Source organism: Thalassophryne amazonica, chromosome 8 (genome assembly GCF_902500255.1).
Source record: "Thalassophryne amazonica chromosome 8, fThaAma1.1, whole genome shotgun sequence".
Taxonomy (NCBI): domain Eukaryota; kingdom Metazoa; phylum Chordata; class Actinopteri; order Batrachoidiformes; family Batrachoididae; genus Thalassophryne; species Thalassophryne amazonica.
Window position 1 is genome coordinate 65,470,272 of NC_047110.1, and position 144,179 is coordinate 65,614,450.

At 41.3% G+C, this 144,179-nt stretch overlaps 3 protein-coding genes across 3 annotated transcripts; 2 read left to right on the forward strand and 1 right to left on the reverse strand.

Annotated features, from left to right (window-relative positions):
• Positions 1 to 21,161: 21,161 nt before the first annotated feature.
• On the forward strand, positions 21,162 to 24,001 carry ankrd34c (ankyrin repeat domain 34C). Its single transcript, XM_034176527.1, has 2 exons — positions 21,162 to 21,210; positions 21,844 to 24,001. The coding sequence occupies exon 2, from the start codon at positions 21,897 to 21,899 to the stop codon at positions 23,478 to 23,480; it is 1,584 nt and encodes a 527-aa protein (XP_034032418.1). The 5' UTR covers positions 21,162 to 21,210; positions 21,844 to 21,896; the 3' UTR covers positions 23,481 to 24,001.
• A 24,172-nt stretch (positions 24,002 to 48,173) lies between these two features.
• idh2 (isocitrate dehydrogenase (NADP(+)) 2) lies at positions 48,174 to 80,529 on the forward strand. Its single transcript, XM_034176529.1, has 11 exons — positions 48,174 to 48,393; positions 64,233 to 64,324; positions 66,742 to 66,907; positions 68,579 to 68,739; positions 68,903 to 69,046; positions 69,629 to 69,765; positions 69,888 to 70,039; positions 70,176 to 70,288; positions 70,535 to 70,632; positions 70,723 to 70,815; positions 80,147 to 80,529. Exons 1-11 carry the CDS (start codon positions 48,276 to 48,278, stop codon positions 80,229 to 80,231), a joined length of 1,359 nt encoding a protein of 452 aa, XP_034032420.1. The 5' UTR covers positions 48,174 to 48,275; the 3' UTR covers positions 80,232 to 80,529.
• A 1,277-nt stretch (positions 80,530 to 81,806) lies between these two features.
• On the reverse strand, positions 81,807 to 89,108 carry znf710a (zinc finger protein 710a). Its single transcript, XM_034176528.1, has 6 exons — positions 89,103 to 89,108; positions 86,816 to 86,861; positions 83,468 to 84,988; positions 82,671 to 82,862; positions 82,408 to 82,582; positions 81,807 to 82,234 (listed from the first exon to the last, which is right to left on the reverse strand). The coding sequence occupies exons 2-6, from the start codon at positions 86,858 to 86,860 to the stop codon at positions 82,050 to 82,052; spliced, it is 2,118 nt and encodes a 705-aa protein (XP_034032419.1). The 5' UTR covers position 86,861; positions 89,103 to 89,108; the 3' UTR covers positions 81,807 to 82,049.
• Positions 89,109 to 144,179: the final 55,071 nt, after the last annotated feature.

Below are 144,179 nucleotides of genomic sequence, written 5' to 3' on the forward strand. Positions count from 1 at the left end.
GCTCAGCAAATTATGTCAGTGAAACCACTCAGGAGAAAGCCAGCACATGTGAGATACGCAGGTGATACTACGCTTTCAAAATTGGGATGCTGACTTATTGCTTTTAAAGTGTGTTGTTTTTTTGTTTGTTTGTTTTTTTGTATGGGGAAAATAAATGCTGCAAAGTTCTCTCAGACGAGGCAGCCCTTGATTGGTCGGTTTCTGATCCGGGCCTGCTGCTTTGGCATTCACAGCTTTGAAAGTGCATGTGACAGCAAACCAGAGACTCTGTGTAACAGCGGCTCATCTCAGAGGAGTCGGAATGCATTCAGCCTGGTAGCTCTCGTTATCTCATGGAGCGTTCCATATATTGCACCCAGTCATGATTACTGACTCAGGATTGTTTTTCAGTACCTGCCAGCTTTTCCCAACCATTACAGTGCAACTGGAAGGTATTCACAGTGCTTCAATTTTTCCACATTTTGTTATGTTACAGGCTTATTCCAAAATGGATGAAATTCATTTTGTTCCCTCAAAATTCTACACACAATACCCCATAATGACAATGTGAAAAGGGTTTTTTTTTTTTTTTTGCTGAGTTATTAAGACTAAAACAACTAAGGGACCCCATGGACATAACTATTCACAGCCTTTGCCTTAGGCCTTAATCAGGGAGGTGACCAAGAACCCGATGGTCACTCTGTCAGAGTTCCAGCATCCCTCTGTGGAGAGAGAAGAACCTTCCAGAAGGACAACCATCTCTGCAGCAATCCATCAATCAGGCCTGTATTGTAGAGTGACCACACGGAAGCCACTCCTTAGTAAAAGGCACATGGCAGCCCATCTGGAGTTTGTCAAAAGGCACCTGAAGGACTCTCAGACCATGAGAAACAAAATTTTCTGGGATGAGACAAAGATTGAACTCTTTGGCCTGAATGCCAGGCGTTTATGTTTGGAGGAAACCAGGCACCATCCCTACAGTGAAGCATAGTGGTGGCAGCATCATGCTGTGGGGATGTTTTCAGTGGCAGGAACTGGGAAACTAGTCAGGATTGAGGGAAAGATGAATGCAGCAATGTACAGAGACATCCTGGATGAAAACCTACTCCAGAGTGCTCTTGACCTCAGACTGGGGTGACGGAACATCTTTCAGCAGGACAATGACCCTAAGCACACAGCCAAGATATCAAAATAGTGGCTTCATGACAACTCTGTGAATGTCCTTGAGTGGCCCAGCCAGAGTACAGACCTGAATCCAACTGAACATCTCTGGAGAGATCTGAAAATGGCTGTGCATCGACGCTCCCCATCCAACCTGGTGGAGCTTGAGAGGTGCTGCAAAGAAGAATGGTCAAAACTGCCCAAAGATAGGTGCAGCAAGCTTGTCGCATCTTATTCAAGAAGACTTGAGGCTGTAACTGTTGCCAAAGGGGTTAGTAAGGTTAGACCTTACTTGTGTAAAGTGCCTTGAGGCAACTTTGTTGTGATTTGGTGCTATATAAACTAAGTGCATCAACAAAGTACTGATCAAAGGGTGTGAATACTTATGTATATGTGATTTCTTAGTTTTTATTTTTAATAAATTTGCAAAAATTAAAAAAAAAACTTTTCATGTTGTCATTATGGGGTGTTGTGAGTAGAATTTTGAGGGGAAAAATTAATTTACTCCATTTTGGAATAAGACTGCAACATGACAAAATGTGGAAAAAGTGAAGCTCTGTGAATACTTTCATGATGCATGGTATAACACAGCAGAATCACATGCAGCTGACATTGGTGTAGTGAGGATGATAGATTTAAAGTTAATACCCCCGTCAAGTGTGGAAGCAGGTGTTGCTACCTTGCCACAACACGGCGGACTGCCTTGGGGCCAAATTAAACAATTGCTTCATGAGATGAGTCACTGTTTTGAAATGTTTGAAGCAGTATATGAACCGGTTGGTTTAAACAATGGTTCACAGTTTTGAAATTAAACAGTTGCATCAAACAGTAATATAATGTTTCAAATTACTCAAAAGAGTAAAATAACCAGTTGTCTCACAAAACAAGACTCAGTCTCTTTACATCCAAATTCTGGGGAATGTTTAGTGAAGTGTAGAAAGATGTTGTCGGTGAACACGTTTGCATTTTGCACCACACTCTCACTCGTGACTCATCACATTTTTTTGCTTGATCAGTGTCCCTTTGTGTCATTTAGTGACACATGGGGAAATGTGTGTTTTGTTTTGGTTTTTTAAAGCAGTATCATTTCTTTCTGACAGTGCACAGAATTAATGTGTCATCAGGGAACGTTTATCTATACTCAACAAAAATATAAACACAACACTTTTGGTTTTGCTCCCATTTTGTATGTGATGAACTCAAAGATCTAAAACTTTTTCCACATACACAATATCACCATTTCCCTCAAATATTGTTCACAAACCAGTCAAATCTGTGATAGTGAGCACTTCTCCTTTGCTGAGATAATCCATCCCACCTCACAGGTGTGCCATATCAAGATGCTGATTAGACACCATGATTAGTGCACAGGTGTGCCTTAGACTGCCCACAATAAAAGGCCACTCTGAAAGGTGCAGTTTTGTTTTACTGGGGGGGATACCAGTCAGTATCTGGTGGGACCACCATTTGCCTCATGCAGTGCAACACATCTCCTTCGCATCATCCGTGAAGAGAACACCTCTCCAACGTGCCAAACGCCAGCGAATGTGAGCATTTGCCCACTCAAGTCGGTTACGACGACGAACTGGAGTCAGGTCGAGACCCCGATGAAGATGACGAGCATGCAGATGAGCTTCCCTGAGACGGTTTCTGACAGTTTGTGCAGAAATTCTTTGGTTATGCAAACCGATTGTTTCAGCAGCTGTCCGAGTGGCTGGTCTCAGACGATCTTGGAGGTGAACATGCTGGATGTGGCGGTCCTGGGCTGGTGTGGTTACACATGGTCTGCAGTTGTGAGGCTGGTTGGATGTACTGCCAAATTCTCTGAAACGCCTTTGGAGACAGCTTATGGTAGAGAAATGAACATTCAATACACGAGCAACAGCTCTGGTTGACATTCCTGCTGTCAGCATGTCAACTGCACGCTCCCTCAAATCTTGCGACATCTGTGGCATTGTGCTGTGTGATAAAACTGCACCTTTCAGAGTGGCCTTTTATTGTGGGCAGTCTAAGGCACACCTGTGCACTAATCATGGTGTCTAATCAGCATCTTGATATGGCACACCTGTGAGGTGGGATGGATTATCTCAGCAAAGGAGAAGTGCTCACTATCACAGATTTAGACTGGTTTGTGAACAATATTTGAGGGAAATGGTGATATTGTGTATGTGGAAAAAGTTTTAGATCTTTGAGTTCATCTCATACAAAATGGGAGCAAAACCAAAAGTGTTGCGTTTATATTTTTGTTGAGTGTAAATACACTAATAGAAATACCAGACATACTGGTTTACTGGTTACTACTGTTCTTCTCCTTTTGTCCTCTGTCTTCCTGTAACTCCCCCCCCCCCCCCGAGTGAGGAGTTGTACAGTCTGATGGCCTGAGTGACAAAGGAGTTTTTCAGTCTATTTGTCCTGCACTTGGAAAGGAGCAGTCTGTGGCTGAAGACGCTCTTCTGGTTGCTGATGATGGTGTGCAGCGGGTGACTGGCATTGTCCATATTGTCCAGCAGTTTGTCCAGTGTTCTGTTCTCTGCCAGTGCCACCAGAGAGTCCAACTTCAATGGCAACTTTCCTCCCTTGTTCGCAGGCAGGGAGCACCAAGGCAGGGCTGGCCAAGGGGCAATCCTGTTGTTAAAGCTACCTGATTGGCTACGGAGGAGGTGTTGCACAAATGAGATGCGTGGTTACCATAATTGATTTGGTTGTGCACTTTGACACTTTCCACACAGATATATCTCCTCACCAGAAAACCTCTCAATTCTGACTTCATTATTTAAATAGCAATGGACCAGATTCAAGTGCAAATGACTCTTAAAGGCAGTGACAGATGATGTAATGCCCCAAACTCATCCATGATTACCTTTGACAAACTTTGCGCAGTAAAATTGAGTTGGCATGCACTTCAGACTGTATGATATAGGCCCTCAAGATAGGGCCCCAAGTGTTTCGAAATGCTTAAAAGATAATATTGTTGAAAAATACATGATCTTGCCAACTTTGTCATTTGTATATTCTGTTTATTGTTAGAACTGGATAAAATCCCACAAATCTGGATGTGTCCAGTTCAACTACAGGTGGATTCAGTTGCTGATTTATTAATTACGCATGCACCCAAAGGAGCATGATTCAGTCTTAAATTAATAGGTGGCAGGTGTCCTCCTTTGCAGCCATATGAAGCTTCAGATCTATTGTTAGTTCTGTCATCAAGCGAGGACTCACTCTGCAGCGGTCAGGCGGCTCCTGTTTGGTCATGTCGGTATGTGCAGATGAGCCCTGACATCCTTGAGGATGGACTGGAATGATTGACGTCACCAGCGACAACAGACACAGAAAAAGATTTTTCTGCACCTTGTGCTGCAGAGGAGGTGTATTTTGGTCAGAGTGCCTCATGGTGTCAAAGACGTCACAGTCTCAGGGGTGTGAACCACAAACACAGTGAAGTTCTCAAACTCACTGTCAGAACATCCACTCATCCACACTGATGTACCCACATACGCTGACAGACCGAACCTTCTGACAGATGCAGCTCCGAAACACTGCGTTATGACTTCACAGCGCCTGTGTGCAAAAACATGCTTCACTGTGTGATTTGCTTTGAGTCAAATTTAAATATTTGTCATATCTTCAAGCACTGTTATTCTGTCAGTGGACCACACTGCAACCAACGCTGACATCCATCCATCCATTTTCTTCTGCTTTATCCGGAGTCGGGTCGCGGGGGCAGCAGCTCAAGCAAAGCCGTCCAGACCTCCCAATCCACACACACCTCCCCCAGCTCCTCCGGGGGAACCCCAAGGCCTTCCCAAGCCAGCCGAGAGACGTAGTCCCTCCAGCGTGTCCTGGGTCTTCCCCGGGGCCTCCTCCCAGTGGGACGTGCCCGGAACACCTCTCCAGCGAGGCGTCCAGGGGGCATCCGGAAAAGATGCCCGAGCCACCTCAACTGACTCCTTTCGACGTGGAGGAGCAGCGGCTCGACTCCGAGCTCCTCCTGAGTGACCGAGCTCCTCACCCTATCTCTAAGGGAGCGCCCACCCACCCTGCGGAGGAATCTCATCTCGGCCGCTTGTTCTCGTGATCTCGTTCTTTCGGTCATGAGCCAAATCTCATGACCATAGGTGAGGATCGGAACATAGATCGATCGGTAAATCGAGAGCTTTGCCCCCCTACCCAGCTCTCTCTTCACCACGACGGTCCGATACAGCGACCGCATCACTGCAGATGCTGCACCGATCCGTCTATCTCACGCTCCATCCGTCCCCAACGCTGACAGAAGCATTATGAAAATAAAGAAAAAAGTGATATATCCACAAATTAATGCATGTTTTATCTGTAATTCTTCAATCAATATAATACTTGATAACGTGGCATTCTGGTGCGGACATCACGAAAGCTTGTGATTTTGTATTGGCAACAATTTTTATTGCAGGTCCTGACAAAATACTAATTTTGCAGCTAATTATAGCCAAGCACAAACAAGCAGCGTGCAAAAATTGGGATATGTTAGCACGTATTTTTCATCCAAATTCATACATGCACTCAAAAACTGACTCATTGAATTGGATTTCCATCGAATAAATATATGTCTTCGTAACTCAAAAAAAGCATATCCATGCAAGATAACTTAATTTAATTTAGTTGGGCCTGATAAATATATGTAGTCCCAACTCAATTAAATTACATTATCTTGCATGGATGTGTTTTATTTGAGTTGGGGCTACATATATTTATTAGATGGAAATCCTGCATATAATTGAATTGAATTATCCACTGAGTCATTTTTTGAGTGTATCCGACATATGCTGCACTCAAAAAAATGGCTCTTTGGATGAACTTTGGATGACTTGGGGCTACATAGATTTATTAGATGGAATCCAATCCAATGAGTCGGTTTTTGAGTGTATCACACAAACAAATGACTCATTGGATGAACTCATTTCAATTATGGGCAGGATTTCCATCTAATAAATCTATGTAATCCCAACTAAATTAAAATAAATTATCTTGCATGGATGTGCTTTATTTGAGTTGGGGCTACTTATATGTATTAGATGGAATCCAATCCAATGAGTCAGTTTTATGAGTGTATCACACAAACAAATGGCTCATTGGATGAACTGAATTCAATTATGGGCAGAATTTCCATCTAATAATATCTATGTAGTCTCAACTAAATTAAGTTATCTTGCATGGATCTGCTTTATTTGACTTGGGGATACATATATTTATTAGATAGAAATCCTGCACATAACTGAATTGAGTTCATCCAATGCATCCCTTTTTTGAGTGTGATGTCACCATGAAGATAGCAGATGGTCCAAGCAGGGAGGAAAAAAGGGGTAAGTAAGGAGGAAAAAAGGGGTAAGTAAGGGGAAAAACTAATTCATGCATTTATTTCCTCTAGGCTGGACTATTGTAATTCATTATTATCAGGTTGTCCTAAAAGTTCCCTGAAAAGCTTTCAGTTAATTCAAAATGCTGCAGCTAGAGCACTGACAGGGACTAGAAGGAGAGAGCATATTTCACCCATATTGGCCTCTCTTCATTGGCTTCCTGTTAATTCTAGAATAGAATTTAAAATTCTTCTTCTTACTTATAAGGTTTTGAATAATCAGGTCCCATCTTATCTTAGGGACCTCATAGTACCATATCACCCCAATAGATCGCTTCGCTCTCAGACTGCAGGCTTACTTGTAGTTCCTAGGGTTTGTAAGAGTAGAATGGGAGGCAGAGCCTTCAGCTTTCAGGCTCCTCTCCTGTGGAACCAGCTCCCAATTCAGATCAGGGAGACAGACACCCTCTCTACTTTTAAGATTAGGCTTAAAACTTTCCTTTTTGCTAAAGCTTATAGTTAGGTCTGGATCAGGTGACCCTGAACCATCCCTTAGTTATGCTGCTATAGACTTAGACTGCTGGGGGGTTCCCATGATGCACTGTTTCTTTCTCTTTTTGCTCTGTATGCACCACTCTGCATTTAATCATTAGTGATTGATCTCTGCTCCCCTCCACAGCATGTCTTTTTCCTGGTTCTCTCCCTCAGCCCCAACCAGTCCCAGCAGAAGACTGCCCCTCCCTGAGCCAGGTTCTGCTGGAGGTTTCTTCCTGTTAAAAGGGAGTTTTTCCTTCCCACTGTCGCCAAGTGCTTGCTCACAGGGGGTCGTTTTGACCGTTTGGGTTTTTCTGTAATTATTGTATGGCTTTTGCCTTACAATATAAAGCGCTTGGGGCAACTGTTTGTTGTGATTTGGCACTATATAAATAAAACTGATTTGATTTGATTTAAGTCATCTTAATAATATGCCAATGGTGATGAAGAAACTAAAGACACTATAGGACACTATAGGATCAGTCAGTGACCGAATAGATTTTGCATGACAAATTCTTGGGGCAGGGGTTAAAGTCCCATCCAGCCCTGCTTATGGGCCATCTGGTTCTTACTTGCAACCATCCAAGCAGACCTATGATCCATTTTGTAACACCAAAAAGCAGCCATCTGCCACAGCCATATTTTACGTGGGCATTCTCTTGGCCTTGTCCAGTTGCTGGGCTCCTCAGCAATGAGGTACCTGTATGATGAGTCATATTCAGGAAAGCATAACACATATCACACTGTGGTGTCGCAGGTGTTGTTTGATCCTATTGTAAGAAGCAGGCCTCATTGGGGTCTCATTGTACAACTGCACAGTCTGTTACAAAGTCATTCCAGTGGGACCCAAAGGTTTTCCCAAGGGACTTTGAATTGTGCACAGTCATTGTCTTAGTTCTTTAGCTAAGGAGCTATGCGGGTTTTAATAATACCTTGGACTTTGGAACATACTGTCATTCAGCATTCATGCTCATGATTTACAGTTTTGGCAGATGCTATCCCTCACTATTTGTACAGCCTCATGATATGTGCTTAGGTGAGTTGGATTCCTTGCCTGAGCAGCTATAATTCAGAATGGTTTTCTGAAAAAGGTGTGGAATTTCACCTACATTTTGCCACAAGGGGCATGGGAGACTTGAGCCTAGGTTTGTCTGTTTTCTTGGAACAAAGCTCTTCTCTCTTCCACTGTACCAACAGTCTTCCAGCTTCATCCAGCTAGAGACACTTATAATTCTTTGAGAATTATCATGGGTGTCTTGGTTGCTTCCCTTATTAGGCTCCTTCTGTCATGTTCACTTGTCCAAACTGATTTATCATACAGCACCATACTATTTGTATTTCTTAATGATGGATGTAAATGAAACATGACATAGTCTAACACCAGTGACTTGGACATGTTTATTATTTGTCCCTTACCTCGTCAAAAGAAAACTAGCTGTAAACATGATGCTGTAGCTGTTATCTCATATTTATACAAACCAACCGCCCCCCCCCCCCCTTCCCCTACCCTCCCCAGCCAGCCTCCCATCCTGGACACCAGCATGGACTCCCAAAATTTCCTGTATACTATTTGTATTGTCAAGTGTGTCTGTAGCATGGCCTAAGTAGAGGGTCACCCCTCTGAGTCTGGTTTGTTTGAGATTTCTTCCTGAAACCATCAGAGGGAGTTTTTCAGGGCCACTTCACACATAACACAATTGAAACCGACTGGCACATGAAGGAGGAATCACATGCCACTCGTGAAAAATCAGAGCCGCTTCAGACACCTCGTACAGCTGTCGCCACAACCATTTGCGCACACCAGGGACCAAAAGACAGTGAGTGTCCTGCGAGTGCCCCTCTGGACAGGTGTCGACCAAATTTCAGGTGCAACACATGAACATTCAACACCGCTCGTTGGACATTTAGAAAAGGCGGGGCTATTTGCACTCCTGGCATGATAGTGGAGTGCAGATGACCACATTCGAGCTGTCTGTGAAAATTGTCTAACTGCCCCACAAGTGTGCTCTTTCCAAGCAACACATATGTCAAGCAAGTGTGCACCCACCAACACATGAGGCCTGCCAGTGTGTTGCCTCTCCAACACATGTGGCGTACATGTGTATCGTGCTCCCCAACACATGTGGCCTGTGTGTGTATCTCTCTGCCACCCCGCCCAAATGGGAACTGGCCAACCACGTCTGAATGCACACAGCACAACAAGGGGCCTCTCAGCTGATTGCCGGCCAGCCACTCACTGACAGCTGGAAATGACGGCTCAGTGCACACGGCGTGTTAAATTAAAAACACAGAGAACACAGCCAGGACAAGTATATAAATAAGTACTACAATATCTACATAAATAATTACATAACAAATAACTAAAATAAATAACCACAGAACAAAGAAATAGAGAGTGACTGTTCTGTGCGCTGAATGAAAAGGTGGGGTATCCGCGCGAGCCGCTGCTGTTGAGATTTGTGGACCTGCAACTCACAGCTGGAGAACACGTACTGTGTTATGAAGGACATGACTTTACAACTGTACACCATGAGGCACGTGCGTGTGCTTGCTGTCCTAACATGGAAATAAATAAATAACATATGTTGCTTTGCAACGGGCTAGAGAGATTGTATAGCCAGGTGAAAAGGACCATCTGATCATGTGTACACTCAGCTGGCGATCTGAATTTCATGTCACCCACGTGAGCTATGGTCCACATGACACGGTGTCTTTCGGCGTGCTGCTCACTGGACAAGTGGGGCCAGCTGGACAGGTGCACAGGGCCAGCAGATGTGGACATAAGAGCGCACTACTTTACTCATGTCATTTCATGACTTGACGTCTATGACCATGGGTCATATACAGAGAAACAGACGGATCATACTTGTATTGTCCGCACCATGTGTCCCTCCCAACAGCAGGTGGAATGTTTTGTGGTTCCCCATTTTGTTTTTGTTCGTGGATTTTTGGCCAGTTCCTGTTATCTTTCGCCCAACTTCGTTTTATATGTGAAGGGGCCCTTACCACTGCCACCTGTGTGCTTGCTTTTGGGCTTGATAAGGTTAGACCTTACTTGTGTGAAGCACCTTGAGGCATCTTTGTTGTCATTTGGTGCTATATAAATGAAATAAATTGAAATTGAATTGAAATATACATTCTATTATATTTTACTGTATTTATATTATGTTGGAGAGATTTGTTTTTACATTTGATTTAATACAGACATTTTTCATGTACAAAAACGTATGTCTTCAAGCCCAAGATTGTCCAATCTTTTCCACACCAGTGTAGCTGATAAAGTGGAAGAAGGTAAGTTGAGGTAGTTTACACATATCAAAGTACAGGGAATGAGAAATAGGGAAAGACTGAATTGGAAATAGATGGATAAATGAAAGGAAAAACAAGGAAAATTGGGCTGAGCGGTGAGGAGGTGAAGGACAGGGTTGGAGAAAGATTATTAGGAGTATCAACCCCACATAGGCATTGGGAAGAGATGAAGAAGACATTTATTGATCTGTTCGCTTCATGTTTTTGAAGGTTTTTCTTTTCATGCTGGTGTGAAATATTTATTCAACACATGGACCACACCAATTATGTTGGTCCTGAGCTCTTCTTCTAGGTGTTTTAATCTCACTCAAGTGGGATCCTTGAGACAAAACGTTCTTTGCTACTTCCTTCTGTCGTCCTCTTCCATCACCCCCACTGTTTCCTCCCCCCCCCCCCCCCCCCCCCCCCAACATAATCCTCCACTAGGGCCTTTGCCTTTTTTCTCCAGAACTTCATCCTCATCACTTCTTCATCTCCAATCCTACGGTCATATCCCAGCATGCTGACCCCAGATGTGCCACATTCTAGTTTTGATGACATTTGCTGTGCAGGATCTAAAACCATCCCTGTGCTACAAGAGAACATTTCAGTGTAGATCAGGGGTTTTCAAAGTGTGGGAGAGTGAATGAATAGCTGCACCCCCCCCCCCCCCCCCCCACCAACACACATACACACAATATCAACAATTTTGTGTTTCTTTTTATTCTTTTACATATGTTAAACACATTTTAAATATATTTATGTTTTTAAGTAACTGTATGTGCGTTAACACATTTTACAGCCTTTGTAAACATTTTAAAGATATTTTTAAAGAACTTTCTATTCTTTCACACATTGTACACCCTTTTCAAACATTTTAAATGTGTTTTTCTAAAAAACTTTCTATTCTTCTATTATTACCTTTTGTCATATTTTAAACGTAATTTTTTTTTATATTTAAACATCGTGTTTTAAAATGTCTTTGACATAACTAACACATTTTAACTTAATATTAATTAAACTTCTATACATATTTAGAAGTGCGAGCAATGAGTCTGGGTTTTTGACGTGCACAGGCGGCTGAAGCGGGGATGCACTGTGGAGAGGAGCAAATGAAGATCATCCTCTAATTTCTTCTTTTTTTGGTTGGTCCCAAAACTCTGTCTTCATACTGGTGGCTTTATGTACTAAAAATGTTTTGACCCATTTTGCTAACAATGTTTTCTTTTTCCTTTTTTCTCTTCTTTTTGGTGGTTAACAGTGTTTACAGTTATTTTTTGCGCACACACACAAACACACCCGAAGAAGTCTGGCACCCCCAGGGGGGAGCACGCCCCACAGATTGAAAATCACTGGTCTAGAGGATCCTTGGGTACCCCTAGAAGGAGCGATTACTTAGGGAGACCCAGACGGCAAGTATCACTTCCACTGTAACGGAGCGGTAGCATTGTGAGATCAAACTTTCGGTCTCCCTGGGTGATTGCCGCCCAGGACCCAGGTCAGCTGGTGTGATGGATGTGGAGATACATGCCACCAGTACATGCTACCAGGCTTGACTTATGGTTTGCATAAAACACAAAAACACAGTATGTAAACATATAAATGTTCAGTTTGGATATATTGAATTTAAAATCCTTAATGATGTCAAAATGTGTGGCTCTATCTTGACTATTTGTTTACAGAGAGGTCATTAAGTCACCTTCTCTTCCGATATCCAATTATAGGCTCAACAGCAACCCGTAATAAGTGGGATGAAGCGTCAACCTCTTTTCTTCATTAGACGGATGTTGAACTAAAAAATCAAATTCACCATGGAGGACATCAAAGTGCCCACTCTGTAAAATGAGTAACAAGCTGCTCATTAGATATGCAAAAATCTCCTAGGATACCACCAACATACACAATGATCACCCAGCAAATTTGTTGCCTGTATAATGCTGGTGAATAATGCACTACACGATTAATGGCTGCCAGAAGGGCTGGTGTTGGTTTGAAGTGATGTGAGGGAGAGAAAAACAAGGAGAAATGAAAGGAAGGAAGGAGAGAAGGACGAGTGGAACCATTTTAAGACTTCCAAGCAGGAGAAAGTTGCGCTTTTCATATGAAAAGATCAAAGCGACTGAAGATGTGTTATACTTCACAAGACGTAATCGTGAGCAGATGAGGAAAATCATTCACAGTATATGCGAGGGGTGACAGGTTGTTAAGCCGTACTGGAGGCATTTCCTAAATGTGTGGAGGTAGGAGGGAGGCATCAAGCAGTCCAGTGCAAATCTGCAGCAGGGTTCGTGCCGGTTCATTGCTGTTGCGGCCCACACATTTGCTTGATACAATCGCAGAGACACCAAATGCCATGAGAATGTCAAACTCACCCTTTAAAGAGACAACCAGCTCGCAGGAAGAAACAAAAACCACGGCAACGGCAGAGATTTTCCAGAAAAATCTTCAGCTCTCATTAAATGAAGCACACTTGTGGAGCGGGAGAGAACAGGCTGAAAAACTCAACTCCATAATGAGTTATTTGTGTTAAAAAGAAAACAACTATGGATTTTGCTCTCAAAAATTCTTCAATGCAGCTGCAGACTATTTATTACCTCCGCTAGCATTCGGGCCATATAGCGGTTGGACGAAAATATCTGCCCATATGAGCCTTTCACAAACATATCATTATCAGCGTCATTTTTGCAGGTATGGAACTTTTATTTTACCAAATGAACAATGCAGAAAACACTTTGGCTGTTCTTTATGTAGTTTTTCCCAGCAGACAGCATTCCAACTGCATTATTTACAGTACTGTCAAGCATGGCTGGGACCCCATCACCTCTGGGACACATTAGCTACAAGAGACAGAGGTAAGCTACCGTTCATTTTCAATCAGATTGGGCATGTTACAGTGGCAAGTGACAAGTGGTTGCTATACCGCCTAGGTGAGGCTTACTTCAAGCAATTGCTGTGTGATCTGACATTGCACCTGACAATTCAAGTGAAGGCAGTATGATGTTGCTTGCTGGATATATTTCGAGTTATTTATAACAAAGTTTATGTTTAAACCATAAAAAAAAGTCAAACCACAGTAGCATTTCTTTGTCATGGGGTTTCACAACAAAATGTTAGGAATCATTGTCCATCTATATATTAATAGCTAAGTGGCTTCTTTGTGTGTGCATGTGTTTAACTTTGATCAGAGATCGGAGAAACTGGGGAGAGCTGACCTTTGCCGTTTGGTATGCTCATGTATTTTGGGTCAAGGATGAAAGCTACCAAAATGGAAAGTTGATAGGACTAATATTTTTGAGAAATTAGGCATATTAGGTAACAGCAGTGAACAATGGATGTTGATATCACCATTAATCAGTCCCTGGTAACCAGACAAGCTCTGAACAAAGGAAATTTCTCAACCTTGCCAGTTGCAACACATGACATCAGCTAAATGTGCCAAACAGTAAATGCAGTTATTCACCAAACTCTTTATTTTATTTATTTATTTGTTTGTTTGTTTTTACCTACATTTTAAAGTTAACTATGTTTGTTGCTTGATAAGTATCTTCGACGTTCCTCAAATCTCTGTAATGCAGAAATGTCCGCTGCTGAAACGGGCGACCCTCTACCTGGTAGTACAGCAGATAACTGTAAGAATCATTCAAATCCGGTTACAAGCACCAACATTTGACAGTGTATACCTTTTGGTACACTTTGTAGAAAAATAATTTTAGGCATTTGAATTTTCAATAGGGGGCCAAGTAGGGGTCAATTGAAGAATTGCACAGGGTCAAAATTAAAAAATGTTCCAATCATATTGAAAGTGATACCATATTATGTATCTGATGACAATGATTCCAAAAAGGTATAGTTTGGACTATCTATAACTGAATGTTCTGGAGTTATGGGGTAAAAACAGCAAGAATGGTGACAAAGGTCAGTTTCAGTTTGTACAGGGGTCAAAAGTTCTTGGTTGAACTAATAGGATTAACAAATGGAATAGTTCTGACTGTGTTGAATGTTTGGTCTCCAAAGTAAAGGTCAAACAATGTTCACGTCCATTGGATTCTATGACATGTGACATATGTTACCCTGTAACATGATAACTAAGCATGACACATGGTGCAAACTATTCCTTTTTAAAATCCTACTAACTCAACCAATAATTTGCTTCATGTTTTACCATAATTGGAGCAACTTTAACTTTTGACCCCTGTATAAACTGAAAGTGACCTTTGTCGCCAAGCTTGCTATTTTTACCCCATAACTCCAGAACATTCAATCACAGACAGTCCAAACTATACCTTTTTGTAATCTTTGTGATCAGACACATAATGTGGTATAGCTTTCACTATGAATGGAACATTTTTTTTAACCCTAAGCAGTTCATCAATTGACCCCTACTTGGCCCCCTATTGAAAATTCAAATGGCTAATGGTATTTTTCTAAAATACTATGTACCAAAAGGTATACACAGTCAAACTTTGGTGCTTGTAACCGGATTTGAAGAATTCCTCTGTAAATATTCTGTTATCTGCTGCACTATGGGCCATGCTACCAACACAGTTGACAAAACAATTTACAAAACGAATATACAGGAATTTTGCCGGTCCACAGGATAGGAGGGTTGCAGAAGTAGACACCACACCCATCTCTGGATAGAGCCGCACCTCAAACAGAGAGAATAAAAAACAGAATCAGGCATTAGAAAGACAACAAATACAGTATAATTTGTCAGCATTAAGCAACAAGAAAAACAGAAGAAATACTAAGGTCGGCCACTAGCCCTAAGCTTCACTAAAAGACCCAGACTTTAGATAAAGCTGAGGTCGCACTATACAAAGAGTTTTACCTTGAGATGTTAATGCTGTTGTCTGTGTGCAACAGTTAAATTGCAGCCATCTCAATGCATTTCTCAATGGTGTTGACATCTTGCAGAGTGGGGAACTCTCTGAGATTTTGCAGGATTTGAAACCTCAATAGGGTGAATGGAGACCTGCTTTATGACTTTTGTTGAAATAGGAAATTGCATTATCAAAATCTCGACGCATATGTTATTACCCTGTGCTCCAATGCACAAGCAGGCTCCTGTGTGCGTGCGTGCATGCATCTGTGCATGTGTGCGCCACCAAACATGGTGGAAATATACAAATAGAGTATGTAAAAATACAAAAATGGTTTGCAGTGTTCCACAACACAATGGAAGGTCAAAATAACACAAAAATACACTGTTCATTACATTGCAGCGCTCCACTCTTTATCTCTAAGTGGTCAGCAGAGCCCATCCATCCATCCATCCATTTTCTTCCGCTTTATCTGGAGTCGGGTCGCGGGGGCAGCAGCTCAAGCAAAGCCGCCCAGACCTCCCGATCCACACACACCTCCTCCAGCTCCTCCGGGGGAACCCCAAGGTGTTCCCAAGCCAGCCGAGAGATATAGTCCCTCCAGCGTGTCCTGGGTCTTCCCCGGGGCCTCTTCCCAGTGGGACGTGCCCAGAACACCTCTCCAGCGAGGCGTCCAGGGGGCATCCGGAAAAGATGCCCGAGCCACCTCAACTGACTCCTTTCGACATGGAGGAGCAGCGGCTCAACTCCGAGCTCCTCCCGAGTGACCGAGCATATGCTTTGAGGCATTAGTTGTTTATTTTCATCATGTGTTTATTCTCTGTTCTGTTTTGGTTTGTCACATTGCTTCTTTGTTACTTTTCATACTCCAGCCATTTTCACTTCTGTTCTAGTTTTGTTCTGTCAGTTTGTTTGTTCATTGTTGATCATTAGTTTATCACTTGTTTATTTTGTTCATCTCATTTGTGTTATCAGTTATGCTGTAGTATCTTGTTTTGTTTTTTGTTGATTATTAGTCTTTGTTTGTTTTGTCATTGGGTTGTATTTTTCAGTTCTTAGTCAGTTACAGTTGAGCTTTGCTTAAGTATTTATTTTTCTTTTATTCTTGGATCACTTCTCATGTAGATTTTCTTTGGTACATATTTTCTCTTGGTTCGCTTTTTAGTCTCATGTTCATGCCATGTTCATAGTTATACAATACTCTATCCTTAGATTCTATTTTCTCAGTTTGTCCACATTTACGTTTGCTGGTGTTCACCCCACACCCTGCACCTCCCATTGTGTCTTCAGGCCTCTTCACCAGCTAGTCCTCAGCTCACACCTTGATTCTGTCTGTTTTGCGTTTTCATTCACTCATGCTCTTTGCACCTGCTCACACATCTTTGTGTCTTACATCACTTCCCTTTGTGCACTCCCTTCCTCACTATCTTGCACAGTGCTTAATATTTGTCCACCAGCCACGCCCCTTTCAAGATTGTTCCTCACATGTACCTAGTTAACTCCTGCCTTATTTAAACACCTCTCAGCCATCACTCCCCTGCCAGTTTGTTGTATTTTGTACACATTCCAGCCTCTTGTTCACAGTCCTGTTTTTTGCCTAGCCGTGTACAGTTTATTGCTCTGTGTTCCTCAACCATGCCTCTAGCCTCAACCCAGATGTCTGTGTTTGCTCGTGCCTCTGACCCCTGCTCAACCATGACTGTGTCTCTGCCTATTGGTGTTTGTTTCACTTTATATAGGCTTTGAAGGACTACGTCAAAACTACTTCGTGGATTCTCACCAAATGTGCACCACAGATAGATATTAGGGCATGGAAGACTCCATAGAATTTTGGAGGTGATTCAGATTGGTGGACATCAGAAACCTCTGATTGCTCTTGTTTTTTTTACATGTACTGTTTGGTATATTTGTATTCTTTGTGTTTACAAACATTTTTTTTTTCAGTTTGCAAAACATTTTTGATGACATAACTTCTTGCTGAAATAACCCAGATGTTTTCTGCAGTTGATAATGTTGTCTCATTTTGGAAGTATTATGACCCGATACCGTAATCATCAGCTCTTTTTCTTTAAAGCAACACATACAGATCAGGACATTTCTTAGAGGCGTAGTTGTCTTTTCAGAATGCATCACCTCACCTATGCAGTATTTTGTTGTCATATTTCCCTTTAAGAAACCAGTATTATCTTGCTGAAAACCTGTACAAGTGAGAGTGCAGAAATGGCGAAGAAAGGTGTTAAAGGTTGCTGACATCATTAAGTCTGAGTCCTTCTCCTCCACACGTCACTGGCATTTCAGCCATGTCTATTTTAAAAATAGACATTTTGAATATAAGCATGCCTGTGTTAAAAATAGCCAGAGCTTTGTGCTGTATTTTTGCTTTCAGCTGGCTTATTTTTTATCATTATTTTTAATATTTGAGATTTGTTTGGATTAAAGCATCATTTCCAGCACTGACTATGTTACGATTCATGATAATCTGACTCCAAATTTGATAACTGTTGATAACTTTTACATGTACTTTGTCAGGCTCTATAAATATAGACTCGATGCTGCTGCAGACTGTTGAGTAAAAAGCTCACAATGCAGACGCAAGAAAAGGTTATATTTAGAAGAGGAGCAGAGCAGCAGTTGCGATGTAAAATATCTGAAAATGGAAACTTCTCCCAGGGGTAACAGCGTTCATTCTCTCAACCTTAATTATTTATTTTCCTTTTCATATAACGTCAGTGACCGCATCACTGGGGCAAAGATCAGGCTGCACCAGGACTGCTGTCTTAATGAACATGTTAAAGCTCTGAGCTTTGGCTTTTCTTCTGTTCTCTAGTTGATCATTTCTCTGTGAGATGTGGCAGTCTGTCAATTGCAGTATTTTTAATCAAGTGCACAGAAATTATTGTTGTACACATGCACCTTTTAACTAATAGTTTAAGGTATGATCAGTAACTGCAAACATCAAGTGTGTGAGTGGATAACAAAATGATCATTGCCACTGATCAGTGCCAGTGATCACAGCTGTGGGGGGAATCAGAGGACTAATGGTGGTTTGTGGTGAAGGTTTATTGGTGTAAGTAAAAATTCACCATCACAAAAAAGGAATAAAAAGATTTTGTTAAATACCACGACCCCTCCTCCCCACCACCATCACCCCAGTCCTCAGCATAATGTTATGTGTCTGATTTACCTGTTTTCTGCAGGGCTGAAAACATCACTGTTCTCATTAGAAACTGCTTCTGTGCTGTCTCATAGCAACCTAAAAATAGAAATGTCCCTATTAGGCTCCGTGGCTGTTACGGCTGCTACAAGTTTTTGGCTTCTTTAGTTGTGCAATAAATGTTTAGTTATGAAAGATGTGGCACCTACTTTATTGATCAGCTTGTCCATCAGGTTCAGAGTTTTGTCCAGCAGGAACCTGAATTATATCAGGATTTGACAGTGCAAACAAATCAGAGTGACTTCTGCAATGATCAGTGTTGCCATTCCATAAATGCTCTGATGGTGATCTGTCACATAATTACCTCCACCAAGGTGGTAATTGTTTTTATTTGTTAGTTGGTCTGCCAGCATGAATTCACAAAAACTACTAAATCGATGTTCCTCAAACTCGTTGGAGGGGTGAGACCTGTCCCAAGGCAGAACCCATTACCTTTTGGGGTGGATCCGATTAAGGGGACAGGTCCTGGAATTTCCCACCCCCTCTCTTATTTTTCGTTTCTTTAACATTGGAAGATTTTTCATCATTTCCGTGCAAATGTGACAGAGGCCAGAAGGAGTCGTCGTGCAATAGTAGGCCTGCTGCTGGATACTCTGGCCACTCAGGCAGCCAAGGTTTTTAGCCAACTGGTCAGAGCGACAGTGTCAGTGAGGGGAGTCAGAGGTAGGCATCAGAATCACAACACAATGCACAACAAGCCACTACACACAGATCTTGAGAAATTTATGAAAATGTTGAAAAAGGCCCTATTTCACAATATTAAAGAAAGTCTCTTTAAAAAATACATATTTTAAGTGCATTCAAACACTCAAAAAACTGATGCATTGGATGAATTCGGATGACAGACTGTTTCAAAGTTTAGCGTACATAAACAATCAAATGTATATGTGCGGTTGTTTTCATTCTGATGCGTGCCATTATTACGTTCAACTAGTAATAATTGTAGATTAATTGTGGTCACTCAGGAGGAGCTCGGAGTCGAGCCGCTGCTCCTCCACGTCGAAAGGAGTCAGTTGAGGTGGCTCGGGCATCTTTTCCGGATGCCCCCTGGACGCCTCACTGGAGAGGTGTTCCGGGCACGTCCCATTGGGAGGAGGCCCCGGGGAAGACCCAGGACACGCTGGAGGGACTACATCTCTCGGCTGGCTTGGGAACACCTTGGGGTTCCCCCGGAGGAGCTGGGGGAGGTGTGTGTGGATCGGGAGGTCTGGGCAGCTTTGCTTGAGCTGCTGCCCCCATGACCCGACTCCGGATAAAGTGGAAGAAAATGGATGGATGGATGGATGGATGGGTGGATGGATGGATAATTGCTGTATTTTTGTCTGAGGTAATTCGGTGTGATATGAATGGCCCTTTTAGGGATCAATAAAGTTGTTTGAATCTTGAACTCAATTCAATTATGAGCAGGATTTCCATTTAATATATGTATGTAGCCCCAACTCAAATAAAAACACATCCATGCAAGATAATGTAATTTAATTTAGTTTTGACTGATATTTTGATATTTATTAGATGGAAATCCTACTCATAATTGAATTGAGTTCATGCACTGAGCCATTTGTTTGAGTGATACACTCAAACAAATGGCTCATTGGATTGGATTCCACCTTATTATCTTGCATGGATGTGTTTTATTGGAGTTGGGGCTACATATATTTAGTAGATGGAAATCCTGCACATAACTGAATTGAGTTCATCCAATGAGCCATTTTTTGAGTGTTAAAAGAAATACTCAAGAGAATATGTATCTTGTTATGCAGTAGAGGTGGGCGGATCGATCCTAATATCGATACCAACGCTGGTATTGATATTGAACGATCCTCGTGTAAAAAGATCAATACTCATGTTTTTTTTTTCTCTCCTGCACGCACTGACTGCTGCGCACGCAGATTCATCAAAGTCTACTCTCTGTCTGTAAGAGCAGCACTGTGCTGTGTCACACAACACGGAGCAGCCCACCCTTGTATTGTGGTTTGCCAGCCCTCTACCTCAGGAGATTTTGTTTTAAGTTGTGTTGAGTGAATTTTTTTAAACAAAAATGTTGATTGTGATAATTAAGTATTTTGTTGTCATGTACAATGTTTGGCGAAATTCTATCCTAAGTCTTTTGGATCCTTTGGATCTATGAAGCTTAAATATGAAAAAGTATCGGTATCAGTATCAGCGATACTGGGTCTGTATTTACTTGGTATCAGATCAATACCAAAATTCCGGGTATCGCCCACCTCTATTATGCAGGTCTTTGAGTGTCGGCAAAGGTATGCAGTCTCCAAGTGCCATTCTAGTTTGCAAACGAATTGCCTTTTTATTCACTCGGATATCAGCTCACCTTTGTTGATCCATATCTGACTGATAGAATATAACACTGCCACTTAGTACTTCCATGCCCTAATTTATATTATGTGTCGACACATTGGTGCCCTTTTGAAATGATTAGATGTCACAGCACATTTCCCTGCGAGGGATCAGCCTCGTTTTGTTTGCGCCATGCGCATATCTGGACAGAGGTGGTTGTTTTTTTTCATCAGGCACAAATTTATTTCGGTCCGTTCTGACGTCAAGAGAATACACGCTCAACTCAACCAGCGAGGAAAGTAAGTTATTTATAACCATCCTGCAGGTTGTGATCCTTGAGTGCGCAGTGGAAGGAATACTCCCTATTGGACTGATGGTGTGCGCGTCCGGAACAAAAGCCACGGAGCTCGTGTGCGATGGTGCCAGAGCGCCGCTGCGCCCTCACACATAGACCAGGAGCCGTCAATGGGAACAGACTGGAAAAGAGGAAGATTTGGGAACAAAGTTTCTCTCTGAGATCTTAATGATCGTGCTGTTAAAAGCATTGGGCGTTTTAATCATGGAAAGAGTTTTTTTCCTCACACCAGGTAAGAAGATCATGAACAGAAACGATCACATCTTTAATTTTAAAATTCTGAAATCTTTAAATAATCGGATGCTGATTTTCTTCTCAGTCGCGATCGTTTTAAATCTAACAACAAAAGGCTTAATTTAGATTTTATTTTATTGTAAATATATTATTATTTGCTATATGTAGAAAATCAGACTGAGCCAAGTTTGTCATGACAGTTTTCAGCACCACGGACAGCGACACTTTCTGATCGCTGATGACAAATTCAAATGTTTGTTTTTCTTTTAATATTATTCAGTCGCCGATTTGAAATAGTGACTTGGATGTATTGCTGTTTTAATAATCAAACAAGGCTGCTGTTTTCTGATGCTGTCGATGGATAACAACACAAATGCATTAAAGATCACTCTAAAAAAAAAAAAAAAACAGCCGCACACACATTTTGTAGCTATTAATAAATATTTCTAATTTAGAGTGCGACTTTTTTTTTTACGCCTAACATGAAATGTGATGGCATGTTCACGTTTTTATTCTGTCAGAACTGAATGATCTGTCTGTTGTAACACACTGCCCCCTGGTGGTGGTGGTGGTGGTGGTAGAGACAGAGCAAAACAATGTATACTGAACTTCTTCACTGATTCGTTCAAAGGGCTGTGAGCTGTAACTGCGTTTCAACACTAAGAAGTCCTGATTGGCTCAGCAATGGCAGACATACTGGAGCTACGGACGGATGGAAACTCGCTCCTGAAAGCAGTGTGGCTCAAACGCTTGAGACTCACCAGACTCCTGCTGGAAGGTGGTGCCTACATCAATGAGAGCAATGAGCGTGGAGAGACGCCGCTCATGGTGGCCTGCATGTCCACTCACAGCGATCAGCAAAGCGTAAGTAAGTCGAAGCTGGTGAAGTATTTGTTGGACAACCAAGCAGACCCCAACATTCAAGACAAAGCAGGTAGGACGGCCCTAATGTACGCCTGCCTCTACAAGGCTGGACACGAGGTGGTGGATCACCTCCTCACCAATGGGGCTGATCCCAGTCTGGAAGACAGGAGCGGGGCTTCGGCCCTGGTCTATGCCATCAATGCAGATGATAAGGAAACGCTGAAAGTGCTGTTGGATGCATGCAAAGCTAAAGGCAAGGAGGTCATCATAATCACCACCGACAATTCCCCATGCGGTGTGAAAACTACCAAACAGTATCTTAATGTTCCCCCTTCACCGGAGCTAGACGAACGGTGTTCTCCAACATACTGCGCTTCCCCTTCCGGCATTGACGTAAGTGCATCAACCACACCCGAGCAAGAACAACAAAACATGGTCTTCAGTTTCCAGACTAAGCTGAAAACCTCCAGCTCGATTGTGAAGTTGGCCAATGGGCCAACATCTCCAACACGCCGGGCTGCCAACCCCAAACGTGCACGTCTGCCTCAACTAAAGCGTCTGCAGTCAGAGCCTTGGGGGCTGATTGCACCATCTGTCTTGGCAGCTGCTGCCGCTGCCCAAGAAGAGAGTAAAAAGGGGAGCTCTGAAGAGGAGGCTGTCGCAGGTGTAAATGGACTCTGTTTAAGTAAGAAGTCTGCGTTGTCTCGCCAGAACAGTGTAGATGGGAAGGACACCATATTCCCACTAGTGGGTGAACAATCCTGCAAGACGACAACCTCTCTGTCCATCCCTCCAGCGTCATATGAGAGATCTCTCAGCCAACACCAGCCACTAGCACGGCGAAGTACCGTCCCCACTGACCAGGACAGCGGTGGTGGCAACAGTGGACCACCCAGTCTGAGAGACACTTTGCACAGGCGACGCCTGGGGAATGATCACTACGATTCTGATTCACAACTCTATTCAGACTCGGCCATGTTAGACTCTCCTAAGGTGCCGGTGGAGCGGCGGAAACTTAACACTTCGCCGTTAGCGATGCTGACCAGCTCTAGAGAATCCCTAGACAGTAATGCCAGCACGTCCTCTCCCAGCACAGCACGCAGGCGTGCACCAGGCCTCCTGGAGAGGAGAGGCTCAGGCACCCTACTACTAGACTACATCTCGCACACTCGGCCTGGCCACCTACCCCCACTCAACGTAAACCCTAACCCCCCCATTCCCGATATTGGGGTTAGTAGCAAACCCTCATCACCTCTGACCACAGGTATTAGATCTATAGCCCCAGTAGCACCAAACACACCAAAGAGAGGCTGCTTGAAGTCCAAGAACAAACTGGTGAGAAGGCACTCTATGCAAGTGGAGCAGATGAAGCAGCTTTCTAATTTTGAGGAGCTGACACATTAGTTAATGTTGTTTCTGCAGCACATATTCTGAAGGTAGAAACACAAATTGTCATTCAGTTGTCTTCAGCTGTGTAGACTTGATGTTGAATAATGCATAATTTATTGCAGAATTATGTAACTGAGCAATATGGATAGATTTCCTCCCCATGTCACACACAGTCTTTAGGATATTACAGAATCTATGACATTCTGAACATCTACTTCATATGTATTACAGTTTTGAATGTAAATGCCAAAACAATGGTATTTCAAACTAGCTCTCTGACATCACAGTGTATTATGTTTGAGGAACATACAGGGTACATTAGTAGCCAATGGGCCACTTGGGTGCACTTTGTGCATATGTAATTATCACCATCATAACAGACTTTGGATGGGAACAAAATATGTTGCACTTGTCTAAGATGTAGCTTGGGATTAGATGAAATGTGGCTGTAGCAACTTTGTACAAAGTGCCTTCAAGATAATTCAATTGGAGAAAGTGGGGAGATGTGCTTTATGTATTAAATTGTTTCAGAATGATGTAATCAAAGTCTGTTTTATTTTAGTATTGTTGGTGTAACATGGGACGTGGGATGGTATGAATTCATAAATAAACCTTTAAAAACGGTGACATATGGGATAATGGCAATTTATCACTCAGGAGAAAAATAAATAAATGTGTTCCTAACAGTAATATAAACAGTCGTGGACACAGTTCAGCTAATCCGCTAACAGGTAATTAGTGAAGCTAACTTTTTTGTTAGCAGATTAGCTTCTCAGCTGTCTTTGAAAACCAGTAGTGGACCGGTTAGCTTCCACTAAATTTAGTTCTGCTAACTTTAAGTTAGCTTACTTTTTAAAAAATAAATTTTAACAGTCAGAAACATTTGTAAAGCATCATATCATTCTGTTGGAGCTTATACACTAATTCAGTAATGGAAATGAACACATCACATGGAGGCAAGCATCACCTCGACGAGATGGAGGAGCATGAGGTCAATCCAGAGTAAATGCATTAATTATATTGTTAAAATTGCTTCCCATATTTTTATTTGTTAATGTCTTATTAGGATAATGGCAATTTATCACTCAGGAGAAAAAGAAAATGTGTTCCTAACAGTAATATAAACAGTGCTGGACACAGTTCAGCTAATTGGCTAACAGCTAATTAGTGAAGCTAACTTTGTTGTTAGTGGATTAACTTCTCCGCTGTCTTTGAAAACCATTAGCGGCCCAGTTAGCTTCTAATAAATTTAGTTCTGCTAACTTTAAGTTAGCTAACTTTTAAAAAAAATTACTTTTAACAATCAGAAACATTTGTAAAGCCCAATAGGTACAGTCGGACATCCGGGTCCCTGATGTGCGCACACATAGCAACGCACATAGTAACCAGCGACCCGCTGAAAACAAACCACTGTCGCGTTCATTTCCTACTTGATGTCTATCGTGCTCGCAACTTTCTGCCACGTTTTTTCCTACTTAATATACACCAGTTTTCACAGAGAATGCCATGATCGTGTGTTGCAGTTGGCTATACAAACCACAATAAGTTAAAAGATTGAAAAGTGCTTTTTTTTTTCAAGCTCCCAAAGCGCCACAAAAGCCCTGACAGAAGGGATAAATGGCTGGCTGCTATCAGCCGAGTAAACGAGGATGGTCATGGGAATAACAACACAGGATTGCTAGTTGCCATCGTTTATGGTCGGAACTACGACGGTGTCTGATCATCTTCGAACCTCCGACTTTTGTTCTTGATTAATGAAAACATTCTTGGAAAATGCTTTCGCTTTCGTCTGTCTTGCACCGGTCCAAGAATTTCACCTCTAGCGGCACAATACGAATGCCCCCGGCCGTCCCTCTTAATCATGGCCCCAGTTCAGAGAAAGAAAACCCACAAAATAGAACCGAACTCCTATTTCATTATTCCTAGCTGGAGTATCCAGGCGACCGGGCCTGCTTTGAACACACTAATTTTTTCAAAGTAAATGCTTCAGACCCTGCGGGACATTCAGCTAAGAGCATCGAGGGGGCGCCGAGAGGCAGGGGTTGGGACAGATGACAACTCACCTCGCGGTGGGCCGTCAGCTCGATCCTGAGATCCAGCTATGAGATTTTAAACAGCAGCGTTAACTTTAACTGGAGCAACTTTTGCACACCTATCAAGGCTCACCACATACTCATACGCCATTTGGCATGACCACATCGGCAGGCCTTTGCGAATTAACGGTAAAGACAACTATATCAACAATGGTTGTGAGTGTGCGTACAGTTTGTTTTCAGTGGTGATTGAAAATGGCAGCGGACATGACGTAACCCCAATCCTACCTATATCATTCTGTTGGAGCTTATATACTAATTCAGAATTGGAAATTAACACGTCGTACGTAGACAACAAGCATCACCTCGAAGAGACGGAGGAGCATAAGGTCAATCCAGAGTAAATGCATTAATTAAACTGTTAAAATTACTTCCCATGCGTAATTTTATTTGTTAATGTCTTATTCCTTGAATACAGGGAAAAAACTGTATGTTGAATATAAACTGCTGTTTCATTTTATTCGTTTAATTATTGTTCTTTGATCTTCATCTGATCTTGACCACCTGAACCTTTTTTCATATTAATGTTTCAGCTCTGTGTCTGTTTATCAGGGTTTTACAGCCATAAAACCAAGCCAAAGCTAAATTCATACAATAAAAATTAGCAGTTAACTGTTATTAGTAGTTCCAGCTACGTATTTTAATGGTATACCAATTTAGCATCACAGTTAATATTTCACTTAATAGATTAGCAATTACTGAAGTTAACTTTTAGGTTAGCTTTGCCCACAACTGATTCTAAAGTAGGGCTGGAATGGCACGATAAATCCACGATATTGTACATACATACAGACTAATATACATATATACACTATATACATATATAACACAATACATCCCTGTTCACACTAATTATACAGAAATTTAATCAGTGGTGAAGGCTTAAGATTAAAGAAACAAATATAAATATAATATAAATTGTAATTCTGAGCATTGTATGTTTCTTATTTGTGTGTTTTATGAATCATATGTATGTTTTTTCAAGAGGTCATTATTTCTTTCATGGAATAGTTAACTTTTAACTTTATCACAGTTCTCATTTTTTTAAAAACATGGATATAATATAGTGTCAAGAGAGGCTTCACAATATGATTGCTAGAGTTTGAATTATATTGTTACAGTCTTATTATAAACACTCAAAGACTTGTAAAATTCCTTAAATGTGACATGTAATTTCATTAGTAAAAATACAATGGTGATAGCCCATTAAAATGTAATTTCATGCTGAAGGCTGACAAAACTAAAAATCACACAATTTATACTGAATTTATCTGAACCAATGTGTCTGTTTTCAGTTGTTTTTGTTTTTTTTTTTGTTTTTGTATCTATTTACATCCATAGTAATATGGCAAGCGGCTTTTTCCAAATAAATGTCTAACACTTGTGAATGTATGCTGTTTGTTCACTCTGTGGTCATTTGTCACATTTGTGAAGAACTCAGCAGATGGCAATCCAATCAGAATCTCACTGTTTCATTGCGCAGATGTGTAGATTCAATACAGGAGATGTTTGTATACAGCCTTAGCTGACATGTTATAAGGCAGTCTCCCATTGCTGATTTTTGATAACTGATTGCCTATGTACTTGGTGCAAAAATAAAAGTAAATTTAAAAAAAGAATAAGTTAAAAAAAATTGGAAACCCATTCAGGGTATAACCAGTCATAAAAGTAACATTGTACAATTTTGTGAGCAATCTGGGTGTGTTTAAAAAATTGTGACGTCAGGATAAATTGTGACCCACAAACGGTGAATATTTTGATTTCATTAATGCAGCTTGGGGGTATTCGAATTCAAGTTGAATATGAGTAGACACTTCAGAATGTCAGCGTTTATCATTTACATTTAGAGTAGTGTTTAGTCTTCCCTCTGATGATATTGAGGAAGAAAGTGACTGACTGTTTAGGCCATTCTTGCAGTTACAAGGTTTTTACAAAGTTTTACCAAGCTGAAGAAACAGGAAACAGGAAAAAACAAAAACAGAATAGCTTCAAAAACAAAGCGCATTACTTAGGTCAACACGCAGTCACTGGCGCCACAGACAGGATGCCGTTAGATAAGTCTGGTGCCCTGGGGTGCAGAGCCAGTGTCAATCCATCATCAGTTTTACGTTAGTAAGGGCCTCTTCACACATAACACGAAAGATGCAGAAACCAGAAGAAAATCCATGAACCAAACATGAAATGGGGACCCACGAAACGTCACTGTTGTGGGAAAAAAAAACAGCTGAAACGTGCTGCACCACATCGGGCCTCTGCTGTGGAGAAAACAAATAAAACCACACACCATAAAAAACACCACATTTTATTGAATACCTCTTATAGAGCGGACAATACAATTATGAACGGTCTGTTCCTCTGTAGATGACCCATGGCCATAGACGTACAGTCATGACATGACAAGAATGAAGCACTGCTCTTTGATCATGTACACATCTGCTGGCCCGGCGTGTCCAGCCAGCCCACGAGCGTGTCTGGCCCAAAGCATGTCCTGTGGGCTTCGCGCTGCAGGACAGACACAGAGTCATGTGGAACAGAGCTCACATAAGTGACGTGACGTTCAGATTGCCCACTGCATGTTGTGATCTGATGGCCCATTTCACCTGGGACAGCCTGTCAATGTGTGTCGTGCGTTTGCTCGCTGCACGAGGACAGCAAGCAGACATGCAAGGTTGGGTAGGATTACTTTGGAGGAATACATGTGGATTACATGTATGTATGTACATACATTTGGATTACTTGTAATCTGATTACTTTTGGATTACATTTCAAAGTAATCCTACCCAACCCTGCAGACATGCACGTCACAATGGACAGTTGTAAGTCTATGTCCGTCAAAACACGGTACATGTTCCCCAGCCGTGATGTCCAGAACCAGAGATCTCAACAGGTGCTGCTGTCGGTGGCCACGCCCCCTGTCCATTCAACGCACACACCAGCGTGTCACTCTGTTTCTGTGTTATGTGATCATTTTTTACTTATGTGTTATGTAATTGCGTATGTCAGTTACTGTAGTCCTATAAAACGCTGTCTCATTACCAAGGTGTCACACAAGAAACATGTCATGATGGATAAAAGTAAAGAGCTCTCTCAATATCTTCTTAACCTTGTTGTTGCAAAACATAGTGATTGCATTGATTACAGATGGATTTATAAATTTCTAAATGGCCCAAACAGTGAGAAATGTTTGGGCCATAACATCGTTTCACCATAAACTGGCCACAACCAGGTGCTTCTTGCAAGATTTCTGACAGTGAAGTGAAAAGAATTTTCAGAAGAGTTGTCCAAGTGACAAGGACCACTTTTGGAAAGCTTCAGAAGGACCTGGAATTAAACTGCCTCCGGAAAGTATTCAAATTGCTTCACTTTTTCCACATTTTGTTATGTTACAGCCTTATTCCAAGATGAATGAAATTCATTTTTCCTTACAATTCTACACACAGTACCTCATAATGACAATGTGAAAAAACTTTGTTTTTTTTTTAGATTTTTGTTAATTTGTTAAAAATTAAAAAACTAAGGCGTCACATGTACGTAAGTATTCACACCCTTTGCCATGAAGCTCAAAATTGAGTTCAGGTGGACATGATTTGGAAAGGCACACACCCACAGTTGGTCCAACAGTTGACAGTGCATGTCAGAGCACAAACCTAGCATGAATTCAAAGGAATTGACTGTAGACCTCTGAAACATGATTGTCTCAAAGCAAAAAATCTGGGGAAGGGTACAGAAACATTTCTGCTGCTTTGAAGGTCCCAATGAGCACAGTGGTCACCATCATCCATAAATGGAAGAAGTTCAGAACCACCAAAACTCTTCCTAGAGCTGGCTGCCCATCTAAACTGAGTGATCGGGGGAGAAGAGCCTTCGTCAGGGAGGTGATTAAGAACCCGATGTTTTAATTGAATTTCCATTCCATTCTGTTTTCTTCCGCTTCATCCGAGGTTGGGTTGTGGGGGCAGCAGCTCAAGCAAAGCTGCCCAGACCTCCCGATCCACACACACCTCCCCCAGCTCCTCCGGGGGAACCCCGAGGTGTTCCCAAGCCAGCTGCGAGACGTAGTCCCTCCAGCGTGTCCTGGGTCTTCCCCAGGGCCTCCTCCTGATGGGACGTGCCCAGAACACCTCTCCAGCAAGGCGTCCAGGGGGCATCTAAAAAAGATGTCCGAGCCACCTCAGCTGGCTCCTTTCAACGTAGAGGAGCATCGGCTCAACTCCGAGCTCCTCCCGAGTGACCGAGCTCCTCAACATATCTCTAAGGGAGCGCCCAGCCACCCTGCGGAGGAAACTCATCTCAGCCGCTTGTACTCGCGATCTTGTTCTTTCGGTCATGAGCCAAATCTCATGACCATAGATGGGGGTCGGAGCATAGATCATTCGGTAAATCGAGAGCTTTGCCCCCCTGCTCAGCTTTGTCTTCACCATGACGGTCAGATACAGTGACTGCATCACTACAGATGCTGCACCGATCCGTCTGTCAATCTCACACTCCATCCATCCCTCTCTCGTGAACAAGACCTCCTCCACTTGAGGCAAGGACACTCCAACGACCTGAAGAGGGCAAAGCACCTTTTTCCAGTCGAGAACCATGGCCTCGGATTTGGAGGTGCTGATGTTCATCCCAGACGCTTCACACTCGGCGGCAAACTGCTCCAGTGCACGCTGAAGGTCCTGATTTGAAGACGCCAACAGAACCACATTGTCCGGAAACAGCAGAGACGAGATTCTGTGGTTCCCAAACCGAACCCCCTCTGCATTCAATTTAATTGAATTTATTTTAATTTATTTACTTTATATAGCACCAAATCACAACAAAGCTGCCTCAAGGCATGTCACACAAGTAAGGTCTCACCTTACCAACCCCAGCACATGGGGTTGGTAAGGTGAGATCTTATTGGTGACCAGAGATGGTCACTCTGTCAGAGCTCCAGATTTCCTCTGCGGAGAGAGAACTTTCCAGAAGAACAACCATCTCTGTAGGAATCCACAAATCAGGCCTGCATGGTAGAGTGGCCAGATGGAGGCCACTCCTTAGTAAAAGGCACCCATCTGGAGTTTGCTAAAAAGCACCTGAAAGACTCTCAGACCATGAGAAACAAAATTCTCAGATGAGACAAAGCTTAAACTCTTTGGCATCATGTTTGGAGGAAACCAGGCACCATCCCTACAGTGAAGCATGGTGGTGACAGCATTATTCTGTCGGGATGTTTTTCAGCGGCAGGAACTGAGAGACTAGTCAGGATTGAGGGAAAGATGAATGCAGCATTGTACAGAGATATACTGAATGAAAACAAGCTCCAGAGTGTTCTTGATGTCAGACTGGGGTGACGGTTCATCTTTCACCAGGACAATGACCCTAAGCAAACAGCCAAGATATCAAAGGAGTGGCTTCAGGACAACTCTCGTAATGTTCTTGAGTGGCCCAGCCAGAGCCAAGACTTAAATCTGATTGAATATCTCTGGAGAGATCTGAAAGGGGCTGAGCACAGATGTTCCCCATCCACCCTGATAGAGCTTGATGAGGTGCTGCAAAGAGGAATGGGCAAAACTACACAAAGACAGGTGCGACAAGCTTGTGACATCATGTTCAAGAAGACTTGAAGCTGTAATTGCTGCCAAAGGTGCACCAACAAAGTATTGAGCAAAGGGTGTGAATACTTAGTTTTTCATTTTTAATAAATTTGCAAAAAATTAAAAATGACTTTTTCATGTTGTCATTATGGGGTGCTGTGAGTTGACCTTTGAGGGGAAACTTTAATTTACTCCATTTTGGAATAAGGCTGTAACAGAAAGTGTGGAAAAGTGAAGTACTATGGATATTTTCCGTATGCACTATAGTAGGTATGATTGTTCCAAAGTAAAGAAATAATGCGATCAGCCACTATGGCCTGTATGCACGCTCACCACGCAAGACTCCATTACTGAGGAAAAAGCATGTTGAAGCTTATTTAAAGTTTGCTGCACAACATTTAGACAAGCCTGTAAAACACTGGGGGAATATAGTCTGGTCAGATGAGACCAAAATTGAACTCTTTGGATGCCATAACACACATCATAAATGGCACTGCACACCATCCCAAAAAGACCATACAAACAATGAAGTTTGGAGGTGGGAACTAGAGCACCTTAATTGAGAGAGTAGCGACATGACGAGTCAAAAAATAAAATAAAATAAAAAAATGCCGGGTTGCTGTGCATTTGGAGGCACAAAAACACACAACAAGTCTTCAAGATGTAGAGATTCCCTTCAGATACAAACAGACAAAACACTCGGGAAAATAAAGTCAGCCGTGGGATGGAAGCAATTTCATCATCAAAGTTTTGCAAGGTAAATTTATTGTTCAGTCCCATGTACAGTAAAACTCACCTATACCATCATCATATAAACCAGATATTAGCAGTCACCGGACAAAAAAGTACCAAAGTTTTTCTATTGTTTTCCATGTAATAAACACCGTATATAACAGATTTTGTATGACGATTTTTCGCTCACATCGTATAAAATGTCCCGTCGGATCACAATGTATTTCCATTAAAACCCAGAGCAGTCTGGACGTGTAAAGTAACAGGGGTACAAATTAAAGTTCAGTGCTCCTACACTCGGCAGTTTGAGGAAAGTGGGACCGGAGTCATTTCTGTGATTAAAAGCACGACCGTTTATTTTTTCACGCCGTCTTCAGACTCGGACCCGCGCTTGGACGTGCACCTGTTAAATCAGACACAGCAGAAGGCTGTGATTTGACACTTTTCTGCTTTCACTGCTTCCTGTATTCCTCATATCATAATAGTATTTAGGGTGCAAATCAGGTAAATCAGGCTTTAAATTAATTAATTAAGTCATCATAAATTGGAAATTTATGTAAATTTGATAGCTTAACTATTTTTATATTTATTTTCATAGCACCTGTACCTGGATGTGTTGCTGTATGTGGTTAAATGATTTTTTTAAAATGTTGAAAACAGTAAAGGTTCATTCAGTATTTCAGCGCAGTTGCAACCAAAATGGCACCATGTTCTGACTTGATGCCACTCTCTCAATTAAAGCACTCTAGTGGGAACCAGGGGCGCCACCACGGTTTTTGGCCCTGTGAAATGAAATCTTACTGGGCCATCCCCCATATTATTTTGTCAGTATTATAATTGTTTTAGGGGCCTCTCTGGGCCCCTGCCAATCATGGGCCCCTAGAATCCTTCTCCTTATTCTCCCCTTTTCAGCACCCCTGGTGGGACCATCATGATTTGGAGCTGTTTTTCAGCATACGACACTGGCAAACTTCATATCATTGAAGGTAGGATGAATGGGAAAATGTACTGATACATTCTTGATAAAAATCTGCTGCAATTTACCAGGATGATGGAGATGAAACAATGGTGGACATTTTCAACAAGACATTGATCCCAAACACGTTGCCAATGAAACTCAATTAGTTTAAAAGAATGAAAGTAAAACTGCTTGATTGGTCCACCCAATCACGACTTGAATCCAATAGAAATCTATGGAAAGAACTTAAGATCAAAGTTCATAGGATAGGTCCGTGGATTCATCAAGATTTGAAGACTGTTTGTGTGGAGGAATGGGCCCAAATATCACACCTGAGCAATGCATGTGACTAATTTCTCCATACAGGATGCATCTTGAAGCTGTCAGTGCCAAAAAAGGCTTTTGTATGAAATATTAAATAAATTTCAGTAAGCGTGTTCAATACTTTTTCCTGGTGTCATTTTACATTATTACACATAACTTAAATTATGTACATTTTGTTTTGATTTCTTTGTGTGGGGTGAAAATGCCTGTAGCACCTTTTAGAAATATATTTACTGAGGAAAAAAATGGTGGCATGTTCAATACTTATTTTACCTGTTGTACGTATATATACAGTGGGGAAAATAAGTATTTGACCCCCTGTCAGTTTTGCAGGTTTTCCCACCTACAAAGAATGGAGAGGTCTGTAATTTTTATCGTAGGTACACTTCAACTGTGAGAGACAGAATCTAAAAAAAAAATCCAGAAAATCACACTGTATGATTTTTAAATAATTAATTTGCATTTTATTGCATAAAATAAGTATTTGACCCCCTACCAACCAGCAAGAATTGTGGCTCTCACAGACCTGTTAATTTTTCTTTAAGAAGCCCTCTTATTCTGCACTCTTTACCTGTATTAATTGCACCTGTTTTAACTTGTTACCTGTATAAAAGACACCTGTTCACACACTCAGTCAATCACACTCCAACTTGTCCACAAGTTGGCCAAGGCCAGAGAGCTGTCTAAAGACACCAGGGACAAAACTGTAGACCTGCACAAGGCTGGGATGGACTACAGGACAACAGGCAAGCAGCTTGGTAGAAGACAACAACTGTTATGATTATTTATTAGAAAGTGGAAGAAACACAAGATGACTCTCGATCTCTCTCGGTCTGGGATTCCATGCAAGATCTCACTTTGTGGGGTAAGGATGATTCTGAGAAAGCACAGAACTACACAGGAGGACCTGGTCAATGACCTGAAGAGAGCTGGGGCCACAGTCACAAAGACAACACATAACACATGATGCTGTCATGGGTTAAAATCCTGCAGGGCAGCAAGGTCCCCCTGCTCAAGCCAGCACATGTCCAGGCCCATTTGAAGTTCACCAGTGACCATCTGGATGATCCAGAGGAGGCATGGGAGAAGGTCATGTGGTCAGATGAGACCAGAATAGAGCTTTTTGGAATCAACTCCACTTACCATGTTTAGAGGATGAGAACAACCCCAAGAAAACCATCCAACCGTGAAGCATGGGGGTGGAAACATCATACTCTGGGGGTGCTCTTCTGCAAAGGGGACAGGACAGCTGCACCGTATTGAAGGGAGGATGGATGGGGTCATGTATTGCAAGATTTTGGCAAACAACCTCCTTCCCTCAGTAAGAGCATTGAAGATGGGTCATAGCTGGGTCTTCCAGCATGACAATGACCCCAAACACACAGCCGGGGCAACTAAGGAGGGGCTCCGTAAGAAGCATTTCAAGGTCCTGAAGTGGCCTGGCCAGTCTCCAGACCTGAACTCAATAGAAAATCTTTGGAGGGAGCTGAAACTCCAAACCTGAAAGATTTGGAGAAGATCTGTATGGAGGAATGGACCAAAATCCCCGTTGCAGTGTGTGAAAACTTGGTCAAGAACGACAGGAAACGTCTGACCTCTGTAATGGCAGACAAATGTTTCTGTACCAGTTGTTAAGCTCTGTTTTTCTAGGGGTCAAATACTTATTTTATGCAATAAAATGCAAATTAATTATTTAAAAATAATACAATGTGATTTTCTGGATATTTTTTTTTTAGATTCTGTCTCTCACAGTTGAAGTGTACCTACGATAAAAATTACAGACTTCTCCATTCTTTGTAGGTGGTAAAACCTGCAAAACTGACAGGGGGTCAAATACTTATTTTCCCCACTGTATATATGTGTGTGTGTGTGTGTGTGTGTGTGTGTGTGTGTGTGTGTGTGTGTGTGTGGTGTGTGTGTGTGTGTGTGTGTGTGTGTGTGTGTGTGTGTGTGTGTGTGTGTGTGTATAGATAGATAGACTCCCACACACTACCAGTGAAAATTTAGACACACTTTCCCATTCAATTGAAGAAAGCAGCATTATAAAGCACCAAATGTAGTTCCGCTATGATTAGGACACCATAATTATGAGCCAAAGAACCACTTTTAGTGCTGTTTAGCACTAATTAATTTTTATGTGTAGTTATATGAGTGGATTTAAGCACCTGGATGTTTGAGCGTTGGAAAAAGTTTCATATTCATCAAAGATCATAACTAACTGAAAGGAATGGCCTAATTTTGTAGTTTACATGAGTTGAAAGGCATTCATTTAAAAAAAAAAAATCAGTGCAAGGGATAGTAACACTGTCATGTTCTGTAGAGATGGAAACAACAAGAGCAACCAGAATCCATAATCTTACATCTTTTTATTGACAGGCTACAGCAGACGCTGCTCAAGCTTTAAAAACACTGTCAGTGCCCTCTGCAGGAAACCAGCAGATGGAGCAAACACATCACATGAAGCTCCACAGAGCCTTTATAAATAAATAAATAAACCTGTGCCGCTGCAGTTACTGCACCAAAAAAAACATAGGAACATTAGGAATCTGCTTCATATGGCATTGAAATCAAATACTAAACTCCAACAAGCAAATTAAAATGTGTCTCTGCTGCTGTGTGAGCAGACAAAAGCAGAAGCGGTGCAGTAATGACAGTAATGATCGCGTTACACCCTCAGATCTAAATTAAGGCCTAATCTGAGCTGTGGCTGAAAGAAACTGAAATCTTCTATTGATAAGAGTTTCACTGAGTCAGATCACCACGTTAATAAGCATTCACAGAGCTCGCACATTAAACTCAGGCTGAAATGATGAGGACTAAATATAGAACATGATCTTTTATAAGAGCTTGCACAGTGAGCGTCTGTGAAAGTGTCCTGTTCATTTTGAAAACTTACATGCAGGATGTTCTAAGACTGCTATTAAACGTCAAAACATTACACAATGTTTCCCCATGGGCAGAAATAAATGACCTCCACTGACCTTCGTATTCATGCGATCAAAAACTAAAGCTCACAGTGACAGCAACAGTGTGTTGATTGGTTAATATTTGATGAAGTCTTGGGATTAATTTAAGATATGTGTCAGACCTTCGTTTCTCTTCAGAGGTGACCTGTTGCTGAGCGCTGAAGGCTCCCTCGTTTGCTGGATCACCAGCAAGCGTGTCATGTGACTGCACTACACGCTTCCCAGTCTTTCTCCCGGTATGGTGTTCTTCCTACAGCTAAAATTAGAGGGCCCTCTGCTATGACAGTCTGGAATGTGAATATTTCGTTGTTTACCAGATGAATTCTGCTTCAGTTGAAGAAGGAAATAATAAAGCAAACATCATATTTGAGAAACATCTGCCTGTGTGTGTGTGTGTGTGTGTGTGTGTGTGTGTGTGTGTGTGTGTGTGTGTGTGTGTGTGTGTGTGTGTGTGTGTGTGTGTGTGTGTGTGTGTGTGTGTGTGTGTGTGTGTGTGTGTGTGTGTTTGTTTGTTTGTTTGTTCCACTACTCTTCCAAGGTGCCAAGGCCACTTTCCACCAAATTTCCTGTGTGCATGCACGCTGACCCCAGAACTGCCCATACAGGGTTTGTTTTGTGTAAGGTCAGTGTCATTTAGGGTGAAAGATCAAAATGTTGGTTTATATGTCTTTTTGTTCTCCTACTCTATCCAGGTCCTTTGGCTGATTTCCACCAAACTTGATATATAAATGTCACTCAGCACCACAACTGCCAATAATTGCTTGTTTTGGTAAAGGTCAAGGTCACTGGGGTCAGAGATCAAAATTAGAATTTTTTAATTCCGATGTCCACCAAACCTGACACACGTGGGTTCTGGAGTAGCTCAGATGACAACAAATTTACCAAAGGTCAATCAATGAAGTCAAGGTCATTGGATCAAAGGTCGAAATGAAAGGGGTTTTTTGCCTCCAGTTTGCACTAAGCTTGTTTCTGGAAGTGCCCAACAAGGTCAGAGTTGCCAAAACTCAATCACTGGTCATTTCGGGTCGGCCCGGAAATTGCCTTGAAAATTTTTACTTTGGTAAAGGTCAAGGAATTTGATTTCAACCTGATTTGGACCAAATGACAGAAATCTAACATTTGACCCCAATGACCTTGACCTTCATTCCAATTCTGGAATCCACCAAATGTGTAACAAACACACTTAGGTGGATTCCAGAAATGGAATGAAGGTCAAGGTCATTGGGGTCAAATATTAGATTTCTGTAGCCTTCATTGTCTTCATTACTTGTGGACATTTCGATTACATAATATACATGCTGACACAAGCAATAGATCAGCAAAACAGATAATGCACATGAAGGTTTTACACAAATATGTAATGCTGGAGTTTAGCTCAGCTCAACACCTAATAACGCATGCATGCATTCATTCATACATATTTTCTACAATTATAATCTGCAAATGAACCATTAGTTCAATTTATACCTAAATTAATTGCATGAACTTGTGCTGTCTGTATATCTATTGAGGTGTGTTTATTCTTATGACTGTCCATGATATGAGTACTCTACTACAGTATACACCATATATACTATACTAATAGGCTGCTGTCATTCTTAATTATTCCTTTATAATTTTATAGTATGTTGAATTATGATTAATTTGCACTTAATTCTGTATCATAATTATTAATGTCACACTGAGATGTTTTCTTAAAGAAACCCCAACCTCTGGTGCTGGAAAATAAAGTTAGTGTGGCACTGCCTAATCTTGCAGGCCACTTGAGGCTGGCTCCAAAAAGCGAGTCGCTTCCCAGGTTAAAATTCCCAACTTCAAAGCTGAAATGAGCATGTTTACAACCTGGTACAAAAACAAAGAGTGTCCATGTTCATGACAACTGTAGGAGAAAAATTTTTAACAACTCATTAAGTTAGGCGAATTTAAGACAAAAAGTTATGAATAATTTGAGCATGGATGGTTGCTTTAAGTAACAGATGCGTGTTGATGAGCTGTGCCCAGGGCCATGCTAGCAATGGCTGCTAGCCTCTGTGGACTTTTTGAGCATTTTATTACTAATATCTCAAATAATGCAGCCTAATGTGTGGCTCAGTATACAAACGGACCTTGTAGGAAGTTTGTGCTCCTGTTCAGTTGTATGCAAAAGTTTGGGCACCCTTGATAATTTTCATGATTTTCCTTTATAAATCATTGGTTGTCTGGATCAGAAATTTTAGTTAAATATATCATATAGCAGACAAACACACTGATATTTGAGAAGTGAAATGAAGTTTATAGGACAGAAAGTCCTACAGAAAGTGTGCAGTATTTAAACAAAATTAGGCAGGTGCATAAATTTGGGCACCCTTGTCATTTTATTGATTTGAATACATTTAGCACAAATTATTGGAACACAAAATTGGTTTGGTAAGCTCACTGATCCTTGACCTCCTTACACAGGTGAATCCAATCATGAGAACGGGTATTTAAGGTGGCTATTTGCAAATGTTCCCCTCTTTGGCATCTCTTTAAATGAGTGGCAACATAGGAGCCTCTAAACACCTCTCAAATTACCTGAAAACAAAGATTGTTCAACATCATGGTTTAGGGGAAGGATACAAAAAGCTATCTCAGAGATTTCAGCTGTCAGTTTCCACTGTGAGGAACATAGTAAGAAATGGAAGACCACAGGCACAGTACTAGTTAAGGCCCGAAGTGGCAGGCCAAGAAAAATCTCCGATAAGCTGAAGCGAAGGATGGTGAGAACAGTCATAGTCAACCCACAGACCTGCTCCAAAGACCTACAACATGATCTTGCTGCAGATAGTGTCTCTGTGCATCGTTCAACTACTGTATACAGCGCACTTTGCACAAAGAGATGCTGTATGATGCTGTAATGCAGAGGAAGCCTTTTCTGCATACACGCCACAAACAGAGTCGCAAGCCAGGTTCATTCTGGAACAAGGTGCTGTGGACTGATGAAACTAAAACTGAGTTATTTGGACATAACAAGGGGCGGTATGCATGGCTGAAAAAGAACACAGCATTCCAAGAAAAATGCTTGCTACCTACAGTAAAATTTGGAGGTGGTTCCATCATGCTGTGTGGCCAGTGCAGGTACTGGGAATCTTGTTAAAGTTGAGGGTCACATGGATTCCAGTCAATATCAGCAGATTCTTGAGAACAATGTTCATGAATCAGTGACAAACTTGAAGTTGCACCGGGGCTGGATCTTTCAACAAGACAACAACCCTAAACACTGCTCAAAGTCAACAAAGGCATTCATGCAGAGGAACAAGTGCAACGTTCTGGAATGGCCGTCTCAGTCCCCAGACCTCAATATTATTGAAAATCTATGGTGTGATTTTAAGCAGGCTATCCATGCTCGGAAACCAACAAACCTGACTGAATTGGAGATGTTTTGTAAAGAAGAATGGTCCAAAATGCCTTCAACCAGAATCCAGAATCTCATTGGAAGCTATAGGAAGCATTTAGAGGCTGTTGTTTCTGCAAAAGGAGGATCTACTAAATATTGATGTATTTTTTTCTGTTGGGGTGTCCAGATTTATGCACCTGCCTAATTTTGTTTAAATAATTTTTGCACACTTTTTGTAAATCCTATAAACTTCATTTCACTTCTCAGATATCACTGTTTGTCTGCTTTATGATATGTTTAACTGAAATTGCTGATCCAAACAATGAATGATTTATAAAGGAAAATCATGGAAATCATCAGGGGTGCCCAAACTTTTGCATACATCTGTATTTCCACTGAGTGAAATTTCAGCATTATTTAATTTGTATATTAGCACCACTAGTACAAATTAGCAGGTATTGATGGTGAGGTGAGTTATCTCCACTTACGCTATGATTACTGAGACAGTATACAGGTCGGGTCATATTTTTTTTAACTTCACCCACTCCACTCATTTTAACAACCACCACCCAGTACACAAAAAATATATGTTAATAAAACAACTGGACCAAGGTTAGACTTGTTAGCTTGTTTTGTAACACTAAGATTGGGGGCACGTTCAAGCTTTATTGGTCAAGCCCGGGTCACACCAGCGCACCACCTCTTTAACAATTCATGGGTTGAATGGAAGTTAGACGGTGTAAGGCACTGCCAAGTTGGCAGCATTTGGAACTGCCCCATTTGAGCTTCAAACCAGCTCTTCAGAAAACCTGTATGTGATGTCCAGTATGCCCAGTACGTATACAGCCTATGTTTTTAAGGTATACTGGAGTTGAAAATGAATAATTAATATGACCTTGAAAAGCAGACTGTCACCATTAATTTGAGGACATGTATATCCAAATTCTATGAGTAGCGTAGAAATGACAGCCTTTAGTTAAATGTATTTGCAAGTTTTGTTTTGTTGTGTTTTTAATGGACAATTGTGGTTTGGACAATTGGCAGCATGGCTGCTGTATGGTCAGGTGTTAATCATTCATTACAGGCAAATAAAAAGCTCTACAGTTAATTTGAAGTGTGGCTACTCCATTTGAAATCTGTTGCACGTAATTGTCTATTTCATGTCCAAAAAGCTTGGCTGCCTGTGACCTTAACCACCATCAGACTGGAAAACGAAAAACAAACCCATCAGAGAGACTGTAAAAATATGAACTGTGAACCACTGGAACATTACAGTACACAAGTGTGGTGGATAACGTAATAATTTCTCCCTTAGAGGGGAAAAACAAAACGAAAAACAGCAACAACAAAAAAGTCTGTACAGTTTGGCCAAATTAAGAATCAATTTAGTATGTATATCTGTGTCAAAAATCAAGTCAACGATCAAGTTCATTATAGTGTTTAATATAGGATATAAAAAAAATGGAAAATCTCAAAAATGAGTAAATCCAGTTACTTTTTGCCAATAAATAAATAAATGAAAGCATTCAAAAGAGCTTGCAAGGTTTTTGCAAGAGCATGCTATAGTGAGATGATCAAAGGATCAACTGGTACCTGAATGATGCACACAGAAGGAGGTGCTGTTTCGTTTGTATTTGTTGACGGTTTTTGATGGCTGACAAGTGTAACAGGATCTGAAATATTTGGAGCTGTAGAGCTTTATTTAGAGGCGACTACACTCAGCCAGGTGGGTTGCATTCTTTGACTACATATGATTTGTAGTCAAGTATTAAAAAGACAGTTTAATGTTTAACTGTAGCAGTTTGTCTAGTTACTTGTTATTTAAACTATAACGCAATGCTAAAATACCCTCGGGTGTTTGAGCATAAAATAGGAAACAGAATGTGACCTTTTAACCTCTTAAAATAGGTCAAGATTAGACAGCTTTGAACTTGTCCAAGGTCTGTGTCCCAAGAATGTTGCTTGTGAATTTGAAGACCCTGGCAGTAATAAGAATGGACTTATGCTGACCAAAGATGGACGAATGGACGCAATACCCGCTAGGCCTTCGCAATATCCGATGACCATATTTGTGCCTTGGGTAAAAATAGGAAATTACATGAAATTTCAATACCCTCAGACTAAAGCTGAATGTCTGCTTTGAGCTTGTAGTCACTGTTATTGTTTTCATATTAAATATCCTGCATTAGCAAAACTTTGTCAATGTCCAAATATATAGACCGTGTCTAATATGATGTCTTATTGGCACGTGTGTATTATTAAAAAGGTCCATTCTTTTTTGACCCTTTTTTGTTCAAGCCTGCTAGCAGGCCAGCGGTCTCCAGGGGCCAGCAGCTGGGGCAGCGGGGGTCTCTTCTGATAGCAACCCTCAGACACCAGCAGCCAAAACTCCCAATGGGTCCACAGACTGAACCCGAATGGCGCCTCAGTTACAATGGACAGCAGGTGATCTGGTAGCTTGCAGACACGAGCCCAGAAGGATCCTCGGCTAGCTAACCTGTGGTTTGTAAAATGATAAAAAAAGGTTTTTAAAAAGGCAAACAAGAGACATGCTGACAAAACCGTCTAATCATATAAAAAACATCAAAACCCTTCCAACTCAGTGTAACCCCCAGAGTTAAACCCCCAAAACCCAGTTAAAATAACCAAGACTAAGAGTAAAATAAACATGCCTGCTTGTGGCCATCATGGATATCTTTTCAATCAATGCTGTCATCTTTTTTGAATCATTGAATGCCCTAATTACAGCAGGTGAGAAGATGAGCGAGCAGTCAGAATGTCTGGATTTGCATTGCAGATATCCTGTATCAAGATCCGGGCTTTTTCCTGAACTCCACCATCAGAAGTGTGTGTATGAGCTTGAAGTGTCAATACTGTCAAGACATTCACTTATCTCAACAGTGACATTTATGTCTCTGAGCCATGGTCTGCCTCCCTGTCCGTTTTTTAACCCTGTTTGTAGTTTCTGAGTTTGTCCCCCAAATGGCGCACTCAGGGCCGAATCACACCTGCCGCGCATCACAGCTCATCACGGCCACTCACCTGCCATGCATGAGCAGCTGATGAGGAGCGAGCTATATAACGCAGGCTTTCAGCTCATTCTTCAGTTGGTTGGTTTTCCTGTCCTGATGCCGGATTCTGGGTTTTTCTATGCCATGAGATCAGTTGGTTGGTTTTCCTGTCCTGATGCCGGATTCTGGGTTTTTCCATGCCATGAGACCAGCTGATTGGTTTTCCTGTCCTGATGCCGGATTCTGGGTTTTTCATGCCATGAGACCAGTTGGTTGGTTTTCCTGTCCTGATGCCATATTCTCCGTGATCACTGATCCATGACCCAAGAGCCAAGCCAGATTTTTCCAGGAGCTTCCCAGAACTTCACTGAGACTTCTGACCTTGACCTCATCTTCCTGCTGCTCCCATGCACTAAGACGACGGAGCTTCCTGCAGCTAAACTTCAGGTAAACTGGCCAGCTCTCTAATTCCCATATTAGAACGAATGGTCTTTCCTGGTGTTTCTGACGCTATCCTACACAGCTCCTACACTGCCCTGGTTCCTGGCTACCTGCACAGCAACATCACTTTGGAACTCTCCGGCTCTTCCCTCAGAGCACACGGCTCTGCTTCACGCGGCACACCAGTTAAGTTCTTTCATGTCTCAAAGGGATTCTGCTCTCACTCATTACTGCCTGTGACTGTGCATGATAAAGAACTGTCCAAGAACTCTTCCTAAGAACTGTATGAACTCTGACTTTGAACTATTAAAAGAGTCCTGCCGTCAAGTCCTGCTTAATTGGAAGTGTGTCACAAACACGCAGCACTTAACCTCAGACCTCTGGAGACGATTTATGAACTGTGAACAATTCCTGAACAGTGAACCTTATTTCCTAAACGGAGAACATTATTTCCAGAACTGTGAACACTTCTGTTTTAAGCCTTCTGTGAACTGTTAAAGGCTTCCTGTGTTATGAGTGCATTCACTCACCATCTTTCTCTTCCACTTCTCCTAGTTCCTGTCCATGTCTCTGTGTGTCCCATCTGGTCCCGGCTCCAGAACTGAAACCTGCAGCAACCCAATTTCCACCGCTACGAGCAGCTGACTCTCCACTCAGCAGGCCTTCAAACCAGTACACCCATTCTGTTCCTTGCTCCCTGCATGTAAGTCCATCATCAAGTACCGGTCCAGTCCTGTCCGGACCTCTAACCATAACACCTTGGCCTGTAAAGTTGAGAGATGTGGGAACAACTTTCAGAGATGTTTGGTGATTTTAATAACTTTCAAGGAGAACGAAGGATCAGTCTTTAGGGTCCTTTTGCTTCCTGTCATACTCTGTGATTGTGAGACTGGACACTAACCAGTGACCTAAGGTGAAGATTGAATGTGTTTGGTATTAGGTCTCTTTGGAGGATCTTTGGATACTGTTACTTCGCGTTAACCAAAAAATGACTTAGGCAGGCTCCAAAGAGGCATATTATTTACACTGAGGGAATGTCACATATGACATTTTGGCCACATGACACACTTCACTGGACATGCTCCAGCACATAGGTGCTTTAGTGTTGAGGACTGAAGCACCTGAAATGGGCCAACAACATGCCCACGTATTACCTGCCTGTGACAGATAGATGACTACTTTTAGGAAGTGAGAAAGGCCCGGTTATCTGCATTGTGTTGCTGCCATCCAGACCCAAGGGCGGTTCCATAGTGTAGTGGATGTGGTGATGTGTGGCATGGTGGCTTAATGGTTAGCACTGTTCCCTCACAGCAAGATGGCCCTGGAATCGCTTCCTGCCTTTCTGTGTGGAGTTTGCATGTTCTTTGCCTGGGTTTCCTCCAGGCACTCCGGCTTCCTACCACACTCAAAAACATGCTTATTTAGGATCTGTTCCTTTCTCTGCCCCTGACCTCTACATCTGGGATGAGCTCTGGGATGAGCTGATCAACTCGTAGGGTGAGGACATAGAGGGGCTGACACACTGTCTCATGGATCTTACTTCTGTGCAGACGTGGTCTGGCCAACCAAGACTGTCCGCTGTTACCCTCATAACCAGTCCCAGCAGAAGACTGCCCCTCCCTGAGCCTGGTTCTGCTGGAGGTTTCTTCCTGTTAAAAGGGAGTTTTTCCTTCCCACTGTAGCCAAGTGCTTGCTCACAGGGGGTCGTTTTGACCGTTGAGGTTTTACATAATTATTGTATGGCCTTGCCTTACAATATAAAGCGCCTTGGGGCAACTGTTTGTTGTGATTTGGCGCTATATAAAAAAAATTGATTGATTGATAACAAACCATGGGTAATGCGGGAAGTCAAAGCTGTCCTCAACAGGAAGAAAGCCACCTTCAGAAGCAGAGACATGAAGGCAATGAAGTCAGCACATCAGGAGGGGGTGAAGCAAAAGACAGCTAGAGGAGGAAGGTGGAGCAGAAGCTGAAACAAAACAACATGGAGTTCTGGGAAGGCGTGAAAACATCACAGGCCCAATGGCTGTGTCCCAATTCATTGTCTGCACCCTTCTAAAGTTTCTGTCCTACAAAACTCTTCAGGGTTCAGACACAGCAGACACAGCAGAGGCCAGAACAAACTGTTCTGAAGTTATCTAGCCCACATAGCATTTTGCTGTCATGTCATTACGTTTCCTCGCACCTACCTCCTATTGCCTACCAAACTTGACATCTGTACATGCCAAGTTAGCATAGTGGGTGTAATCTATGGGCATAACCTGTAGTTTAGCAATAATTTTTCACTTCTTATTTATACATTATTTATACAACTAGGGTTTGAGGAGGCTGAGGAAGAGCCCTCCAACGGCTTCATCGGGTGTGAAGTGAGTGCCACTTGTCAGATGTCATTCAGCTCACTGGGCCGGGTCTTCTTTGGAACTAAAACGATGCAAGAAGTCTTCTAGAGGGTGGGCACTCTCCTTAGATGCAGGCTAAGATTGAAGATACGTTGTAGGGGTTCTCCCAGTTCAGTCGCACAGGTCTTCAGTAGTCAGGAACACACCTTGTCTGGGCCTGCAGCTTTCCTGAGATGAAGCTTCCTCAGCTGTCCTCTGACCTGGTCCACAGTGTTGTATGGAGGAGGTTGTGTTGAGGTGGGGGAGGACAAAGAGGAGGGGCTGCTGTGATGTCTGGGGGAGGTGTGCTGGAGAGATGTCTGCAGTGAGGGAGATGATGGATAGGTATGGACTGGTTTGAACCGGTTGAAGAAGTTGTCAAGTTCGTTCGCCCTCTCCATTGCCCCCATGTGTCTCTGGTCTTTGTGTTATAGTCATAGGCGTTTTTGGATTGATCTGGTACAACTAAGTTCAGTTGTTAATGACATAAGCTTTGGTCCCACCAAATAATGGAGGATGAATAATGAGCCATGTAGCTTTTTTTTGTTTGTTTGTTTGTTTGTTTGTTTGTTTTTTTGGTACGAGTCCAGTTATTCAACAATCGTGGGAGATTAGTGGCTCTGAGAGGCTGTTAGAGGCAGAATATTCGGCTAATGAGGCTCATCTCTGGACGTGGCGCTAATTTCAAGAAGTTCAAAATTCAGCAACAACCGCGTGGAGCAGTTTGTGTACAAGGTACTACAAGGACAAACAAGGATTTTAGAAGCATGTTTGTGGTGAGGCCCGAACAGGAACTGTGGGGACAGGATAGGCTATTTTGGCTCAGCCCTCTTGCGCACAATTCCACCTGCTTTGTGCGCCGGATGCTGTATATAAAATAATTATTGTGTAGCGGAGTAATCATTTTCTGTCAGAGCTTGGATGTTGAAAACACCTCTAATCGCTTCTGGAATCACAGAGGACCATTTCATTTGGAGCTTTTTTCCTCTCTCTCTCATGCACTGAGGTGGAGAACATATTTGGAACAGCCTAAAAGGTAATTATTTGTAATGTTTTAATAGCTTGGTAAAACAGTTGCATGTTCATTCCTTCTTGTAAGCAGTTGTAAAAGTATGTTTATGATAGATTTAACATCTTGTTATAATGGATCAGATGAGTTCCGCTGTGTGCGCACTGGCACAAACACTTGCACTCAACACGAGCATTTACGCAGAATGCAAGCTCACAAAAGAGCAATTTTACAGACATTAAGGGATGAACACAAAGTTAAAAGCAGGAGAGTCTCTCTTTTTTTTTTTTTTGGACTGCGTTTAAAAAAAATGTGACAACATCTTGAAGGGATGCTGTGAATTGAGAAGCCACACTTTAAAGGGACCAAGTGTGGGAGAGCTGGAAGTTTGGACCAAACCCATGCCTAAGCATGCACCAATGTCGCGTTACATGACACTACATGAATCATATGTGGCTTGATGTGGATCATATGTGACGATACGAGCCATTCGAGGCTGATACCTTGCACATGCGAGATACTTAGAGGCACATAGAGGTTTCTTCATAGCGGATACGTGATAGATTTATACGTGGATCATTATTCGAATAATCACTGACAAATCCATATGTGGCTCATTATTCATGGCTTTATTATTTGGTGGGATCAAGGTTTTAGTCCTCACTATTAATTTGGTGAGTAACATGACATTAGCATTTCCTAGGGGTGGTGGCCAAGTGGTTAGTGTACTTGGTTTTGGTGCGGCAGGTTCCTGGTTCAAATCCCACCCCTGCCACATTTCTCCATGTAATGTGAAGTTGCGTCAGGAAGGGCATCCCGTGTAAAACTTGTGCCAATTCAACAGGCAGATCCACCTCGGATTTGCTGTGGTGACAAGGGAGCAGCCAAAGGGACTTGCTTACTTACATGATAATAGCATTTTGTGTTTTTGAATTATCATGTTAACAGACTGGAGAGAAAAGACTGATCTATCTATCTATTAGTGGGTAGGTGCCTATGGATTTCTAGTGCTATACGAAATACTAAAGGATTTTAACTGAGTGTGAGGTCTATATGGGAAAATATATTAGACCAAGGTGTTGACAGTGTGTTAGCGAGGTCTGTGCAAAAAACACAGAGGACTGATATTCCTGTACAGAGTGAACAGGCGAGGTTAATAATTCCTTTATTATATGGCTGTTATATATATAGAAAGATGCAAACTTACAGTATTGCCCAAATATGAAAGCTTCTGACAGTTTTGGACTTGTAGTCAGACCCGTTCGCTTTCATCACCTCCATGAATAACTTGCTAACAGATGGTCCGGTCATTAGCTGGTAAGCTTTCTACCTGTGTGGTTTTTTTTCAATGCTGTTTAAAGATTTATGGAGTATGTTCATGTCCGACTTGGTTTTTCTCATCGTGTTTTTAGCTTTCTGGCATGTAACGAATCTGATAGATGATCCGTACTGATTGTCATGGTAACGGCCTGATATGGGAAAATATCAGACCGGAAATCAGCCAAACAGAGTGCGCAGTGTTGTAGCCATATAATAATAACTACTAATGATTGCTCTGCCCCCCATCCTAACCAAGAAAAAATATCTCTGGAGCCGCCACTGTTTGCTTCCATAAAAGTAGAATAGAATGCTGTGCAACACTATAATGTCACGTCGCTGACATATAACACTCGAGATATGAAGAGAGAAAAATCTTTACAACCTGAGGTGCACGCGCGGTGACCTTCGCCCGGATCACCGTGACGTCACTGAGATTGATTGTTAAGATGATTAGGCTCGCGCTCCTCCAGCCCCTCCTCTGTGTGCGCTGACGTATAGCCCGGCGCGTCCCGCCGGGGAGGGCGAGAGGGGGCGGTGCTGATGCCGCTGCTGCCGCTGCCGCTGCCTATAACACAGAGAACCTCTGAGCGTTCTGTCCCTTCTCTGCTCCGAGTGTTCTCGAGTGTGAACCGCAGAGTGCTACGCGCCGGGGAGACATGGCTGGATATTTGAAAGTCCTCCGCTCCGTTTCCAGGTCGGCCGGTGCGCCTTTTTCCAGGAGCCCCGCGGTGCTTGCGCCGGCTGCAAATTGCCAGACTTTACAACAAAGAAACTGTGAGTGTAGAAAGAGATAACGCGGCTCGTCGTCAGCGGCAGCATCATCACGGTAAACGCTGACATTGCTTTTGTCCGTGTAGCTAGCCGGCTAAGGTTACAGCTAGCGGCACCGTCAGTGCGGGGAACCGTCTAACAGCCATGCTAGCCACTCTGTGTGGGCTACCGGCCCCGATCGGGGGCGATAATTGATTTTCGCAGTAGTGATGCTCTGAACACTTTGCACCGCTGATGGCCAAGTTAGAAAGAAGCAGGAGACAAATTGTAAGATTTAGAAAAGTTCAATCTGGAACGCGAGGGTATTTCGGAGTTAAAGGACACTAACATTCTTAATCGGATGAATGGGACCTGTCTGTGAAATATGTGTAAAGTTTAACATCGATTTATTTTACAACGAATAATCGATACTTAGGAGCCGTTACTTTCCAGTGTTTCGAAGACTTGAAAAACTTTATTCCAAGGTCAGACACAGACAGCCTACGAGTGTCCGTTATAGAGAGCAATGGCTGCCGCGTGTCCTACGTTCTCCTCCAGTCCGCAGCGCACTGCTGCATAATTTACTGCTGCTGACTCCAGAGTAACTACAAACCCCGCGCTGCTTCTTGCCCTGCTTATAATGCCGTAAACCTTTAGACTCATTCATTGTGAGCAGATTTGGAGCAGATAAATCTTGATTTGTTAACATGGTTCTGCAGATCAGACAGTGGAGAGGGCATTCATCAAGTCTGCTCCTCTGTAGGCCTGGTGTCAAATAGCACACATGCAGACCACAAACAACTCACAGCTGGGTCATTTGAAGGAGAATCCCAGAGCTGTTACTATGTTATTAACTGAAGGATTTAGTCCTTATATTGCCTGGGAAAAGTCACATTATTTATTAAACTCAGCTGTTTTGACCACTGGAACTACATACAACCAACTACAGATGATGGAAGAGGGCTTTTACCTCAGGGATCCAAACCCAAGTGCACTTGACTTTGAAGTCCAGTAGACTGTGTAGCATACTCAAAAATGTGTTACATGTTCCTCTGGGTTTCTCCATATGTATATATGAGAACTTTACTAGAGACAAAATCAACCTCTGGTTACCAATAAAGTAGCTTGAACTTGAAACATGGCAGCAAACGGATATCCTTGTCTGCTGAAGAAATTAAATGCAAGCTAGAAATTTAGACATGCATTCTCAAATGGATGTTACACATGAAACATCTGAGATTTATTTATTTATATTGAATCATTTTTAGAGTACCTACATTTGCATGGCTTCACAACAAAAGGCACACAATGATGATGTAATTGTACTTGGGTGCAAACAGCATTGTGTGTGTGTTTGGGGGTAATCAAACCTAATATGAAAATGCCCAAAGTTAAAAGCCTGTTACAAATCAGCTTTAACTGAGGCTTCCAGTAAAGCGTTCTGTACACTTGAAGAGCAACATCTGCAGCTAAAAGCTTTCAATTGTACTGTATCAGGGTAATTACAAGTGCCATTCATTCATTCATTTTCTACAAGCTTATTCCAATGAAGGGTCATGGGGGAGCTGGAGCTTATCCCAGCAGTCACTGGGCAAGAGACAGGGTACATCCTGGACAGGCTGACAGTATGTCGCAGTGGCATATGGCTTATATATATACACTCAACAAAAATATAAACGCAACACTTTTGTTTTTGCTCCCATTTTGTATGAGATGAACTCAAAGATCTAAAACTTTTTCCACATACACAATATCACCATTTCCCTCAAATATTGTTCACAAACCAGTCTAAATCTGTGATAGTGAGCACTTCTCCTTTGCTGAGATAATCCATCCCACCTCACAGGTGTGCCATACCAAGATGCTGATTAGACACCATGATTAGTGCACAGGTGAGCCTTAGACTGTCCACAATAAAAGGCCACTCTGAAAGGTGCAGTTTTGTTTTATTGAGGGGGGATACCAGTCAGTATCTGGTGTGACCACCATTTGCCTCATGCAGTGCAACACATCTCCTTCGCATCATCTGTGAAGAGAACACCTCTCCAACGTGCCAAACGCCAGTGAATGTGAGCATTTACCCACTCAAGTCGGTTATGGCGATGAACTGGAGTCAGGTCGAGACCCCGATGAGGACGACGAGCATGCAGATGAGCTTCCCTGAGACAGTTTCTGACAGTTTGTGCAGAAATTCTTTGGTTATGCAAACCGATTGTTTCAGCAGCTGTCCGAGTGGCTGGTCTCAGACGATCTTGGAGGTGAACATGCTGGATGTGGAGGTCCTGGGCTGGTGTGGTTACACGTGGTCTGCGGTTGTGAGGCTGGTTGGATGTACTGCCAAATTCTCTGAAACGCCTTTGGAGACGGCTTATGGTAGAGAAATGAACATTCAATACACGAGCAACAGCTCTGGTTGACATTCCTGCTGTCAGCATGCCAATTGCACGCTCCCTCAAATCTTGTGACATCTATGGCATTGTGCTGTGTGATAAAACTGCACCTTTCAGAGTGGCCTTTTATTGTGGACAGTCTAAGGCACACCTGTGCACTAATCATGGTGTCTAATCAGCATCTTGGTGTGGCACACCTGTGAGGTGGGATGGATTATCTCAGCAAAGGAGAAGTGCTCACTATCACAGATTTAGACTGGTTTGTGAACAATATTGAGGGAAATGGTGATATTGTGTATGTGGAAAAAGTTTTAGATCTTTGAGTTCATCTCATACAAAATAGGAGCAAAACCAAAAGTGTTGCATTTATATTTTTGTTGAGTATATATATATATATATATATATATATATATATATATATATATATATATATATATATATATATATATATATATATATATAAACGGGGAGCCTGTAGATAATTTGAACCCTCAAGTTACAAATGCATGTTCTTAAGTTAGTTTTAATTTGTTAAAGTACTCCCAAATTTTGTATGTTATGTTCTTGAATTCCGAACTTGTGCACACAGTTTGTTTCCTGCTTCTTTTCTCCTGGAAGACATTTTGGGGGGGGGGGGGGGGGGTGACAAAACAGGCTTGGGCTTATATGCAAATTTAAAAAGTGAAACTGAAATCCAAGCAACCTTTTCATCCTTAGAGGAATGGATTAACATAAATTGATAATTTCTTGTTAATTAATGTGTATGCATTATTAATTGAAGAGAATGTGCACAGATGTTTTCGCCCCACTCCAGAATATCAGTGAAATTTCTGTATTCATTCCTTAGGAATCTGTTATTATATTTGGTTTACCTGAACTGTCAGAATGCTGGAAGCTGTTAACTGTTTCATTACAAAAAATGAAAATTATGAACATATGAGATATTTATATTTGCTTGCCTCTACTGGTGGTTGGCTCTCACTGCATTATTGTATCACTTCCTGTTCCGGAGCACAGTGGTGTTTTTCTGTATCTGTTAGCTGTTTAATCTGCGCAGTTAGATTGATCTAGTTATCTAGATTACGATTTGTTTCCCAGTGTAATCTTTACGTGCCTTAACTAAAGCACTCCTGCTGAATCACCTCTAAATTATTTACACATTATTCACTTTGCGTGTTTTTAGGAATCCGCTAGCTTAGCGTAGCTACTAGCTCTTAGCCGATTTAGCATGGCGGCTTCTCCTGTCTCTCCCGCACTTTTCTGCTCTGGGTGTGAAATGTTTAGTTATTCCTCGGCCTCCTTTAGCAGTAACGGTACTTGTAATAAGTGTAGCTTATTCGTAGCTTTGGAGGCCAGGCTGGGCGAATTGGAGACTCGGCTCCGCACCGTGGAAAATTCTACAGCTAGCCAGGCCCCTGTAGTCGGTGCGGACCAAGGTAGCTTAGCCGCCGTTAGTTCCCCCCTGGCAGATCCCGAGCAGCCGGGAAAGCAGGCTGACTGGGTGACTGTGAGGAGGAAGCGTAGCCCTAAACAGAAGCCCCGTGTACACCGCCAACCCGTTCACATCTCTAACCGTTTTTCCCCACTCGACGACACACCCGCTGAGGATCAAACTCTGGTTATTGGCGACTCTGTTTTGAGAAATGTGAAGTTAGCTACACCAGCAACCATAGTCAGTTGTCTTCCGGGGGCCAGAGCAGGCGACATTGAAGGAAATTTGAAACTGCTGGCTAAGGCTAAGCGTAAATTTGGTAAGATTGTAATTCACGTCGGCAGTAATGACACCCGGTTACGCCAATCGGAGGTCACTAAAATTAACATTAAATCGGTGTGTAACTTTGCAAAAACAATGTCGGACTCTGTAGTTTTCTCTGGGCCCCTCCCCAATCGGACTGGGAGTGACATGTTTAGCCGCATGTTCTCCTTGAATTGCTGGCTGTCTGAGTGGTGTCAAAAAAATGAGGTGGGCTTCATAGATAATTGGCAAAGCTTCTGGGGAAAACCTGGTCTTGTCAGGAGAGACGGCATCCATCCCACTTTGGATGGAGCAGCTCTCATTTCTAGAAATCTGGCCAATTTTCTTAAATCCTCCAAACCGTGACTATCCAGGGTTGGGACCAGGAAGCAGAGTTGTAGTCTTACACACCTCTCTGCAGCTTCTCTCCCCCTGCCATCCCCTCATTACCCCATCCCCGTAGAGACGGTGCCTGCTCCCAGACTACCAATAACCAGCAAAAATGTATTTAAGCATAAAAATTCAAAAAGAAAAAATAATATAGCACCTTCAACTGCACCACAGACTAAAACAGTTAAATGTGGTCTATTAAACATTAGGTCTCTCTCTTCTAAGTCCCTGTTGGTAAATGATATAATAATGGATCAACATATTGATTTATTCTGCGTAACAGAAACCTGGTTACAGCAGGATGAATATGTTAGTTTAAATGAGTCAACACCCCCGAGTCACACTAACTGTCAGAATGCTCGTAGCACGGGCCGGGGCGGAGGATTAGCAGCAATCTTCCATTCCAGCTTATTAATTAATCAAAAACCCAGACAGAGCTTTAATTCATTTGAAAGCTTGTCTCTTAGTCTTGTCCATCCAAATTGGAAGTCCCAAAAACCAGTTTTATTTGTTATTATCTATCGTCCACCTGGTCGTTACTGTGAGTTTCTCTGTGAATTTTCAGACCTTTTGTCTGACTTAGTGCTTAGCTCAGATAAGATAATTATAGTGGGCGATTTTAACATCCACACAGATGCTGAGAATGACAGCCTCAACACTGCATTTAATCTATTATTAGACTCTATTGGCTTTGCTCAAAAAGTAAATGAGTCCACCCACCACTTTAATCATATCTTAGATCTTGTTCTGACTTATGGTATGGAATAGAAGACTTAACAGTATTCCCTGAAAACTCCCTTCTGTCTGATCATTTCTTAATAACATTTACATTTACTCTGATGGACTACCAGCAGTGGGGAATAAGTTTCATTACACTAGAAGTCTTTCAGAAAGCGCTGTAACTAGGTTAAGGATATGATTCCTTCTTTGTGTTCTCTAATGCCATATACCAACACAGTGCAGAGTAGCTACCCTAAACTCTGTAAGGGAGATAGAGTATCTCGTCAATAGTTTTACATCCTCATTGAAGACAACTTTGGATGCTGTAGCTCCTCTGAAAAAGAGAGCTTTAAATCAGAAGTGTCTGACTCCGTGGTATAACTCACAAACTCATAGCTTAAAGCAGATAACCCGTAAATTGGAGAGGAAATGGCGTCTCACTAATTTAGAAGATCTTCACTTAGCCTGGAAAAAGAGTCTGTTGCTCTATAAAAAAGCCCTCCGTAAAGCTAGGACATCTTTCTACTCATCACTAATTGAAGAAAATAAGAACAACCCCAGGTTTCTTTTCAGCACTGTAGCCAGGCTGACAAAGAGTCAGAGCTCTATTGAGCTGAGTATTCCATTAACTTTAACTAGTAATGACTTCATGACTTTCTTTGCTAACAAAATTTTAACTATTAGAGAAAAAATTACTCATAACCATCCCAAAGACGTATCGTTATCTTTGGCTGCTTTCAGTGATGCCGGTATTTGGTTAGACTCTTCTCTCCGATTGTTCTGTCTGAGTTATTTTCATTAGTTACTTCATCCAAACCATCAACATGTTTATTAGACCCCATTCCTACCAGGCTGCTCAAGGAAGCCCTACCATTATTTAATGCTTCGATCTTAATATGATCAATCTATCTTTGTTAGTTGGCTATGTACCACAGGCTTTTAAGGTGGCAGTAATTAAACCATTACTTAAAAAGCCATCACTTGACCCAGCTATCTTAGCTAATTATAGGCCAATCTCCAACCTTCCTTTTCTCTCAAAAATTCTTGAAAGGGTAGTTGTAAAACAGCTAACTGATCATCTGCAGAGGAATGGTCTATTTGAAGAGTTTCAGTCAGGTTTTAGAATTCATCATTGTACAGAAACAGCATTAGTGAAGGTTACAAATGATCTTCTTATGGCCTCGGACAGTGGACTCATCTCTGTGCTTGTTCTGTTAGACCTCAGTGCTGTTTTTGATACTGTTGACCATAAAATTTTATTACAGAGATTAGAGCATGCCATAGGTATTAAAGGCACTGCGCTGCGGTGGTTTGAATCATATTTGTCTAATAGATTACAATTTGTTCATGTAAATGGGGAATCTTCTTCACAGACTAAAGTTAATTATGGAGTTCCACAAGGTTCTGTGCTAGGACCAATTTTATTCACTTTATACATGCTTCCCTTAGGTAGTATTATTAGACGGTATTGCTTAAATTTTCATTGTTATGCAGATGATACCCAGCTTTATCTATCCATGAAGCCAGAGGACACACACCAATTAGCTAAACTGCAGGATTGTCTTACAGACATAAAGACATGGATGACCTCTAATTTCCTGCTTTTAAACTCAGATAAAACTGAAGTTATTGTACTTGGCCCCACAAATCTTAGAAACATGGTGTCTAACCAGATCCTTACTCTGGATGGCATTACCCTGACCTCTAGTAATACTGTGAGAAATCTTGGAGTCATTTTTGATCAGGATATGTCATTCAAAGCGCATATTAAACAAATATGTAGGACTGCTTTTTTGCATTTACGCAATATCTCTAAAATCAGAAAGGTCTTGTCTCAGAGTGATGCTGAAAAACTAATTCATGCATTTATTTCCTCTAGGCTGGACTATTGTAATTCATTATTATCAGGTTGTCCTAAAAGTTCCCTAAAAAGCCTTCAGTTAATTCAAAATGCTGCAGCTAGAGTACTGACGGGGACTAGAAGGAGAGAGCATATCTCACCCATATTGGCCTCTCTTCATTGGCTTCCTGTTAATTCTAGAATAGAATTTAAAATTCTTCTTCTTACTTATAAGGTTTTGAATAATCAGGTCCCATCTTATCTTAGGGACCTCGTAGTACCATATCACCCCAATAGAGCGCTTCGCTCTCAGACTGCAGGCTTACTTGTAGTTCCTAGGGTTTGTAAGAGTAGAATGGGAGGCAGAGCCTTCAGCTTTCAGGCTCCTCTCCTGTGGAACCAGCTCCCAATTCAGATCAGGGAGACAGACACCCTCTCTACTTTTAAGATTAGGCTTAAAACTTTCCTTTTTGCTAAAGCTTATAGTTAGGGCTGGATCAGGTGACCCTGAACCATCCCTTAGTTATGCTGCTATAGACGTAGACTGCTGGGGGGTTCCCATGATGCACTGTTTCTTTCTCTTTTTGCTCTGTATGCACCACTCTGCATTTAATCATTAGTGATCGATCTCTGCTCCTCTCCACAGCATGTCTTTTTCCTGGTTCTCTCCCTCAGCCCCAACCAGTCCCAGCAGAAGACTGCCCCTCCCTGAGCCTGATTCTGCTGGAGGTTTCTTCCTGTTAAAAGGGAGTTTTTCCTTCCCACTGTAGCCAAGTGCTTGCTCACAGGGGGTCGTTTTGACCGTTGGGGTTTTACATAATTATTGTATGGCCTTGCCTTACAATATAAAGCGCCTTGGGGCAACTGTTTGTTGTGATTTGGCGCTTTATAAAAAAATTGATTGATTGATTGATTGATTGTTGATTCGTGATTATTCTTCTGAATCAGCAGTTTTGGATCGTATCAGGACAGTAGAGAAGCTTGAATCTTCGACTGGACTGGGTTGCTTGACGTGAGGACGTTTCGCTTCAAATCACAGAAGCTTCCTCAGCTAAAATTCTTGCTCTGGTAGTCTGACTTCTGTCTTGACTCTTGTAGAGAAGAATAAACCAGAAGCCAACAAAAGCTGGAGTTTTAAACCTAACCAGACCCCTCCTACCGAGAGGCCGACTACTATAGGCTAGTGACTAAACAATAGCTCTAATTAGCACCTATTGTGCACTCTCCTAATGATGGGATGGAAGCCTCCCCTGATGGCTCCCTTGACGACTCTCCTGATGACGTGAATGACTCATTACCATGAACAAAAGACTGAAACGGCTTAGACCTGAGTACCCCATTGTAAACAGGGGACAAAGCGTGTCTGAGACCCGCCCCCCGGTTAAGGCTGGGTTTCAACTGTTTTACAAAGAATGCTTAGGATGGTCCTTGCTTAGAGTGCTTAGAATACTCCATCAGGGGAGGCTTCCATCCCATCATTAGGAGAGTGCACAATAGGTGCTAATTAGCGCTATTGTTCAGTCACTAGGCTATAGCAGTCGGCCTCTCGGTAGGAGGGGTCTGGTTAGGTTAAAAACTCCAGCTTTTGTTGGCTTCTGGTTTATTCTTCTCTACAAGAGTCAAGACAGAAGTCAGACTACCAGAGCAAGAATTTTAGCTGAGGAAGCTTCTGTGATTTGAAGCGAAACGTCCTCATGTCAAGCAACCCAGTCCAGTCAAAGATTCAAGCTTCTCTACTATGGAAAAGCATTCTTTGTAAAACAGTTGAAACCCAGCCTTAACCAGGGGCGGGTCTCAGACACGCTTTGTCCCCTGTTTACAATGGGGTACTCAGGTCTAAGCAGTTTCAGTCTTTTGTTCATGGTAATGAGTCATTCACGTCATCAGGATAGTCGTCAAGGGAGCCATCAGGGGAGGCTTCCATCCCATCATTAGGAGAGTGCACAATAGGTGCTAATTAGAGCTAATGTTTAGTCACTAGCCTATAGCAGTCGGCCTCTCGGTAGGAGGGGTCTGGTTAGGTTAAAAACTCCAGCTTTTGTTGGCTTCTGGCTTATTCTTCTCTACAACAGTCAAGACAGAAGTCAGACTACCAGAGCAAGAATTTTAGCTGAGGAAGCTTCTGTGATTTGAAGCGAAACGTCCTCACGTCATGCAACCCAGTCCAGTCAAAGATTCAAGCTTCTCTACTATGGAAACCACCTGGACAACTGAGAGCCTACACAGAAACATTGTATCAGGACATTACATTTTGATTTCAGATGAACATGTTTTTGTTTTTTTTGTTTTTTTGCAATGCACTTGGCCAGCAAATGCATATTAAACCCCTGAAAGTACCACTTTTAAGTCAAACCATTCCTAAAAGTCATGAGATATGACAGCACCACTCATGACCAAGTCACATTTGTTTGTAACACCTTGAGCTTTGCCGTGAGTCCAGCTGTCCTTTGAGATGATATAACAATCCAGTTTCAACTATAGTGAAGTTTTTCTTTTAAAAGGTTTTAATAGCCTTTGTAGAGTTTTACTAGTTACTATACTTTGTTGCCAGATTAATTCTGGAATTTACACCTTATGTAGCAGTGTGCTTGTTTATTAGATACAATTACGATGAGCAAAACAGGTGTGAGTGAGACTGAATGATTGGTACCTACAGTTACATGTAGTTGCAATAGGCACAAATTCCACTGTATGTGGCAGCAGCTCTTTTTGGTAATTGTTGTCCCTTGAAATTTATAGTGCTTGTAGAAAATAAATGATGTGCTGTTTCTTGAGTTTACAGACAGGGTTAGGGCTCCCTGCATAGTAAAACTGAAATTATTATTTGTATGTCTTGGACTCTTTAGTCACCTCACAATTTGATTTGATTCCGAATAGAAGGGCTGTGATTCAGTTTTAAAACAATTAATGATGCATCTTATGTTCTATGCAGGATTTCTTTTTTCTCACTGTGTGCAGATCAAAGCATTTGTAATGATCCACAAAGAATTCATTTCCAATACATTCTTAAACAGCTCAGTCATATTTGCACCTGTGTAGTTCTCATTCACTAATTCTAAATTTCCAAAACAGGTTTATATAAACAGGTAGTCAGGTTTATAATTAAAGTGAAAATTGCTCATTTTTGGTGTTCATTAGCCTCGTTCCTGTCCCTCCAGTCAATGTTTATAAAACAATTATTGACATTTCTTAATCAATTTAGAATTGTCCACATCCTCATCGCGATGCATCAAAGAATCAGTTTTTTTCTCCTACCCGTAATTATTTGACAAGTTGACCAGAAGATTATCCCGGCGGTGCCATTTGGCACCCTCTGGTAGAAAAAGGAGTAGTGAGAAAAGGCTGGTAGTTATAGTGTTAAAAGCATTTTTACACAGCCGAGTGGGTAATTGTTCTTTTTTTTATTTATTAGGAAATCCATAAATCGTTCAGGTGCACGACAGGGCCCCCAGTATCAGATTTTTAGTTCAGTTTAATTCAGTTTCAATGTATTTATATAGCACAAAATCAAAAAATAAGTTGTCCCAAGGCACTTCACAACTTTATGGTCTAACCTTTCCAACCCCCTTGAGCAAGCACATAGGTGACAGTGGTAAGGGAAAACTCTTCACATTTTCTGAGGAAGAAACCTCAAGCAGACCAGACTCAGAGGGATGATTCACTGCTTAGGCCATTCTAATGGTAACAGAGATCACATGAACAAAGTGTCCACACGTATTCTTTGTTTTGAAATAATGTATGTCTACATATGCTGCATCAAAGTGAAAATAATGTCTCGGTTTTGGATTGTTAGAACAAAAATAGTCAGTTGCATGATTAAGTGAAAACACTGGCATGATAACCATGTTTAAGCTATTAAAAATGTGTTTTATTACTATTGGTGGTAGTAGTAGTAATAGTAGTAGCAGCAGCATTGTTGATGTTTTGATTGTTACTGGCATTGTCGTACGTAAAAAATATCTTTAAAATGTGTGCAAAAGTGGACTTTTACTCCCCTCGCTTCTCTGGCTTGGCTCTGTAACCTGTACTGTCTCTCTAAAGAAAAGCTACCACAACAGCTAAGAAAAACTTGGTTTATATATTGAAAAAAATTGCTCTTCTGCTTAAGATAAGAAGCCAAAACAGAAGCTAAGAAACGAAGACAGAAACAGACGGTGCGTATTAGTATTTTAAGTGAATGAGACTGAAATAATCTAAACTGGAGCACTACGTGTTCCTCAGTTATTAAAACAGAATGAGACGCTCTGTCAGATACACAAGAACATGTACTGTTTTACAGAGGAAGAACCTGCAGGGTGAACTGATGAATGTATTCCTCCAGAATTAATTTGTGCCATGGTTTCTCTCGACATCCTGATCAAATATGCACCTGCATAGAGACCAAGAAAAAGCTGCCTCAGCAGAAACAATCAAATGTTACTGAACAACGAGGAAGCCAATTAATTGTGCCCAACCATTCAGACATAATTAAAATGTTTTTGTCTGAGCCATTATTGATGACTTTGCTGATCAAGCCAAAACAAATACACTTTGTTGTCCCCACAGGGAAAATTTTTCTTAGGCAAAAGTGCAACAAGAGCTGCAGAACAACATACAAAGACAAAACAAATGCAATACATGCAATGCACAGAATAAATAATAATACAGCAACATGCTTTTAGAGGGCAGTATGCATTTTCAGAGGCCCGACATCCATGCCCAGTAGCCCAAAATGACAGATATTCGCCCGAGTTAGACGAGCCTTGGTGCTCCCGTGTGAGCTCACATCAGATTGCTTCAGTGCGTGTGTGTGAGCTCACATCATCTGATCGCTTCAGTGTGTATGCGTGTGCCCGTCTGGACAGAGGAGCGTCCGGATGTAGTCTTATCTCACATACATGGATCTGAACAAGTTATATTCCTCAGAATACATATTGTGTCCCCAGGTGATATATGGCCATTAAGATTCAGATTCAGTTTATTATACCCTTGTTATACCCTTGGTTTACAGTGAGCGAGTCATATCAGTAAATGATGATAATAATAATAATAACAATAACCTTTATTTAACCAGATAGAAAACCCATTGAGATCAAAACCTCTTTTACAATGGTGACCTGGCCAAGAAAGGCAGAAGCACACATCATAATGGACAGGTTAACATCAACATGAGAACGTTGGTAATAAATAAAATACAATCCTTTTGGTCATAGTAACATTCTAACGATGTAAAGGCTCAAACAGATTAGAAATTAGAAACAAAGGCATTGATGGCGTTTGTAATGATGTTGTAGTGATGACAATTTCACCTTGCAGCTGCAGCGGAGGTCATACGCAGCGCGCTGCGGAGGAGGACCGTTCCGGCTGGATGTGACGTGACCCGCTTCAAATTCACCCTGGACCATGATCAGATTTTTTTTCAAATGCTGTTTTGAAACCGTGAGAATATTTAGAACACAGTCAGATTGCAGTTGGAGTCTACCTCGACTACTGTACGACTTTTCACCTCAAATGTTTTGAACATGAGCTAAACATTCGGGCCGGCCACACTAATTTGCCCGACTGTTTCGAATGCACTTTGACACTTCCTAAATGGGGGTCAAATTTCCATTCAGGTGGCATTCGGGTTGATTCAGTCTCTAGTGTGAAGCTCGGCAGTAGACAGCACGTGCTCTACCTTCAGGCTGGCCATGTGACTGCCCAACTGTTTAGACTGCTCTCAGAACGTTTTTGACTGCACCTCGACACTTCCTGAATGTGGGTCGAATTTCCATTTGTATGGCATTCAGGCTGGTGTGACCTGGTGTGACGGGAGTATTATTCTTACTACATTCTGACAGCATTTTGGAATTCATAATGTGTTCCGCCTGCATTTGACCTGTGTTCGGGGCTATTATGCACAGCATGTGCAGGAATCACTCAAGGCGGGTCCGGGCACAATCCGAGTATTCGGACGGCATTCTTGTGCATTTCTTGTTCTCTCCCAAATGTGGCATGAATTGTGTTTTTGTTCCCATTCGGCCTGATTCGGCTTCATTTATGCTCATTCATGCTAAGTAGGAAGGGGGCTTAAGATATACAATATTTTATAAGCTGTTGCTTCAATGGCAACAGATTTTACTTGCTGATATACCTTTGCTGGGAGGCTGTGTGAATGTGCATGGGGGAAAATGTCTTGCACTTCTCAGTGCATGTGCAAGTCATGTGGCAGGGCCACATAAGTTTCAGTTCATGCTTCAGCATCTATTTTGTTGATATTCTGAAGTCACATAAACAGCTCTGGTCTCATTTACCTTTTCTGCACCTGCACTGATAGCAAAAGCTGTTTCAACAGATATACTTTTTTGGTGGTCAGTGGAGTGAAACCAAGTGTTATTGTGTCAACAAAAGAGTTCTGCTGATTTTGAACACTGTGGGTTTTAGCAAAGCCTAAGTGTATTCTGCTTTGCCTACAATGTTGTGTAGTATGAGACCATCATGATGAAGTCTCATTTCATGTTCATTCTTGGTGGGCTGAGAGAACACATGATACAGTTCTCAAAAGTTGCAAAATTATTATTAGCGGTGGTGGGCACAGCTAACCAAAAAGTTAGCTTCGATAACCGTTAATCCGTTAACTGAAAAGTTAACTTTTATAAAGCTAAACTGATAAACCCTAGTATTGACTCCAGTACATAAGCCAGTGCTTCTGTTCCAGATCAGCCTTCTCTCAGCAAAAGAGACCTGGTAACCAGAGAGAAAGGAAGGGGAGCCAAAAAAAAAAGATTTATTTTCACAGCCATACAGACTTGCAGACGTATCACAGGAGTCATGTACAGCAAGACAGTTTTGACTTATGGTTAAAATTTTAAGCAAACTAATTCCAGGCAAGTTATTGAAATTAATGTCATGTCTGTCATTTTACAAAGTGAAAATATTAGCTGTATGTTTTAGTTTTAAAGTAATGCACTAATTTTTGAAGGTTTTAGCATTTACAGGCACACGTCATCAGTGGTTATATGTAAAAACCAACAATCAGGTTACTGTAACGTCTGTGTTGGTTTTTACAAATAAATCTGTATTTGTAAATATGTCATTTTTTTCTTTTGTAAAAAAAGGCAATTTGAAAACTGAAAATTCTGTTAAGTGATTCAGCACTTTTAATGAATGTGTGGCAGTTGGTATTCACACTGCCATCTACTGGATGGCAGTAGATGGCCATCCAGTAGATGGCAGTGGTCGCTGCTAAATTCTTGTTTTTAACAGTAGACTACTGAAACTTTCAGAAATTATGCAACATGACTAGTACATCATGTTAATCAGTTGGGATTATTTTTTTTAACTGAAAAGAAACATTGAGGTCATAAATTTGCTTTCACCATATAAATATCTAATTGGAGCATTCACCATGCTTTTGCCCCGTAAAAGCAACATGACACTTAACTAAACTGACTAAACAATTGAATTACAAAAACAATAAATCAATAACATTGACAACACTGTTAAACTAACATGAACCACAATAACAACATCTAAAACCTCAAAACCCTGAACTCCCATGGTACATTGCAGCACAACGTCCATTGTTCACTGTTGTTAGGTAATATCACTAATTTCTCCAAAAATATTAAATTTGTCAACTTTATGTTTTCACATCACTCATCCTTGACCCAAAATACATAAGCGTACCAAACTGTTTATGTCAGGTCTCCCCAGTTTCTCCATGAATCAAAGCCATACACATGCATGCACACACAGAGGCCACTTGGCTATTATAATGTAGATGCTGTTCTTGTGTTAAAAATGCCTCTGAGTAATCCTTAATAACACAGTGGACATGTTTTTTTTGTTGTAATAATATATCAGGTGTATGGTGTGTTCAGGGTCACAACTGTTTTTGCTCTGAGGTTATTTTCAGTGCATCACAGTCGCCATGCTTTTGTACTCAGCAGGTCTGTTGTCATATTTGTAGCCGGAGAACACAGCGGGGTCTGTTTGGGCAGGTGCTACCATGGTTTCTGAGTCCTGGCTAAGTGCATTTTTCAAACCCACTTTTGTATGTTTTTTATTCTCTTTAGAATCTTGTGCACATAGAAAAGCTCATTGTACATAGATTTCACCAGGTCCTTTATACTTGCTTATGTTATTCTGGGTTTTTTTTTTTGTTTTGTTTTGTTTTAAGAATTGGTTGAGCTGCAGTGGCCTTGTTGGGAAATGTGAAAGCCACTTGATCCTCTCCGCCTCCCCCTTTTCTTTTGACTGAATTGGTCCTGCTGTTAGGCCTCGCACAGAGCAGAATCAGAGCAGATATGTGTGGAGATACAAACTGCCACTGATTCAGCTGAAAAGTAGCAAATTTTGTATAAACTACTTTGAATCGCTGATTTTTGGAAAAATGAAACAAAAATTCTAAATGGGCAAAGTTCAAGCCTGTTTCGGTTGGTTTATTGTAAATAATACATTGTTTCGAGTATAGCTGGTAATCCTTTTGCAGGACTGGTTTAGTGGTATTGTGTGTTCAACAAATGTGAATTTAGAGTGTGGCTGCATCTGTATGTTAAGCATAGATAAACCTGTTGTAAGTTGTTTTTCCAATTGATTATGTATTAGTATGTATAGTTATCCAATCCTTAAATTATTTTTTTTAAATGCATTATGCTTTCAGGGCATCAGCAGTCACATAATTAAATATTTAAGTTGAAAGTCAAGGAGGTGCTGTGGACAACAAATACTTATTAGGCCTACTTGATTTCAAAATAAATATATTTGGAGGGGTTCAGTTGCATAAAATGCCACTTTATGTGAACTCATCTATATTTATAATTGACAGATGCCGACAAACGTATCAAAGTGGCTCAGCCAGTGGTGGAGATGGATGGAGATGAGATGACCAGGATTATCTGGGAGTTCATTAAAGAGAAGGTGAGGTGGTGGTGTCTTCCAGAGGAGGGCATGCCCGTGCTGTCTGTCTTGACTATTTTTATATCAGACTGGCACGTGGATGTGAGTGAGGAAGATTATTTGTAGGGCGGCAGAAAGACTGTACAGGGTGGGGGAGGGTTAGTACTGACGTTTCCTACAGGCTTTGACTGATTTCCTGTGCAGAAGGCAGATGTTGCATTGACTCGGAAATGTGCAAGAAGCACGAGATAAAATTTTGGCTTGAGTTTTTTGAAAACTGACATTTGAGTTGCATTATTCGATTAATAAACATGTAGACTACATTAATCACAGTCTTGAAAATTATGACATTTTATTAAATCTACATTTTAAATATACATACATTTTCAACTGGCTTTTTTATTAATCTATTTTAAAACTTCCGCTAAGAATCATAAGTGTTTTTTTAGAAAGGCTCCATTCATCTGTCAAGGCATGTTTGCTCACACAACTTAAAAATGTATGCACTTTCTGATTCAGAAACGTTTAAATTCATAGCTTTTTAAAATTCTTCTTGCTATTTAAAGTCCACAACAAAAAATAATATGTTAGCCTGTAAATTGAAAAATATGCCACTGACTGCGGTGTATCGCAGCTTGTCTTGTTGGCCTAATTGTCATACCCGAGAAAGACAACCCTCCATCAGAGTCAGACAGATCTGCAGTTTTGCAGCTATATTCTAGAATTTTTGACATTTTGGCTTCCATCTCTGAAGGTGTGCTTAATTCAGAAATAAGGCATCATTTTTTTTTTTCCACAAAGAGACAAAAGCAAACCCTTCCTCTACTTCCTGCACATTAAACCATAAGCTGAACAAGCAAACCACATGTAACATACAAATCGTTGTGCAACTTTTTTTTTTTTTTCGTCTCTACAACCTACTGTTACCAGGCTGAGAGCAACTATGTGGTTGGCTATGCACTCCACAGTTTAGGCTTCATTAAACTTGGCTGACCCTAGAGCAGGGGTGGGCATTTATTTTTTGCGAAGGGCCAAATGAGAAACAGAAAATATTATGAAGGGTCAGTGTCCCTCTAAAAATTGGTCCGCCCTTCCTTTACTGTGCATGCGTCATTAGCCGCGATTCATGGATTATCACCCCGTTTCTGCTTAAAACTGCACTCCAGTCATCATGTATCTCAGCGACAGATTTCTGAAGCTTTTGTACAACAATTATTTCCATATAAATTCAGCATTATTTCATCATAAAAGACAGAGGAAGTGATCAGAGCGCAGTGGCTACACGAGCTGCTAGCTGATGTGTTCACTGCGTGTCGGTCATTTCAAAGAGTCACAGAGTTTTGCCTTGTTTCTGCTCAAAAAATGGCCTCATTTCTGCTTAAAACTGACTTTAGAATGATTTAAGAGGTCATCTGATGGTTAATAATCACATAATTTCCTTCACCAAACACAATCAAATGGATTCAACATGTAGATCCACCTTGGATTTGCTGTGACGATTCCAAGTGAAAAAAAACAAGGGAGCAGCTGAAGGAATTTACTATAAAATAAACTCGCCCTTAATTTCCTTCTTGTTAAAAGAGCTGTCCTTGTACTTTCAAATAAGTCCAAATAAGGTTTCTTCCAAATAGGAAAAAAAATAGTCCATCTTCATTCAAAAGTGTGGCCTCCCAGTAAAAAGAAAAAAAAAGATCTTGGTAATCTTATTCTGGTGGTTCCAACCCCCCTCCTGGAAAACCATAATAATAATAACCTTTATTCAACCATATAAAATCCCACTGAGATTGAGACCTCTTTTACAAGGATGACCTAACCAAGAAAGGCAGTAGCACACGTCATAATAGACAGGTTAACATAATCGCAAGAATATTAATAACAAATAAAATACAATCATCTTGGTTATTGTGAGTTGTAACAATGTGTGGGAGAAAAACAAATTCGAATTTAAAGACATGGGAGTTGTGCAAAAGAATTCCATTTGCGTCCCTACATACGTGAGATTACGTATGTAGGGGCGCGAGTTAACCCTGATGTCTTATATCTTGAATGTCTGACAGTCTTCGTAAAACAACCCAAATCAAACTTAAGCAATGAATGTGGATTTGGTTAGCAGACATGCTTGCTTTCACAAGATCCACACTCACTCATCACATTTTTGAAATGAAGCTGATGGGATACAATATTTTGAACTCTGATTATTCTTCTTTCATTCTGATTTCTCACACATCAAATTTAAATGTCATCATGTATTGGTTTAGTGTAAGTATTTTACTATTTATCAATTCTGAACCAGTCTACTCATGAAGAAAGTACAAGTCTCAAAGGAACTCAGACTGAACACGGCTTTTTAAAAAGTAAAGCAGTGTACTGTTGTCACTAGAGCAGGTATAAATATGACTTCTTCTTTGTGTGTGTGTGGATTTTTTGTCATCTTCTAGCTCATTCTGTCCAATGTTGATGTGGAATTGAAGTATTTTGACTTGGGACTGCCCTACCGTGACCAGACTGATGACCAAGTCACCATTGACTCTGCTCTCGCTACCAAGAAGCACCATGTGGCAGTTAAATGTGCTACCATCACACCCGATGAAGCAAGAGTGGAAGGTCTTTAACAACTTTTGCTGGACTATTGTATCCAGTGTAGGGATTAAAGTTTTCTGTCGCTAAGATGGATTTCGGTCAATTGGGCTGCAAAAACGCAGGCTTCGCTTTGATGCCATCCTGATGAAAAATCAAGTCTGGATTCAAGATATAAAATTTACTGGGTTCAAAACGTTCAAAAATCGCTTTTTAGAATAACATCTGTGTTTTGTGTTTTTGTGTTTGTTTTTTTCTGTCTCCTGGCAGCGAGTCCCTGTGTCTGAGCAAAGAGCACAGTTTTACAAACACATTTTTAGACTTTTCTTTCAGAGTCAGCTCTGAGTGTCTCTGTGAGTGTCCTTGCTGTGTTTAAACTGAAAACAGCTGCAGACCCACAAAGCATTAACAACAAACACTAACGCTTTTTTCCCCAAAATGCACCTAAAATCTCTTTCTGAGGATGACATAACATAAAATGCACTCATAAAACCTTCCTACCTCTCAATCAGTTTGCGCTTTCCAAATAAATACACAAATTCTTGATTGTTCCTGTTATGTCACATTATAAAAGTTTTTGCAGTGCACAACTGATTACACCCGCAATTCATGGAGGAAATTGTACACCTTACCTTTGGTTTGAAGGTTATACAAAGAAGAGCTGGTTGAGGGACAGCGTCTTCAGAAGATCCATTTTAAAAATCCAGAAAAAAGCATAATCCTAAAAAAATTGCATAAAGACACGATGGAGAATTTTAAAACTGTCACGCATATCGACATCATTGCATGGCATGACGTTACAGAGCTGCAGAAGCATAAATCAGGGTTTAGGATTGTAGGGGTACCACTCCATGCACAGCGGATCTAGAAAAAAAGAGTGACTCAGCCAAATGTAATCTTTTTAATGCACATAATGCCCACTGCTTATTTAAGGCAGGAGTTGATTTTTTTCAGAGGAAATTTTTGACCTTGTCATTAAATGAGGCAGTTCCCGATTCAGGATTCCCTGTAGATTGTTTGGTGCCTCCTCACTGTAATTAATCTGTTACAGACATATGACTGATTTTGTCCGTTTTATACATATAATGGATTTTGTCCATTTTATGCATATAATGGATTTTGGTTATAACGGACAAAATGCGTTGGTCCACCTAAATACATTGTATGCAAGTTTTATTGTAATTACCTTTGAGACAAGATTCCAGATGCATTTTCCAGTACACAATGCACACAAGACAACCTGCAGCTATAGATAATTTCTCTGTGATTCTGGGGACGATGACAGAATGGTTTCATCTGCCAAGTTATGAGAGCAAATGTGTCATTAGCTACAAAATGATATGGCACAGGCTTTATTTGATGTAGCATGAACTCGAGCTCGACAAAGCGGGGATGCATTGGCACAGCAAATTGCGTGGCAGTGCGGGGATAAAATTCTTGCAAGTGTCAAGGTGGCTTAACTCTGCATTTTCCCCAAAAAACAAAACAAAAAGATACTGCCACAATGTTTTCAATGAGTTCAGTGTATATTTAAAAAAAGAAAACAAGGAAACAGGAAGCTTAAACTGAGCTATTCAAGTGTAGTTTGTAATTAATTCACGTTTTTCAAGGTAGCCAGAGAAATTGTGTTTTAAGTTGGACTGACGCAAAATATTTTACAGTGCATGTTTCTAGTATAAAGTTTGTGCTTACGTTTAGAGTTTGGCCTGAAGAAGATGTGGAAAAGCCCCAATGGAACAATTAGAAACATTCTGGGTGGCACCGTCTTCCGTGAGCCAATCATTTGCAAGAACATTCCCAGGCTCGTTCCAGGCTGGACTCAGCCCATCACCATTGGCAGGCACGCCTTTGGTGATCAGGTGAGTGCCGTTGCAACACTGAGCCATCAACTACAGTATATGCAATATAAAGGTTTAAAATAAAACACATAGCACCAAGACTTAATTGGTGACCATCTTGAGCAAGTTAAAAACTTTTACAATGTTTTAAAAGTTAATGAAGTTCACTGCCTTTCTCCTGCAGTACAGAGCAACAGATTTTGTTGTGGATCAACCCGGCAAATTCAAGATTATCTTTTCCCCTACTGATGGGAGTGCAAACAAGGAATGGGAGGTGTTTGACTTCCCTGCTGGTGGCTGTGGGATGGGCATGTATAACACAGATGAGGTAAGCATGCAATTGTTTTTTCTTTATCACTTTTAAGTTTGTTCCACCAAAAATAAAGTCCAACTGATAAAATGTGGCACATTTTGGATAATCAGATTTTGTGTGTGTGTGTGTGTTCATTATTATTATTATTATTTTTATTTTTATTTTTTTTAGTTTTTTCTTTTTAGTAATTGTCACTTCAGAAATATTTTTGTATATGTGAGATGCTTAAATTTTAATTTATCTTTGCTATAACTTTAAATGTTTGTTCTTACCACTGTCCTGTTTGCACAGCAGTTGTGTTTGCACAGCAATCTCCTGTATTACTATGAAATTATTACAACATTTGCACTTAAAAAACCTGACAGAGCTGTTTCATTCTGCTTAAGATGCTTCTCGAGATTAGTCATGGTTGCTGAATAACTGCTACATAAGGCACTTTGCTACCGTTTGTTTGCCTTCAGCTGAGTTTGTTTGGTTTTGCCACATGAGAGGTCACACTAAATGACTTTCAACTTGTTGAGGGGAGGGTTGTTAACCCTGGATGACTGATAAAATATACAGCAGCTTTAAGCTTTCTGGTTCCTTTTTTCTCCACAGTCTATTACAGGTTTTGCACATAGCTGCTTCCAGTATGCCATTACCAAGAAGTGGCCGCTGTACATGAGCACCAAGAACACCATTCTTAAAGCCTATGATGGCAGATTTAAAGACATTTTCCAGGATATCTTTGAAAAGTGAGTCATATTATTTATTTGATGGGTCTTCGCTTGTGCCTGCACAAGCACTTCCCGGTTGTTCTTTCACAAAGATTAAAAGCAGGAGTCGCCCTTTATTGTGCCATGTGTGTTTGCCACAGGCACTACAAGCCAGAGTTTGACAAATTGAAGATCTGGTACGAGCACAGGCTTATTGATGACATGGTTGCCCAAGTGCTGAAGTCCTCTGGAGCTTTTGTGTGGGCTTGTAAGAACTATGATGGAGATGTTCAGTCTGATATCCTTGCTCAGGGTGAGATATTTTTAAGCAACACTTCTGTTGTCATCTTGAAGCATACCAGCCTGTGGAAAGCTTTTGTATTTTTCAGCACACCAGATTTCTTTATATTGTAGTTTTGAAGTGATGTGTGTTGTGTTGACTCTTTCAGGTTTTGGTTCTTTGGGTCTGATGACATCAGTGCTTGTGTGCCCTGATGGTAAGACTATTGAGGCTGAGGCTGCCCACGGCACTGTGACCAGGCACTATCGCGAACACCAGAAGGTCAGTAGCTATCACTTTTTATCAGTAGTGGAAAAATGTTTCAACAGAGCAATAAAGTGAGATATGATGAAGACAAATGGGCTAATAAACTGTGACGTTATACTGCCACCTTGTGGGGATAATTAAGATTGCTTTAGATGCACCCAGAATCTTGATAATGTTTAATATCTTTATTACTGTGCTTGGTAAATATGTCAAAAAAAAAGAAGCTAAAATGCTGTAATTTAACATTTATTCTACCTTTAGGGAAGGCCAACTAGCACCAATCCAATTGCCAGCATTTTTGCTTGGACTAGAGGCCTGGAGCATCGTGGGAAACTTGATGGCAGCTCTGACCTCATGAAGTATGAGATGTGTAGTACTGTAATTTTGTCTCTGAAGATGCTGACACAGTCATTAAATGTTGATTTTCTAAATCTGTTTTTCATATGCAGGTTCTGTCAGACCCTTGAGAAGGTCTGTGTTCAAACTGTTGAGAGCGGCACGATGACCAAGGACCTGGCAGGCTGCATCCATGGACTGGCCAAGTGAGTGCGCTGATTTTGGTGTTGTAGGTTTGCAGTACTTTTGTTCATGTAGGCTTAAGTTCTTTGTACGATCTGAGATTCAAAGAACATGAATGTAGTCTATATGCCTTATTCATATTATTATTATGTAAGTATATCTGGGTGCTGCTGCCAGGAGTTTTGCCAGCTTGGCTTTTTCACAGTTTCCAAAAAAAGTACTAAAATTTTCAACAGATGTACTGGTCCGTGTTGAGAATATTGTGTCGTGGCATTTCAGTAACACAGTTTTTTCAAGTACATAATTTAATATATCTTCAGAAACGAATACAAAAGCATAATTTTTTTAAATCATAAAAACAGTTAATATAATGTACAACAACAACAAAAAAAACAATAACATCAAAATGCTTTTGTATAGTGAAAAAATAGACCTAAAATGCATACTGGAATTATTGGCATCACTTTGATGAATTTATTTATTTATTTATTTATTTTTTTTCATTCAAACAAACAAAAACAAGATTCATATGTGCTTAATTGTCAGAGTTCTTGTGACCTGAATTAACAAATAAATATTTTTGTTTTTGTTTTTTTCCATTACAGTGTTTTACACCATCAGAAGAAATTATCAAAAACAATGGTAAAAATCAGTTTGCAGAGACATTTTAGAGCAAAATACATTATTTTACCAAGTATCACAACACACCATTTGAGGCAAAGGACTATTGTTCCAATCGTTTTCCCCAACGTGTTGGTCAACCAAGGAAAAGACATTTTGCCTTGGAGCATAATTTTGAAAGAACATGACTTTTATGCAAAGCGACCAAGATAAGCAAAACTTTGGGGAATGGTCGTACACAGACTGAAGTCCTTTGTAGGATTTATTACAATTTTTATGGGTTCTGGGTTTTTTGGTGGGAGTCACCCTGTACTTTGCCTCATTTCAGTCTCTCTGGCTAACTGCTCCAGTGGTACAGAAGGATTCTTCAGAAAAACCTAATACCAAAGACATACATTCATTACCTTAGGTCACTTACAACTTTACAAGACTGGATGTACCAGGATCTTAATGCTTTAGAACTTTATTCTCCTGCAGTGGTGTCTGTATCGCCAGAAACCTCTGTCCAGTGATCAGATAACTACAACAGCTCTTCCAAGGGTCACTCTGTGTGAGACCCAATGGTCCCAGCGACAAGAATATGTGAATTTTTTCACAAGTTTACTCACTCAACTTCACGAGTGATACAATCACGACATCCATTAAATTCACAAAGGACAGTCAACCTTTCCTCACCGACACAGGTGCTGAAGCTGCTGGAATCCATGACCCTACCCAACCCTATCATATCCCTGATGAACACCAGAATTAATCATAAAGAATTCAGAGACTCTGCTCCCATTCCACTTAGTACTTATATATAGGTTGACTAAGATGTCCAGCAACTTGTGGGGCATCACACAGGTAGCTAGTGTACCATAGCAACTGCCACTCCCTCAGTACAACAACTGAAAGAGTTACCAGACCAAGTGTGCTGTGTTCCACTTCTATGTCTACGGATATCGGACAACGCTGCCACTACTTTGTGTAATTTTCCTAGCTCTTGTGACAGCTATGGAAGCTGGTCATCCTTGCTAATAAAGAATGGTCCAGATGTCCATCCCCATGAGTCACCTATGTTTTGGGCCTGCGCCCTACTGTCCACTGGTGAGGATCAAAACAGCTTTCCCCTTCATGATTCATGCTGCCCTCCAATGGAAGCAGCAGCAGAATTACTCCCACAGAGTATGGAAACAAGATTTTGTTTTCTACTACTTAGCTTTGTTAAGTGTGTAAAGATGGATAGAGTGCAGTGATGCTAGTAACCTCCCAAAAAAGGAGCTATATGCTAGCTGGAGCACCACCTACAGTCCTGAATGAAGGTCATGCCTACAACTGCATAGTACGAGTAAGTTCCTCTGGCATCTCCCTTGTTTCCCTCTGGGTCGCCACAGCAGATCTGAGGTAGATTTACATGCTAATTAGACACAAGCTTTACAACAGATGCTCTTCCAGACAACTCCACAGTACATGTAGAATGGAGCACCCATGCTGTCTGCCCACCACTGCATAAGATCTAAAAATTAAAATTTAGATGAAATCCTTTAGAAGTTGTGCTCTTCAAGGGACAACAGAATATTTTTGTGTAAATTCAGCTATTTTATTTGGTTTAATAATATGAGATGTTGAGGGGGTACCTGGGGTATTGCAGATGGAAATTAGCCATTGGGCCACAGTTTTCTTGTGCAATAAATACATTTTAAAAATTAGCCTATATTCGTGTAGAGGAATTTTTGTGCAGTGATTCTGCACAAAAATAAGGGCCCCTTCACTCATGGCACGAATTAGTATGAATCAGGGCCAATCACAGCAAAATAGCCGGAATGAGTGAAGCACCACAACATCGAGCCAACGTTGGGAGTGACACGTGGTCAGGCAGGTGTGAATGATCCCGCTGCAATGGTTTCGTGTGCGCAAACACAGTGCAAGCAACGTGTTGCACCACATCGCGCTGCTGCTGTGGAGAAACAAAATGAAACACACACACCATATAAAACACTGCAATTTCCAATATTCAATCCCTTTTATTGAGCGGACAGTACAAGTATGATGCCTCTGTGCTTCTGTATATGACCCATGGTCATGAAATTACATGAATGAAGCAGTGTGCTTTCATTATGTCTTATGTCCAGCCAGCTATATAAATAATTATTACAATCACCAGACACTGATAGATGAGATATTGGTGTATAATTAGTGAAAATCACTGGGTTGATATAAATAATAAATAAAAGGGGACCCAATACAGAACCCAGTTGTTAAATAAAAAATAAATGCCACGCGCGGGATTCAAAACCTGCAATTTACAAAAGCTCTGATTAACAGACGGAAATGTTACCATTGTGCTACAATCGCTGTCTTATAACAGGAGCGTAAAATGCCTAAAATCAACAAGGATATAAACGTATTTTTAAAAAAAGAGGAATTAGATGATGTATAGAAGAGGAAGTTTTCATCATCTTTCATTACGGCGAAAAAAGCGCAGTAATAACTGACAAAATGGCGTTTGTTACAGCATATTTTTGGTGATACATGACTAAAAGTGCCATATTTGTCACACTGTTGGCTTGTCATTGTCCTGCGGCACGCCTCTCACGGGGCACATGTGTCGGGCCAGGCCCGCGCACGTCTGGCCCAACACGCGTGTCCTGTGAGCGGCGTGCCGCAGCACAGACGCCGCATCATGTGGAACAGAGCTCACATGGGTGACATGACATTCAGATCGCCCGCTGCGTGTTCACATGATCTGATGGTCCGTTTCACCTATCACAGCCTGTCAGTGTGCTCAATTGCTGCAGCCCATTGCAAAAGCGATATATGTTTTTATGTATTTCCATGTGAGGACAGAAAGCAGACACATGCGCGTCATGATGGACAATAGTAAGGTCATGTCCTTCAGAACACGGTACATGTTCCCCAGCTGGGACGTCCAAGGCTGGAGATCTCAACAGCTGCTGCTGTTGGCGGCCACCCCCCGTCTGTCCGTTCAGCGCACAGACCAACGTGTCTCTATCTGTTTCTGTGTTATATGATCATTCATTTTAGTTATTTGGCATGTAATTGTGTATGTAGTTATTGTCATCATCGTCATCATCATCATGGTCTCTGTGTTTTTAATGAGACACATCGTGTGCACTGAGCCGTCATTTCCAGCTGTCAGTGAGTCTCTGGCTGGTGGTCAGCTGAGAGGCACCTCGCCGTGATGTGTGCACTCAGACATGGCTGGCCACTCCCCATCTGTACATACATATTAGCATTTCATACAAGTGTGCTCCTCCCTGCACACCACGTGTTGGGGGGGGGGAGCGCGAGACACCCGTGATACACACGCATGCCACATGTGTTGTTGGGGAGCCGACACTCTGACACGCCACACTCGTGGGGGCACTTAGACAAATTTCACAACCAGCACAAAAGTGCCCGCGCGCTCTCTATTTTCGTGCTGACAATGTGAGTGGCACCACATTTTCTAAGTGTCCATCGAACGGTGTTGGCTGTTTGTGTGTCACCTGGAATTTGGCCGACACCTGCCGTGAGAGGGGTCAAATGGGCTCTCTCAGGGCACGCTCTCTCTTTTAGCCACTGATGTGGGCAAATAATTGTAGTGGCAGGTGTATGAGGCGTTAGAAACGGCTCCGATTTTTCACGAATGGCATGCAATTCCTCCTTCGTACGCTAGTCGGCTTCAATCATGTAATGTGTGAAGGGGCCCTAAAAATAAATAGCACCATGTGTGAAAAAAAATTAAATCTGACAAATACATTGCAGGGAGGACTCACGATAAGGCAGAATAATTCCTGCACAGCCTTGGTAGAGCTTTTTTCTATTTTCTTGTCAGATGCTTTTCTGCACACCTGGTGCTCTGGGCTATTGGTTGCTGTGGCTCACCTGTTGCATGCCAACCTGGTCTCACAGCAAGTCGTGATTCAGCAGCACAAAATATACATTAATCTATTGGTTCATGATATTATGACGAAAGCGCCTCATTTTTGTCACGGCAGCACAAATTCATTCTAATTCATTCTGTGATGGCTGCACGAAATTAAAAGTGAAGCGGGGGGGGGGTATGGTTAGGGTGGGGGGAAGAATAAGATTGGGTTATGGTTAAGGTTACAGTTGGGGGTAGGAGTTGGGTTAGGAATAGTGAGTTTAAAAAAAATCCATCACGAAAATTTGACTCATTTCGTCACAGGAGCACGAAAAAAAAACGTGAGCCTGGGCTGTGCATGCATAGACCACAGTGCTTAGCGATTTTTTTTTTTTTTTTTTAACATATGTTTATTAATTTTTTCTTTTTACACAAACACAAAACAAAAACAAATATATAACAACAACACCCCAGCTCAAAATCAAAAAAGCCAAACTCATAAAAAATAAATAAATGAAAAATACAGTTTATAAAAAAGAGAAAAAAGAGTGCTTAGCGACCTCTGTTCTGATTTGGTCCGATTTAAATAACTGCTACGGATTGCACGTGTTCTCAGCCACCTATGGAGATCTGTAATCCATAGATACATAGCATGTTTTTATGTCATATTGTGCATATTTAATGTGTGTAACCCATCCTGCTATTTAAAGGAGTACACACAAGAACGCATTCCTCTGCCAATGTGCAGCGGAATGCCCTTCAGCCATTTTAACCCCATCTGCCCCACCTCCACAGTAAAGCAACAACCTTGTTTAAATGGAACTAGAACCTTGATGTAGCCAGTCACTAATATGATTAAGCAAAACAGATTGCTGTTTATTGTACATTAGTCTTTTGACAAAAATGTCCTGGATCTGTGCTGAAGTGCAGTGGTTCTTAATTGGCCTGTACCCTCTTCTCAGGTTTTGTGCAAATCATTTGAAAATGTTTAAGCAATCTTGCTGGCAAACAGTTTGCTAAACAAACTGGGTTATTAATGAATTGAACAAACAAAAAGTTTCATCTTGTTAAATACTGGATTATATGTCACACCAGAGTAACAGCCACATCTGTCAAAAAATGTCATGCAGAGGAAAAAACAAGTCGCATCGTGCAAGTCAGCTTTACTTTTAGATTGTGATGCTACTGCTTCAGGCAACAAGAAGGCCTGCTGGTATATTTGTAACACAAAAACCATGTTAGCAAGCAGAAGCTAACAGGCTAATGAATGTTATTGTACGAGGCAAATAGAACTTATACTAAACTGCTTCTTGTCACCATTGAACAGAAAAATCTCATTAGAAGTGCCTGGATGCACGGACTGCTTCAGTGTGGAGCTAACCTTGTGCACTTTTACCTCACTCACTCATCTTCAACCACTTATTCCAATCAAGGGTCATGAAAGGGCTAGATCTTATCCCAGCAGTCATAAGACGTGAGGCGAGGTACACCCTGGACAGCATGTCAATCTGTTGCAGGGCCACTTTTACCTCACTAAATGTAAATAAACTTTTTTCAACAACCAAGTATGCAGTTACTCTTAAACTTAATCTTCCCCCTCCGTTGTCGCTGTCTCACAAAGTGCAGTTGAGTGCCAAGTAGGGGTTTGTTCTCTAAGACCCAGCCACTCCTTCTTATTCAGATCAGTGTACAGAAGCAGTGTAGCCATTTTGAAATCCAAAAATTGCTGCTTTGGGTGTCACCATGTTGACAGCAGTTACTCTGTCTGTGTCATGGCCAGAACCATATTAGGATAAATAGATGGAGCTTGGACAAGACCCTGTGGGTCTTAGGTTGGCCGAATGAGGCCCAAACACTCCCACATCTTAAGCATTACCATACAAGCTTACAAGCTAACTTTGATTTGGGTTTTTATTAAATCATTTGGGATGCTGGCCAGTGTTTCTCATAACATGTTGCTTTGTTGTGGGCATTAACAACTATGACCAATGTATTTCCTCATTGGATTAACTGGGCCATCAAGTGGATTAACTGGGCCATCAAGCCAATGATAGCTGCTAAAATTGCTATCGCCATTAGCATACAAAATTAAATAAGATGATAATTTCACTCTAAGGAAATACTGGACCACAAACATCTTCTCAACTGCTAGTAGCCTAAACTAGCCCATTGTAAACCACTGCTCATTCAGTTAATGTACAAAGTGAAAAATAAGCCATTGCCCTTTAGAAGTCAAGAATTTTTTTTCGGAGAGAGAAGGAATATGTATTTTAAGGGGCTTGTATCATTTAAAATTGCTGGCGCTTGGACGACCAGGAAAGGCTTCTTTGTCTCTATTTGTGCACCCAAAAAATGGAATAATCTAACTGAGGAACTCAAACGATGTCCAAATATTAACCGGTTTAAATATCCATATAAAGAAATGGTATTCTCTGGATATGTATCTAATGAAGTAAGTTGAGTATTGTGTTTTATGTGTCCCTAGACTACAAATGTATATTGTTGATAACGTTCGGATTGTGTCCTTTAAGTTAGAATGATTAATGTGACTGAAAAAGGGGAGTGGGAATAAATAAGTTTTACTCCCCACCCCCACCCCTCCACTCCTATTCGGACTGGATTGGATTGGATTGGATGGACTGGATGTGTAAACCAGACATGTAGGTGCAATGGTATTGTTGGAATGTTGTTGTATGCATTATGTCCGAATAAACTATTCATGCATTCATTCAAACTAAGCCAACTTAAAACATCTTAAACTAAAGAATTATACTGAAAAAAAATCACTCCCTGTATAGTTGTTATGGAGGGGAAAACTAGCCATTGAGAGCAAAACCATTTTTTGTACCATGCTGTAAGCAGGTTTATTTCTCCTTTAAAGGTTGACATTTTAATCTGGGAACCTGGGGTCTCATGTACAAAGCGTGCGTATGCACAAAAACCTGGTGTACGCCCGTCTCCACGTCCACGTGCAAATGTATCAGAAGTGACTTGAGCGTGGAAATGTGGGGTGCATCACGCAAAAATCCTGGCTGGCGTTCGCACATTTCTACAGCTATTGTGCCAACGCTGACGTGTACAGTTGACGCAGGGGACCATTAATAGTGTGAAAACAAGAAGTCACCAGAGTGATGTGCACTTCACATCAGTGTGCACATCGCACTGATGAAAATTTAACACACCCACCTGTTTGCAATTACATGTGTGGATATAAAAGTACGCGCAAAGTGATGCGTAAAATGGCACTAACAGTGGCTGATTTAGCATTAGAGGATCTTGCAAATCGTGCAATCTGGCATGACCGTATATTCGGGGAATGCAAAGGATTTACTTCCAAATGAGGATAATTGGCTCATAACCTGATTTCAATTACCAAGGCAACTGTTACTGGAGATGCACACAGAACTGCTGTCAGCCCAGAGTGCAATACAATGTGGACCCAGGGGGTGTCTGTGTGCACACACGTGCTGACCACGCTGGGTGTCCAGGCATCAACGTGAGCTGGGTGATCCTTCAGGAGTGTGCCAGTCAACCTTGCACTGAGCCATGCTAGCTGTGTGGAATGCAATCATCTGAATGTTATCCAGATACATTCCAACATTATAGCACATTTTGCAGCGAGAGCCGGTTTCTCAAATGTAATCTGAGCTATTAACTGCACACATTTTGCTATAAAGGCACCATCACATGATGAGTTTGTTTCTGTTAATAGGAAACATTTTCATTCCATCAGTGTTCAAATCATATGTCATGTGCATCAGGCAGCTGGCACGGCGAGCCATGGGGGGGCTGCTTGGGTTAAAATAGTTTATTCGTGTAATTGTTCCGAATGAAAACCAGTGCGGATATGTGCGCATTCAAATATGTTTTTATTATTATTAATGCCTTTTTAAATTTTTGCTTGACGGTGAGCTGCAGAGCTTCTTAACAGGCTTCCTGTGTTCAGTATTTGTCAATAAAAGCGTGTGTAAATTGTGCATGTCACACTGTCATTAGAGACGAGCCACACCTATTTAACGTCAGTGTGTGTACACACTGTTCTGTGTCGGCCTCACACACACTCTCTGTAGCTCCCACAAACATTTTTCCAGTTTCATGATTAATCCGTTTAACAGCACACTGAATAAACTTTCCCTGCATGTCTCCACATAATTTCCACTCATCTATAGTATAATTTCTTTACTGTGTTCATGTTGTCTGATGTGACATCGTGGGGAATCCCTGCTCCTAGGGCCTATTTACATAAAATTGCATATTTAAATGGGGCGTGGCTAGGGAGGAGTTTGGTTCCACACTCAATTCCATGTTCAGTGGGATGTACAAATGGAACGTGCATGAATTCATGCCTACGCACACTTTCATGCGTCTGAATAATTTTGCGCTTACGCCAGATTCAGGGTTTTGGCGTAAACCAACTTTTAGTAGAAAGTCCACATTAGTCTTTGTACATGAGGCCCCTGCTCCTTTTTGGAGCCAGCCTCAAGTTGCCAGTCAAGAAACTGCAACCTTCTTACTGTTGTGCTTTTATAGTTTTGGACTGGCGAAGCTTATTGGGTGATTCTATGGTAACGGAATTACAATCGCAGCACATTTTTAATGGGGAGATAAAATATGGCCAGATTTTCCCGTCGACCTAATTCCGTTACCATAGAATCACCCTATTGCTTTTGGTTGACATGCCACCTTGTGGCCGTAGGTGATAATGCAGTATATTTTTGAAATACAAGTCGCGGGACCAGCTGCCAAGTAACACATAAAAGTGCAACTTATATTCCGGAAAACAAGTAATAAAAAGGTGGTTATTGATTATGTTGTTGAGGATGGTGCATTTAGTGATTGTTTGTAAAAGTGAGGTGTTTTCTGACTGTCTTGTTTTGACTTCTCAGTGTCAAGCTGAATGAACACTACGTCAATACTACAGACTTCCTTGACGCCATCAAGACAAATCTGGATAAAGCTCTTGGCAAGTGAAGGACTTGAAAGAACAGATGTAGTGTAACTATTCTGTTTTTGTACCTCATTTTTAACTTAAAGGTCAAGAAAACATTTCATATGAAGGAAGAATGAAGTACTGTGTACAGAATAATGTAGTATTCTATTAGGCTATTAAATGTTTGAGAGCTGTTCTTCCATCCACCACCTCATTTACTTCATGTCCCATTATTTACAGGGTTTAATTCTTATGTGAAGTACTGTATTCAGTGTGTAAAGCATTTGAGGACTGAAGCCTGTCAGACCTTCTTGCAAATAAACCCACTGTTTGACCTTCCTTCAGTATTTTTGTTGAAATCAAGCAAAACATCAGCCATTTTAACAGTAAATAAATTTATTATTTTACAGTATTGTCTGGTACACAACATTTTACATACATTTCTATCCACATTATCTCATCACTAATGTCTAACACAGAAAGGCATTTAAGTTGTCACACTTCCCCTTTTTGTTTCATCACTAAAACTGTGATGGAATGAACACAAATGCAGAACTCACAATAATGAGCATTTCATTTTAAATGCACTATACCAACAATGCAAATGAATACCTTGCTTTCAGGCTACAAGTTTGAAAAGCTAAACACTGGGAAACTGAATATATTGAGCATTTCCCAAATCATTTTCTGCAAGGTCTGTGGCCCTGTCACATGTTGGGAGGTTGTCGTTCATCACTTGAGACCAGTGTACAGTATGATGGATGGCACACTCTCACAGACACACTGGGGCACTTAATATTTCTGTCCAACTTTTTGGGACTATTCTTGTTGAAATTCATCCTTTAAAACAACTGCCATAGCAAATGCATGGTTTGCATTGCTTTTGAAAAATGCTGCAATCTGAAGGCCTAGATGGGGGAACTCGTGAGACTTTTTGGAATAAGAACCACAGTGTCCCGTGTTTAGTATTTTGAAGCAATCTACAGATGGGTGGAAAGTGAGCCTAAATGGAGTTTCATGAGGTCTGAGGTTGAACCCCAAGAAATCCAATGTCCCAGCTCAACACAAAAGAATGAAAGGTGAGATTTGATCCAGGTCTTTGGTAAACGGATCCACTATTTTAAGTGTATTTAATTTTCTTTTGATTAGCATCTTAAAACATTCCACAGATACAATTACATTCATAAACTACTGACCAGTACAAGGTGATTCTTGTTAATGCAAGGACCTAAAGTAGACACAGTGGTGTTCAGTGCAATGCACTGATTACAGTACCGGTATCAGAGGGCCGATACATTCTGTACAGTAATATACAGTCCATTTAGAGTCATTTTCCTGACATCAAAATTAATTTATCACAGTATAAAATAAAAATGAGGGAAATCTTAAAACTCTGCAACTTGATCAGCTTTGGTGAATGAAATAAGAGTTGACACTTGTTCCCTTACCGAGTTTACCCCAGCACACTGAAGGAGACGGGATTGTCTACACCAGTATGAAAATGTGTTTTCATGCTCGTAGCTACAAATATGCTTAAAAAAATTAGGCTCAGACATTGTTCTGATTAAGCAACTGCCTAAGTGTGTGTATGTGTATACACTTAACTTTTATTTTTCTCCAGTTGATTTGCAATGGTGAGATGAAAAAAAATAAAAAGTTAATAAAAAGTCAAGTTTTCAAAATTCTGGAGAATTAGAAGTGGTTCCAGTGCATGTGAATGTGCAGTTGTGCTGGATTTCTTCGTGCACTTGAATACCAACCCAAGCACTTTGTCTTTAGCAAAAAAAAAAAAACAAACAAAAAAAAATCCAGTTTTCATTAGTTCAAACGTAATCTCAATTTGGGGCGATTTGAATCATTCAGGTCGTGCTGAAGCGCCCCGTACCCTTCCCATAGGTGCTGTAAAACTCCATTTGAGATAGTTTGGCTCCATCTGGTGTGCTGCTGCTGTTGTTATTGTTGTTAGAAGCCCGGTTTTCTCGTTCACTGAACTCAAAACTTTCCTCTTCATAGTCCTCCTGACTTTCTGTGTCTTGGGGGGCTTCTGAGGAAAAGCAAAGCACAAAGTAAGGTCTCACGATGTCTGTAGCCACAAAATGCTCACTGAAGATGCGCTGCAGCTTCTCCTTCCTTCACTAATCACTTGCCACCAATAACCCAAATACCAATGTCATCAGCTAATTTAATCTCTGAAGGATTTTAGAAGAGTACAGTCACCTTGGCCTTCTACTGATGCGTCCATGATGCCGTGTTTGACCTTCATGTGTCGACTGAGGTTGCCCTTCAGGTTGAACTTGCTAGTGCAGTAAGGACACTTGAAGGGCTTGCTGCCGGCATGCAGATGCATGTGGCCCAGGAGGTTGTACATTCTGTTGAACGACTTTCCACACACCTGAAAAGACAAGACCGCAGTAATCAGTAACCTCGCCCCTTCCCGCTGAATGGGACCCACCTTGGCTATGAGTGAAAGCCGCGCTCACCTTGCATTTGAAAGGCTTGACTGGCAGGTGCACAATCATGTGGGTTTTAAGCGTCTGCTTTTGGACAAAGGTCTTGAAGCAGACGTGGCACTGGAAGGGCCTCACGCTGGCATGGATCAACATGTGTCTCTTCAGGTTGGCAGACAGGGTAAACTCTCTGGCACAGACGTCACACTTGAATTCTTTCATACCCTGGGGGAAACATGTTTAGGCTCATTAATTAATTAAGCTAAATATATGCTTTAAAGGAAAACGGCAATCCACAGGGAATAACAAACTCCCCAGGAAGGAGTAGAAAAGTAACAATGGAAAGAACAAATCTTATTTCTTCAGCGTTGACTTGGAGGTTTTTCTTACAGGTAATAAAAGCATGTCATAATTGATTAAAATAAAAGACTATACAGTGAGAGAAAGAGGAGGATGATTCATCAAAGACGGGGAAGTAGCTGAATGACACACAACACAAAGTGCATGCAAGTGGAGGGTTAAGCCACACACACAAAAAAGGCAAGGCCTTTGAAGACTTTACAAACCAACTGGTTTTGGAAAAAGGCTGTGAGACAACTGCACAATACACCACAAACTTTTCTTTCTTTTTTCCCCTAAAATAAGGATTAATTGGCTCAGAGGACTTTGGGAGAACTAAGCTTAAATATTCTCGACCTTTTGCTTAGTGGTAGTTTGCACAAAGGTTTTACTGGTCTTTGTACATGTGGTAACATGAGCTCAATCTTGTCTGAATTTCAAACATAAAGATAAAAAAAAACCAAATCAGGTACATCATTGGGTTTCAGTACCTTAAGAGCGAGGGCTTGCGCTGCCAGTACCTTGTGAGTGAGAGCGTGTTGTCGGAGGTGGTGGATCTGCACAAACTCCATGCCGCACTCGGGACAAACATAGGGCCGCACGTTCTGGTGCTTCATCAAGTGGTTCTGCAGCTGGCTGCGGTACGCGAAAGACTTGTGGCACTCTGTGCACTGGTATGTGGTGGGGCCCTGATGGGAGGTCAGGTGGCGCTTCAGGTGTGCGTAGGTTGGGAACTCCATTCCGCACTGTGTGCAGACATGACACTGGCCGTTCTCGTGCTTGTTCTCGTGGGTCCTCAGCTCGCTTGGGTAGGCGAAACCGCGGCCGCAAAAGCGACAGCTGTAGGGCTTGACATCTGAGTGCTGCAACATGTGCCTCTTTAGGTGGCTGGTCTGTGTGAAGGCCTTCTCACAGACAGTGCACTTGTGAGGTCGGGTTCCTTGGTGGGTGAGCAGGTGAGTCTGGAGGTGGCTGGGCTGCTTGAAAAGCTTTCCACAATGCACGCATTCATGAGGCTTAATTCCATTATGCCCCAGGATATGCGTGACAAGATTATACTTTGATGTGTACGACTTCTCGCACATGCGGCACTTCCAGCGTTTCAAACCTTCTCCCACGTCCACACAGTAAGATTCGTCAATCTGTACGTTGATGTCCAGCCGGTCAATCTGCATACGCCTGGCAAGGCCCTCGGGGTCGGACCACAGCATGGCCTGCCCATTCTCTTCGTACTCGGCCGGAAGCGCCACATCAGCAGACTCATAAGTGACTCCATTGGACTCGTAGTAGCGATTCTCTAGAGGACTACTGCTCCCTCCATTAGTCTTGAGGTTTAGCGCTTCCTCCACTTCTTCCTCCACCACCAACTCTTCCTGCTTCTCCTGTCTTTCCCTACCTGCACTTTCTTCTTGCTCTTGTTGTGGCTGGACCTCGGTTTGCTGGCTGGCTGTATCTCTAACACATGTGGGACAGTTTACACATGCCTGCTCCTTTTTCAGAGAACGTTGAGGGGTCACTGGCTCTTCTGGCTTTTCAGAACTGTGCCTATTGTGTATATGAATGCAGGATGGAGGGGTATCCAATTCTGACTGTTCACCTTTAACCTGAGCCTGTGGACCGCTTATTTCAGGTGGGTGACCCTCCAGTTCCCCATCACTCCTGAGCCTCTTAGTCCTCCCACGAGGACCGGGGCGTTTCCTCTCACTGCAGTGGGGCTGGGGTTCTGATTCTCGAGCAGGATCAGCCAGGTAGTCCCCATTGGCCCCTATGAGCTGGTCAGCGTACTCGTACTCCATTGCTTCAGGCGGAGGAGGAGGACACTCCCGAGGTTCTCCCATGTAAAACCCATTGGGTGCAATGGTGGCTCCAAAGATTTCATTCTGGGAGATGAGGCCAAGAACGGCAGCTTGAGCCAGAGACAGCACCACCACTGGCTCTGTTTGTGTTCCCACATCCACTAGGCCTTCAGTCATCTTGGGATATGTCCGCACCAGGTGACTGCTCTGCTCCTCCTGTTAGCCAAAACACAAAGCATACAGCACAGTAGTCACAAACATGCTGTGCAAGACATTAAAAACAACGATGTTGTTGCAAAATCTGCCTTACACAATGCTTCCCCATAAAGCCTCATTTCCCCATTGTAGCCTCCTGAGCTCTAAATGTCAGATAAGTTGCTAATTATTCCAGATTTACACCAGAAGCTTCAGAATCATCACAAACTGTGAGTTTAACATATTTTCCTGTGAAAATGCACACACGTAACTGCGCCTTTGCATTTTATTTGCACTGAGTACAGAGAACATTAGATAGAGGAGATAAGACAGATCTGTGTTAGCACCCCACTTCCTTCCTCAACAGGCTTTAGAATAAAAGACAAAAAAAAATCAAGGGATGCGGGTTCCAGCCAGGAAGCCGACTTCCGTGGACTGTCTTCGTCCTTTCCTGTGGGGTCCTGAGGTAGCCAGACAAAAGTTAGCTCATGACTGGAACTGTCCCTCCCGTGTATGTGGAGCAGAGCTCCTCAGCTCTACCTCGACAAGGTGTTCCAGTCTCATATCCATAACAGACATTCAACTGCACCTCAAACTCATTCCATATTCCCAACCAATGCATAAAAGTTTCTCCACATAATTGTGTGTTTTGGAAGAGTTTCAGTCGGAGATGTGCGAGTTTATGATTGCGGAACAGAGAAACTACGGGGGGAACAAACTGTGGTAACAACCAAACTGACTCCCTGTGACAAAGGAGAAGTGAGCGTTTGTAGCACTTTATTTGGTTGCGTCGATCTGCTGTTGTGGGAGAAGCTCGGGGGCCTTGGTTCCGTCGAGCCGCTTCCTGTCCTCACACAATACTGAGAAAAGAAAGTGTGGATGGAGAAAAGGGGCAAAGACAGATAAAGCAAAAAATATAGAGGTGTGCCTGTGCACGTGCATGTGTGTGTGTGTGTGTGTGTTGGGAGAGAGAAGTGGACCTGGATGCCCTGATAACCACGTCATTTATAATTACTGCTTTTAAAGTAGTCAGACAGAGACAGACTGTGTGTTTGTGAGAAAGAAAAGGAAAGAGACGGGGTGTGTATTCAAAAGTGTGTGTGTGAGAGAGAGAGAGTGAGGAGAGAAAAGAGGGAGGGAGGTATGGAGGGAAGGAGAAAGAGCTGTGGGCGGGGGAGGGAGGGAGACGGAGAGAGAAATGAGATGGAGGGGCTGAAAGATAAAGAAAGAAGGGGAAGGAGAGGGAGGGGAGGGAAGGGAACGAGAGATTGAGTGAGCATGTGAGAGGAGGGAAGAGAAAGGAAAAGGAGAGGGAGGAGGAGGAGGTGCGAGGTTGTGGTGGTGGTGGTGGGGGGGGAGGCTGTAGAGACAGAAAGACAGAGTAAGTGAGTGAGTGAGAAAGAGGGGAAGGAGGGAGGGGAGCCGGAGAGAGAGAGAGAGAGAGAGAAGAAAAAGCACAGTGAAATGAAAGGCTGACAAAATGAAAGAGAAGAAGACAAATGACAAGGAGAAAGAGAGAGAGGCAGGACAGTAATTGCAAGAGTCCACACTTTCACATTTAAAGTTGCTACTGAAAGACACCATAAGGACAAAGAAATAATAATAAAAAAGCAGCGCAAACAATTTGGAGAGACGGTGCTGCAAAGACAGTTCAAGTCCACGCTTTCTGAAAAGATGTTCTGTTTTGCTGCCGTGTTCGTGCCGAAAAGTAATCTCTCACACACGTGCACAGACACATGCATGCTCTAACAAACTACAACAACATCCCCTCCTCACACACACACAGACACACAGGCACACACACACACTTCTTAACAGCTACGGGGTGAAAACATGCCGCAAACTCACCACATTGTTCCTGGAGTGATGTTTGAGGTGTTTCAGGGATCTCATCCTTCAGGAGAAATGAGTGGAGCAAAAAAATCAACCTCCTATTTATATCTGTGGGAGAGTATAGGGCGGTCCCACGGCTCATCCTCCTCCTACTGTTGCTGTTATCAGAACTGAGTGTGCCTGCCCCCCCCCCCCCCCCCACACACACACACACAGAGCATCACCCCATTTCTTTCTCTTCCTCCCACCCTCTCCTTCCCATCTCACTTCTCTTTCTCTCCTCTTTTCTCTTACAAACACACACACACACGCATCTTATCGCCTTCTCTCACAATTTGGCGTGACCCTTCAGCGCACATTTCTCTTTGCGACGCACGCACACGTGCATGGCCTCTATCTTTTCTTGATCACACGTAGTACACTTTGCACTTCCCTTTCAGACGCAAACAATTATAAAACCCAATCAGTAGTTCCTCTCTGTTTGTGTGTGTGCGTGTGTGTGCGTGTGCGTGCGTGCATGGAGACATGCACTCTTTACACACATGCACACTCTCAATAGACTGTGGGTGGAGGTGCATCTGTCAGAAGGAAACAGACAGATAATGTCTGAGAATTCTAAAATAAATAAATAAAAATGTAACTTTCCGCAGACTGTGTAGTTCTGCTGCCATTATTTTTTAGATTCAAACTAATTAAGTATTGAGGCAGCCAGAAGTATACTGTCTGAGAAATTCAGAAGAAGGAAAAAAATGAGTGACAAAAGAAAAGAGGAGAAAGAAAGGAGAGAAAAGCAGTTAGGAGAAAGGGAGGGAGACATGGGGGAGAAAGAATAAGGAAGAAAAGCACAGGGAGGGGATGAAGCTGAGTAGAGGAAAGGGGGGTGAGAGACAGAAAGAAAAAGGGAGAGGAAAGATTGCTGGGGGGGTGGGGGAGGGAAGAAGAGAATGCCGCAAAAAAAAGGAGGAAGAAAGGAAAGAAGAGACGGGGAGGGAGGGCCGAGGCATAAGAAAGGATGTGGCAAAAACAAAGAAAGAAAGAATGAAAGAGAGAGAAAAAAGAAGGGGGGAGGTGGAGGTAGCGGGGAGGGGGAGATGTGCGGGGATGGGAAGAGAGATAGAGGGAGGGTTGAAAGAAAATGCAGTGAAAGAGAAGAGGGGGGAGGGAGGGCTGGAGGAAAAAGAGAAAAAAGAAGAAAAAAGGGGGATGGTGGAGTGTGAAAATAAAAAAGAAGAGTCCATCAGCAAGAGAAAAGAAACGGGGGGTGAGGAGGAGTGTGGGGGGGAAGATGAGAGCAAAGGGAATGGAGAGAGGAAAGGAGAGACAGAGTGAGTGAGTGAGTGAGGAAAAAGGAAAAAACAGCAATAGAATAGACATTAACTATTGAACTTCCAGAATTTCTTTCAGCTTGTGTTGAGAAACGAGTGCAGCAGAGACACATCAGTAGGCCCGACGCAGCCGAGCCGGTGGCCGGCGCGGCCCTGACAATTAAGACAGGTGTAGGCGGATCAGGACCGAGCTCACCTTTAACCCCTCGGCCCCAGCCGACGTCTCACCAAAAAAAAGTGGCAAACACTTCTTCTTTTTTTGCGCACACACGCGCGTGTCGCTGCTGGCGAGCGAGAGGACACATGCCAGTTGTGAGTGTGAGGCTGCGGAGCGTGCATAAACATTTCCCACTAAATAACAGGAAAGGGCAAACCTTGAAAACCTTGATCAATCATCAGCGGCTGGGAGTGCTGCGAGAATGAGAAAGATAGAGTGAGAGAGAGAGAGAGAGGAGGGAGAGATAGGGAATGAGAGAATGTGTGTGTGGGGGGGAGATTGAGTGAGGATGTGAGTGAGGGGGAGAGATAGCAGGAAGTTGAGTGAGAGAATGGGAGAGAAAATAGAAGGAGAGCAAGGGAAGAAACAAAGAGATAAGAGGCTGAAAGACAAAGAAACCACATGGAAGAAACAACAAGGGACACGTACATAAAACAACACAGAACTAGCCTATGGGGAAAATGAAAAAGACACAGACAACAAAAGTTTGGGGAAGAAATAACACTGGCTCCTTTCCAGGCCCGAATCTTCATAACAACAAAACCTGCTCCCTTGTCCATTTACTTTGTGTGTCTGGAGCGGCGGGAAATTAATAGCGGAAAAGGACATAATTCAGTGAATAATGAGTGTAAAATTTCATTCAGCTCCGTTGATTTCTCCAGGTTCCTTATGAGTCACAGAAGTAAGTTGCTGCCCACATCTAACCCTGTGACTGGGCTTTGAAACGTGTGTGTGTGTCTGTGTGTGTGTGCATACACACGGGAGAGCACACCAGTGATGCCAACACACTTTCCCCACAGCCTTCAAACAAAGCATGTGTTTCTGTGTAACTTATGATTGCTTTATTTTTGTCCACATACGTGTCCGAAAAAAAAAAAAAGATGGATTGTTGTCTTGTTTAGCTTCATGATGGCTGTGAATTGTGGTGTTAAATCCTCTCTGTGACGCAGGTCAAAGTTACAACTTTTTTCCAGTCACAACAGGAGGAAGAGGGTAAGTTAAATATGGGTCATTTCCTCAAGAAAGAACTGGATCTGCTGTGGTTCAAGCAGTGGTGTGCGTAGTTCAGCGAATTAGCAAAACTAACTTTTTCATTAGCGGATTTGCTTTTCAGCTAATGTTGAAAAGCAGTAGCAGACCAGCTAGCTCCACTAAAGTTAGTTCACCTAGCTTTCAGTCAGGTACCATTTCTTTTTAATTAATTTTAATGGACAAAAGCATTTATACACCTTAAAATCATACGTTTGTTCCTGTTGGAGTTTACAAACTAATTCAATAAGCAAAACATTAGCTTCAGTCTTCATTTCAGATTTAACTATACTCAGTGCATTAATTAGATTTTTAAAAGGATTCTCCATGGGTGTTTTTTTTAATTCATTTAATACTTTCTGTACTGCAAATAAAATGTATGTTAAAAGACACTACTGTTTAATTTCTTCTGTTCATTTAATTAAGCACATTTGCACATTTTGGCATGCTAATATATATATATATATATATATATATATATACAAGGTCTGTTAGGTAATAAACCGACCCTTTTATTTATTTTTTTTAACTATATGGATTTGAATGACGTGCGATTGCACCAATCATGCTTGAACCCTCGTGCGCATGCGTGTGTTTTTTCACGCGTCGGTGACGTCATTTCCCTGTGGGCAGGCCTTGAGTGAGATGTGGTCTCGCTAATTGGCTGAATTCCTTTGTTTCACACGCTGCTCGAGACGGCGCGCGTTGCTTTATCAAACTTTTTTCTGGACCTGTGAGGAATATCCGAGTGGACACTATTCGAGAAATTAAGCTGGTTTTCAGTGAAAAGTTTAATGGCTGATGAGAGATTATGGGGTGTTTCTGTCACTGTAAGGACTTCCCACGAAGCAGGACGTTGTGCAGCGCTTCCAGGTGCCGTTGTCGGCCTGTTTCGACCTGAAAACATCCTAATTTAAGGCTTAATTCACCCAGGACGTCGTGAGAGAACAGAGAAGATTCAGAAGAGGCCGGCATAAGGACTTTATGCGGACATTCCACTGTTTAAGGACATTTTGTAATGAAAGACGTGCGCGCAAATTCGCCGAGTCGTTTCCGTGACGACTCAGCAAATCTGTGTGCGCCGCGACAGGAAAAACACCTCCGTGTTGAAAACCATTTGTAAAATTCAGGCGGCTTTTGATGGCTTTCAACAAGTGAGTAACTGAGAAATTGTTTAACAGCTTGGGCATGTTCCAACCTGTCCGTTAAGGTTTCCAACGGAGGTGTTTTTCCTGTCGCGACCCCCCGCGGTCGGGTTCGGCCCGACATGCGACTCTGCCCGCACGTTCTTTCATTACAAAATGTCCGTTAACAATGGAATGTCCGAATAAACTCCTCATGCCGACTTCTTCTGAAAGTTCTCTGTTCTCTGACGACTTACTGGGTCAACAGAGCCTGAAATGTGGAAGTTTTCAACTTGAAACGGCGAGACGCTGCCGCCTCGAAGCACAGATCACCGTCAGGCGCCGTGGGCCGTCCTTACGGCGACACTACCAGACCAAAATCTCTCATCAGCCGTTAAAATTTTTACCGAAAACCAGCTGAATTTATCGAATGGTGTCCACTCAGTTGTGCCTTACAGTTTTGAAAAAATTTTGATCAAACAAAGCAGCAGTCTCTCAGCCATTCCTAAACAATGAAAAAACAACGAGAGGGTGGGCTACTCCTCACTCAAAGACTGCCCACAGGCGAATGACGTAACCGACAGGCGTGAAAAACCTCTCGCATGCCCACGAGGGTTCAAGCATGTCTGATGTAATCACACGTGATTCAAATCCATATGGTTTTTGAAAAAAATAATAAGGTCGGATACTTTTCTAATAGACCTCGTATATATATGTGTATATATATATATATATATATATGTATGTCTGTGTATGTGTGTATGTATAGTACAACAGAGTAAAATTTCAGCAGGCTAATTCAGTTTTTCAGTGTTTCACAGCTAACAGCCAAAGCTAAATTCACATCATAAAAGTGAGCAATTAGCTTTAGCTTTAGCTAAATGATTTAGCAGTTTATTAGTTTAATGTTATCACAGTAAACTTTTTAGTTAGCATATTAGCTGTTGTTTCAGCTATTTTTAGATTAGTTGTGCCCAATACTGAGTTCAAGAACCTCAAATGTAGATTTGTCCCAAGATACAGAAACCAAAATGTGAGGAGCGGACTGTGGCAATGTCACTGAAGTGTAATTTTCTTCCTTCACCGTCAACAAGCATAGCCAGTATTTTTAAAGAAGGGGGTCTTTTGTCATGAAAAGTAGACCTTCTTGTAGGCTATGTGATACAACGTATTTACCACACATATACAGATGTAGGCAGCACAGTGGTACAAACATTTGTTTCCAAAACAGAAGGTTCCTTGTTCAAGACCACCTGTGTGCCATTCTCCATGTACAATGGAGTTGCAATAGGAAGGGTATACGAGTTAAAATTTGTGCCAAATCAATGTGTGGATCCATGTCAGATCCACTGTAGTTACCTCAAGCAACAACAGAGAAGCCAAATGAAATTACGTAGGTGGAATTGATTAGGAAAATTTGTTTATCTTATTTGTTTCAATAGCATTTCAGCATGCAAACATTCTTAACATGGCCCGTGTCTGGATCCAGAAGCTGTTACAGTTGGTCTTGTGAAGAAATATAAGTTAATCTGAATTTCAGAAAATTCTGAAAGTCCAATTGCTGTAATATAAGCCGGTGTACATAATAATGTTAAATAATAAAGGTGCTTATTACCTTTTCCCCTGTACTGACAACAGTGTAGGGCTTGTACAGCATTGCATAACTGAATGAGAAAGTGTCTCCAAACCTTTGAATGGCACTGTATGACAGGTGATTGAGAAGTTTTGAACCTGACCCAAACAAAGTAGGGCGTGGTTCTTCTTTTGCATACTGAGAAACCAACATTTCTCAAGAATGTTGGACTCACTTGGTGCAATGTTGAGACATGTTGGCTTCTCAGAATGCAAAAGCTGGAGAACCACACCCTACTTTTTCTGAGTCTGGCTCAAAACTTCTCAATCGTCCCGTAGATATGTCCACCACCCACTGGAGATATGTGCACATTCATGTGAGCAAACAAACTAAGCTAGTATATGCAGGGTGAAATATGATGCCCACTACTTTGCCAAATATAGGATGAAATGGACACTATGGAAAAATTAAATGACGGATGCAATGTATGAATGGGGATGACAGTATGTCAGATGACTTACAGTAAAGCTGAAACACTTTTCTGAAACCTTTGAAACATCCATGTTTAAGCATATTTCCGCAGAGTGAAAGAAAAAAAAAATACATTATGTACTGTGCTGCCATCTGCTGGATGGTTCAGGAATGTGCCTCCATATCTACGAATTCAAAGGCAACAGTGAGCACATGGTTTGTTTGCATATGCACTTGTATGTGCAGCTTTTATTTTGAAGAATATCAAAAGTTGATGGAGAATTTATTTACAACTGACACTGAACAGTGCAGTTAGGGCACAGTGTACAAACTTCATGATGGAGTGCTGTCATGTACACATGCAAAATTAACCAGCTGCTCTGTAACACTGGGCTCCATGGAGAAGAATTCAACCTGCCTCCATGCTACCAGTGTTGATATTCTGAATGTAAAAGTCATCTGAATACATGTATTGCAAATGCAACTTTTTTCCAATTTCTCAAACATGTTTATTATTGTTGCAGACAGGAAAAAAATCTTCCAATATTTGACTTTTGATGAATAACACACTTTGCAGTTTTGGAAAAAAAAACACTGCAAGTTATTTGTGTTATTTTCTTGAGTATTCAAGCAAAAATGCACTGAACAAAAGTTAACAACAGTTGCAATTTACCTTGCTCACAGTCCCTTCAGCATTGGCAATCTTAAGATAGCCATATTTCTAAAAGATCTGAAAAAGTAGTGTTGAAAAATGTGAATCAGGTAGAAAGAAACAAAACAAGCTTTTCCGAAAATTTTGCACACATGCACCGATGCGTGATACGTTGCATTATGGGGAATTGCAAAAAAAACAAACAAACAAAATAACCCCCAACAAATAAACACATGAATTTATCTAAATCATTGCATGATTTCTGTGGTGATCTCAAACAGATACAAAATGTTATCTTTTATGTCTTTCTTTTTCTTTACATGTGATGTTTTCACTGGTTGTCTGTTAGCAAGATAACTCAAAATGTAATGATCTGATTTCAATGAAACTTGATGAGGAGATATATAATGTTCTAGGGAAATAAGTGATAAATATGTGATACAATTTTGGAGGTGATTCTCAACGCATTCTGGAACTGAGAGCCAGAACAATGTTTGTCACATATCAACAATTTAACTCAAAAAGTTGATGAAATGTAGTGACGATGAGGGATTTAATTTTGAATTTGATCCAGAACATATTTTTAATCCAGAACAAGTTTTAAGCATTCAGGAACATTTAATTAAAGAAGCATTAATAACGAACTTGGATTAATTATGTAAGCAGATTAATAATGCCCCAGGAAATGATTTATGTAATACTGGCGCTGAACCAGAACATATTCTTGATGTGCGATCCAGAATGTTAGAGATATAACAATATTGAACTCACAAAGCTAAGATTGACTCTTGATGACATTTAATGAGCATATATATAAATTCTTAGAAAACAAGGCCTGATGTTTAAAGCAATTGAAAGTGGGTACTTTGGCGGTGGGGAATATGTGGTCTTGGCGGATGTATGTGCTGTCTGAGTGCCTTCTAGTTCTCTTTCATTTCCTTTAATCTTTTGTTCTGGCATTTCACTTATCTTGGTGTAAGTCAAAGTCTTCAAAAAAGTTCCATTATTCAAATTATTATCAACATTCTTTTTGAGATCAAAAAGCAAAAATATCTTCATGAATTTTTCTAGGTTGTATTAATATGTTGTGTAAAAAATGCCAGAGGTGAGACCAAGTCACTGTCAAGTCATTCTCAAGTCATCAATCTGCAAGTCCCAAGTCAAGTCTCAAGTCAGCTTGCAAATATTTGGTGGTCATTATGACTTGAGACTTGCTGATTCTGAATTGAGAGTAACTTGATGGAAAATGCTTCTTCCGTTGGCATTGAAATGGTTCAATGGCAAATTGGTGGAAATCCACATTTGGATTCCTTAGTTAAAAAAAGACTTGAGCAGAACTGGATTCTTGAACCAGCTTCTTTTTTTTTTCCTTTGTGAAAATGCACTCCCAGAGAAAGCGAGCGAGGCCTGTTGTACCCCCGAGAAAAACCTTAATGACTCAGAAAACTGCAGAAGATTCCTTAATGACAGCTCTGATTTAAAGGTGTTTTGTATTGTTGCATGTTAGGAAGCTCACGTTATCGGCGTTCCTTCTTCAGGCGGCCCAGTGACAGGCTGGATACAGTCAGCTCGCTCTGGCTGTGTGAGCCGACGTGATAGGCGACGGCTATAATTCATGTCAGGCAAAATGGAAGGTCCATGTGTATGGTTGTTATAGCTACAGCGTTCAGGTGGGAAATCTTTTATCATCAGTTTCTTAGCAGAAAGTCAGGATAGAGAAAAAATAAAAAGAGAAATCAGTTTGTCCTCCTGTCTGAACTTTGATATTATTGGACTGATGTTTTAGCTGGCCAGTGCCCACACAACTCCTATTATTTTCAGCGCCGGATCAGTCTCACCTCTGCATGGCACACTGATATAATAGTACTGTAAGACTTGAGCATGATTAGCTGCTGTAATTATGCTTTCACAGGGAAAAAAAGCACAGCAGGCTTCTTCTTCTTCTTCTTAAGCATAGAACAGACAATCATGCAGCTCGAATCTGAGCAATGCATACGGAATATAAGAAAATTATAAGAAAGTGGCCACACCCTAGTTGCACGCCTCCAGTTTTTTTTTTTTTTTTTTTTGTAGGCATGTGCACGGGAGAGCACAAAAGTGTTTGCTCAGTAGTACGTCACTTCAGTGTGAATGCAACGAAGGAGTGCAACTTTAAATATTATGCATTCATCACGTGCAACTTGGAGCGTGAAACAAGTCAACAAGAATCTGCAGAATATTCTGCAATTTTCTCCCCTTTTCACAAGTCATGTCTTCAGTTCACCCAAGAAATGATTCTTAACGAAAGTGTAAGACAGGATGCAGAGACGGCCAGAGCCAAAACCCTAAATAAAAGATTACTCTCCCCGTTTCATAGTGGGGGCTACTAAATGGGAAGACAGAATATTAGCAATGAAATAGCTCTGCTTGGAGACAACATTGGAGAAAGGAGTGCGGGGAGAGCTTGAGAAAAAAAAAAGAAGACTGAATATAAAGGAGAAAAGACAGAGTTGAGGGAGGAGAGGAGAAGAGCATTCAGCAAGGAGGATATAAAAGGAACAGAGAGGGGGGGTGAGGGAGTGAGACAGAGAGCTGTGGAAGGAAAGAGAGAAAGAGAAGGGAGAGAGCATAAGAGAGCAAGAAAAAGAGGGGGCATGGGAGAGCAAGAGAGAGAGAGAGAGAGATCAAGAGAAAGAGGGAGGGGGAGCGAGTGAGAGAAACAGAGACAGAGGACGAAAGAGAAAGACAGAGAGGAGAGAAAAACAGAGAGGGGGAAGGGAGAAGGAAGGATAGCCACAAGAGACTCAAAAACCACAGAATAAAAAAACCCCTCTGTCTGTCTGTAACTCCATATAGATACACAAATATGAATCCTAATATACGGCGAGTGTTGCATTTATTCAACAGAAAGGAGAGTGCGCGGCGCAGAATGCAGCGTGCACCTCAAGTTCATTCAATAAGTCGGCAAACAGTGTCGGACCCACCGAGAACTCATATCTTCTCATCAGGAATGCAGCTTTTCGTTGCAGTAAGGTGGGAGAGGAATTTTACCCAGGTCCTTTATCCTATTTTAGTCACTCTGAAGTCTCTTCCTACTATTTGATTCGCGGAAAAAGCACGCTTAGGAAACATAAATACTCGCCACGTTTCCTCTGGCGGCGGCAAACGGAGAAACGCGTTGTTCCTTAGTGTCCTACATAGTGAAATGGCCCCAGATTTACTCAAGGTGAGGCCCACAATGAACCACAGAAGCCTATTAACACTAGAGGTCTCTAGAGTGCCTCCTCGCACCGCCGCTTACAGGCCGCCACATTGACGGCAGCGACACAGCCGCTGCACTGTCTATCGGCGTCACTCCTTTTGTATTATTCCTCCACCTCCTGGTAACAAATTTCAGTCGGAATTACTTTTCTTTCGTCCAAGTTTCATTCTTTTAAATCAAACCCTTTGTCTATCTCTTCTTTTGTACCTTCCTCCTGTTTCCATGGTTACCTCTCTCTCTGCTCTGTACACTATCTATCTCTTCCTCCGTTTCCCTCTCTGTCTCTCTCACTCTGTTCTTATCTTTCTCATTTTGCTTTCATCTCTGCCTCCCTTCCTCCTGCTTTATCCCACACCCTCCTCACTCCGGCTTTTATCTCTCTTCACTTTCATCTGTCTTTCACCTTTCTCTCCCCTTCAAGCCTGCCATTCCATCATGCTGTTTTTTTGGTTTCTTACTTATAGAAAGTTTTATCGCTTTCCCCCCGTCAATTCTGCATTTTTAATCATTTCCAATTTATCCAACCCACTTTCGCTGCCATTGAGTCATGCTTTAAATTGAGTGTGTGCACACACACACATGCGAGTGTGTGTGAGCCATAGGTGCAGAGTCTTTTACAATCATAGAGAAAGAGGAATGATTTCTGTCATGATATCTGGAGATTAAATGGCTACTGTGGTTTTGTCTGCCGGGAGGAAGAGTAATAGATTCTTTCACAGCACCCCTCTCCTTTTTCTTCTTTTTTTTTTTCCTCTCTGACATCGTCAGCTTACCATCAACAAATTTGCAAAGTGATGATTTTATAATTTTTTTGATTAGTGGACGAGCAGTGCGCTCTCACCGCTGATGGAGGAGGAGGAGGACAGGTAGCCTGTCATTCCTCCGCAGTGATGAAGATGTTCTCGCCGAACACAAACGCCTCCCTTGGTTGTGAGATAATCATATTCACACACAGCTGTGGCTGCATCATGTGTCACCGTGTGAGGCTTCACACTTAACCATAAACAGTGATGAACACTTTCTTTAAAAAACACAAATTTCAACAAGATCCCCCTGACGCCAGAGAGGAGAACGCGTGCGGGTCAGTGTGTGGTGACCTCGAGCCAGTTCACTGTTGGGTTGTCATTCACAGGGTTGCAGACAGGACTTTGGGGAGGGCAGAGGGGGGGACGGGTGTCTTCAAGTCAGTGACAAACTCATTCCAAGAGACACTGCATGTGGTGTGGGAGGAAGTTTTGTTCTGCAGCTTTGACTAAAACTAACCTCTCTCTCTCTCTCTCTCTCTCCTTCCCCTTAACGTACCACAACTATTCAGAAAGGAGAATAAAGAAATCCTGAATAGAGGAAGAGGAAAAAAATGGGCTCCCTAGGCGAGAAAGAAAAGAAAAAACAATGAAAGAATAGCAGCCAAAAGTGAAAAAAAGGAAGGAGAGAAAGAAGAACAGGGAGAGGGAGGGGGTCACAAAAAAGAGATGGAGACAGAAAAAAAGCATAAAATACAGAGAAGACACGCATATTGAAGGGGGAAAAAATCCTCAAGACAAACATTTCAGCAGAAATTTATTCTAAGAAGAAAATGAGCGGCTGCAAACATTTATAATTACAATCAGAATTTAACAAATGTGCAAATAGAGGACGGTAAAGAACATAAGAATGTTGATTTTTTTTTATTTTTTATGAATAAACATTTACATGTAATTAGATCCGTTTAATCCCCCTGAGTGCAATTTAAAAATGTTCACGAACACATAGCTGACCTTTGGAAGTCACTCCCTGATTTGACCCGCTTTACTTCACATTAGTCATCATTAGTGTGTTTGGCAGCAGGCCATTACATTATCATCATTATTAATGCACAGCGTGTTGATATCAGACAGAAGGTTTCTGCTGTTTATTCTGCACACTTGGTATATGTTTGAAGAGGTTGTGAATGATGGAGACAAGCGTGTGCGAACAAATGGTGTAGAGCGTCAAAGTGCTTTCAGAGATGCCGACCGGCAGCATGCGTTTGTGGTTTTAATGACAGTTTTGAAGGATTTGATACCTTTACATCTCTGAGACTGCATAAGGAGCTCCGATATCCAAATCATAATATCAGTGTTTTAAAATGAAAGGCATCGGAGGTCACAATATAAATGTACATGTAGTTCAGTTTTTTTTTTCTGTGTATGACTTCATCATATGACTTCTGTATGACTTTATAATATTTTGCTGATCAATATATGATCATCTATCTAGGTTGCTTGGTTGTTGTGATATACGAGGGCTGTCAATAAAGTATAGGTCCTTTTTATTTTTTTCTAAAACTATATGGATTTCATTCATATGTTTTTACGTCAGACATGCTTGAACCCTCGTGCGCATGCGTGAGTTTTTCCACGCCTGTCGGTGACGTCATTCGCCTGTGAGCACTCCTTGTGGGAGGAGTCGTCCAGCCCCTCGTCGGAATTCCTTTGTCTGAGAAGTTGCTGAGAGACTGGCGCTTTGTTTGATCAAAATTTTTTCTAAACCTGTGAGACACATCGAAGTGGACATGGTTCGAAAAATTAAGCTGGTCTTCAGTGAAAATTTTATCAGCTGATGAGAGATTTTGAGGTGATTCTGTCGCTTTAAGGACTTTTCACGGTGCGAGACGTCGCGCAGCGCTCTCAGGCGGCGTCATCAGCCTATTTCAAGCTTAAAACCTCCACATTTCAGGCTTTATTGATCCAGGACGTCGTGAGAGAACAGAGAAGTTTCAGAAGAAGTCGGTTTCAGCATTTTATCAGGATATTCCAATGTTAAAGGAGATTTTTTTTAATGTAATACGTGCAGGCGGATTGCAGCGTCGGCTCGCAGCCGCCGCAACGCTCCGCCACAGGAAAAACACCTCTGTTGGAAGCCTTGAGGACAAGTTGGAACATCTCCAGCTGATAAACAATTTCTCATATACTCACTCCACTGAAAGCCATCAAAAGCCGCCTGGATTTTACAAATGGTTATCAACACGGAGGTGTTTTTCCTGTGCCGCCGCGCCGCGTCGGCTGCGTCCCGACGCGCGGACCCGTCCGCACGTCTTTCATTAAAAAAAATCTCCTTTAACAGTGGAATATCCGGATAAAATGCTGAAACCGACTTCTTCTGAAACTTCTCTGTTCTCTCACGACGTCCTGGATCAATAGAGCCTGAAATGTGGAGGTTTTAAGCTTGAAACAGGCTGATGACGCTGCCTGAGAGCGCAGCGCGACGTCTCGCACCGTGAAAAGTCCTTAAAGCGACAGAATCACCTCAAAATCTCTCATCAGCTGTTAAAATTTTCACTGAAGACCAGCTTAATTTTTTGAACCATGTCCACTTCGATGTGTCTCACAGGTTTAGAAAAAATTTTGATCAAACAAAGCGCCAGTCTCTCAGCAACTTCTCAGACAAAGGAATTCCGACGAGGGGCTGGACGACTCCTCCCACAAGGAGTGCTCACAGGCGAATGACGTCACCAACAGGCGTGGAAAAACTCACGCATGCGCACAAGGGTGCAAGCATGTCTGACGTAAAAACATATGAATGAAATCCATATAGTTTTTGAAAAAAATAAAAAGGACCTATACTTTACGGACAGCCCTCATATTTAAGAAAAAGGTATTTTTCCTTGGCCTTGACCTTTGGCCAAACTACTCTAAAATCTAAATATATGCTTTAAATCATCCATCTGGGTTTCTTGGTTGCTGAAAAATACCTATATATACAGTAGTGTTCAGAATAATAGTAGTGCTATGTGACTAAAAAGATTAATCCAGGTTTTGAGTATATTTCTTATTGTTACATGGGAAACAAGGTACCAGTAGATTCAGTAGATTCTCACAAATCCAACACGACCAAGCATTCATGATATGCACACTCTTAAGGCTATGAAATTGGGCTATTAGTAACAAAAAAGTAAAAAAAGGGGGTGTTCACAATAATAGTAGTGTGGCATTCAGTCAGTGAGTTGTCAATTTTGTGGAACAAACAGGCATGAATCAGGTGTCCCCTATTTAAGGATGAAGCCAGCACCTGTTGAACATGCTTTTCTCTTTGAAAGCCTGAGGAAAATGGGATGTTCAAGACATTGTTCAGAAGAACAGCGTAGTTTGATTAAGAAGTTAATTGAAGAGGGGAAAACTTATATGCAGGGGCAAAAAATTATAGGCTGTTCATCTACAATGATCTCCAATGCTTTAAAATGGACAAAAAACCAGAGACACGTGGAAGAAAATGGAAAACAACCATCAAAATGGATAGAAGAATAACCAGAATGGCAAAGGCTCACCCACTGATCAGCTCCAGGATGATAAAAGACAGTCTGGAGTTACCTGTAAGTGCTGTGACAGTTAGAAGACGCCTGTGTGAAGCTAATTTATTTGCAAGAATCCCCCGCAAAGTCCCTCTGTTAAATAAAAGACATGTGCAGAAGAGGTTACAATTTGCTAAAGAACACATCAACTGGCCTAAAGAGAAATGGAGGAATATTTTGTGGACTGGTGAGAGTAAAATTGTTCTTTTTGGCCGCAGATAGTTTGCGAGATGACCCCAAACTCTGAATTCAAGCCACAGTTCACAGTGAAGACAGTGAAGCATGATGGTGCAAGCATCATGATATGGGCATGTTTCTCCTACTATGGTGTTGGGCCTATATATCACATACCAGGTATCATGGATCAGTTTGGATATGTCAAAATACTTGAAGAGGTCATGTTGCCTTATGCTGAAGAGGACATGCCATTGAAATGGGTGTTTCAACAAGACAATGACCCCACGCACACTAGTAAATGAGCAAAATCTTGGTTCCAAACCAACAAAATTAATGCCTCGCAGATGTGAAGAAATCATGAAAAACTGTGGTTATACAACTAAATACTAGTTTAGTGATTCACAGGATTGCTAAAAAAGCAGTTTGAACATAACAGTTTTGAGTTTGTAGCATCAGCAGCAGATGCTACTTTTATTGTGAACACCCCCTTTTCTACTTTTTTTTTTTTACTAATAGCCCAATTTCATAGCCTTAAGAGTGTGCATATCATGAATGCTTGGTCTTGTTGGATTTGTGAGAATCTACTGAATCTACTGGTACTTTGTTTCCCATATAACAATAAGAAATATACTCAAAACCTGGAATAATCTTTTTAGTCACATAACACTACTATTATTCTGAACACTACTGTATGTATATATATATATATATATATATATATATATATATATATATATAAAAGGACCAGCAAATTTTGTACGTTATAATCGAAATCCATGATATGTATAAAACGGACAAAATCAGATATATATATGTAGCGGATAAGTTCAAGCCAAGTGGCACAGAACAATCTTCGGGGAATCCCCAGCACCAATTAGGCTTATGTATTTCCTTGATTAAAAGCCTGGCCTTGAATCAGGACCTGCCTCATTTGATGACTGGGTAAAAACTTTGTCTGAAAAAAATAAACACCTACCTTAAATAAGTGCTGGACATTATGTGCATTAAAAGGATTACATTTGGTCGTGTCCACTGCAGAGTGGTACCTTAAAATCCTAAAGCCTGATTTATGCTTCTGCAGCGCCATAATTCTGTGGCCATTCAATGATGTTGACGTGCACATGGCCCTTTTAATGTTCTCCATGATGTCTTTATGCAATTTACAGCAGCTTTTTCTGGATTAATTTGTCCCTTAACAAGCTCCACTTCTTTATACAATCATCAACCTTCAAACCAACGGTAAAGTATGTACAATTTCCTCCATGAATTGCCGGTCATTTGAGCATCTTTTTCTGACTTTGTGTTGTAAGGTTGGTCATATTTGCGGACTTTTCTGCCAAACGTATGTTCGAAAAGTTTGAAATGTAATCAGCCTGCTCCCTATAAAAATTTTTAAAATATGATGGGAGAGGAAGGAGTGAAAACGTAAAAGTGACAAATCACAGCCTTTGCGGTCTGTCATTTAGCAGGTGCACGTCAGGCTAATGTTGATGGATCGCACCACCACAGACGGCTGTGATCTAAAGCGGTTTGGTTCGTCACACTGAGGGATATGTGTGAAACCTAACACCATATTACAGTTCAGGCAACAAGCAGCATTTTGTTCTTAATCACCAGACATGAAGAAAGGTTTGCCTCATTTAGGTCTCGTGTCTGAGCATGGTTTGAAAAAACTAAATGCCTATCTTTTAATCCCGGAAATACATTGCCCGCTTTCCTCAAACTGGCGAGTGTCAGTGCTGAACTTCATTTCATACCTCTGTTACTGGGCACGTCCAGACGGCTCTGTCCTGTATATGTGAGTTTTTAAAGGAAAGCAATGCAATCGGACAGAACATTTTGTCTGATGTGAGGGAAAATCTTCTATACAAAATCTGTTACATACGGTGTTTATTACATGGAAAACCATAAAAAAGCATTGGGACTTTTGCTTTTTTCCGGTGATATATATCCAAGTAATATTCCCATCGAGTTGGAAGGAAACTTGTCCTGCTATTTTTGAGCTTTTAGAATATATATATATATATATATATATATATATATATATATATATATATACCCCGCGACCCTTAATTGGACTAAGCGGTAGAAGATGAATGAATGAATATGTATATATATATATATATATATATATATATATATATATATATATATATATATATATATATATATACCTTTTTATTTTTTTTTTTAACTGTATGGATTTGATTCATATGTTTTCACATCAGACAAGCTTGAACCCTTGTGCACATGTGTGAGTTTTTCCACGCCTGTCGGTCACGTCATTTGCCTGTGAGCACGCCTTGTGGAAGGAGTGGTCCCACCCCGTCGTCGGATTTTCATTGTCTGGAAATGGCGGAATGATTTGGGTTTTTTTTCCATCAGAATTTTTTCAGAAGCTGTTAGAGACTGGCACCCGGAAACCATTCGAAAAATTTATCTGGCTTTCAGTGAAAATTTTCCGGGCTTCACAGAGAATAAGGTCTGTTAGTACAGCTTTAAGGACCCCTTTAAGGACGCTCAGCGCGCCGCACTCCGAGCTGCGACGACACGGCACAAGCCACCGGACCATTTCTAAGCTGATGGCTCTGTGGATATGAGACCGTCGTGTGCTCTTTCTCTGGTTATCACAAGAGCTGGACATCAGCCATTTTCTGGCAGATTTCACTTTTAACAAGAGATTTTGTCATGGAAAGCCGCGCGGAGGCTTCGCGCATAAAGACCGATTCGCTTTGGAAGCGAGACAAAGGAACACCTCTGTTTCGGCGTGTCAGAGGGCAAGTTTGGACATGTCCAGCTCTCCACAATTTCACTGATACTTACTGGACTGGTAAGCATTGAAAGCCGAGATAGGCATGTCCAAACTTGTCCTCTGACACGCCGAAACGGAGGTGTTCCTTTGTCATTCGGTTACGTCATTCGCCTGTGGGCAGTCTTTGAGTGAGGAGTCGCCCACCCTCTCGTTGAGTTTTTCATTGTTTAGGAATGGCTCAGAGACTGCTGCTTTGTTTGATCCAAATTTTTTCAAAACTGTAAGGCACAACTGAGTGGACACCATTCGATAAATTCAGCTGGTTTTCGGTAAAAATTTTAACGGCTGATGAGAGATTTTGGTCTGGTAGTGTCGCCGTAAGGATGGCCCATGGCGCCTGACGGCGATCTGCGCTTCGAGGCGGCAGCGTCTCGCCGTTTCAAGTTGAAAACTTTCAGGCTCTGTTGACCCAGTAAGTCGTCAGAGAACAGAGAACTTTCAGAAGAAGTCGGCATGAGGAGTTTATTCGGACATTCCATTGTTAACGGACATTTTGTAATGAAAGAACGTGTGGGCAGAGTCGCATGTTGGGCCGGACCCGACCGCGGGGGGTCGCGACAGGAAAAACACCTCCGTTGGAAACCTTAACGGGCAAGTTGGAACATGCCCAAGCTGTTAAACAATTTCTCAGTTACTCACTTGTTGAAAGCCATCAAAAGCCGCCTGAATTTTACAAATGGTTTTCAACATGGAGGTGTTTTTCCTGTCGCGGCGCACACAGATTTGCCGAGTCGTCACGGAAACGACTCGGCGAATTTGCGCGCACGTCTTTCATTAAAAAATGTCCTTAAACAATGGAATGTCCGCATAAAGTCCTCATGCCAGCCTCTTCTGAATCTTCTCTGTTCTCTCACGACGTCCTGGGTGAATTAAGCCTTAAATTAGGATGTTTTCAGGTCGAAACAGGCCGATGACGGCGCCTGGAAGCGCTGCATGACGTCCCGCTCTGTGGGAAGTCCTTACACCGACAGAAACACCCCATAATCTCTCATCAGCCGTTAAACTTTTTACCGAAAACCAGCTTAATTTCTCGAATAGTGTCCACTCGGATAAGGCAACGCGCGCCGTCTCGAGCAGCGTGTGAAACAAAGGAATTCAGTCGAGAGGACGGGACCACATCTCACTCAAGGCCTGCCCACAGGGAAATGACGTCACTGACACGCGTGAAAAAACTCACGCATGCGCACGAGGGTTCAAGCATGATTGGTGTTATCACACGTCAATCAAATCCATATAGTTAAAAAAAAAATAAAAGGGTCGGTTTATTATCTAATAGACCTCGTATATGAACCAGCACACACACACACACACACACACACACACACACACACACACACACACACACACACACACATATATATATATATATATATATATATATATATATATATATATATATATATATATATATATATATATATATATATATATACAACCCCTGGCAAAAATTATGGAATCACCGGCCTCGGAGGATGTTCATTCAGTTGTTTAATTTTGTAGAAAAAAAGCAGATCACAGACATGACACAAAACTAAAGTCATTTCAGATGGCAACTTTCTGGCTTTAAGAAACACTATAAGAAATCAAGAAAAAAGATTGTGGCAGTCAGTAATGGTTACTTTTTTAGACCAAGCAGAGGAAAAAAATATGGAATCACTCAATTCTGAGGAAAAAATTATGGAATCACCCTGTAAATTTTCATCCCCAAAACTAACACCTGCATCAAATCAGATCTGCTCGTTGACACTGACCCTGTGCCATGACATTGACCCTACGTGTCTTCTTGCAAGGAATGTTTTCGCAGTTTTTGCTCTATGGCAAGATGCATTATCATCTTGAAAAATGATTTCATCATCCCCAAACGTCCTTTCAATTGTCCAAAATATCAACGTAAACTTGTGCATTTATTGATGATGTAATGACAGCCATCTCCCCAGTGCCTTTACCTGACATGCAACCCCATATCATCAATGACTGTGGAAATTTACATGTTCTCTTCAGGCAGTCATCTTTATAAATCTCATTGGAACGGCACCAAACAAAAGTTCCAGCATCATCACCTTGCCCAATGCAGATTCGAGATTCATCACTGAATATGACTTTCATCCAGTCATCCACAGTCCACGATTGCTTTTCCTTAGCCCATTGTAACCTTGTTTTTTTCTGTTTAGGTGTTAATGATGGCTTTCGTTTAGCTTTTCTGTATGTAAATCCCATTTCCATTAGGCAGTTTCTTACAGTTCGGTCACAGACGTTGACTCCAGTTTCCTCCCATTCGTTCCTCATTTGTTTTGTTGTGCATTTTTCTATTTTTGAGACATATTGCTTTAAGTTTTCTGTCTTGACGCTTTGATGTCTTCCTTGGTCTACCAGTATGTTTGCCTTTAACAACCTTCTCATGTTGTTTGTATTTGGTCCAGAGTTTAGACACAGCTGACTGTTAACAACCAACATCTTTTGCAGCATTGCATGATGATTTACTCTCTTTTAAGAGTTTGATAATCCTCTCCTTTGTTTCAATTGACATATCTCGTGTTGGAGCCATGATTCATGTCAGTCCACTTGGTGCAACAGCTCTCCAAGGTGTGTTCACTCCTTTTTAGATGCAGACTAACTAAAGAGCTATCCATGCAATTATAACATCACAACTGGATTACTGCAATGCTCTCTACGTTGGGCTGGCCCAGCGCTCCCTACAGCACCTGCAGAGTGTACAGAATGCTGCAGCCCGCCTTTTGACTAAAACAAAGAAGCATGAGCACATCACCCCTGTGCTCTGCACCTTACACTGGCTCTCTGTCGGCTTTTGTGTTTAATATAAAGTTTTGCTGATTGTTTTTAAGTGTCTGCACTGTATAGGCCCAATGTATCTGAGTGAGCTCTTGCAGCCGTACACTCCACATAGGGCTCTGAGGTCAGCTGACCAGCTTCTCCTGGCTGTTTCTAAAGCCAGGCTTAAATCCAGAGGTGACAGAGCCTTTTCTGTTGCAGCACCATGACTCTGGAATGATCTTCCGCTGACTGTCAGGTCCTCAGAGTCTGTGGGACAGTTTAAGTCCAGACTGAAAACCCATCTCTTCTCCCTGGCTTTCAATACTGGCTAAGTGGTGTATGCTTTGCGCTGCTATTTTGCTCTGTATTTTTAGCTTTATTTATTTATTTACTTATTTATTTGTAATTCTTTTCCTTTGGTAATATTTTACACTTTTGTATTGCTATTATTGTGAAGCACTTTGGTCAGCTGCAGCTGTGTTTTAAATGTGCTATATAAATAAATTTGAATTGAATTGAATATATATATATATATATATATATATATATATATATATGTATATTACAACCCCAATTCTAATGAAGTTGGGATGTTGTGTAAAATGTAAATAAAAACAGAATGTAATGATTTGCAAACCCTCTTCAATCTATATTCAATTGAACTGACCACAAAGACAATATATTTAATGTTCAAACTGATAGATTTTATTGTTTTTGTGCAAATATTTTCTCATTTTGAAATGGATTCCTGCAACATGTTTCAAAAAAGCTGGGACAGCGGTTTGTTTACCACTGTGTTACATCACCTTTCCTTCTAACAACACTCAATAAGCGTTTAGGAACTTAGGACACTAATTGTTGAAGCTTTGCAGGTGGAATTCTTTCCCATTCTTGCTTGATGTACGACTTCAGTTGTTCAACAGTCCGGGGTCTCCGTTGTTGTATCTTGCGCTTCATAATGCGCCACACATTTTCAATGGTTGACAGGTCTGGACTGCAGTCAGGCCAGTCTAGTACCTGCACTCTTTTACTACGAAGCCACACTGTTGTAACACGTGCAGAATGTGGCTTGGCATTGTCTTGCTGAAATAAGCAGGGACGTTCCTGAAAAAGACGTTGCTTGGATGGCAGCATGTGTTGCTCCAAAACAATGCTGGATTTTGAACTTTCCGCTGATAACAATCTGGATGGTCTTTTTCCTCTTCTGTCCGGAGGACACGACGTCCATGATTTCCAAAGACAATTTGAAATGTGGACTCATCAGACCACAGCACACTTTTCCACTTTGCGCCTGTCCATTTCAAATGAGCTCAGGCCCAGAGAAGGCGGCAGCGTTTCTGGATGTTGTTGATGTATGGCTTTCACTGTGCATGGTAGAGTTTGAACTTGCACTTGTAGATGTAGCGGTGAACTGTGTTAACTGACAATGGTTTTCTGAAGTGTTCCTGAGCCCACCCAGTAAGATCCTTTACACAATGATGTCAGTTTTTAATGCAGTGCTGCCTGAAGGATCGAAGGTCACAGGCATTCAATGTTGGTTTTTGGGTTTGCCGCTTACGTGTAGAAAGTTCTCCAGATTCTCTGAATCTTCTGATTATATTATGGACTGTAGATGATGGAATCCCTAAATTCCTTGCAATTGAACATTGAGAAACATTGTTCTTAAACTGTTGGACTATTTTTTCACGCAGTTGTTCACAAGTGGTGATCCTTGCCCCAGCTTTGTTTGTGAATGGCTGAGCCTTTTGGGGATGCTCCTTTTATACCCAATCATGACATTCACCTGTTTCCAAATAACCTGTTCACCTGTGGAATGTTCCAAAGAGGTGTTCTTTGAGCATTCATCAACTTTCCCAATCTTTTGTTGCCCTGTCCCAGCTTTTTTGAAATGTGTTGCAGGCATCCATTTCAAAATGAGCAAATATTTGCACAAAAACAAAAAGTCTCAGTTTGAACATTAAATATCTTGTCTTTGTGGTGTATTCAATTGAATATAGGTTGAAGAGGATTTGCAAATCATTGTATTCTGTTTGTATTTACATTTCACACAATGTCCCAACTTCATTGGAATAGCGGTTGTAGTTTTATTATTTTTGGATGCAGTTTGTAAAAACCCTGTCACATATTTAAAGGAAATCATAATAGTTGCCTAATAACAGGACTTCATCAGTCACTACATCAAAGTCATAACCACTAAATCACTGATCATGTCTTTTGTCTGCATCCACAAACAACCTATAAATTAAAAAGGGATTAAATCACCAAAAAAAAAAAAAAAAAAAATAGATGAGAAAGAGTGTAGTGTGGTTATGCAAATGGGGAGTATACTGCATAAATTGAGTTGGTCCAGATGACATTCCAATGGTGGCAGGGGTATTCATCTCATTCTAGGAAGGGCTGGGAAGGTGTAGGTTTTCTTTGCAACCACCCACTCCACCAGGTGATTTCACTGATTAACTGGTTCCATCTGCTCAAAAGTGATGTATCACCTGGTGGAGTGGGTGGTTGCAAAGAAAACCCGCACCCTCTCGGCCATTTCTACAACGAGTTGAATACCCCTGGGTGGAGACATCGAAATGTTTAAGAGAGATGGCAGAGGAGTTTCTAACCAGATTGTTTAATAAAATCTTGGAAAGTGAGAGGATGCCTGAGAAGTGGAGATGACGTGTGCTGGTTCCTATTTTTAAGAACAAGGGTGATGTGCAGACCTGCAGTAACTGCAGAGGCATAAAGTTGATTGATCAACCACAGCATAAAGTTATGAGAAAGAGTTGTAGAAGCTAGGCTTAGAAAACAGGTGAAGAACTGTAAGCAATAATATGGGTTCATGCCAAGAAAGAGCACTACAGATGGAATGTTTGCTCTGAGAATGCTGATGGAGAAGTATAGAGAAGGCCAGAAGGAGTAACATTATGTGTTTGTGGATTCAGAGAAAGCTTATGACATGGTCCCAAGAGAAGAGTCTGGAGTGGCAGAGAAATATGTGAGTGTAGTGCAGAACATGTACAAGGATAGTGTGACAGTGGTGAGATGTGTAGTAGGAATGACAGATTCATTCAAGGTGGAGGTGGGATTACACCAAGGATCAGCTCTGAGTTCTTTCTTGTTTGCAATGGTGATGGACAGGTTGACTGATGAAATCAGACAGGAGTCCCCATGGACTATGATGTTTGCAGATGACATTGTGATCTGTAGTGAGAATAGGTTGAGTTTGGATGGAAAGGTGGAGATATGCTCTTGAGAGAAGAGGAATGAAAGTCAGTGGGAGCAAGACTGAATACATGTGTATGAATGAGAGAGAGAATAGTGCAGTTACAAAAAGTAGAAGTGGTGAAAGTAGATGAGTTTAAATACTTGGGATCAACTGTCCAAAGTAATGCAGAATGTGGTAGTGAGGTGAAGAAGAGACTGAAGGCAGGGTGGAGTGAGTGGAGAAAGGTGGCAGGAGTGATTTGTGACTGAAGAATATCAGCAAGAGTGAAGGGGAAAGTCTACAAGACAGTAGTGAGACCAGCTATGTTGTACGGGTTAGAGACGGTCACACTAACAAAGAGACAGGAGGCAAAGCTGGAGGTAGCAGAGCTGAAGATGTTGCAATTCTGTTTGGGAATGATGAGGATGGACAGGATTAGGAATGAACATATGAGACAAAGTCAGAGAGGAGAGATTGAGATGGTTTGGAAATGTGCAGGGGAGGGATCCAGGGTATATAGGGAGATGGATGCTGACCATGGAACCACTACGCAGGACAAGAAGAGGGAGGCCAAAGAGGAGGTTTATGGATGTGGTGAGGGAGGACATGCAGGTGGTTGGTGTGGCAGAGGAAGATACAGAGGACAGGGTGAGATTGATGCGACTGATGTGCTGTGACGACCCCTAACAGGAACAGCTGAAAGAAGAAGAAGACTGTCTAAATTGAGAAAGTGTTGTGTGCAACTTAAAATACTGCATAATTTGAAAATGGTGAGTGACTGGATTATTAGTAGAGATTATACCATGACTATGTTTCCAATGATGTCTGTTTATTTTTGTTTGTTTATTCCTGCAGTGCTGATGTGAAGTCTCATGCTGTTGATCTAAGTTTTCTAAAAGAAATGGTCTATGCATTTTTCTAAAAAAAAAAGCAAAATCAGTAACTTGTAACAGGACATCTGTTATACTCCCATTCCACAGAACACCGTTCCTTCCTGTTTCCGTTCCTTCCTGTTTTATCCTGAATAGCAAATTGGGGTGTGTTCTGAAGCAGCAACTCCTTGATCCATCTTTTGTCAACCTTGAACAAACTTGGCAGACGCAGTTGTTATGGCCATCATCACCACCAGTTTTGAAATCGGGGTGAAATTTTCAAGCTGTTGAAAAATTTCATCCAGATTCACCAAATCTGCGTCATTACGTGGTCAATTCTGGGTGTTCGTAGTCCTAACAGTTTCAATTATGTTCAAACATCTTTAAACTGGCTAGTCCTAGGGAGTACAGCTTGAAACTTGTTTGATTCTGCTCCATCGCGGTAAAAATTTGAAGCAAAAGCAGTGTTTGTTATGGGTGCAGCTTTACTTTTGTTTTCCAGTGAGTTGCCAGGTATGTGCTATAAGCCAGCCAGTTGCTAGGCCTGCACTTTATAAGCCAGCCTGATAAGAGGCATTGATGTGTGTGTGTGTGTGTGTGTGCTCCCGGTGTCACCGACCGAACGGTCCCCCCTTAAAAATCGGTCCACCCTGTCTTCACTGCACATGCATCATTAGCTGCGGTTCACGGATTATCACCTTGTTTCTGCTTAAAACTGCACTCCAGTCATCATCTATCTCAGTGACAAATATCTGAAGCTTTTGTACAACAATCATTTACTCATAAATTCAGCATGATTTCATCATAAAAGACGGAGGAAGTGATCAGAGCACCATGGCTACACGAGTTGCTAATTGATAGGTTCACTGCGCATCGGTAATTTCAAAGCATCACAGAGTTGTTGTCGTTGTTCATTCGGCTGCTCCCACTTTTGTTCGGGGTCGCCACAGAGGATACAGCCAGATCCGCATTGGCAACTGGCACAAGTTTTACGCCAGATGCCCTTCCTGATGCAACTCCAGGTTTACCCGGAGAAACACACACAGCCGCTGGTGTTCCAAAGAGGTCTCCCATCCAAGTACTAACCAGATCCTGCTCTGCTTAGCTTTTGACATCTGACGGGATCAGGCTGACACAGAGCAGACCAGCTGCCTCAAAGCATCACAGAGTATCGCCTCGATTCTGCTTAAAACTGACTTTAGAATGATTTAAGAGGTTTTACCTTGTCTTCTGATTTTTAATAATCCCATTAATCCATTTGATCACTTCGGGTGAAGAGACTCTGTCTTAGACAAGCGGCTGAGCTCTGAAATGATGCATGCGCAGTGGAGGCAGGGTGGACCGTTCAGTCTGCAACACTGGTCCATGTCAGTGCCCTGTTGTAAGTGACCTGTCCCCTATGTGTCTCTATAGTTTGCCCGTTGTCTTTTGTCTTTGTCTTCTGTCTGTGTCTTGTTATTGGTTATCAGTGTGTTAACTCCCCTGTCTTTATCAGTCATCCGTGTGTATTACGGCTGAGCCGAAGATAACCCAAATTGTACCCAAAAAGCAGGTAGCTGTGTGAGTGGAAAAAAAAGGAACAATTTTATTGGAATGTAAATACAAGGAATTTGGAATTGTGCTGGAGACTCAAGAGGCAGGAGACACAGGCTGGGCCAGAATAGTGTGATGACAGGCAGCTGGGGCCAGGTGGCCACCCACGGAGCTGACAGGAGATGGGTTACACTGGAGACAAAAACACAAAAGGTTACTGAGTTAGGAATACTGAGCAATGTGTCTTACAAGGACTGAGAGGCCAGGTACCACTAGGCAGAAGTGGAGTTTCTAGCAAATGTGGAGAGGATGAACCAGCGTTTATATACAGAGTGTGTATATAACAGTGTGTGTCCTCCTTGTGGTTTGTCCTCTGTCTGTGTTTTGTTGTCATGTTTCCCCTGTCTGTTTGCAGTCTATTCACTTTTGAGTTCCATATTACTTTTCTGCTGGCGTTCCTTGATTTAGTTTTTGATTATTGATTGCCTCTTTTGTCCTAGTTATGTGTTCTTAGTTCTTCAGATTAGTTTTTCCCTGACATTGCACTTTGTGCATGATTAAGTTCCATGTTTATTTTTGCCTTTTGTACTTGGACTTGTATTTTGGTTTTGTTCTTGGGTTATGTATAATTATTGTTATGTTTTATGTCGACTCATCTTCAGATATCTGTTTAGTTTTTTGTCACCTTGTGTTCATTTTATTGTCACGTGTGTCTTTTGTTCGGCTCCCCTAATTGACACACCTGTCGTTCATTAGCTCGTTTTGTATTTAAGCCCTCACCTGTTCCATGTTTAGTTTGATCAGTGCTCGTTATTTCCTGTGTTTTCACTGTGTTGCACCGTCTCCATATTTTGGATTTATTTTTGTGCTCGTTTTTCTACACGTTACTTGTTGGACTGTTTGTTTGGACAATAAATCACCTGGGGTTTTGACACACCTCCTGTTTGGACACTGTCTGCATTTCTGGGTTCACTCCAACTGCTAACCATAACAGGGATGTCAGAATAAGCCGTTACATCCTGTTTTGCACTTTTTCTGGATTGTGGGGAATTGTAACAGAACGGTGTCCTGTGGAATCGGGGTGTTAAGGATAAAGAATTTATGAACTTGCCTCAGTATAATCTGTGAAATATGCAAAATATATGACATATACCCCCAACCACAGTACCAAACAGGGCCCAAAAACCCACAAAGTGGGCCAATGTCACATCAGAACCATCTAATGGGAGGTGCATACATGGGAGGTGACCCATACCACCCAGAGGGGGGCCACAGACAGCTTTATGGTACTCCACTCCCACCATCGCCCCCATCCAACACCAAGTTGAATAACCCCCACCCTCAAGGCCACAGGGCAATGGCAGAACCTTCACATGATACCCCATGAAGGGCCCATGCCCGCACCAGGAGGCACTGACTGGGGGATCAGAGGAACACCTAAGGGACTCAGATAGAGACCCATGGACACATGTCCCAGGGTCTCCAGACAGCCCCCAGGCACCCCTCAATCTCCTGGTTATGGGTGAGAGTATGACCCCTCTCCCCAGAGCTACTGACCGCGGACGGCTGAGCCTCCACTGACCATCCCACACGCCCTTGCATTATGTGTTGAGTGTAGTGATGTTGGATATATTGACAAAGGGATCAGTGGAATACAAGCATGCAGGGCAGGGAGGAATTTTGACCAGATTTGCACACTGATCAAAATGTGGTTTAGTCTAAATGATCTATATTTCATTCAGAAAGGAGTGATGTTAATGGATATGCTTTGTTGAAACAAACAGGAGTATAACAATGGAATAATGTTCATCCAAATACAGATTTCCAGGATTGTGTATCACTGGCAAATGTATGTGCTCTCAGCATCCACTCTTCTATTTATTGTTTTTACACAAACTCATATAAAATAAAGAAGAGATGACACAAATGAATGAAAAGGAGTCATAAGAAAAACAAAAGTGCAACGATTACTGATGTAATATACATTTGAAAGGTTGGGATAAAGACCTTACATGAGTTAATTGATTTTATTGATGCGACTGAGGTGGGAGCAGACGTTGGCATGTGTGGCTTCTAGCAGGTTAGCTCTACCTACTGGCACCGATGATGTCGGGATCAAGAATCTGATAATGGGTATCAGCAAAACCATCTGTAATTGAAAACAGTGACCTTCCAGCTATACTCAAGACAAAGATCCACAAGACAAACAATAATAATTGTGTTCACCAACATGAAAGATCATGTAATGATCGGCTACACTGTGCAGGTCTAAACTATATTTCATTCCAAGAAGACTCTCTGAGGGGGGTCACAATGCCAAAGTTTTAACTTTGTGTACAAAATCTGTGGGAATAGAATATATAACATACAGCGGCATAAGGTTACATACATCTTGGCCAAACACTTTCAAACTCAGTTTCCCCCAATGCAAGTGCTAGGCCAAATACAATGTTTAGGTTTGCCCCCTTACAATGCTACTGATTTTCACTGGGTTACCAATTTACATACACCAAGATGAATGGAAAATTCCAGAATATTCCAGAAACTGATGGAACTCATTTTAAAAGCTTTTGAATGACTAATTTGCCTAATTGCATTAAATAGCAGGAAAGTGGGGGGGAAAACACAAAAGAATTAAGCCATGCTTCTGGAACACAATTTTGGATCCCTACAAGCTAGACGACTCCTTCTGAGCCACCCCAAAAAATGATTGTTATCAAAAAAACAGCTGTGCAATCTATGATTCCATAAAAAAGTTATCTGCCTGAATGTTGCCTCAGTCCGAGATAAAGATGCAATCCATAATTTGCTTAGAAATGTCCTCCACACCCTCAAAATGAACTGGAAACCGCTATCAGACACTATGCATTCTGGAATAACAAAATGCCTAATCCGATACTTCCCTGCATCCATGACACTATGGAATCACTTTGGGTCCTGGGTGGCAACCACCTAGGCAGACAACAGGTCCATCCCCACATCTCCAAAATAAGACAAATAATGGTAAAACAATTGGAAAACAGCAGGTGTATTCATGAGATGATAGAGCATGATCAGGTACTCATAGTGAGCTGTGGTTGTGCGAGTTGTGTTGTCATGTACCACTTTTCCACTGACAAGGACCACATGCTGGTGCTAAGTTGGTGCTTAAGGCAGTTCTGAGTCGGTTCTACTTTTGAGCTGTCTAAGAGTGATCAGCGATCTATAATTGTGCTGAAAGTGGTCTTTTATTCATCTCCTTCCTTAGTCCTCTGTGAATTAGGAAAGAGTAACTTGTAGGCACTACAGGTCAGGTATGGGAGGAAATTTAATGTCCCTATACCTACTTCCCATCATTATTTTTATCCACAAAGAGGAATCTTGCAGGGACTAGCAATGTAGATTGTCGGATATATCCTTGCCATAATGCCTCGGTAATGTATTCTTCCATAGCACAAGTTTCAAAAACCTACAGCTCAATCACGTAGTCCCAGGACCTGAGAATGGAGACATTTTGCCTAGATTTTGGTCTCTCTCATTTCAGGTTAGCATATTCTAGATGGATTTCTGGGCCAGATCACATATGTGACCCTCTGTGGATGGAGAGTGAGAGGTTAACTAAGTATACTGTGTGGTGCAAGAAGATGACCAACTGGATATACAACCCCTGGCAAAAAATATGGAATCACCGGCCTCAGAGGATGTTCATTCAGTTGTTTAATTTTGTAGAAAAAAGCAGATCACAGACATGACTCAAAACTAAAGTCATTTCAAATGGCAACTTTCTGGCTTTAAGAAACACTATAAGAAATCAAGAAAAAAGATTGTGGCAGTCAGTAACGGTTACTTTTTTAGACCAAGCAGAGGAAAAAAATATGGAATCACTCAATTCTGAGGAAAAAATTATGGAATCACCCTGTAAATTTTCATCCCCCAAATTAACACCTGCATCAAATCAGATCTGCTCATTGACATTGACCCTATGCCATGACATTGACCCTATGTCTTTTTGCAAGGAATGTTTTTGCAGTTTTTGCTCTATGGCAAGATGCATTATCATCTTGAAAAATGATTTCATCATCCCCAAACATCCTTTCAATTGTCCAAAATATCAACATAAACTTGTGCATTTATTGATGATGTAATGACAGCCATCTCCCCAGTGCCTTTACCTGACATGCAGCCCCATATCATCAATGACTGTGGAAATTTACATGTTCTCTTCAGGCAGTCATCTTTATAAATCTCATTGGAAAGGCACCAAACAAAAGTTCCAGCATCATCATCTTGCCCAATGCAGATTCGAGATTCATCACTGAATATGACTTTCATCCAGTCATCCACAGTCCACGATTGCTTTTCCTTAGCCCATTGTAACCTTGTTTTTTTCTGTTTAGGTGTTAATGATGCCTTTCGTTTAGCTTTTCTGTATGTAAATCCCATTTCCTTTAGGCGGTTTCTTACAGTTCAGTCACAGACGTTGACTCCAGTTTCCTCCCATTCGTTCCTCATTTGTTTTGTTGTACATTTTTCGATTTTTGAGACATATTGCTTTACGTTTTCTGTCTTGACGCTTTGATGTCTTCCTTGGTCTACCAGTATGTTTGCCTTTAACAACCTTCCCATGTTGTTTGTATTTGGTCCAGAGTTTAGACACAGCTGACTGTGAACAACCAACATCTTTTGCAACATTGTATGATGATTTACTCTCTTTTAAGAGTTTGATAATCCTCTCCTTTGTTTCAATTGACATCTCTCGTGTTGGAGCCATGATTCATGTCAGTCCACTTGGTGCAACAGCTCTCCAAGGTGTGTTCACTCCTTTTTAGATGCAGACTAACGAGCAGATCTGATATGATGCAGGTGTTAGTTTTGGGGATGAAAATTTACAGGGTGATTCCATAATTTTTTCCTCAGAATTGAGTGATTCCATATTTTTTTCCTCTGCTTGGTCTAAAAAGTAACCGTTACTGACTGCCACAATCTTTTTTCTTGATTTCTTATAGTGTTTCTTAAAGCCAGAAAGTTGCCATTTGAAATGACTTTAGTTTTGTGTCATGTCTGTGATCTGCTTTTTTCTACAAAATTAAACAACTGAATGAACATCCTCCGAGGCCGGTGATTCCATAATTTTTGCCAGGGGTTGTAGTTTTTCCTTTCAATCATTATGAGCATGGACCTATGGCAGACCATACACAATGCTATGAAGAGAACAGAGGAATATTAAAAGTAAAATTGACCCAGAACTAGACAAACAGGCATAAAATTGGAACCTCCATCCAATTTTGGTGGTGTAGATAAATCCATAAGTGAAAAATAAGAGTGACTGAGGCACTTTTGATTGAGATATAATGCAAAAATGTACACAAAATGGGCTGTTCAATATTAAATTCAAATGTCCACAAAATCCACAATCCAGATCAGATCCGGATCAAACTTTGTCATGTGATAGTGAGTGCCAGTTTGCACCCCGCTTTCAAATATGAGAGTTACTGGGGCATGATTGATTAAGATATAATGTAAATTATACATAAAATGGGGTTTTCAATGTTAAATTTAAATGACCACAAAATCTGTAATCCGGCTCAGATCTGGATCAAACACTGTCAGCCGATAAAGGATACCATCCTACATAACGCTGGTAAATATGAAAGAAATTTGATCTTTTTTGACAGTTATTAATTTTTGAAAATTCATTGAATGTTAAAGGATAGGGAATTTTCCAAGATTTTTCCTGATTTTGACCTTTGACCTATGACCTTGAAAATAGATTCAGTTGTTGCCTATCAGTTCATGAAAACTCTGTAAAAAAAAAAAAAAAAAAATCATAGCGATATATAAAAAATTGTGTGCTCCAGGCTGTTCACAAACAGACAAACAAACAGGGGTGAAAACATAACCTCCATCCAATGACGCTGGTAATGACTAGAAATGCATAAAGCAACTGTTTTAGTACTGTCGGTAATTTGTCCCTCATTAACTGTTCGGTAATCACCATTGCTGATGTGTAAATGATGGCAACATGGCAATCTATCCACTCCAAGATGTTCCTCCAGGTGTGGACCAACTCTCCAGAATCCACTAAGGCTGGGACACAAATACATTTACAGTATTTACAGTAAGGATAACATCAGTGATGTACAGTGGGCAAAAGAAGTATTTGACCCCCTGTCAGTTTTGCAGGTTCTCCCACCTACAAAGAATGGAGAGGCCTGTAATTTTTATCATAGGTACAAAGTGATGCGTAAAAAAAAAACAATCCAGTAAATCACATCGTATTAAAATAAATGCAAATATTTAATTTGCTTTTTATTGCATAAAATGAGTATTTGACTCCTAGAAAAACAGAGCTTAAAAATTGGTACAGAAACTTTTGTCTGCCATTACAGAGGTCAGACGTTTCCTGTAGTTCTTGACCAGGTTTACACAGTCTGCAACAGGGATTTTGGTCCACTCCTCCACACAGATCTTCTCCAAATCTTGCAGTTTTGGAGTTTCAGCTCCCTCCAAAGATTTTCTATTGAGTTCAGGTCTGGAGACTGGCCAGGCCACTCCAGGACCTTGAAATGCTTCTTACGGAGCCCCTCCTTAGTTGCCCTGGCTGTGTGTTTGGGTTCATTGTCATGCTGGAAGACCCAGCCATGACCCATCTTCAATGCTCTTACTGAGGGAAGGAAGTTGTTTGCCAAAATCTCACAATACATGACTCCATCCATCGTCCCTTCAATATGGTGCAGTCGTCCTGTCCCCTTTGCAGAAGAGCACCCCCAAAAATTATGTTTTCACCCTCATGCTTCACAGTTGGGACGGTGTTCTTGGGGTTGTTCTCATCCTCTAAACATAAGTGGAGATGATTCCAAAAATATCTATTCTGGTCTCATCTGACCACATGACCTTCTCCCATGCCTCTTCTGGATCATCCAGTTGGTCAATGGTGAACTTCAAACAGGCCTGGACATGTGCTGGCTTGAGCAGGGGGACCTTGCTGCCCTGCAGGATTTTAAACCATGACAGCATCATGTGTTACTAATGTAATCTTTGTGACTGTGGTCCCAGCTCTCTTCAGGTCATTGAACAGGTCCTCCTGTGTAGTTCTGAGCTTTCTCAGAATCATCCTTACCCCACAAAGTGAGATCTTGCATGGAATCCCAGACTGAGGGAGATAGACAGTCATCTTGTGTTTCTTTCACTTTCTAATAAATAATCATAACAGTTGTTGTCTTGTACCAAGTTGCTTGCCTGTTGTCCTGTAGTCCATACCAGCCTTGTGCAGGTCTACAGTTTTGTCCCTGGTGTCCTTAGACAGCTCTTTGGTCTTGGCTATGGTGGACAGGTTGGAGTGTGATTGATTGAGTGTGAGAACAGGTGTCTTTTATACAGGTAACAAGTTCTAACAGGTGCAATTAATACAGGTAAAGAGGGCAGAATAAGAGGGCTTGTTAAAGAAAAATTAACAGGTCTGTGAGAGCCAGAATCCTTGCTGGTTGGTAGGGGGGTCAAATACTTATTTTATGCAATAAAATGCAAATTAATTATTTAAAAATCATACAATGTGATTTTCTGGATTATTTTTTTTTTTTTAGATTCTGTCTCTCACAGTTGAAGTGTAGCTACAATAAAAATTACAGACCTCTCCATTCTTTGTAGGTGGGAAAACCTGCAAAACTGACAGGAGGTCAAGTACTTATTTTCCCCACAGTATATGGAGTTGGGTGAGGATCCACAGGAAGGACAATTCACTGCATTTCCCTGACTCATCTGACTCATCTCCAGGAAATAGCATTTCTCTGCCACGGCGAACCTGATGCATTGTAGCTCTCATGGCCTGAGTCAGAGGTGCTTCCATTTTCTGCCTCCACCGCAGTTGGTCTGACCATGTGGTTAACTTAATTTGTGAGAGTTCAATTCCAGGTATATGAATTCCTCTTCCATTTGCAGATCTTGGTGCAATCCAAGAAAGCTGACAGAATCAAGGCATGGTTCCAACCACTGGCGGTCACTATCGTATGGAATGCCAGGGAGTATTCTCTTGCTGTTTTTTTCACCCTGACAAAGATCAGTCGGCATTCTCCCTGCTCCTTTCAATCCTCCATGAGGTCAAATACCACCTTGAATTGCTGCACAAACTCATCCTACTCCCTTCACTTTACCTGTGCCTCGCTGTTTCTCCGGTCCTTTGAGGTGTGGCAGCATATCAAAAATTTGTGAACTGTCATGAATATGGTAATCATCAAAATAGAGATTGTACTGCATCAAAAAACCATGGCATTCCCTGGAATTACTTTGAAAACGTTTTTTGGGCATCATGATAAGACCATGCCATGAACATTAGATTAGTGGAGGAGCTGCAGGTGAAGTTTGGAGGGTGGGTTGTTGTTATGCCTGCTAAAGCAGTGTATTCAGTATTCTGCAAATCTGCATGATGAGTTGTTGTTGAGTAGCACCGTGGTACACAAGTCTACCGGCCCTGGGGCTGCACTCTTAGGAGCAAAGGTGGTGGGTTATGCAGCAAACATGAAAGTAGTTTGTTATTCTGTTACCAAAAGACCTGAAAAATACTGGATGCAAATATTCAAGTTTACCTACGTGACAGCTAAAAAAAAAAAAAAAAAACCCACACACAACCAGTTCAATAATGCAAAGTTCATGAATACCTTCATTTTGTAGCTACAGATCTGTAAGCAAACTCACAAAATGATATCCCTGCTCTGCTATGCTAGGTGATTCTATGTCTTATAAATCAGTGGTAGCAAATCTTTTGTGATTAACCCTCAAGCAACCAAGCTGTTGTAGCGATGAATATTGTAGGATAATCGTAGCATCAAATATAGAACAATTGGGGCCTCATGTACAAAGCGTGCTTACGCACTAAAACGTGGCGTACATCCATCTCGATGCCAACATTCAGATGCATCAAAAGTGAAATGACCGTGTAAATGTGCGGTGCATCACACAAAAATCCTGGCTGGCGTACGCATGTTTCTACAGCTATTGTTCCAATGCACACAAGTTGTGGTGATGCAGACACATAGAGGTGACCCTAACCCTAACCCCAACCGTTAATAGTGTGAAAACAAGAAGTCTTCAGAGTGATGTGCACATCAGAGACACAGTGATGAGCAATTAACACACCCATGTGTTTGCAATTATGTGGATGGATATAAAACCATGTACAAAGTGATGCGTAAAATTTCATGAACAATGGTTGCGTTAGTGTCAGAGGACCTTGCAAATGGTGCAATCCAGCGTGAACATGTATTCAGGGAACGCAAGGATTTTCTTGCAAATGACGATAATTGGCTGGTAAACCAGACAGTTGTCTATGCTCACACAGGTGCTGACCATGCTGCGCTTCCTGGAAACAAGGGCATTCCAGCGTGAGCTGGCCGATCAGTCAGGAGTGTGACAGTCAACCTTGAGCCACGCCAGCTATGTGGAACGCAATCTTCCAAATGTCATCAGGTACATCACTTTCCAACTCTGAAGTGCTATTTGCAGCGAGGTTTCTGTGAAGGCTCTCAGTTGCTCTCAGTAGTAGAGAAGCTTGAATCTTCGACTGGACTGGGTTGCTTGACGCGAGGACGTTTCGCTTCAAATAGCAGAAGCTTCCTCAGCTAAAATTCTTGCTCTGGTAGTCTGACTTCTGTCTTGACCCTTGTAGAGAAGAACGAACAGAAGCCACAAAAGCTGGAGTTTTAAACCTAACCAGACCCCTCCTACCGAGAGGCAACCTGCTGTTGACTAGTGACTAAACAATTGCTTTAATTAGCACCTATTGTGCTCTAGTTAGCACCCTCCTAATGACAGGGTAGCTGTCCCTCCTAACAATGGGACTGGCGCCTCTCCTGACGGCTCTCCTGAGGCTCTTCTGATGACTTGAATGACTCATTACCATGAACAAAAGACTGAAACTGCTTTGACCTGAGTACCCCATTGTAAACAGGGGACAAAGCGTGTCTCAGAACCCCTCCCCGGTTAAGGTTGGGTTTCAACGGTTTCACATACAATGCCTCCTTCACCCCTCTCTCAAACCATTTCTTCTCTCTGGCTAAGATTTTAACTTCCTTGTCCTCAAACGTGTGGTTAGTGTCTTTAAGGTGGACATGAACTGCAGACTGAGGTCCACTGGCGCCCTCTCTGCGGTGCTGGTATAGCCTTTTGTGTAACGGCTGCTTAGTCTCACCTATGTAGTGTTCGTTACAGTTTTCCTAACATCTGATAGAATACACTACATTGCTCTGTTTGTAACTAGGGATCCTGTCCTTAGGGTGAACTAATTTTTGTCTCAAGTTGTTAACAGGCTTAAAGTAAACTAGGATTTTGTGCTGTCTGAAGATCCTCTGTAGTTTTCCCCTACTCATGCTAGATAAGGGAGAGACACTCCTCTTCTTCTTGTCTCCGTCTCCTGTCTGTCTGGTCTCTTTGTTCTCTGGGACTTCTGCACTTTATCCAGGTACCATCGTTTGCAGCGAGAGCCAGTTTCCATGTAATTGGAGCTTTTGACTGCACACAATTTCACATCATATATGATGTGCAAATGCACGTCAGGCTGGTGGCTGCCACGGTGCACGATGGCAGCTGCTTGCTGTGTAAATAGTGTATTCATGTAATTGATCTGAATGTAAACCTATGCTCGCAGCGTGTCGCAGTGTGTCGGCCTCACACACACACACACACACACATGCACGCACGCACCGTAGCTTCCACAAACATTTTTCCAGCTTTCTATTTCCATTTATCTATAGCATCATTTCTGTGGTGTGTTCATGTTGTCTGATGTGACGTGGGGCATCCCTTCTCAAAAGGCTTATTTACATGAAACTGCATATTTAAATGGGACGTGGCCAGGGAGGAATTTGGTTACATGCTCAATTCCACGTTCAGTGGGATGTACAAACGGAACGTGCGTGGATCCATACCTACACCCACTTTGATACATCTGAATATTTTTGTGCTTACACCAGTTTCTGGGTTTTGGCGTACACCATGTTTTAGCAAGAAATCCATGCAAGTCTTTATACATGAGGCCCTGGTGACTGGCAAATATGCCAATACTTTAACACAATGAAACCATCAGTCATCCTTTGTGACATTCATGAGCTATTTTCATCCTCACTCTGGACATCAAGAATCAGTCTCAAGGTCTATTGGCATTGTTTCCCTGCAAAAGAGTAAAATATAATTAGTGCTGGCAAATTACAATTCCATCTGAAGCTATAATGTCAAGAACCTTATAGTTCTTCCCGGGGGGTCAAAAGTGACCCCACACAAGTTTGGATTATACTTGCCACACGGATTGACCGATCCTTGCAAAATTCTATGAACAAATGCAGGACAAATAGATTGACAAATTCATGCTAGGAAACTTTTTTTTTCTGATTAAAATTAGAAAAATGATGCACCAAAATACAGTTGTGCTCATATGTTTACATACCCTGGCAGAATTTTCTCTTTTTTTGCCATTTTTCAGAGAATATGAATGATAACACAAAAGCTTTGTTTCACTCATGGTTAGTGGTTGGGTGAAGCCGTTTATTGTCAAACAACTGTGTTTACTCATTTTAAATCATAATGACATCAGAAACTACCCAAATGAACCTGATCAAAAGTTTACATACCCCAGTTCTTAATACCATGTGTTGCCCCCTTTAAATTAAAAGGCAGCTTGGAATCTTTGTGGTAGTTGTGGATGAGGCTCTTTATTTACTCTAAAGTTGCCCATTCTTCTTGGCAAACAGCCTTCAGTTCTGGTAAATTCCTGGGCTGTCTTTCATGAACTCCTACTGGCCTCCATCGGTCATGACCGACCATGGGTAAATACTATATCCGCCGTTATTTTTCCAAACTTACTCCTCGACTTGAGCAGCGCCTCTTGTGGCTGTACAGGCTGTCATTTCCTTTCTGTGAGCTCGCTTCTCTTCACCAGTCTGCAGCTGCCTATGGAGCGTGCCTCTCCAGCTGGTGTGGTCGGCTGTGAGGTCCTCCCAGGAGTTGGTGTCGATGTCTAGCGCCTTCATGTAGGGATGCACCAATCCACAAGTTTTCACTTCCGATCCGATCCTGATACCTGAATTTGGATATCTCCCGATACCGATACTCTTCCAATCCAGTACCAGAGCTCTGTTTGCTATCATATTATTATCATTATTATTTATTTTATATGAGGATTTTCTTAAAAAGGAGACCTGAAAGTTCAGCTACAATTTGCCAGAAGGTGCATCTAAGAGGAAAGCCTAGATTTGATGTTTTGGTGAAAGAATTAAGTACTTTTATTTTTTTTTATAGATTTTTATAGCCTTATTTTTATAGATTCAAAGAGAAAAGACAGCACTCTCTGTCTGTCTGTCTCTCCTCAATTTTCAATTTCAGTGGACTTTTATTGATATTGGAGACATAGTAAAGAGAGTAAAAATTAAAAATTAAGTCCTCTGTCTCTCTCCCTCTTTCTCTGTCTGTCTCTATGACTGCCTGTCTCTCTCCCTCTCTCTGTCTGTCTCTATCTCTGCCTCTCTCACTTTCTCTAAATCTCTCTCTGCCTGTTGGTCTGTCTCTGTCTGTCTGTCTCTGTCCCTGTCTGTCTCTATCACTGCCTGTCGTTCTCCCTCTCTCTCTTTCGCTCTCTCACTTGCTTTCTCTCCTCCCTCTCTCTCTCTTTTTCTTCCTCTCTCGCTATTCGTGCTGTGTAAACTTTGAACTTTTTGGAAACATGAAGCCTTTCACCTGTAAATTTAGTGTATCATCAGTGATGTTCACGTGCAGGATTCTAAAGGAGACTTTTTTCCCTTTCAGTGGACAGAATCTCTGTTCAGCTTCTCCTCGGCTGCACACTGAGCTGGCTTTTCATAGTGTTTGACAGCCTCGGAACAGTGAAGTGGCTAAATTTTTAGCACATATTTTCAGCAACAATTCAGTTAATGTTTCGGAAAATCCATGCTCGACGAGCAGACAATTTGAACCCAAGAGCTGGCCAACGTGAGACAGGACGTCAATGTTGGTCACCTTGTCTTGCCAGGAGATGCCAAGTATTCATCAGAGGCTTCTGAGATGGAAGGAGTTGAGCCTATTCTCCTGACAGGCATATGTGGTCCATGTCTCACTGCCGTAAAGCAAGGTGCTGAGGACACAAGCATTGTACACAGCCATCTTCGTCTTCATGGTCAACCTGGGGTTTGTCCACACTCGTGATGCGAGGCGAGCAAGTGTTGTGGCTGCTCTACCAATCCTCTTGTCAATCTCAGCATCAAGGGAGAGGTTATTGGTGATGGTGGATCCAAGGTACGTGAACTGGTGAACAACATTGCGCTCATAGTCATCGATGGTGATGGATGGTGGTGCAAGTGTGTCTTGGCCCAAGACGTTGGTCTTCTTCAGACTGACGGTCAGCACAAAGTCCTTGCAGTCCTGGGAGAAGTGGTCCATCAGCAGCTGTAGTTCCCACTGGGTGTGTGTCACCACTGCGGCATCATCACCGAACACCATATCTCTGACGAGGGCTTCACGAACCTTTGTCCTCGCTTTTAGGTGGGCAAGATTAAAGAGCCTGATCTGGCCCGCAGGTAGATTCCCCCTTGTGTTGTGCCAAATGCATGCCTCAAGAGGAGTGCGAAGAAGATCCCAAAGAGAGTTAGTCTGTTATCATCAGGTTATGTGACGCTAGTTACTTTTAAAGACATAAGAACAATTAAATCCATTGTGATTCACTGTTCTCATTTCCTCAGCCACCACATGTATATATATTCTAAGGTCATTAGAAATCCCGTTGCTCTCAATGGAGGCACTCAACTCACGCTAATGTAACGTGCCAAGCCAATGACACAACATGTTATATAAAGACTACCTTTTCTACAATAAGGAAACAACAATGCAAAACAATGACAACATTTAGCTATTATGAACTCCAACTGGATTAAATATATATAGTTTGAAAGGATCGTAGAACACATTTTTATTAGCATTTTTGAATACTGTATTGTACATTGTAAGTGCAACTCCTCCTAAACCGATTAGTGAAGTTAAAAAAAATATTCACTCAGTGGTAGCAAACTATGAAGATGTGCATGAAGGAAAATAATTCTGGTCTGACATTGTCATGGGGAGATAAGTGGACTTTTGTGTTTAACTGATGCATCACACTGTATGATATTCATTTCATAAGCACAACTCCCCCTGAAGTGCTTTATGGATTTCAAGAAAACTTCACAAAATGGCAGCACATCACATAAAGATGTGGCATGTATAATACTTTTGCTGTTGTTATTTTTACCTGAGGCCATCGGGTATTGCGAAGGCTTTTCATCCGTCGGTCTGTCCGTCTGTCTGTGCTCAGCACAAGTCCAGTCCTATTACTGCCAGGCTCTTGAAATTCACAGGGAACATTCTTGTGGCAAAGACCTTGGACAAGTTCAAAGATGGCTAACCTTGATATATTTTAAATGGTTAAAAAGCCACATTCTGTTTCAATCTGATGCCTTTTTTTGTTTTGTTTGAGTGATGCGGGTGACAGCCAATCAGAGTACAGCTACCCACTGTGACATCAGTTGTTGGTCTCTTCAAAATCGCTTAATTTTGTGTGTTTAACATGTTTCTCATCTATTATGTAAAAGCTAGCCCATTTCATTTCTGTGTAAATATATCCTTTTTGTCATACATTATGTAATAGCTGGTGGGAAATAAACACTTCTAAAACTGAAAAGGCTGTTTTTGGAACCTAATAACACCTCTGGAGTGATTTATAAGACATTTAGCAGACGTTGGCATGCACGCTAATGTCCGCTAATGCTAACGTCTGCTAACTCAAAGCTAACTTGCTATGGGAAAAATTTGTCTTATTAATACCTGCAAATGCACAGATGGTGATCTACGAATATTCTTTGATTTGCACAACTTCCGCTCTTGTCAAAAGCTCATGTAAACACACACAAAGCCTCCTGATGACGCCATTAAAATGTAAATATTGTTTATGATTTACTAATTGAAAGAGGGGCTTCATTGAACTTGTACAAACTGTACGTAAGACAATAGAATCTTAATAATTAATTATACTGCAAATTATAACAGAGGTTGACCCGTATGATTCATCGCCAGAGATTTACTACAACTGATGTATAATACATGGAAACAACTAATATAATGTGATTTCATGATCTTGATCAGTGATCTCTAGGTTTTTGTTTTGTTTTTTACATTTATCAGCTGCAAATTGGCAATTATCATAAAACTGTTTGTTGTGATTTGGCGCTATATAAAACAAATTGATTGATTGATTGATTAAAGAAAAATGTATGGCTGTGCTTTTTATGTATGACCAGCACTGAATGCAGCAGTGTGCATGCATGGTGACAGCACAAAGGTTATGGTTTATGATCTGTAGTTCTGTTGTGTTTCATCTTTTTATAAGTTATACTCATGCACGAAGCTCCAGATACACACATTTTATGGTAATTGGCCCTAACCCTCCCAGGAAGGGAAAAAAGACACATCCCGGCCAGGGGAAAAGATCAGAAGAAGAAAAAGATCGCCCTGCGGCTCTACGATATCTTTGTTATTAAGCATACAAAGGACTTTTTAACTACAAAACACAACATAATACATACCAGCGCTCTCAGTGATTTTAAAAATACCTTTAAGGGTCTTGCTGCCTTGAGTACCACTAACCACCAAGCTATTAACCTCAGTCCAATATTTGAGAAAAATGTCTTTTGATTTTGGTTTACAAAATACGCCAGATACACTGCAAACATTTTCTCAAGAATAACCTCACTGAAATCAATAGCTGCCATTTAATTTAAACAAAAACATTTATTATTGAGGGTATCCTCAATGAAACAAAGAACAGCTCTCAGGAACATTTTGTTTTTTTCCATGTTGGTGTGGCTCGTGTTGTATTTTTAGCCATTTCCTTCATAGGTATTGTCATTCTCGCTAAAGTGAAGATGAAGGGAGGTAGATTAGCTCTTTGAAGCGTTGGAGACATTCCTCCCCCTAAAGATAAAACACACAGGTTCTAAAATTATTATTTGTGATGTGAGACTTTTTAGGCCTGTATATTTTATTGAGACAGGCAGTCAGTAGCATTCCTCTGCAAAGATGCAAAACATTCTATCTCTTAAAAAAATAAAATGAAATTCCACCAATATTCAACATTTTCAGCACACTTCATAAATTTTTTAAGATGGATTTTCTGGCTGCACCCCTTTTTCAAATTTCTCCTACATTCAATGATTACTATTTCAGGCCACACTTCATATATATATATATATATATATATATATATATACGAGGTCTGTGAGAAAAGTAACGGACCTTTTTATTTTTTTCAAAAACTATATGGATTTGATTCATATGTTTTTACGTCAGCCAAGCTTGAACCTTCGTGCGCATGCGTGAGTTTTTCCATGCCTGTCGGTTGCGTCATTTGCCTGTGGGCAGGCTTTGAGTGAGCACTGGTCCACCCCTAAACTGTTAGAGACAGGAAGCTGGAAACCATTCGAAAAATTTATCTGGCTTTCGGTGAAAATTTTACGGGCTTCACAGAGAATAAGGAGTGTTACTACAGCTTTAAGGATGGCCCACAATGGTGCATGGCGCGCCACGCTCCGAGCCGCCATCGAGAGGCAGAAACCACCACATCATTTCTAAACGGATGGCTGTGTGGAGCCGGGACCATCCTGTGCAATTTCTCTGGTTATCATAAGAGCTGGACATCAGCCATTTTCTAGCAGATTTCACTTTTAACAAGAGATTTTGTCATGGAAAGCCGCGCGGAGGCTTCGCGCGTCACGACCGATTCGCTGATGAAGCGAGACAAAGGAACACCTCCGTTTCGGAGTGCCAGAGGACAAGTTGGGACATGCCCAGCTCTCCACAATTTCTCTTATACTCACTCGACTGGTAAGCACTGAAAGCCGAGATAGACTTGTCTAGCTAGCTGCAAACTCTGTTTTGTTTGTGTGTATCTATAACCTCTTAGTCATATATTATGTAAAAGCTAGCGAGAAATAAGCACTTATAAAACTGAAAACCTGATAACACCTCTGGAGTGATTTACAAGACATTTTGTGGATGTCAGCATGCACACTAACCTCCGATAATTCAAAACTGCTCTTGTCAAAAGCTTATGTATGTGCACACATACTCCATCCTACAGATGCCATTAAAACGTAAATACTGTTTATGATTGATTGATCGACAGAAGAGCTTTATTGAACACATACAAATTGTACATAAGACAACAGGATCTTGATAATTAATGTAAATAACAATAAATGTACAATTTTATATCTTTATATATAGTGTATACATAATACACACACACACACACACACACACACACACACACACACACACACACACACACACACACACACACACACACATATATATATATATATATATAGCATGTTGCACGTGGGGATCCACGTGCTCTTGATTGGGTAGTGTTTATAAAATAGGTATCTGACATTTTTCAAGGGTGGTAATAAATTAAGCAATGAGTTGGGATGGCGTGTGAGTCCAGAATGTTTTTACAACCTTAAACCACAACAGTTTTTAGAAGAATAACTCAACCTTTTTATTTCCTGTTAATTATATAATTTTTAATGTTAATTTACTGTCTTAATGTATTTCTAAATGGTTTAGGTTGTTGTTATCATATACACACTATTATTATCATTATTGTTATTATCATTGGCATTATTATTATTTTATTTTATTATTACTTCTGTTTTGTCATTTGATTTTTAAATGGACCACAATGGAAATAAGTGTTTTCACTTTCTTGTGTCATCCATGTATTTTTTTTAATGTATTTACACTCATGCTTTTAATATAAAGATGATTTACTGCTTCCTGCTGGAAAGGTGTGCAAGTCCAAAATGTAATTAGCAACTTTAGCTAATATTCATAGCTTCTACAAAACTATTAGCCTTATCAGTGTTCTGTTTTGGCGGTGTTGATCCTTGACCCAAAATACATAAGCATACCAAATAGCAAATGATAGCTGTGCTCTGTTTAGTCCCTGATTAAAGTTGCATGCACAGCTGCTGTAAGCAGGTGGTTTTAATTTGACAAACAAATACAGTGGCTGAAAACATTAAAACCACTAAACATTTCACTCATGGCACCAACATGAAACTTAAGTCACTCTTGGTAAGAGCAACATGAGACTTATCTGAACTGACAAAACCAAATGAGCTACAAAAACACAATAAATCAATAACACTGACAACACTGTTAAACTAACAAACCACAATAACAAACCTCAAGCTAAAATCACTTATTTCTCCAAAAATATGTGCCCTATCAACTTTCCGTTTTTGCAGTGTTCTTCCTTGACCCAAAACACGCATGCCAAACCGCAAAAGTCAGCTCTCCCTGGTTTTTGTGTGATTGAAGCCATACACACACATACGGCATTTCAGCATTGTGTTATATTTTTATTTTAATTGGGTCTTCATAAGGTGGGTTGGGGTTAAGGTCATATTTCTTACATTACCACATTTACAGATATGTGAGGTGTCATAAAAATGGTTCTCAAAGTATCTGTGAAGCGATAAAAGGAAAACCCAATGTAACAAAAACAGGAAAAAATAAAAGAATTTGAATTAGACCCGATCAAAACTGAATAAATTCTTCTCTGACTTAATTTCTCCACACAATTTTATCAACATTCCTCCATTGTTTTAGAAGTTGTCATGTATGTGGCAAAAAGGCAGTAATCACATAACCTTCAAAAATTTAAAAAATTAATAATCAAATTTTAAAAATGAGCTCAAATAAGTTTGTTTGCTGTGATACTTAACTGCGGTCATCATATCCGTATAATAAAAGGCAAGTGCCCTCTGTGTGTTTGTGTATCCACTGCATCAACTGAAATACAGAAAGAGCTCCCTAACGTCCATTGGCATACTTATGTATTTTATGTATTACACAAATGAAAACAGATTAAACCTTCAATAAAGACTTTCATAAAAGCCAAGAAAGTTTTCTATCAGTACTTAAAAAATGTAGCATAACTGTAAACAGATTTTTACCAAAACGTCAGCTGTCCTCCATGTATAGTACAAACGACATCTCAAACCCATGGTTCCCCATAGGTCAACGTCCTAGTTTATAATTATTTCATTAATTTCTTTGATTATTTTAGTGAAATTTGAAAACAACAGACATACACTGGGCAGCATGATGGCTTAGTGGTCAGCACTGTTACCTCACAGCAAGAAGGTCATGGGATCAATTCTGTGTGGAGTTTGCATGTCCTCCCCGTGTTTACGTGGGTTCTCTCCGGGTGCTCCGGTTTCCTCCCGCATCCAAAGACATACGGGTTAAGTGGACTGAAAACTTTAAATTGTCCGTAGGTGTGCGTGCAGGTGTGAATCTGTTTGCTTGTTTATAGGGTGTCTCAAAAAAATGTACCCAAAAGTACTCTGAAATATGAATACCAGGAAATGGTTTAACTGGGAAATAATGGTGTTTTTCTCATTTCAGGAACCCAAAAGTTTGTTCTGCAAAACATTAAAGTCCAGGAAAAATGCCGCAGTTGACCCTAATTCAGAGAACAAAAATCGTTCAGTTCTGTGCAACGCATCTTAAGGGCTGACTTGCATCTCTTTCCATACAAAATTCAGTCTCAGAGCGAACTAATGCCCAAGCAAATGGCACGGAGACTTGAATTTGCTAGGTGGTTTTCCGGAAAACTGGAGACGGATGATTTGTTTGTTAGGAAACTTCAGACTAGGAGGTTACATTGATCATGTGGTGTAAAAGATAAAAGGTTAAAACTAAGGTTGCGACTGATCTGATCCGGTATCAGGATCGGCTTCCGATACCGAAGTAATTCAAGTATCGGAAAATACCGATCCAACCTACAGCATTTTTGAATACGTGAAGAGCCACTGTGAATCCTCTCAACTGCTGCTGTTTCCTCTCTGCTTTGTTTGCGCCCAGCGTGAGGAGGCGAGGAGGAGAGGTTTCTGAAGCTGATCTGTTTGATAGAGCTCTCTTCCACAGTGTTCTAGCTGTGGGTAGTGGCAAAAAGAAAAGATTGAACAAAAAACTGTGCAGTGCATTGACCATGCTTCGTCCACATGGCCATGCAGAAAATGTCTGATAATACTGAGTGGTTTTTCTGTGCTGTCAAAATACTTTTGGGTTCATTCTTTTGAGACACCCTATATATATGGCTAAAGTAAAGCACTTCCTCAGTAGACGTGATCTTCAGACGGCCATTCATGCTGTCATCAGCTCTCGACTTGATTATTGTAATGCACTTTATTCTGGCATTAATCAGTCTTCTCTTGCACGTCTCCAATAGTACAGCAGATAACTGTAAGAATCGTTCAAATCCAGTTACAAGCACCAAAGTTTGACTGACTGTGTATACCTTTTGGTACATATTTTAGAAAAATAACATTAGCCATTTGAATTTTCAATAGGGGGCCAAGTAGGGGTCAATTGAAGAACTGCATAGGGGTTAAAAAAAAAGTTCAAATCATATTGAAAGTGATACCACATTATGTATCTGATGACAATGATTCCAAAAAGATATAGTTTGGACTATCTATAACTGAATGTTCTGGAGTTATGGGGTAAAAACAGCAAGAATGGTGACAAAAGTCAGTTTCAGTTTGTACAGGGGTCAAAAGTTAAAGTTGCTCCAGTTTTGGTAAAACGTGGTGCTAATTCTTGGTTGAGTTGTGACTGTGTTGAATGTTTGGTCTCCAAAGTAAAGGTCAAACAATGTCGACGTCCATTGGATTCTATGACATGTGACATATGTTACCCTGTAACATGATAACTAAGCATGACACATGGTGCAAACTATTCCTTTTAAAAATCCTGCTAACTCAACCAATAATTTGCATCATGTTTTACCATAATTGGAGCAACTTTAACTTTTGACCCCTGTACAAACTGAAAGTGACCTTTGTCGCCATGTTTGCTGTTTTTACCCCATAACTCCAGAACATTCAGTCACAGATAGTCCAAACTATACCTTTTTGGAATCTCTGTGATCAGACACATAATGTGGTATAGCTTTCAATATGATTGGAACTTTTTTTTATTACCCCTATGCAGTTCTTCAATTGACCCTTACTTGACCCCCTATTGAAAATTCAAATGGCTAATGTTATTTTTCTAAAATATGTACCAAAAGGTATACACAGTCAAACTTTGGTGCTTGTAACAGGATTTGAAGGATTCCTCTGCAAATATTCTGTTATCTGCTGCACTACAATTGGTGCTTGTCTTTTAACAAACATTTTGGACGTGAGCATATTACGCCTGTCTTGTACTCACTCCACTGACTTCCAGTTCATTTTAGAATTGATTTTATTATTTTAATGTTTGTTTTTAAAGCTGTTAATGGCCTTCCACCTCCTTACCTCTCTGAAATTTTAATTTTCAACACTTACAGTAGGACATTACGGGCATCTGGTCAGCTTTACTTAGATGTTCTGAGGTCAAGATATAAACTCTGGGGTGATCGTGGATTCGCGGTAGCTGGCCCCAGACTGTGGAACAAGCTACCTCTTGACTTACACACTATTCCTGACCTAACACTTTTTAAATCTAAGTTAAAGACTTATTTATTTAAGCTGGACCGTCTGGCTGCAGTAAAGCACTTGATAAATAAATGCTGACTGATTGACTGATGTGGCCCTGTGACAGACTGGTGTCCTGTCCAGGGTGTACCCCGCCTCACACCCTGTGACTGCTGGGATAGGCTCCAACCCCCCGTGACCCTTAACTGGAGTAAGTGGTTGAAGGTGAGTGAGTGCATAAGACATACAATGATTTAATAAATTCTGCTATTTTACTGATGAGCTCAGTTTGGATATAAATCCACAAGTCAGTTATCATAAAAAAAATAACCCAGCAAACAAACACGCAAAACTAAAAAAGCAAACAAAGCAAATATTGCCTTTTCTGATCATTTTGATCACATTCTAATATATATATATATGTGTGTGTGTGTGTGTGTGTGTGTGTGTGTGTGTGTGTGTGTGTGTGTGTGTGTGTGTGTGTTTATTTAAAAACATGATTTTCTGGCAGAAGTGTGTACTCTGAGTGCTGCTGTTGCTTTTCAACAGATATTTACTTTAAACAGCTAATGTTTTAGAGCTTTCAGATCACAGCTTCATTTAAATAAAGCGGTTTATTTGTTCCAAACATATCTGATTGTAATTTATACTCTGCACTTTACAATGGTACAACTTAAAATATCGTGTTGAGCCATTCAGAAATCGTGTAAAATAAACGTCGCTCACCTTTGTGGCATCACTGAAGTGAGGATCCGCAGACTAAATGTTTGATTTTCAGCTTTTTACTGTTGTGACAGCGTCACCGTGCATTCTCACGCACGTCCACCAGATGGCGCCAGAGCTCCGCTTAAAAACGCCTAGACGCCGAACCGGTTTGCTTGGACTTTATATTTGGGAATTAAACAGTCTAAACGACAAAAGAATGACACCAAGGATTTATTGGTAAGTTAATAGACTGAGCTGAGATACTTGAATATCTGAAGGACTGCCGTTCACAGCAATAATAACTATGAACGCTGGGCAGGTTTTCTACTAGCTTAAAAGTTTTGGAGCTGACTCGGTTAGTTGGTTAGTAGAGGGAAAAGACAGCTCTAAGTAAAGGTTATTTTTGTTACTAGATAATTTATCGACATTACAAACAGTATGCGTCACTAAGAGGCCGCCTGTGAAAGTATCCAGTAAGCAAATGTAGTTAAACAGTTTAGCATGTTAAATCTGACTAGTTAGCGCATTTATTTATTTATTTATTTAAGATTTTTAGATTTACAGACAACAGCACAATTAAAGGTGATTAATGGTGTATGTCAACAGAATCACAAGTTTTATTTTTGTGAATTGAACAAAACTGGATATGGTTTTGTTGGCTATTATACAAGTAATGAATATTTATGAGTTCAATGATAGATGGGTAGATACTTTATTGATCCTTCACAGGAAATTATACCAGAGTGAAGTTGGTTGCCAGTTACTAGTTACTTACTCACTTATTTGGCAAAAAATAAAAAAAATTGAGTGAAGTAGGTTACCAATAATCAGTTACTTATTCAGACACTTATTCTGCAATTTTTATTTTTATTTATTTATTTATTGTATCTGTCCAGCCACTTACTCAGTTACTAGTTACTTATTTAGACACCTATTTGACATTTTTTTTTCTTTTTTTGGTATGAATGACATCCAGTAGATCCACAGAGATGCATAATATAAGAAATCAACTGAAATTGTGAATATTTGTGTGAATATCTGTCCAGTCCAGTCCAGACACTTATTTGGGTGAAAAAAAAAAATATTTTTTTTTTTTTTTTTTTTGGTCAGAATGTGATTCTTTTGGTCTAAGGACATGATTAACATAGGATTTGCCTGAAAAAATTTGGATTACAACTGCAGATCGGGCTGAAATTGCAAATATCTGAATATCTGTCCAGACACTTATTCAGTTGCCAGTTACTTATTCAGACACTTGTTCAGCAGTTTTTGTTTTTTGTTTTTTGTTACGAATGACATCTAGTGGATCCGCAGAGATGCATAATATAGGAATTCGGCTTGAAATTGCAAATATCTGTCCAGTCCAGACACTTATTCTGCCGGAAAAAAATTTCTATACTTTTTGGTCAGAATGGCATTCATTTGGTCCAAGGAGATAATTAATATAGGTTTTGGCTGAAATAAAATTGGATTTCAATTGCAAATTGGGCTGAAATTGCAAATATCTGTCTGAATATCTGCCCAGACACTTATTCAGTTACCAGTTACTTATTCAGACACTTATTCGAGAATTTTTTTTGTTTGTTTGTTTTTTGTTATGAATGACATCTATTGGATCCACAGCATTTCTGTGGATCTACTAGTCAGATGGATGTGTCATTAAGACTTTGAGCTCTCAAAGCTCAAGGTTTTAATGGCCTTGAGCTTTGAGAGCATCCTCTCCTCACTCACCTGTTGGACTGGTGGAAGTTCTGAGGCAACTACAGAGCCTGCTTTTTTAATAAGCTTATTCAGCCTGTTTCTGTCCGCTATACGAATGCCCTCTCCCCAGCAGGCTACCACAAAAAACACAGCGCTGGCCACTACTGTGTGGTAAACAGTCCAAAGCAAAGGTGGGCAGATATTAAATGACCGTCGCTTCCTTAAAAAATACAATCGGCTTTGCCCCTTGCGATACACAGACTCCGTCTGGCTTTTCCAGTCTAATTTGTGATCCAGCTGCACACCCAGGTATTTGTGGTTAATATCCACCTCCACCTCGGTGTCCTCGATGGTAATAGGTGTTTTATGGACCACTCTCCCCCGTCTAAAATCTATAATCATCTCTTTAGTTTTTCCAGTGTTGAGGATGAGTTGATTTTGCTCACTCCAGGTCACAAACCACTTGATGGTTTCTCTGTACTACTACTCATCTTGTCCCCGAATCAGGCCAACAACTTCTGTATCATCAGAGAATTTTTGGAGAAAGCAGTTGCTGGTGTTATGCTTGAAATCTGCAGTGTAGATGGTGTAGCGGAATGGTGGCAATACTGTTCCCTGTGGTGTCCCCGTGCCACTCAGGATGGTATCTGAGACACAGCTTTGCAGATGCACATACTGCGGTCTGTGGGAGAGATAGTCCACACACCACTGGACCATTGATGCATCCACCTCCATTTTCCTCATCTTCTCACCCACCAGCACAGGACGGATAGTACTGAATGCAGTTGTGAAGTCAAAAAACATTAACCTCACAAACGCATCAGCCGTATCCAGATGTGCGTAGGTCCTGTGCAGCATATAGATGAGTACATCATTCACACTAATATTTGGTTGGTAGGCAAACTGTAGGACATCCATGTTAGGTGCTACAGTGGTCCTGATGAGGGGGAGGATCAGCCTGTCCAACACCTTCAACACATGTGAAGTGAGGGCTACAGGCTTATAGGCCTTATTTTCGCTAGGTCAACTTTTCTTTGGCAGAGGGACCAAGCAAGATGTCTTCCATAGCTTCGGGTGCCTCTGTAAGCACAGGCTGATATTATACAGATGTGCTAAAATTCCACACAGTTCAGCAGAGCAAGTCTTCAGTAGCTTAAGGGTTATTTTATCTGGTCCAACTGCTTTCCCCAGCTTCAGTCAGTCCAAGTCCCTCTTGACTTGAGCTGGAGAGAGAATCAGTGGTGTCCCCACCAGAGTAGGAGAGAAGCCTGGACCCTGAACAACTAGTGAGGGTGGATTGAATGAAGGAGAAAAACATTGAAGTTGACTGGGAGCAGGCTGTAGTTTAGACAGGAAGGACTGTAGGGACATTTTGGTCACCATCAGACCATCAGGCATGAATATTTCATGAGGTGAAAGATGGGATATTCCATTCAAGGAGGTGACGCTAGTGTTGCCAACTCCTAAAAGTCGCTATGAGAGCAGTTTTTTATTTATAGAATTTATTTATTCATATTGTTCTGGACTTCACACACTTTTTTCTGTATATGCTGTATATGTGTGTGTGAGGATTTGGTACATAGAGGAAAAGAATGACACTTCTGTGTCTTGCACTTATTACTTTTATCTTAATAGACCAATTATAGCATTTAAATGGTTCAGAGTGGTGCAGTCACTCAGCCTTATTACTACAAACTAATATATCAGATTTGGTCAGGCATTCACTCAGTGTGTAATTAATTTTAAGCTTCATAGGCATTTTGGTGTACAGTCAAGCTGCAAATTTATTGAGATAAAATGAAACAATAACAGTAATTATGGCTGCAGTCTATTTGTTATCAATGAGACAATAGTTTATTTATTTAGCTAATTAAACATTCTTTACCCTCGCAAAGATATTAGTAGGTTCTTGGGAGTATGACCAACCAGTCTACATGTGTTTTGTGGACTTGGGAGTGACATACAACTGTGTCCCTCGAGGTGTCCTCTGGGGGGTGGTGGTGGTGGTGGTGGGGGTGCTGTGGGAGTATGGGGTACTGGCACCGCTGCAATGGGTAATCCGTTCTCTATACAACCAAAGGAGGAGCTGTGTCTGCATTCTCAGCATCACATTAGACCTGTTCCAGGTGGATGTTGGACTTCTCCAGGGCTGTCCCTTGTCACCAGTCCTGTTTGTCATGATAGACAGGATTTCAAGGCACAGTCAGGAACAGGAGGGTGTCCAGTTCGGTTACCTCAAAATTGCATCTCTGCTTCTTGCAAATTATGTCATTCTGTTGGATTCATCAGGCGGTGACCTCCAATGTGCACTGAGCAGGTTTGAGGCTGAGTGTGAAGAGACTGGGATGAGAATCAGTTCCTCAGGATCTCTTTGAAATCCCTCAAGAAGAGTTAGAGGACATGGCTGAGGATAGGGAAGTATGGACAGAGGTGCTTGGTCTGCTGCCACATGATCCAGAACCAGACAAGTGGCAGAAAATGAATGAATGTATAAATACTTGGGTGACTAACCTTCTGCAACAGTCATAACAAATATCCATCAAGATTTCTCATTGTCGTATCATCACTGTCTTCTGCTATGGTGCTGGTGCTGCAATACCTTTTTATTCCCAAATGAACACATAAAACTGTTTTTTTAATTATTGTTATTTATTTATTTTTATTTTGGTTATTATGTTGCATTGCACTGTACAAGCCCTTTAATTATAAGTCTGGTCTTGGAACGTACACCGGTGTGGCACATCAGCTCATCCACCACACCATAGATCCACCTTGGGTTGTTCTTTGGTTTGACATTCCTTATATTAGTCTCCCTAAGTAAATACTCATTTAATACAAAGTCATTCCAGTGGTACCTAAAGATGCTCTGACGAGACCCGATACACAACACTGATAAGCAATAACATCTCACAACCATACAGTAAGACAGGAAGCACCTGGACCCTGCAGACCTAGACCTTGATATTCCTGCAGAGATATTAGCATCAGCAAACACCTCTGTCCAGTAACCTAAAAACCAGTTTACCTGTTTTTAGTCTTCCAGTTACACAATAGATTGCAGTCACCAAGGAAGACTGCTGAACACTGATGATGCTGTTTGCATAAGTGATCTAGTTATCTAGATTACGATTTGTTTCCCAGTGTAATCTTTACGTGCCTTAACTAAAGCACTCCTTCTGCTGAATCACCTCTAAATTATTCACTTTGCGTGTTTTTAGGAATCCGCTAGGTTAGCGTAGCTACTAGCTCTTAGCCGATTTAGCATGGCGGCTTCTCCTGTCTCTCCCACACTTTTCTGCTCTGGGTGTGAAATGTTTAGTTATTCCTCGGCCTCCTTTAGCAGTAATGGTACTTGTAATAAGTGTAGCTTATTCGTAGCTTTGGAGGCCAGGCTGGGCGAATTGGAGACTCGGCTCCGCACCGTGGAAAATTCTACAGCTAGCCAGGCCCCTGTAGTCGGTGCGGACCAAGGTAGCTTAGCCGCCGTTAGTTCCCCCCTGGCAGATCCCAAGCAGGCTGACTGGGTGACTGTGAGGAGGAAGCGTGGTTCTAAACAGAAGCCCCGTGTACACCGCCAACCCGTTCACATTTCTAACCGTTTTTCCCCACTCGACGACACACCCGCCGAGGATCAAACTCTGGTTATTGGTGACTCTGTTTTGAGAAATGTGAAGTTAGCGACACCAGCAACCATAGTCAATTGTCTTCCGGGGACCAGAGCAGGCGACATTGAAGGAAATTTGAAACTGCTGGCTAAGGCTAAGCGTAAATTTGGTAAGATTGTAATTCACGTCGGCAGTAATGACACCCGGTTACGCCAATCGGAGGTCACTAAAATTAACATTAAATCGGTGTGTAACTTTGCAAAAACAATGTCGGACTCTGTAGTTTTCTCTGGGCCCCTCCCCAATCGGACCGGGAGTGACATGTTTAGCCGCCTGTTCTCCTTGAATTGCTGGCTGTCTGAGTGGTGTCCAAAAAATGAGGTGGGCTTCATAGATAATTGGCAAAGCTTCTGGGTAAAACCTGGTCTTGTTAGGAGAGACGGCATCCATCCCACTTTGGATGGAGCAGCTCTCATTTCTAGAAATCTGGCCAATTTTCTTAAATCCTCCAAACCGTGACTATCCAGGGTTGGGACCAGGAAGCAGAGTTGTAGTCTTACACACCTCTCTGCAGCTTCTCTCCCCCTGCCATCCCCTCATTACCCCATCCCCGTAGAGACGGTGCCTGCTCCCAGACCACCAACAACCAGCAAAAATCTATTTAAGCATAAAAATTCAAAAAGAAAAAATAATATAGCACCTTCAACTGCACCACAGACTAAAGCAGTTAAATGTGGTCTATTAAACATTAGGTCTCTCTCTTCTAAGTCCCTGTTGGTAAATGATATAATAATTGATCAACATATTGATTTATTCTGCCTAACAGAAACCTGGTTACAGCAGGATGAATATGTTAGTTTAAATGAGTCAACACCCCCGAGTCACACTAACTGTCAGAATGCTCGTAGCACGGGCCGAGGAGGAGGATTAGCAGCAATCTTCCATTCCAGCTTATTAATTAATCAAAAACCCAGACAGAGCTTTAATTCATTTGAAAGCTTGTCTCTTAGTCTTGTCCATCCAAATTGGAAGTCCCAAAAACCAGTTTTATTTGTTATTATCTATCGTCCACCTGGTCGTTACTGTGAGTTTCTCTGTGAATTTTCAGACCTTTTGTCTGACTTAGTGCTTAGCTCAGATAAGATAATTATAGTGGGCGATTTTAACATCCACACAGATGCTGAGAATGACAGCCTCAACACTGCATTTAATCTATTATTAGACTCTATTGGCTTTGCTCAAAAAGTAAATGAGTCCACCCACCACTTTAATCATATCTTAGATCTTGTTCTGACTTATGGTATGGAAATAGAAGACTTAACAGTATTCCCTGAAAACTCCCTTCTGTCTGATCATTTCTTAATAACATTTACATTTACTCTGATGGACTACCCAGCAGTGGGGAATAAGTTTCATTACACTAGAAGTCTTTCAGAAAGCGCTGTAACTAGGTTTAAGGATATGATTCCTTCTTTATGTTCTCTAATGCCATATACCAACACAGTGCAGAGTAGCTACCTAAACTCTGTAAGGGAGATAGAGTATCTCGTCAATAGTTTTACATCCTCATTGAAGACAACTTTGGATGCTGTAGCTCCTCTGAAAAAGAGAGCTTTAAATCAGAAGTGCCCGACTCCGTGGTATAACTCACAAACTCGCAGCTTAAAGCAGATAACCCGTAAGTTGGAGAGGAAATGGCGTCTCACTAATTTAGAAGATCTTCACTTAGCCTGGAAAAAGAGTCTGTTGCTCTATAAAAAAAAGCCCTCCGTAAAGCTAGGACATCTTTCTACTCATCACTAATTGAAGAAAATAAGAACAACCCCAGGTTTCTTTTCAGCACTGTAGCCAGGCTGACAAAGAGTCAGAGCTCTATTGAGCTGAGTATTCCATTAACTTTAACTAGTAATGACTTCATGACTTTCTTTGCTAACAAAATTTTAACTATTAGAGAAAAAATTACTCATAACCATCCCAAAGACGTATCGTTATCTTTGGCTGCTTTCAGTGATGCCGGTATTTGGTTAGACTCTTTCTCTCCGATTGTTCTGTCTGAGTTATTTTCATTAGTTACTTCATCCAAACCATCAACATGTTTATTAGACCCCATTCCTACCAGGCTGCTCAAGGAAGCCCTACCATTATTTAATGCTTCGATCTTAAATATGATCAATCTATCTTTGTTAGTTGGCTATGTACCACAGGCTTTTAAGGTGGCAGTAATTAAACCATTACTTAAAAAGCCATCACTTGACCCAGCTATCTTAGCTAATTATAGGCCAATCTCCAACCTTCCTTTTCTCTCAAAAATTCTTGAAAGGGTAGTTGTAAAACAGCTAACTGATCATCTGCAGAGGAATGGTCTATTTGAAGAGTTTCAGTCAGGTTTTAGAATTCATCATAGTACAGAAACAGCATTAGTGAAGGTTACAAATGATCTTCTTATGGCCTCGGACAGTGGACTCGTCTCTGTGCTTGTTCTGTTGGACCTCAGTGCTGCTTTTGATACTGTTGACCATAAAATTTTATTACAGAGATTAGAGCATGCCATAGGTATTAAAGGCACTGCGCTGCGGTGGTTTGAATCATATTTGTCTAATAGATTACAATTTGTTCATGTAAATGGGGAATCTTCTTCACAGACTAAAGTTAATTATGGAGTTCCACAAGGTTCTGTGCTAGGACCAATTTTATTCACTTTATACATGCTTCCCTTAGGCAGTATTATTAGACGGTATTGCTTAAATTTTCATTGTTACGCAGATGATACCCAGCTTCATCTATCCATGAAGCCAGAGGACACACACCAATTAGCTAAACTGCAGGATTGTCTTACAGACATAAAGACATGGATGACCTCTAATTTCCTGCTTTTAAACTCAGATAAAACTGAAGTTATTGTACTTGGCCCCACAAATCTTAGAAACATGGTGTCTAACCAGATCCTTACTCTGGATGGCATTACCCTGACCTCTAGTAATACTGTGAGAAATCTTGGAGTCATTTTTGATCAGGATATGTCATTCAAAGCGCATATTAAACAAATATGTAGGACTGCTTTTTTGCATTTACGCAATATCTCTAAAATCAGAAAGGTCTTGTCTCAGAGTGATGCTGAAAAACTAATTCATGCATTTATTTCCTCTAGGCTGGACTATTGTAATTCATTATTATCAGGTTGTCCTAAAAGTTCCCTAAAAAGCCTTCAGTTAATTCAAAATGCTGCAGCTAGAGTACTGACGGGGACTAGAAGGAGAGAGCATATCTCACCCATATTGGCCTCTCTTCATTGGCTTCCTGTTAATTCTAGAATAGAATTTAAAATTCTTCTTCTTACTTATAAGGTTTTGAATAATCAGGTCCCATCTTATCTTAGGGACCTCGTAGTACCATATCACCCCAATAGAGCGCTTCGCTCTCAGACTGCAGGCTTACTTGTAGTTCCTAGGGTTTGTAAGAGTAGAATGGGAGGCAGAGCCTTCAGCTTTCAGGCTCCTCTCCTGTGGAACCAGCTCCCAATTCATATCAGGGAGACAGACACCCTCTCTACTTTTAAGATTAGGCTTAAAACTTTCCTTTTTGCTAAAGCTTATAGTTAGGGCTGGATCAGGTGACCCTGAACCATCCCTTAGTTATGCTGCTATAGACGTAGACTGCTGGGGGGTTCCCATGATGCACTGTTTCTTTCTCTTTTTGCTCTGTATGCACCACTCTGCATTTAATCATTAGTGATCGATCTCTGCTCCCCTCCACAGCATGTATTTTTCCTGGTTCTCTCCCTCAGCCCCAACCAGTCCCAGCAGAAGACTGCCCCTCCCTGAGCCTGGTTCTGCTGGAGGTTTCTTCCTGTTAAAAGGGAGTTTTTCCTTCCCACTGTAGCCAAGTGCTTGCTCACAGGGGGTCGTTTTGACCGTTGGGGTTTTACATAATTATTGTATGGCCTTGCCTTACAATATAAAGCGCCTTGGGGCAACTGTTTGTTGTGATTTGGCGCTATATAAAAAAAATTGATTGATTGATTGATTGATAAGAAAGCAAGGCAGTGACATTTCAATTTTAATTTTCAATTTATTTTCATTTATATAGCGCCAAATCACAAAAAAAGTCGCCTCAAGGCGCTTCACACAAGTAAGGTCTAACCTTACTAACCCCCAGAGCAAGTACACAGGCGACAGTGGTAAGGAAAAACTCCCTCTGAGGAAGAAACCTCAAGCAGACAGTCTCAAAGGGGTGACCCTCTGCTTGGGCCATGCTACAGACACAAATTACAAAACAATTCAAAAACAATATAGAGGAAATGTTGCTGGTGCACAGGACAGGAGGGTTTCCAAAGCAGACACCACACCCATCTCTGGATGGAACCACACCTCAAACAGAGAGAAGAAAAAGCAGAATCAGGCATCAGAAAGACAACAAATACAGTATAATTTGTCAGCATTAAGTAACAAGAAAAACAGAAGAAATACTAAGGTGATCGCCAGCCACTAGCCCTAAGCTTCACTAAAAGACCCAGAATTTAGATAAAGGTGAGGCCGCGGCCCGCTGCA

Excerpts from the sequence above, each read along its gene's own strand:
- znf710a (XM_034176528.1), bottom strand. The coding sequence starts at position 86,860 with ATGAGATCCCTGAAACACCTCAAACATCACTCCAGGAACAATGTG. Across the intron at positions 82,583-82,670 it reads TCAAGCCTTTCAAATGCAAG|GTGTGTGGAAAGTCGTTCAA; the intron begins GTGAGCGCGGCT and ends TTGTCTTTTCAG. Across the intron at positions 82,235-82,407 it reads CGCATCAGTAGAAGGCCAAG|AAGCCCCCCAAGACACAGAA; the intron begins GTGACTGTACTC and ends GCTTTTCCTCAG.
- idh2 (XM_034176529.1), top strand. The coding sequence starts at position 48,276 with ATGGCTGGATATTTGAAAGTCCTCCGCTCCGTTTCCAGGTCGGCCGGT. Across the intron at positions 66,908-68,578 it reads CGATGAAGCAAGAGTGGAAG|AGTTTGGCCTGAAGAAGATG; the intron begins GTCTTTAACAAC and ends GCTTACGTTTAG. Across the intron at positions 70,633-70,722 it reads GGCAGCTCTGACCTCATGAA|GTTCTGTCAGACCCTTGAGA; the intron begins GTATGAGATGTG and ends TTTCATATGCAG.
- ankrd34c (XM_034176527.1), top strand. The coding sequence starts at position 21,897 with ATGGCAGACATACTGGAGCTACGGACGGATGGAAACTCGCTCCTGAAA.